The sequence below is a fragment of the Oryctolagus cuniculus genome, chromosome 2 (genome assembly GCF_964237555.1).
Source record: "Oryctolagus cuniculus chromosome 2, mOryCun1.1, whole genome shotgun sequence".
Taxonomy (NCBI): domain Eukaryota; kingdom Metazoa; phylum Chordata; class Mammalia; order Lagomorpha; family Leporidae; genus Oryctolagus; species Oryctolagus cuniculus.
The window spans coordinates 192,301,767-192,410,745 of record NC_091433.1 but is presented as its reverse complement, the minus strand read 5'-3'; the positions used below and the strand labels follow the sequence as shown (position 1 = coordinate 192,410,745).

General features: G+C 52.1%; 1 protein-coding gene, 1 long non-coding RNA gene and 1 pseudogene across 4 annotated transcripts; 1 reads left to right on the top strand and 2 right to left on the bottom strand.

Moving 5' to 3' along the window:
- Positions 1–17,463: 17,463 nt before the first annotated feature.
- Positions 17,464–24,277, bottom strand: LOC127487522 (uncharacterized). The gene is made up of 3 exons (XR_007914400.2): positions 23,011–24,277; positions 19,533–19,652; positions 17,464–17,821 (listed from the first exon to the last, which is right to left on the bottom strand). It is a non-coding gene; the product is annotated as an uncharacterized lncRNA (long non-coding RNA).
- Positions 24,278–26,595: 2,318 nt separating this feature from the next.
- TAF1B (TATA-box binding protein associated factor, RNA polymerase I subunit B) lies at positions 26,596–96,351 on the top strand. Of its 3 annotated transcripts, none has more exons than XM_008249995.4 (15): positions 26,596–26,714; positions 29,570–29,668; positions 32,727–32,814; positions 36,101–36,198; positions 37,813–37,908; positions 41,935–42,085; positions 54,683–54,839; positions 58,972–59,071; positions 76,622–76,769; positions 80,560–80,737; positions 81,660–81,703; positions 83,848–83,938; positions 90,397–90,467; positions 90,918–91,140; positions 95,542–96,351. In XM_008249995.4, exons 1-15 carry the CDS (start codon positions 26,697–26,699, stop codon positions 95,741–95,743), a joined length of 1,764 nt encoding a protein of 587 aa, XP_008248217.2. In that variant the 5' UTR covers positions 26,596–26,696; the 3' UTR covers positions 95,744–96,351. The 3 variants fall into 3 exon arrangements, with proteins under 3 accessions (XP_008248217.2, XP_008248215.2, XP_051689267.2); XM_008249993.4 differs by having other exon boundaries at positions 41,932–42,085; XM_051833307.2 differs by lacking the exons at positions 26,596–26,714; positions 29,570–29,668; positions 32,727–32,814; positions 36,101–36,198; positions 37,813–37,908 and adding an exon at positions 38,187–39,704.
- Positions 39,459–39,825, bottom strand: LOC108175786 (activated RNA polymerase II transcriptional coactivator p15 pseudogene; annotated as a pseudogene).
- Positions 96,352–108,979: the final 12,628 nt, after the last annotated feature.

The following is a 108,979-nucleotide window of genomic DNA, read 5'->3' as shown; positions in this document are numbered from 1 at the left end:
CCCATCCCAGCAGGCAGGAGGTGAGCCCAGCTCTTGTCTTCAGTTTCTGGTGGGTGAGATGACTCGATCGACCAGAACTGCCAGTCTCCTGCAGCGCCGTGACCCATGACCCCGCTTTATTGAATCTCTGGATTTTACCACCTGGGGATTCAGGTAGGGCCCGGCTGAGCTGTCTTCCTGCTCCACGTGGCTTGACCATGTCTCTCATCAGGTGGCCTTCAGCTGGCAGAGTGATCAGGACGCCTCCCTCACGCTGGGCACTCGCTGCCCCGGACTCCCAGTGCCTCTGCACACCTGGCAGTTGAACTTGGCTTCAGGTTAAGGCAGATGCTGCCAATCCCCAGCAAGTGTAGCCTCAGAGCCAGCCCGTCCCTCCTGCTGACCCCTACTGGTCGGAGCAGCCTTCGGCCAGCCCAGGCTCACAGAGAGGACCCAGCCCCCACCTCTCTGGGCAGGTGCCCCCGGCTCCACCTGTCGGACGAGAGGCTGAGGCGCAGAACCAAGATGCACACCTGCCTGGCACCCAGGCAGCTGAGTCGGCCTGAGCTCTCGCCAGGCCGCTCTGCCGGCCTCCTGGGGACCGCGGAGTGGACGATCTGGGACGGAAGGGGCCATGCCGTCCTCTGCCCGGGTCCCCAGCAGCTGCCCTCTCCCCTGCACAGCTGCTGCCGTCCTCCTCCTCATCCTCCTTGGCTCCCCCGCTCACAAGGCTTGGGGAAGGAGGTGGAGCCTAGACATCAATTTTTCTTATTGTAAGATTTGTTTATTTGTTTGAAAGGCAGAGTAACAGAAAGAGGCAGAGAGAAAGAAAGAGAGAGAGAGAAAGATCTTCTAACCGCTGGTTCACTCTGCCAGATGGCCACAGTGGCTGGAGCTGAGCCAATCCGAAGCTAGGAGCCAGGAGCCAGGAGCTTCTTCCAGGTCTCCCACATGGGTGCAGGGGCCCCGAGGACTTGGGCCATCTTCTACTGCTGTCCCAGGCCATAGCAGAGAGCTGGATCAAAGAGGAGCAGCTGGGACTCAAACCAGTGCCCACATGGGATGCTGGCACTGCAGACGGCGGCTTTACCCGCTATGCCACAGCGCCGGCCCCTCACTGTAAAGTGCGCAGCACCTCTCACTGGACTGAAAACCCCTGGTTCACCCCTAAGGGTTCCCTCCCCTTGCCTGGGTGAGCCGGGAGGGGCCGCCTCCCCTTACCCTGACTATTTATCTCCCTGGCCCCTTCCTATGTGTCAGTGTAGGGGGACCCTGAGGCCTGGCTCACCCCCACGCAGGTGGAGGCTGGGGGTAGTGGCCCCCGCCAGGGCAAATCCAGGCCCAGTTCTGCAGGGGCACGGGCATGAGGCCTGCAGTCCCAGCTCTGCCACTGGCAGTCGAGGTTTCTCAACTCCAGCTTTCTGATCCAATAAGGTTCATAAGGACCTCATGGTTAACAAGGACTTCACAGAGGGCCATTGAGACTCAAAAGACGGAACGAGTATAAAAACGCTCAGTAAAAAAGTCCAAGGCTTTTATGCAGAAAAACCAGCAAACGTCTCTGAAGGAAGTGAGGGTCTCGATCCTTGGAGACCCCGTGCGCAGGGCGGGAGGTCTAAGGCGGCGATGCTTGGTTTGGTTGTCCGCGTTGTCGACACCGCCCCGGTGGACGCACAGAATCAACGCTCTGAGCTGAAACCAGTTCTCAGGCTCACAGACTCCAGGGGCCCCTGAAGCCGAGAATGCAAAACGCACACTTCTTTCCACACACCGTTTTAACCCCTGAGCGTGCCTTAGAATTGAGAGTGTGGCAGAGTGTAGTTGTCCAGGGCCTCTCCAGCCGAGGCGCTCCCCTGGGGACAAGGGGACGTGCCCCCGACAGCCGTGACCCCGTCCATCCCAGGGCCTCCACCGCCTCCTCCCAGGGGCTCACCTGGTTTGCCTCTCCCCAAGGGCCGCTGAGGGCTCAGGGCAGGTGTGAACGCAGCCCTGGGTCCTCAAGGGAAGGGTGGGGGCATCCAGGGAGCAGTCCATCAGGTGGCCATGCAGAACTCCCAGGGGTCCAAACACTCTGGATCCCAACCTCCCTGGAAGGGGACACTTGCGGGCAAGAGGCTGCTTATGTAGGTCTAGGTAGGACCCAAAGCTCTGCATTTCTGACCAGTTCCTGGACGAGGCTGTTACTGGCTCAGAACACCACTTTTTACAAAAGTCATCGTAGGAGCCAGCGCTGTGCCGTAGTGGGTAAAGCCGCTGCCTGCAGTGCCAGCATCCCATATAGACACCGGTTGAGTCCCGGCTGCTCCACTTCCGATCCAGCTCTCTGCTGTGGCCTGGGAAAGCATAGAAGATGGCCCAAGTCCTTGGGCCTCTGCACCTGTGTGGGAGACCTGGAAGAAGCTCCTGGCTTTGGATTGGCAAAGTTCTGGCCATTGCAGCCATCTGGGGAGTGAACCAGTGGATGGAGGACCTCTCTCTTTCTCTCTCTCTCTCTCTCTCTCTCTCTGCTTCTGCTTGTCTGTAACTCTGCCTTTCAAACAAATAAATCAATCTTAAAGAAAAAGTAATTGTGGGGGGCCGGTCCCCCCTGAGGACCACACTTTGAGCAGTGAGGCGGGAGCCCATTCACTTCCGGACAAGTCCATCAGATGCATTGTTGAGGCCGGTGCTCCTGGGGACACAGTGGGCGTGGCAGCGCTGAAGCCAGGGCTGCTGGGACTCTGAGCGCAGAGCAGGCCCCTCCCCCAGGCGGGGGCAGCAAGGACTTGGCGGTCAGGGCTCCCCAGAAGGTAACCGGGGCGTGGCATCCTGGCTGCAACAGCTTCCCCTGGGGCCAGGCTGGGTGCAGCCACCACTGGCGGCCCAGGCCTGTACCTGTGTGTCGCGAGAGGGAGACAGGGAACAGTGAGGAAGGGCCGGCGAGGCGGCTCCACAGACAGGAGGGGGCACGACCAGCACGCACCCCAGGCCCAGCGCTGTTCTGTCTGCTTCTCCTGTGCCCTCAGCTTTGAAGCTCCTGGCGCTCCCTGGGCACTGTTCTTCTCACCATTTTACAGGTGGAAACCTGGAGCCCAGAGGGAGCAGAGCCCGGCTCACACCCAGTGCCGTGTGGGACCCCAAAGCCCATGCACTTGACCAGCTGACCATCCTGCCATCCCAGGGCGAGCTGGGGCTGTGCTCGGCCAGGGCAGTGAGTGAGAAAAAAAGTGGGGTCCTCTCCCTGCCCCCACCGACCATAGCAGCCCCTCCCCCACCTTCCCTGGGGTCCCCTGGCCCTGAGGGCTGCCAGGGTTAGAACACCCTGGGTCCATCCCACCCGGACAGGCACCTAGGGCTCCAGAACAGAAGCTGCCCAAATGTCCCTGGAGATGGACAAGCTGGTTCGGACATGGGGCTGCCTATTTTAAATCAGCCTATCAGTGCCTCTCTCATCGTGATGGCTGCAGGAGGTGTGCCCTCGTCTGCTTCTCCCCTAAGCCGGGCACTCCCAGCCTTGCGGGTCTCCAGCCTGTGCCTTGTGCACAGCAGGTGCTGAGCGGACTTGCACCCACAGCACTCATCAGAAACCCTGGGATTGGGGCCAGCGCTGCGGCACAGCAGGCGAAGCTGCAGCCTGCAACGCTGGCATCCCATACAGGCGCTGGTTCGAGTCCTGGCTGCTCCACTTCCAACCCAGCTCCCCGCTAATGTGCATGGGAAAGCAGTGGAAAGTAACCCAAGTACTTGGGCCCCTGCCAACCACGTGGGAGACCCAGAAGAAGCTCCTGGTTCCTGGCTTCAGCCTGGCCCAGCCCCTGCCATCGTGGCCATTTGGGAGGTGAACCATCAGATGGAAGACATCTCTCTCTCTCTCTCTCTCTCTCTCTCTGTAACTCTGCCTTTCATATAAATAAAATAAATCTTTAAAAAAGAAAAAAGGAAACGTTGGGATGCAGTGGAAACAAACACAGTTCCAGATCTTGCCACCAGAGGGCAGGCACGTACAGCAGGCAGAGTAAGGACTGTGCAGGGAGGCCGCCAGCAGGGTGTTGTGGAAGGGGGGGCTGCGTACAGGCAGGGCGGGGTCAGGGGGCGAGGGGGTAAAAGGGAGCAGAATCAGGGGCTTCCTCATGCTCTGCACGTCCCATGCCCACGCCAGAGCCCCTTCTCTTCCCTCCTCTTCCTCTCCCTCCGGAACACCTCTTCTCCCTACACTTTGGTTTCATCTTCTGTAAGATGGGACAATAATAAAACCCAACTGTGATACTTCACTGGCTCTCTCCTCTCCCTCGGGGTCTGAGGCCTCGGGGCTGTGGCCCAGGGAACCATCGGGGCCCCTTGCTGTATACCAGGTCCTCTCCTCCTGCTCTGTGGACCTGGGCGGGGCTCCGCCGACACTGGGGTAACCACCCCTCTGCAGCCAGGAGGAGCGGGCACTGGCGGGAGCTGCTCTGCTCCGGAGTGGAGAGCAGGCGGGACTGAGTGATGGAGTGAATGGAGGGGAGAGACCAACACAGGCGTGGCTGCAGCAGAGCCCAGAAGCCAGGCTCCCCATGGACTCCGTCCAGGGCCTGTCCCCCTCTGATGCTCCCTGGCCCTTTTAAACATCACCGCCACCCCACCCCCGGCAGAGGCCCCAGGTGACCCTTGTTCTAGGTTTCCGGGGGTGAGGGGCAAAGGATCCCACCAACTGTGAGAGTCCACTCTGTCTCTGTCCACTTATTCCCTCGTCCGGCAAACACCCAGTCCCTGCACTGGCCGGCCGCAAGCTGTGTGCATCTCGCGCAGAGCAGGCAACCCCGAGTGCTCTGGGGGAGTCCAGGAAGGCTCCTCTGGGGAGGTGGCCTCCGAGCACGAGACGGGCCTGGCTGCCCCAAGGGGGCCGTGTCGGCTGTGGCCCTGGCCCGTGGTCAAGTCCGCCCCACAGAACTGAGGGTGAAGTGACAGATCGAGGTGACACAGCGACGGGCCCTCCCCCCACTCCAGCTGGGGAGGGGTTCCCGGTCAGGCCCAGGAAGTGGGCGTGTGCCACACCACGCGGTGCGGCCCCAGCTGTCTCTCCAGGCGCTGGGTCACGCCTGCAAGGACTCGCCCACTGCTGACCTAGATTTCAGGGCCACTGTGTCAGCGCCTCCAGGGTGGGGCGAAGCCAGGCTTCTCAGAGCCCAGACAGCATTCAGACACCCAGCTCCGCACGCGGCTCCCCGCCTGCGCGCGCGGCCGGGCCCCTCCCCCAAAGGCAGTGACCGCAGGGCCCCTGCTGCATGCCCCGCAGCGCTGAGAATCTCAGGTTGGGGGGAGGGTGCTGCACGGGGGGGGGGGGGGGGGGGGACTTTTGCAGGGGCTGCCAGGCCCCGCCCCCTAGAGCTGTGCCCCGCCCCGTCTCAGGTGCCTGGCTCTCTGCTGCGGGAGGTAAGGGGGGGGTGACTCAGCCTCCCCATCTGGGCTGCACCTGCCCCCACCCCAGCACACTCGGGTCTCAGGTTGGCTGACCTTGTTGCCACACGGCCTGGGAGATTCTGCCGTCCCCTGCCCCACCCCGGGCTTAGGCTCTGTTTGCTGAGCCAGGAGCAGGCGTGAACCTCGGGGCTGTGCCGAAGTCGCTGCCCCCTGGGCAGCTGCCAGAGGCTGTCAGGCCCCGCCTGGGCTCTCCGTCCCCTCCATGGGCGTCAGGGCCCCAAGGGCCCCCGTCAGACACGCAGAACTGCTGCTTTTAGGTGTTCCTTGGCGTCCGCGTTCCCAGTCTGAGCCCTTTCTGCAGATGTTTCTGGACTCCCAGGTTCTGCCCCAGGGTCCCCGGGGACTCTGAGAGAGGCTGGGCGAGCAGGGGGGTGGGCAGCAGCCTGGTGTCCCCCGTGCTGCTCCCAGGCGCCTTCCAGCTCTGACCCTGGCCTCCGAGTCCCGGAGATGCCCCAGCGCCCTGCGGCCAGGCAGACCCCGGCGTCGGGCAAAGCTCGCCCCTGAGCCCAGAGAGGCTGAGGGATGGCCCATTGCCCTGGCAGCCCAGCGGCTGGGACGAGCTCGGTGCTTCCCCACCAGGGACAGGATGAGGCCTGGGCAAGGTGCTGGGGGCGTGGCCCGGACGGCAGGTGCAGGGTCCACTGTCCCCGGCGGGCACCAGCCGGGTCCCTGTGGGCCCTGACACCCTAGCCCCTTCTCCTCCCCGGGCGCCCTGAACCAGCCAAGGTGCTCCTGTTCCTTAGCAGGCGATTAGGAAACCGGACTCAGAGATGGAGCAACCGCCGGGCCTGGGCGTTCTCCGCACAGCTGCCGGCGTAGACGTTCCGAGGGAAGAGCACACCTGGCCCGGATTCCCCAGCCCCCGGGCCCGCCCAGCACATGCCAGGGACACCTGGGCCTCCTGGCGTCCAGCCAGGCCCTGGGTGCACGTGCCCACGCCTAAGAACCGCACTGTGAAACGCACACGCCTCGGCATGCCACTCCGCTGCCCGGCCTCCGTGTCCAGCTCCGAGCAGCTCCCCGGCTGCGGCTGGTGGGACCCCTGACCTCCCCACTGTCCCTGCCTCCCTGGTGCAGGCTCCGGGACACGGTGACCTACATGCTCCCTCCTGGGATTTGGACACTGGAGTGGGCGCCAGCTCTCTGCTTGCCGCGTGCTGGGGCTCTGGGCCAGGGGATGATTCCTGCGCCTCCAAGCCTGGGGTCCCCTCCTCTGAGTTCCGTCCCCGCTACAGTCTGAAGTGTGCTCCCCGTGTCCCCAGCTCCACCACGCGAGGGTGTTGGGAGGGGGTCGCGTCCCGAGGGGGCGCCCCCATGAGTGGGATTTGTGCCCAGGGGAGCTCGGGACCCCATCTCACCAGGTGAGCACATGGAGCCAGAGTGTGCGCCCTCCTTGGGCTCCGGGTTGGTGGGCACTTTCTGGACCCCAGAACCCTGAAAGCCACAGCCTCCCTGGCTGTGACCCTGTCAGAGCAGACGTGCAGGCGAGTGCCCCAGGTCCGCGGGTTCGAGTCCTCGGAGCGCAGACTCACCAGGAACGGGGTGGCTGCAGTGGATTCGCTGAGTGGCAGCGGCTCCTGCGCTACCTGACTACCGTGTACGCGTGTGCATCCCCCTGGGCTCCGCCGAGAGGCTCCCTCTCTGGAGTAAATCCTGCAAGCTCCGGGGGGCCGCGGTGAGCTCTCCGGGTCGGGCCCCGCCAGCGCATCCCCATCTCCCTCGCGGCGGGGTCAGGGGCAGGGACAGGCCGCGCCTGGGGCTAGTTTGTGCCGCTGTCACAGGGTCCCTGAGGTTGCGATGTGTGCTGAGCAGAAACGTGTTAGGCTCGCGACCCCTGTCAGGTACCAGCGCAGCGCACGTGGACAGGACCCTCGCCAGGGGCAGAGCCCCCTCATCCCGGGCCCCCCAGAGGGAGACCCTGTCCTCACCTCCTCCCCGAGTGAGACTCTGCCCCACCCCCAGGCCTTGACCGGGCACCAACATGGAAGGTCGTGAACTCACAGAGCCGCGGAGAATGCTACCGTCTTTGTCACCTTCATCACGCAGCTCCCCGGGGACTGGGCCCTTGCTATTTGCTGCCCCCTCCTAGGAAGCCACCCGGACCCACAGCCTTGCCCCAGTCAGAGCCCCAGCGCGGGACCCTCTGCCTGACACGCCCACCTCCCTGCGGGCCTGGCGGTCCCCGGGAGCTGCCGCCTTGCACCTGCCCCACTGCTCACCCAGCCCGCTCTCTGCTGGAGTCTGCGCCTCCCAGCCCTGCACCCGAGCCCAGAGCTGGCGTTTGTTGTGGGCAGCGACCGGACTCACCGGAGCGCTGGCCCCAGCGGAGAAGGCAGACTGCCCAGGGGTTACGGTCTCTGCTTCCCCAGCCCAGGAGAGCAGCAGGGACACGAGGGAGCAGCAGGTGGCTGAGGCCAAGGCGGTGCTGTGGCTGGACATCAGGGCCTCAGAGCAGGGCAGGGCGGCCACGGTCAGGGTCAGCTTTGCCCTCACCTCCAAAGCTCTGAAGTCGGTGGGTGCCGGGGCCGGGCGCTGAAGACAGGGGTCTGGTGTTTCAACCGAGAGCTGGACCCCAGCCGCGCCCCACCCGTGCAGCATGGGGACCGTCCTCTCCCATCCTCGGAGGGTCATGGGGGGCATCTCCGGGGACGCAGTCCAGAGGCCTAGGCGTGGCCCTGGACTGCGGAGAGAAACGGGGCTAAAGTCAGAGGGGAATCGGTCACGGTCCACATGGCAGCTGGAGGCCCCAGCCCCTCCCTTGGCCTCGCTCCGCGGCAGGCATCGGCCAGCGCCGCCCCCCGCCCCCTGCGCCCTGTGTCCTGGGCGGCCTGGCCCCAGCACCTGCAGCCCACCCTGGGGCGCACACACTCAGCCCAGGGAGACCCCCACCAATGCCTGGGGGCCGGCTCTGCTACCAGCGCTGTCTCCCAGGAGCTGCCCTCCGAGGGGGTCACACTGGAGCAGAGCAGCCCTGGCCCCGGGCCTGGCCCCAGATGCTGGACGGGCGCTCGCGCCTGACCCACGTCCCTACCGCTTTGCAAACGGCACTTCCCCTTCTCAGAAGGTCACCCTCTTTTTAATTCTTCGGTGAGCCCAACGCCTGACAGCAAGGCCGGCTGGGCGCCCCCGCCCCGGCTGCCGCCACTGTGAGCCCCTCTCCACCCTGCCGGGGGACTTCCCCACGACGTTGGCTGTCTGCCCCCTCCTCGTGTACCCGCCCTGTCCTGGAAGCCTCCGCAGAGGCCCTGGCTCTGTCCCCCTTTGCTCCAGCCTCGGCTCTGTGGCGAGGGGGGCACACGGGCAAGGCGCAGGGGCACGGGTGGGAGCAGCTGTGTGGACAGATTTGTGGGGTGCATGGGTGTGGGGTGCTCGGAGACTCACAGGGGGTCTGCAAGAGCTACACCTCGGCTTCCTGCTCCCCTGGGGCCTGGGCCCCTCCCGTGGGCTCCCTCGCACTGCCCAGGGCTGGGCGCCGTGATCACCCAGACAGCCTGTCCGTGCTGAAGTCCTCTCCCCAGATGGGCAGGAGCGGCCCTGCTCCCACTCCTTCCAGGCTGTGTGACGTTGGCCCAGTTACTCAACCTCTCTGGGAAAGAAAACAGGTAAAACCTGCCTTGCCACTGCCGCTGAGAGGATTAGTCGGGGCAGGCACGGTGCCCGGTGAGAGGGTGCCCAGGGATCATGGAGACGCCAGCCTGGGTCCACCCCCGGCCACCCAAGGCAGGTGCTGCCTCTCGGGTCTTCCTCCTCCAGGAAGTCTTCCTGGAGAACCTGTGGGCTCCGTGGGGGGAAATCAGGTGCACCTCAATGGGCACTGCCTGGACCCAGGGACGGGGGCAGGGGCCTCTCCTGTCCAGTGACACCTTCCTGACTCCTGGCCCGGATACCCCTGGTGGCTGGCTTGGGACTGGCACCGGGCCCCAGGCAGAACCAGGCAGGTGTTCAGGGTGGCAGCAGGTGTCCTGGCCTCCTCACCGGGGGGTGGGTTCCAGGGAGTCGCCGGGATGACAGGCGAAACTGGGCAGGCACGCAGGGCCCAAGGGCATGCACGCCCACATGCATTCTCTCTAGAATCTGGGCTCACACTCAGCCTGGCTCTGTGGGCCGGGAGCCGCCAGCCGCTCCTGCCACCACACCTGAGCTTCTGGCTGGCAAAGGGGGTGCCCCTCTGTCGCCCGGTGAACACTTGCTGCGGGGGAGGGGGACGCAGTGGGGATGTCTCTCTAACGCTGCTCATTGTACTCATGGGCTGGAAACTGTGAACAAGCCCCTTGGGGGCCGGTGCCATGGCGGGGCAGGTGAAGGCGCTGCCTGCAGTGCCGGCATCCCATGCGGGCGCTGGTTTCATGCCCCGGCTGCTCCACTTCCAATCCAGCTCTCTGCTGTGGCCAGGGAGTGCAGTGGAGGATGGCCCAAGTACTTGGGCCCTGCACCCCATGGGAGACCTGGAGAAGCACCTGGCTCCTGCCATCGGATCAGCGCGGTGCACCGGCTGCAGCGCGTTGGCCGCGGCGGCCATTGGAGGGTGAACCAACGGCAAAGGAAGACCTTTCTCTCTGTCTCTCTCTCTCACTGTCCACTCTGCCTGTCAAAAACAAAAACAAAAACAAAACAAAACAAAACAAAAACGGAACTCAGTGGATTGACAGGCTCCCTTGAGAAAACTCAGGAATCTGGACAGACGCGCTCTTTCTCAGCAAAACGTCAAAAATCGGCAGAAATGCCATCCCCCTAAGACAAGCAGGGAGCAGCTCAGGGATGACGAATCTCAAGACGGAACCGAGACTGAGGAGGCCGGCTTCCCCAGAGCCGCTCCGGGGCTCCTGCTCTAAGGCCGAGGAGCTGTGTACAGGGGCAAGGAAGGGACTCCCAGTGCCAGCCCTCCCCTCCCACTCAGTTCTGGAAACAGTCCCGGCTCGCCTCACCCCTGCCCTGGAGCCCACTCGGACCACAGCAGTAACTTGGGGTTCCAATGTTTCCTGGGGCTCCAGCCTCCTGATGGGGGGCACTCTGGGTGGGCAGCCCCGGTCCACACCCGTCCTTGCTGACCCACCCTTGGGCTGCCTACAGAACCTTCTCATCCATGGGGGGGGGGCTTGGTGTCCAGAATTCCCCGCTGCCTCACCCTCACAATCCTGAGTATCCTTGGGTGCCTGGCACTGTTGGGGTTGCCCTTGGATCTGCCCCAGGCCTGTGGGGGCATCTGGAGTGGGTGGCCCAGCATGGGGTGGTGGGTGTTGTGACTGGGGCAGCCTGGGGGCCAAAGAGGAGAGACCCTCCCCTCCTGCCCCAGACACGGCTGGGTGAGTTCCTGGGCGCCATTCAGAGAGGAGGTTAAGAGTTTAAGAGTTGCCATTCTTTTTTTTTTTTTTTTTTTTTTTTTTTTTTTTTTTGACAGGCAGAGTGGACAGTGAGAGAGAGAGACAGAGAGAAAGGTCTTCCTTTTGCCGTTGGTTCACCCTCCAATGGCCGCCACGGCTGGCGCGCTGCAGCCGGCGCACCGCGCTGATCCGATGGCAGGAGCCAGGTGCTTCTCCTGGTCTCCCATGGGGTGCAGGGCCCAAGCACCTGGGCCATCCTCCACTGCACTCCCTGGCCACAGCAGAGAGCTGGCCTGGAAGAGGGGCAACGGGGACAGAATCCGGGGCCCCTACCGGGACTAGAACCCGGTGTGCCGGCGCCGCAAGGCGGAGGATTAGCCTAGTGAGCCGTGGCGCCGGCCGAGTTGCCATTCTTAAGCACTTATTAAGTGCCCAGAGTTTGCATCCGCATTTCCAGGTCTTGTGAAATCTCCGTGGCATGAATTATCATCCTCTTCCAAGGTATGAAAACCTGAGCCCCCCAAGAGATCCAGCGGCGACCCCAGGAAACTGGAGCCGGTATCAGGCCTCCCTGACTCCCAGGCTCATCCTTCTCCCTACACCGCCTGGCACCCCGGAAACGCAGCGTCTGCTGGAGACGCGAGGGGTGCGAGACCCCCAAGCTTTGGGACGGGCAGCATCCCGCGCAATGAAGACGCAGTGCCACCAGGTGGCGCCCTCGGCCCTCGCTGGGCGGAGCGCGCCTGGACCACCGCCTGAGTGACCGCACAGATCTTAGGGACCTCGGGCCTGAAGCGATCCTGCTGGGGCCACTTCCAGGCTCTCGCTCTCTGCCCTTTCCAGCCGGCAGCTCCTCCCCGGACTCTCCTCCTGGCGCCGTCCCCGCCCCCGCCTGGGGTGGGGGCGTGCTGACCCTCGTCTGCGATCCTCCCAAAGCCTCCTCAAGGCTTTGTGTTAAGCACTGTGGGGGGACCCAGCCGTGCCTGTGCGCAGCAGGGGCCCTTGCAGGACTACACCCAGCATGCGCACGCACCGAGCAGGTAGCGCACCTGCTTCTCCCGCTGGGCACGCGCTGGGCAGCAGTGAAGCAGACCGACTGCTGAGCCGCCAAGGCGGACATGCTGTGTCCTGTGGGCGCATCTTCCTAAGATGCAAACAAGACGATCTACAGCGCGAGGGCTCCTTGCCCCGCCCCGCAAGGGGCCTGGGGGGCGGGGCAAGGAGCCCTGGGGCGATGACATCACCGTGTGCTCTCCCTTTTTTTTTTTTTTAAGATTTGTTTTCAGGGGTCGTCATTGTGGCGCAGAGTTAAGTCACTGGCTCTGATGCTTGCATATGGGCGCCGGTTCGCGTCCCGGCTGCTCCACTTCTGATCCAGCTCTCTGCTGAGGCCTGGGAAAGCAGCGGAGGATGGCCCACTTCCTTGGGCCCCTGCACCCACGTGGGAGACCTGGAGGCTCCTGGCTCCTGGCTTTGGATGGGTGCAGCTCCAGCCGTTGCGGCCATTTGGGGAGCGAACCAGAGGATGGGAGACCTTTCTGTCTTTTCCTCTCTCTCTCTGTGACTCTCTCAAATAAATAAATATTTTTTGTAAAAAAAAAAAAAAAAGGTGAGACAGAAAGAAGATCTTCCATCTGCAGGTTCGCCCCTCAAATGCATTCAACAGCTGAGCTGCCCAGGCCAAAGCCAAGAGCCAAGAATTCTCTCCGGGTCGCTAACGTGGGTGGCTTATATCAAGTCCTGAGCCGTCTGCTGCTCCCAGGATGCACCGGGGCAAGCTGGATCAGGAGCAGAGCGGGGCTTTACCGCGGGCACTCACCGTGGGGTCAGCTGTGCCAGGAGGTTTGTCTGCACCCAGCCCTCTGTCCGCATCCTCACGGGATGTTCCAATTTCCCCTCGCTGTAGGGCGCACCAGGGCTGGCACTGTGGCGCCGCTGGTTAAGCTGCCTCCCGCGATGCCAGCATCCCATATCAGAGGCCAGGCCAAGTCCCGCTGCTCTGCCTCCTGTCTAGCTTCCGCTAACGCACCTGGCGGGGCGGCAGCTGCCAGTCACGCGGGAGACATTGATGGAGTTCCTGGCTTCTGGCTTTGGTCTCGCCCAGCGCCGGCCATTCCTGCCATTTGGGGAGTGAACAAGCAAATGAAAAACCTCTTTTTCTCCCTCTCTTTCTGCCTGTTAAAGAAACAAATAAAAATTTTAAAAGACACAAACCATTGGCGTGGAAAGGCCCCAGTGAGTTCCCCGGGAGGGGAGGAGGCACGCGGTCACTCCTGCTGCTTCCCCTGCCCGGTCTCAGGGAGGGGGCTCCCCCACAGCACGGGGGCTCGCACGGGGAGAGCAGGCCGCAAATGCTGGCCAAACGGAACTAAATGAAATGATGCGAGCCACATCGCACTGTGGTCCCTGACCTCGGACACCGCCCTCTCCTGCCGGGGTGACACGGAGGAGGCCTCGCACGCTGGGTGCGTCTGTGACCCACCCTCATTTCCACGGGCACCTGCGGGTCGTGCCGCTCATACGGCAGTGGCGAGGGAGCCCAGACATGTCCTCTGCTCCTGGCGGTGTCTTCCTGGGAAGAGTTCAAAGATATGAGATTGACAGCGTAAGCAATACTGAAGGGGCCGGCGCTGTGGTGCAGCATCCCATATGGGCGCCGGTTCTAGTCCTGGCTGCTCCTCTTCTGATCCAGCTCTCTGCTGTGGCCTGGGAAAGCAGTGGAAGATGACTCGAGTCCTTGGGCCCCTGCACCCGTGTGGGAGACCTGGAAGAAGCTCCTGGCTCCTGGCTTCGGATCGGCACAGCTCTGGCTGTTGCAGCCAACTGGGGAATGAACCAGCGGATGGAAGACTTCTCTCTCTGTCTCTACCTCTCTCTGTAACTCTTTCAAATAAATAAAATAAATCTTTTTTAAAAAAGGGGGGGCTTCCAGCGCGAGGGAGCAGCGTGTTTGTACCCCCGTGCCACAGGCCCCAGGTGTGGCCCCTGGCTTTGCAGGATTTTCCTTCCCGGAAACGTGATGGGTGGCTGGGGTGCAGAGAAGGGACTCAGCCAGGGTGTGTGGCCCTGAGGTGGCAACGCGGGGACTGGAGCCGGGGCGGGGGTGGCTCTGCTGTCCTTGGTTCGACGGCTCCAGCTCAGGCAGACGGCCGTCTGGCTGCGTCTTCTGCGCTCACAAGTGCCCGGTCCTCCACAGCGTTCGTCCTGACGCAGGCAAGCGGTGACTCCGCGGGTTCTGTCTGAGGTCCTGAGTCCAGCCTTGGTGGCTTCAAGAGATGAAGTTACTCGTGAGGATGACGGCGTTAAGAGGGGTGGGTCCCCTAGCCGGGTACCCAGGTTCAACCCCTAACTCTGGCTCCTGCCCCCAGCTTCCTGCTAGTGCAGCCCCGGGGAGGCAGCAGTGATGGCTCCAGTCACTGGGTCCCTGCCACCACGTGGGAGGCCTGGACTGAGTGCCAGCACCCAGCTTTGGCCAGGCCCATGCCCAGTCCCCGGGGTTGCAGGCATCTGGGGAGTGAACCAGTGGGTGGGGAGCTTGCTTTCTCACGTGCACGCACTCTCTCTCTGCCTCTCAAATAAAAAACTTTTTAAGAATTGAATCCAAAGACTTCTTTACAGTAAGGACTTCTGTCTTTCTGTTAGAAACAGCCGGAGGCTCCGGCAGCACCGGAAACCACCTGTCTGTTCGGCCCTGCGTTGGGCTTTGCTCGCCTCCCTATCTTTGCCTGCAGCGGAACGCTGGCCTCCCCCCGGCTTACCCAGCCCCATCCCTGGCAGGGGGCAGGGTCCTTCTCAGCCTGGTGCCTGCAGCGTTTCCCCAGGAGAGCGGCTGGCCACTGTCTCTGCACCCACACTTGTGTTTGGCAAACATTTGGGACCCACCGTGGCCGGGCTTTGCTGGGGGCTGAGGCCCATGGGGCACGGCAGGGACTCCAGCTCCCCTGGGCCATCTAAGGTGAACTGAACCAGGTAGGGGTGAGCTAACCAGCTGTCACTAACTAGCCTGTGCCCTCGGCGGGTCACTTCCCTCTGGGCCTTCAGGGTCCCCCTGAGGCATGAGATGGAGGGGCGGCCGCCCCTCTGGGTCCCTGAGGTCCATAGACAGGGACCTGGTCCCTGCTGAGGCCTGGGAAAGCAGCAGAAGGTGGCCCACGTCCCCGAGGTCCACAGGCTGGTTCTGTTGCAGGTGCCAGCTTGTTTAGAGAGGTGGGGAATGAGTGGGCTTGGCCCGCGTGAGCGCCCTGGCCTGAAATTGTCTCTTTTTAACAAGACGGAGGAGTTGCTCCCACCCCCGCCCCCGGGCCTGTGCTGCAGCCCCCTGGTCACTGCCCGGTGACTGGATGGCTTATTAAGGCCACGACTCCTGGGAGCAGCAAAGACAAACGAAACCCTGGTGAAAACCCTCGGCCTGTATGACAGGCAGAGTTAGACAGGGAGAGACAGAGAGAGAGGTCTTCCCTTACCGTTGGTTCACCCTCCAGTGGCTGAAATCGGGTGTTTCAAGAAGCCCCCCAAAAAAGGACAGGTCCCCATGATATTTAATTTTGTGTCGTATTTCTGGGGGGGTTAAGATGTCCCGACGATCTCTTCCAGCCAATGCCACGGGCAGGGGACCAGCGGGCAGCCTGGGCAGTCCCAGGGCCCCGCCTGGAAGTTCCGACCAAATCTTCACAAGCAGCCCCACGTTTCCATCCTGGGGGTGGGGTGGGGTCTAGCAAGGGCGATCCTGGCCCCAAGCCGGATGGCCTCCTTCAAGGGCCTCCGTGCTCAGCACCAGCTCCCTTCCACAAGGTCAGCTCCCTTCTGGGAAGGGAGGGGGAACAGGGGCACGCCCACCTGGGACCACAGATGGCTGGACCGCCCCCGCCGCATGGTTTCTGGGAAACTGGGTGCGCTAAGCCGCACTCTGAGCACCCCGCACGCGCTGTTCCTTCACACGGGGGACGCCCCACTTCTGTGATTTACCGTCCGGTACAGCAGTCTCCCAGCAGAGAGCAGGCCCCGTGACACCAGCAGGACTGAGTTAAGATCCCCCTCTCCGCCTCCCATGTCCCTAACTGCTTGATGATGGGCCCACGGCAGCTGGGTTACGGGCCTGGTCCAGTGCGTGGCACAGAGCACGCGCCTGGCAAGTGTTCACTCCTTCACTTTCTCCCCAGGGAGGCCGGGCAGCGGTCACACACAGAGCACAGGCCGCAGGCAGCGCCCAGGGGAGCCAGGGAGGGAGGCGGCTCCTGGGCACAGGAAGTGTCGGGGATGGGTTTTGCCTTCTGGGATATCCCTGTGCTTTGTGATTAGCATTTAATAGGCTTCCAGAACACTTTGAAGATAATAACATGTCTGCCCCTCCCTTTCAACTGGTGATCCTGGAGTGATACATTTGTCCGTGATGAAATTGGGAGGCCCCTGCGAACAGCCAAGACCGGCTCCTTATCTAGAAACGCCGTCAAGTCTGGTTCTGATGACCAGGCCCCCCCAGCTGGCTCGTGGCGTGTCTGGGGGCAGCAGGCCGGGAACTCAGCTCAGGGACACTGCTGGCATCCACCCGCCACAGCTGCCCAGCCAGCGTCCGCTTTGTACCAGTCGGCCTCCCCCGTGGCTTGGTCACGTGACCCCGCAGGTGAGCAGTCACCTGTGCAGGTCACGCAGTGCGCAGGTGAGCGTCCAGCCCAGGATTCCAGTGAGCTCTCTCCACGCCGGGCTCTCTGTGCCGGCCTCCCCGACACGGCACTGCTACTTCCACACTCTGTGGGCCTGTCTACACTCAGCTCACTCGTCCTGAGCGCCAGGCCAGGGGTGAGGAGGAGGCATGGGCCTGCGGTAAGGGGGCTGCGCCTGGCGGACCAGGGCCTCAGGCTGGCCCTAAGGCGGCCGCGGTCACTGGAGAATAGGGCACCTGCGGAGGGCTGCCTCATCGTGGGCCAGCTCTGTGCCTCCCATCCACTCAGCGACCTCCTGTCACTCCCTCCTTCCTCTCCTGCCCAACTGTGCCTACAAAGCCTGCGATCGTCCACCGTTCCCATACCTCCCCCGCAACCTGCGGCTCCCCAGGGCTCCCCAGCCGTTCCCTGCTCTCTGCGCCTCCAGCTGTCCTGCCCTCTGCCCCACCCCCACCTTGAAGCTTTCCTCACTTTCCTGACCTCGTGCGTGTCCCGCGCACGTATCTGGCCAACTCCTCTGCTGAGCGCACCCACAACTCTTGCTGGCGTCCGGCACGTCTTCTTTCTTGGAACATTCTTCCCAGGGCTGGGTCACCCTTCCTGGCTCTCCTCCTTCCCCAGCCTCTTTGCTGGACTGTTCTGCGCCCCCTGGCTTCTAGAGCTACAGTGCCCCCCCCCCCCCGTCTCAGCCCTGTGCTCTCCCTCCACCACCTGCTTGCACTCCCCAGGTAATGCCACCCACATCCAGAACTCCCCTGGGAACTCCACAGTCTCCTTGCTTTTCACCCCGCACCTGCCCGCGGCCTCCCGGGTGTGGGCGCCACCCCTCACCCCACCGCATGGCTCCCTCGCTGGCGGCCCCCACCATCACAGAACAGATCGGCCACCCATCCAGTCTCAGTTAGGGTCCTGTAGGGCCCTCCCAGCATCACGGCACCCTGCCCCTTCTCGTCTCATCTTCACACAGCAGCCCGGCTTCTAAGCACGCACTAGACCATGTCACTCACCAGGTCAAAATCCTACAGGAATTTCTCAACATGCTTAGAATTTTTTAAAAAAGATTTATTTTATTTATTTGAAATACAGAGTTACAGAGAGAGGTAGAGACAGAAAGAGTCTTCCATCCGCTGGTTCACTCCCCAATTGGCCACATAGTTGGAGCTGCGCCGATCCAAAGCCAGAAGCCAGGAACCTCCTTGGAGTCTCCCACGTGGGTGCAGGGGCCCAAGCACCTGGGCCATCTTCCACTGCTCTCCCAGGCCATAGCAGAGAGCTGGACCGGAAGTGAAGCAGCTGGGTCTTGAACTGGCACCCATACGGGATGCTAGTGCTGCAGGCAGCGGATTCATCCGCTATGCCACAGTGCCGGCCCCTAAAAGATCTCTAAAAAGTTTGTTGAATATGTGTATTATGAAAAAAATCCTAAGGTGCAAAAAAAAACAAAAAACAAAAAACAAAAAACCTGTTATCTTCTTATCTTCTAATTTGACTTTCTTCACTACTTGAAGTTCCCTCATAGTTGACACAGTATTAATCAGATCGGTCCTACCACTTGGAAGTCATGTGTCAATGTCCAGAAATTACTGGCGTGACTTCCTGTTTGCCACACTCCGCCTAATCGAATCCGTGGTGTCCTCGGATCCGAAACTGTCCTCTCTCCTGTCTCAGGAGTTCCCACCGCTCCAGCTGAGCCCCAGCTGCCCGGCTGAGCTCTAGGTCGGGGCCCCCGGGGAAGTCTCCCTGGCTCTCCGGATCGAGATCCCAGGAAGGTGGTAATGCCCACAGGCAGGTGTACGGCTGCTGGACAGTACAGGGCAGCCGCGGCTGGCTGCCTGGGCATCAGCTGACCCACCAGGGGTCCCTCCGCCCTTCCCTGGAAGGCAGGAACCAGCCGAAGTGGCCAGGGGAGGCCTGGTGTTAAACAAAGGATAGTGGCTGTCTGGTTGTCAGCAGGGGAGGCCTGGTGTTAAACAAAGGATAGTGGCTGTCTGGTTGTCAGCAGCCCTGGGGGTCTAGGCGACCTCCTGCAGCAGGGGGCCTCATCCAGCCTCTGCCCTGGAGGCTGGGACTCTGCCTCTCATGCGTTACCCTCAGGCCGTCCTGGGTCCCCTTGTTCCTCAAACACTCCTGCTGGGTCCTGCCTCAGGGCCTTTTCATCTCCCTAGGACCTAGGTGCCCACATTCTTGTGTGACTCTCACCCATTCCCATCTCTTCTCAGCCAGGTCTACCTGGCAGCCCCATAACAACTCTCTCCAGGGGCCGAGGCATGGTGGGTAAAGCTGCTGCCTGCAATGCCAGCATCCCTTACGGGTGATGGTTCGTGCCCCGGCTGCTCCTCTTCTGATCCAGCTCTCCGCTATGGCCCGGGGAAAGCAGTGGAAGATAGCCCAAGTGCTTGGACCCCTGCACCCATGTGGGAGACCTGGAAGAAACTCCTGGCTGCTGGCTTTGGATTGGCACAGCTCTGGCTGTTGAGGCCTTTTGGGGATTGAACCAGTGGATGGAAGACCTCTTTTCTTCTTTTCTGTCTCTCTCTCTCTTTCTCTGTAACTCTGCCTCTCAAATAAATAAACTCTTTTTTTTTTTTTTTTTTTGGACAGGCAGAGTTAGACAGTGAGAGAGAGGAACAGAGAGAAAGGTCTTCCTTCCATTGGTTCACCCCTAAATGGCTGCTACGGCCGGCGCACTGCACCAATCCGAAGCCAGGAGCCAGGTGCTTTTCCTGGTCTCCCATGCAGGTGCAGGGGCCCAAGCACTTGGGCCATCCTCCACTGCCCTCCTGGGCCACACCAGAGGAAGTGGGGCGGCAGCGCTAACGCAGCTGTAGATGTCGTGGGCGTAGTCATCTCATCAACACCAGTCAGTGCCATGGAGGGGGGTCATTACCATCCTGGGAGGGGGGAGGCGCGCAGGGCCTTTGTGTTCCCCCCAGGAGGCTGTTGCCCATCTGATAGAAGATGCTTCAAAGCCCTGGACTGGAAGAGGAACAACCAGGACAGAATCCGGCGCCCCAACCAGGACTAGAACCCGGGGTGCCGGCGCCGCAGGTAGAGGATCAGCCTAGTGAGCCGCAGCACCGGCCAATAAATAACTCTTAAAAAGAATTCTTTCCACTTCCCCTGTGCCAGTCACCTGACATCCACACGCTGCTGCATCTCTGACAGCATTCATCTCTCCGGAAGGTGTATTTGATGTTCACCTGTGTTCTGTCACCCTGCCACGCTAACGTGGCCGACATACCAGCAGACACTGCTGAAAGATACAGTAAACACCACTTGAAAATTTGGAAGGAACAAGTCCTAGGACAAACGGCACAGGTTTGCTGTGTGGAATGTAGCTGTACAGTGGGATGAAAATATTAAAGTTCCCAATGCGTCTCCGTGCCTGACAGCACCAGCTTCTACGTCAATCGGGGGCACTGACAGAACGCGTGGAGCCACCAGCGGCAGGAGGCGCCAGGAACCTCATCCTGGACAGCAAATCATTTCTTCTACAAACACCGTGGTAGGTGGTAAAACTGTCCCTGTGACCATGGAAGGAGTTGCTAATGCGCCTGGGAAGACAGCCCAAGTGCTTGGGGCCCTGCCACCCAGGTGCGAGACCCGGGTGGAGCTGCTGGCTCCTGGCTTCGGCCTGGCTCAGTCTTGGCTTCTATGGAGAGTGAATCAGTGGAAGCAAGATCTCTGTGTCTCTGTCCCTCCCTCTCTCACTCTGCCTTTCAAATAAATAAATCCTTAAAGGGAGGGAGGGAGGGAGAGAGGAAGGGAGGGAGGAAAGGAAAGGAAGGAAGGAGAGAGAGACAGAGGGAGAGGGAGAGGCAGAGAGGGAGAGGGAGAGGCAGAGAGGGAGGGAGAGGGAGAGGGAGAGGCAGAGAGGGAGGGAGAGGCAGAGGGAGAGGGAGAGGGAGAGGCAGAGAGAGAGAGGGAGAGGGAGAGGCAGAGAGGGAGGGAGAGGGAGAGGCAGAGAGAGAGGGAGAGGGAGAGGCAGAGAGAGAGGGAGAGGGAGAGGCAGAGAGGGAGGGAGAGGGAGAGGCAGAGAGAGAGGGAGAGGGAGAGAGGGAGAGGCAGAGGCAGAGAGGGAGAGAGGGAGAGGCAGAGAGGGAGAGGGAGAGGCAGAGGGAGAGGCAGAGAGGGAGAGGGAGAGGGAGAGACAGAGAGAGAGGGAGAGGCAGAGAGAGAGGGAGAGGGAGAGAGGGAGAGAGGGAGAGGCGGAGAGGGAAAGGCGGAGAGGGAGAGGGAGAGAGGGAGAGGCAGAGAGAGAGGGAGAGGGAGAGGCAGAGGGAGAGGGAGAGGCAGAGAGGGAGAGAGGGAGAGGCAGAGAGGGAGAGAGGGAGAGGCGGAGAGGGAGAGGGAGAGGGAGAGAGGGAGAGGCAGAGAGGGAGAGAGAGAGAGGCAGAGAGAGAGGGAGGGGGAGAGGCAGAGAGGGAGAGAGGGAGAGGCAGAGAGGGAGAGGCAGAGAGGGAGAGAGAGAGAGGCAGAGAGAGAGGGAGAGGCAGAGAGAGAGGGAGAGGGAGAGAGAGAGGGAGAGGCAGAGAGAGAGGGAGAGGCAGAGAGAGAGGGAGAGGGAGAGGCAGAGAGGGAGAGGCGGAGAGGGAGAGGGAGAGGGAGAGAAGAAAGGAAGGAAGAAGGAATGAACACAACAGGAGGACTCCAGGAGTTGGAGGCAGGAGGCCGCTGGCGCCAGGTGACTCCATCCTCCACCTCCTACGCCAGCAGGAAGTGGGGGCGGCAGCGCTAACGCAGCTGTAGATGTCGTGGGCGTAGTCATCTCATCAACACCAGTCAGTGCCATGGAGGGGGGTCATTACCATCCTGGGAGGGGGGAGGCGCGCAGGGCCTTTGTGTTCCCCCCAGGAGGCTGTTGCCCATCTGATAGAAGATGCTTCAAAGCCCTGTTGGCCTGCGGATGGGCTGGTTTCCTTTTAACCAGGAGGGGAGCATTTCTGCGCTGACTGGCTGCCAGTGGCAGCTGAGACTGGCAGCTGCGTTTGTCCCTGGGGAGAAGGGCACGCCTTCCAAAGGCATTGCAGGAGGGCAGGGAGTGCTGGCTGCTTCCTCTTCGGATTTATGACGGCAGATGTCAAGTGGGCCCCTCAGGCTGGTGATTCAACGCTCTGGGTTCCAAGAGATGTCACACCTCTGACCTCTCCCCAAGCCTCCCACAGCCCTGCCTGCACCCCGCTCTCAGCTGGAGACTTGCTCCCCACTTCCCTGGAGGCACTCAGAAGAGATCTTCCTCACAGCCCCACCCACACCTGCGCACCTGCTCTCCCTTCTTTCCTGGTTCTGCTGCGGGTGAACTGTCTGCTTAGGGCCGATCCCACCGCCTCCCACCAGCGCATGACAGCCCCAACGTTCTTCCCTCTCTATGAGTGTTCATTTCCACCAGCTTGCAAACATCCCAAGCTGCAAGCTAAGGAACAAACCCAGACCAAGCAATAAAAGTCTCTCTTGACTTGACAACACCTACCAGCACAGGGCCTCTGCTTCTGCTTGCAACAGCCTCCAGTCTCCTAGGTGTTCAGCCCCAGCTGCCCACTGGGACCACTGCTGTCAAGGGCACTGGTGCCCCCGACGTCCACAGCCCACGATCAGTGCCCATCTTCCATTTGTTCCCAGGAGCATCCAGTGTGGCTGGCGGTATCTTTGTCTGGCTTCCGGCATGCCAAGTGCACTGCTCCTCCTTCTACTTCAGGGCAGCCATTCCTGGCCTCCTTCACTGCACCCTTCTCCTTGGTTCCTGCCCCTAGGTGCTGGTCTCAGTACCCAGACCTTTTTCTCGATTGTCAGCCACACCCTTGGGGATCTTACCCAGACTCCTGACTCCCCAACTTATACCTCCTGACACAGATCTGTTCAGCCCTGGCCAACACGCTCAGCATCTCCACTGGGACGCGCACCACTAACCTAAACGTAGCCCACACTGAACTCCTGCTTTCCTCCTCCGAATTCTATCAGATACCCACAACCAGATCTTCCAGTCAGCAAATGCCACCTGCATTCTTTCTTTCTTTCAAAGATTTATTTACTTGAAGGGCAGAGTCACAGAGAGAGAGAGAGAGAGAGTTCTCCCATCCACTGGCTCACTCCCCAAATGACTGCAACAGCCAGAGATGCACCAATCCAAAGCCAGGAGCCAGAAGCTTCTTTGGGTCTCTCACTCAAGGGCCCAAGCACTTGGGCCATCTTCTACTGCTTTCCCGGGCCACAGCAGAGAGCTGGATCAGCAGTGGAGCAGCTGGGACTTGAACCAGCGCCCATATGGGATGCCGGCACTGCAGGCGGCAGCTCTACCCGCTACGCCACAGCGCCGGCCCCGCCAGCTGCGTTCTTACAGCGGGTCAGACCCAAAGCTTCGTGATCATCTTTCACACCTCTCTTCCTGCATCAGGAAAGATCTTTGCATAAACGTATCCAGAAGCTGCCTCTTGGCAGCAGCACTGCCACCACCCCAGCCCTGCACACGTCACCGCCCTCTGTGGGACAGCCCTGCTGCCCCTCGTGCTCCCTTCCACCTGTCACCCTCACACCCAGAGGCACCCTTCCAAATCCAAGCTGGATCCTGCCGCCCAACTCCGCATCCCGCTCAGCAGGTAACCTGCCGCTCTTACCATCATCTCCCGACCTGCCTCACGATCTGGCCCAGTCCCTCTCGGAGCTCAACTGCGCTCCCTGCTACAGCTCCAGTGGGACTGGGCATCCCAACTCAAGCTGACATTTAAACCCCAAAGTTGTGGATTGATGGCACTCACAGGGTGGAGACTAGATCCAGTTGTTGTTCAGGGGGTGGGTCTAGTGGGAGGTCCGTGGGTTGCTGGGGCCGCGCCTTTGCGAGGGGGTTCTTGCCCGCTGAGTCTGGCCCAGCTGCTCTCCGTCTGCTCGGTGTCCTCTGTGTACCCCTCCTTGTGCATGGGTTCCACCTCCCACTCCTCTCACCAGACCCCAGGCTGTGGGGCCAGCCCAGCTCCGACTGTGAACCCACGAGACACGAGTGGAGACAAACTTTTCCTCCATGACGAGCTCCTCTCAGACACTCTAGCAGCATGAGAAGCTGAGACGCACTCCTCCCTGCGCAGGAAGGGCCACCTTCGCCTTGGGAGTGTGCTGATGCCCCACATCGCAGGACGAACCCACTGCTCCAAACTCCTCTCGAACGTGAGAGAGGCGAATGTCAGAGAGGTGACAGGATCCCACCCCACCACCTCCTAAGCCATCTGCTCTCTTCCTTTCTGTCCCACTTTATTTTTCCAATCTCCTTCCCACCCGACATGTTTTATAATTATTTATTTACGGGCAGGTGTTTAACACAGCAGTCAGGACGCTGGCTGGGACATCCACATCCCACACTGGAAAGCCTGGGCTCCGGGCCGGGCTCTGCTCCCAATTCTGGCTTCCTGACCATGTGCACCCTAGGAGGCAGCACGTGACAGCTCACATAGCTGTGTCCCTGCCACCCATGTGGGAGATCTGGGTGGAGTCCTGGTTCCTGGCTTCAGCTTTGTCTAGCTTTTTGACGGAATAAAGCTCTTCATTTTAATCGAGTTAAACTTAATGATCTTTTCTTTCATGGGAAATTTTTTTATGCTTGTTTACAAAATCTATTCTCTCCAAGTCATAAAGATATTTATTTATGCTTCCCCCACTCAGACACACCATGGTTTTACCTCTCACATGTAGGTCTATGATCCATTTGATTTAATTTTTGAGGATGGAGTGAGAAAGAGGTCAATAATCCTTTCACATGAATCTTCAATTACCCAGAATCAGTTATCAAAAAAACTATCATTTCCCCACTTAATTTTAGTAGCATCTTGGTTGCTGAGCAGGTTACCTTACAGGTATTTGTGGGTCAATTTCTGGGCTTTCTATCAAGTCCCATTGATTTTTTATTTGACAGGTAGAGTTATATACGTGAGAGAGAGAGACAGAGAGAAAGGTCTTCCTTCCATTGGTTCACCCCCCACATGGCCCCTACGGCCGGCACACCGCGCTGAACCGAAGCCAGGAGCCAGGTGCTTCCTCCTGGTCTCCCATGGGGTGCAGGGCCCAAGCACTTGGGCCATCCTCCACTGCACTCCCGGACCACAGCAGAGAGATGGACTGGAAGAGGGGCAGCCAGGACTAGAACACCGCGCCCATATGGGATGCCGGTGCCGCAGGCGGAGGATTAGCCAAGTGAGCCACGGCGCCGGCCCCAAGTCCCATTGATCTTTGATTCTATCCTTGTACCACACTACTTACTATTTTACTTATTTACTTAACACTTAACTTTGCATTCCTAGAATAAACCTAACTTGGTTGTGATTTATTACCATATTTATGTACTGTTGAATACAACAAAATATATATTCAACTTACACTAACTTTTTTAAAAGAAATTTTTTTTCTATTTAAAAAATGTATTTGCAAGGCAGACAGAGTTCTCTCACCCACTGGCTCACTCCTCAAAAGTCCACAATGGGCAGGGCCAGGCCGGGCTTGAGCCAGAAGCCAGGAGCCAGGGGCCTGGGGCCAGGGGCCAGGGGCCAGGGGCTGGGAACTGCATTCGGGTCTTCCACGTGGGCGGCAGTGGAGCCAATGGAACACACTCCATTTGCTGACATTTTGTTTGGAACTTCCGTGTCTGTGTCTGAGAGACTGGTCTTTAATACTGAGTTTCTTAAAATATCTTTATCAGGTTTTGGTGTCAAGGCTGTGCTTGCCTCAAGGGAGGCTGACAAACACACACCCCCTCTCCATTATCTTAAGAGTCTATGGGCCAGCGCCATGGCTCAATTGGTTAATCCTCTGCCTACGGCGCTGGCATCTCATATGGGCACTGGTTCTAGTCCCGGTTGCTCCTCTTCCAGTCCAGCTCTCTGCTGTGGCCCAGGAGGGCAACGGAGGATGGCCCAGGTCCTTGGGCCCTGCACCCGCATGGGTGATCAGGAGGAAGCAGCTGGCTCCTGGCTTCAGATAGGCGCAGCGCCGGCTGTGGTGGCCATGTGGGGGGTGAACCAGCGGAGGGAAGACCTTTCTCTCTGTCTCTAACTCTACCCGTCAAAAAAAAAAAAAAAAAAAAAAAAAAAAGTCTATGTAGGATGGGTATCACTTCTTTCCCAAAAGGTTGGCAGAACTTACAGCTCTGCCGTTTGACCTGGGGGGTTCTTTCTGAGAATTTTTAATTCATGGAGGCAGTGTTTTAAATGAAGGATTGTTCAGCTTTTCTAGTTCTTCTTGCATACCTTTTGATAACTCTTTTTTTTTTTTTTTTAAGGAATTTCCCATTTCTTCTTTCCCGAACGTATTGGCCTAGGGTTGTTCACGACTTCCTCTTGCGATCTTTTAAATGAACGTGCACGGTGTTTGTAGAGATCCGCTGTCCTGGTACTGATGAACCTCGCTTTTCTCCTGCTCCGTCTCCAGCGTCTGCTGAATTTCTCAGCCTTTTCAAAGACGTAGTATTAGTCGTGGAGCCTCTCCACAGAATGTCATGTTGCTCTTTTCATCTCCTCCCTCCTGTTAGGCTTCCAGGTGACCCTTTCTTATTTTTCTGGTCAAAGATCCCCTCGGGGACACCTGTCCTCAGCACCCACTTCACACGGCAGCCCTCTCGCTCCCACTGGCCTGGGCACGCATCACCACTCCGCGGCCTGAGCGCGTCTTCTCCTTCCTTGTTTTCTACCTCTTCTCTCCGCACCAGAACACAGTTTCCCCGAAGGCCGGGGCGCTGGTGGACCTCGGGCACCGCTGACTCCCGGACTCAGCGTCCGCTCCCTGAGTCCCACGGGAGGCGCGGTCAGCACCCAACACCTGAGGTGCTCCCAGGTAACGTCTGATGCTTGCAGAGGGACACTGAGGCCGAGGCACGACTGGAAACCCAGGTCTCGTGGCCCCTCAGCAAAAGACGGAAGGGGTGGCCAGCCGTGGCCAGCCAACCGGAAGGGCCAGAATCGTCCATCTTGAGCAGCGAGGGCCCTGCTGCACTGCGTTCCTCGCACCCGAACAAGCACGTGGGGCTGCCAGGGTCGGACCGTGGGACACGACCGTGAAGGAACCCCCGGCATTGGCGTCGCCCCATTGCTCTTCGGTTGGTTTCAGACCCAGACCGGGCAAGGACGCTCGCTGGGAGGCGCACGCGGGATGTACGCAGCCGCGTCCTGTGGCACGCGGCGGCTTCCGGCCGCGGGTGCCCGGAACCTAAATTCGGAGGCGTGCGCTTCCGGCCGGAAGGTTCATCCCGACGGTCCCGGAAGCTGCGCTCGCTGCCTGGGTAACGGGCCCTGGCGGCGGCGGCTGTGGCGGCTGTGGCGGCGTGATGGACCTGGAGGAGGCGGTAAGGAGGCGGAGTGCCTGCCTGGCGGCCCCTCGAGCGCCGTGGCCGGAGGGCAGTGAGGCTGAGGAGGAGCGGCGGGAGGACGCCAGCCGGCTGCGCGGCCGGTGTGGGCAGGAGGGCGGCGCGCGGCTGGGGGAGCGGCTGGAGTCGGGATGGGGTCGCCGAGGGCGGAGGGTGAGGCCGCTCAGGTTTGCGGGGCGGCCCCCAGCGTGGCTCCTCGCTCCTGGGCGGGACCACCCCCGGGGCCCCCTGGGTGCTGCAGGGGCGGCGGGCAGAGCCCCAGGGCCCCCAGGACTCCCGCCCGCAGGTGCCCAGCGACCGGCCCAGCACGGGGTCGCCGGAGACGTTACCGAGCTGCCGACAGAAATCTATCTAAATCAATCAATCAATCAATCTATCTGTCTAAATCAATCTATCTATCTATGAATGACACATCTATCTATGAATGACACACTCCGGGTTTCTATCAATCAATCTATCTATGAATGACACATCTATCTATCTATCTATGACACACTCCAGGTCGTCTATCTATGACACATTTATCTATCTAAATCTATCAATCTATCTATCTATCTATGACACATCTATCTATGAATGACACACTCCCACTCTGGGTGTCTGTCTGTCTATCTATCTATCTATCTATGTATCTTTGACACACTCCTTGGAACGCCTATCTATCTATCTATTCTATCTATCTATCTATCTATCAATGACACACTCCAGGTCGTCTATCTATGACACATTTATCTATCTAAATCTATCAATCTATCAATCTATCTATCTATGACACATCTATCTATCTATCTATGACACATCTATCTATGAATGACACACTCTGGGTGTCTGTCTATCTATCTATGTATCTTTGACACACTCCTTGGAACGCCTATCTATCTATCTATTCTATCTATCTATCTATCTATGAATGACACACTCCGGGTCGTTGGAGCGGATTCAGGAGTGCTGGGTATCTGATCAGCGATAAGTCACGTGGCGATAGGCTCTCTCAGAGGAGCGAGGGAGGGCTGCTGGGTGGTTCACTTCTGTGCCCGGCTGCCCCCGAGCCCCCAGCGCCCACCGAAATGCGTGCTGCGCCCAGAGTTGATGCCCGTTACGCGGCCCGAAGAATAAGCAGAAACTTGAAAGAGCTCGCATACGAACGTCTGGTTTCTGGAGCTGGCCTTGAGCACCGCCGAGACGTTGGTCGGGATGCCTGGGTCCCCCTGCTGCCGGGTACCCTGGGGACAGCGCGGTGGCACCCCTGCCACCCAGTGGGAGACCCAGGTTAAGCTTGGGGCTCCTGGCTGTGGCCGGGCCTTGCTTTTCTTCTTGTGGCCATTTGGGGCGTGAACCAGGGCATGGGAGAGCTCTGTCAGTCTCTCTCTGCCGCGCAAGTAAAAATCTTTTAAGAAATCTGGTTCCGGAGCTGGCGCTGTGGGTAGAGGGTTAAGTTTAAGCTTCGCCTGCGGTGTCGATGCTTGGACAGCGGTTCGAGTCCCGGCTGCTCCACTTCTGTTCCAGCTCCCTGCCTGGGAAAGCAGCAGAAGATGGCCCAAGTGCAGGGCCCCTGCACCATGTGGGAGACCTGAAGAAGCTCCTGGCTCCTGGCTTTGGCCTGGCCCAGCCCTGGCTATTGTAGCCATTTGGGGAGTGAACCAGCTCATGGAAGCTCTTTCTCTTCTTTCTGTGTCTCTGCCTTTCAAATAAATAGATGAATCTTAAGAAAGAAAGAAATCTGGTTCCTTGCGGTGAATGTGTGCTTTTAGTGTCCCAGAGGAACTGCAAGTGGTGTTTCTGTACTGATGCGTTCTTACATTTTGTCATTTTTTTCTCACAGCACTATTTCAAGGTGTTTTTTTTTTTTTTAATTTATTTATTTGAAAGGCAGAGTTAGAGAGAGAAAGGTGTGGGGGAGGCTTTCCATCTGCTGGTTCACTCCCCAAATGGTGGCAACAGCCAGAGCTGGGCTGATCTGAAACCAGGAGCCAGGAGCCTCTTCTGGGTCTCCCACACAGGTGCAGGGGCCCAAGGACTTGGGCCACCTTCTACTGCTTTCCCAGGCCACAGCAGAGAGCCAGATGGGAAGTGGAGCAGCCGGGACTGGAACTGGCTGTGGCATGTGGGTACTGCAGGCGTAGCTTTCTCCTGCCATGCCACCATGTCAAGCCCTTCAGGGATTTTTTTTTTTTTTTTAATAAAAACTCATCTTTGGGTCGGCGCCGCGGCTCACTAGGCTAATCCTCCGCCTAGCGGCGCCGGCACACTGGGTTCTAGTCCCGGTCGGGGCGCCGGATTCTGTCCCGGTTGCCCCTCTTCCAGGCCAGCCCTCTGCTGTGGCCAGGGAGTGCAGTGGAGGATGGCCCAGGTGCTTGGGCCCTGCACCCCATGGGAGACCAGGAGAAGCACCTGGCTCCTGGCTCCTGCCATCGGATCAGCGCGGTGCGCCGGCCGCAGCGGCCATTGGAGGGTGAACCAACGGCAAAGGAAGACCTTTCTCTCTGTCTCTCTGTCTCTCTCTCTCTCTCACTGTCCACTCTGCCTGTTTAAAAAAAAAAAAAAAAAAAAAAACCTCATCTTTTTTCTAGCTTACCACTACATTTTTGACTTCTTTCTTTTTGCTAACAGACTGTGTCTTAGTGATTTTTAGCACCAATGTGGTTGCTCACTACTCAGAAGACTGAGTCGCCCTTCTTGTTCGCAGTGTCTCGCGGAGAGCTTTTCGATGTTCTGTGCTTTCGTATTTATCGGGTGAGATTGCCAGGAAAGCTCTGTGCGGAACTGCGCAGAAATGCAGGGTACACAGTGTGGGGCGTGTTTGCCGGTAACACCTTTTCTCTCCTCTTGTGCAGAGAGAGTTTCAGGAGCGCTGTACTCAATGTGCTGCTGTCTCGTGGGGTCTTACTGATGAGGGCAAATATTACTGCACATCTTGCCACAATGTTACAGAAGTAAGTAACATATCCTTTATGAATTTGCTTGGGATTTAAAAATTGCTATTTTAGCCTGGTATGTTCCCTGGCTTCCAAAGAACGATGTATTTTTATCACTCATGCAGCATACCCAATTCCAGGAAGGATGACAAGAAGTCATCCAGTGCTTACACATGAGCCAAGGGTCTGTGAGTTAGATTGAGGATCAGTTTTTGAAATTATGTTGAGCTACATTTATCAGTGACTTCCTGATTCAGGGCTTACGGGAAAGGAATTAAAATTGTACTGAGAAAGTGCTACATTTATTTTTATTAGTTAATTCTTGACGGTTTTTAATGTGTTGTGTTAGCTTAGAGATTTGGAGGATGGAATATTAGATCGGTGACTGTTGAGAGTATCAGAAATAAGTGTTACTAACATTTTCTCTTTCTTTAGTGTTTTACAGATTACAAGGCTTTCTTTTTATCTTGTTTTCTCATAACTGGCAGAGAAGCACTGTTAGACCTATTTATGGGTGCAACAAGTGGGGCTCACCAATTGAGTGGGCTTGCCACAGTTGCTCCGTTATAAGGTGGAACCAGAACTTGAACCTGAAGCTTCTAACTCCAGTGTTTATTTTATCCCGTCCACTTGCTGCTGCTGCCAGTGCCGCTTCTTCCTCTCCCTCCCCCTGCCCTCCTCCTCTCTTGGTTTACTTCTGTTTTATTGACGAGGAAACTACAGCTCGGAGATTCCAATTATCAGTCCTTTAGGGCTTGATAGATTGGGGGGGTCCAGGATTCTTTTCAAATTGTAAGATTTCCACATGGGCTCCAAGATATCTCCTAACTAAGAGTCAGGTGCCTCTCTTCTGACCCAGATGTGCTCTGCTGTCTTGCTGCTCTGAGCTGACGGCACTGAATGCCCCCCCTCTAAAGAGAGAAAGTCTCCGTCCTAGAAAGTTGCCAGAAGCTCTCGCTGGATATCGTCTCCTGTTTCGTCTCTGCCTGGTAGATGTGAAGCATTGGCTGGCGCTTTCTGTGCAGTCCAGTAGAGGTGTTTCCAACGTCTGCTGGGACTTCTCCACACACCCGTCCTTTCACAGGGTCACTTCCATTGAGATACAATGGTTTCCCTTTAAATCTGTGCCTGGGTCTCTTCCTTTAATTAAAAGGATTTTTTTATTAAAATAGAACACATTTCATGTATCCCAGCATACCTGCTTCTTAAGATAGAGACTGTCACACTGTCCAGTGAACCTGGGAGGCAATGCTGCCTGCATGCTGGGAGCGTCAGGTGGTAGTTCCTTATCAGGGACCACATCTGCAGAGCGGTGTGACCAAAATAATGCAGGATGTAGACCGTCTACCGCAGGACAGACAAGCCCTTCTCTGTAGAAAAGCGATCCACTCGAAGTCTGCAGAGCCAGGAAGGAATAGTCCTTTCACCATAGGGGATTAAAAAAGGCAGATTTGAAAATGAGAAAACTGGTTGTGTAGACTTCTGCTTCTGGACAAGGTAGAGTAGCAGGGAGCCTAATGCCACTGGCTCACTTCACGTTTGGAAGACTGTCGGCCCACATGGAATAACCTGTGAAGAATGTGGGCTTCTAGAAGGTGGGCAGCGTCTTTGTAAAGGCCCAGAGCGTAGCTCCCTGCTTGCCCTCCGTGGTAGGCAGGGCTGTGTGTTGAGCGTTTTCAGTGTTTCCTGTTGTGTCTGTGGCGATCCTCACATACTGTTCACCTAGAATGCGACATAGTTGGTGTTCCCTTGAGTTGTGCAGTGCAGTGCTGGTGAAACCCAGTGGGAGGGGAGTGGCCAGTGAGTCACACAGGAGTGGAAGCCAGGGTACAGCTTGTCTGACTTCTCTGTCCCTTTCCTTGCCTACAGCTGCCTCTGCAGTTCTCCAGGCCTTCCACTCTGCTTGGAGTCTAGTCAGTTTAGATAACAAATATTTTTGGTCAGTATTTCATGGGCATTTAGTAAAAGTATAGGTTAGAATTGTGTGAGTTTAATAGATTTTTATGATTATAAAAGCAGTGCATGTTTATTATAGAAAATTTGGAAATTGTGAGGATGAAAGGCAGTATCACTGACAATACTCAACACACATTTCAGTAACTTCCTTTTAGTCTCTCTTTTTTTTATTGTAGCACTAGTTTTGGATGTTTAACTACTTCTAGTGTTTTACTGTTTCACATTTTGTCAAGTCCAGATTTTACCTTTTTTTCTTGGCCACTTATGAGTTTTACCTGCCTGTGCTAGATGAATGGTTTGGTATTTATTTTGACATGTCTGTGCTCTCAGTGTGCAAACCTAGTACCCCAGAATTTCTGTGAATATGATGGTTGTCGCTAGAGAGATTGCATTCCCAAAGTCTTGTTAGACACATGTCTTTTTTTCTGTTCTGAATGAGAGTTGATGCATTTCATTCTAAATATCCAAATGCGGAAGAATGTATTAATGTCCTTTGTTGATTGAAAGCTGTCACTGTCTTCCAGCAGTAAGAGTCAGTATTTTACTTCCGGTAAGTCAGAATCCTGGATGTCTGCCCCAAAGAACACTTGTGATTGAAGACTTGGCGTGAATTACACTGACCATTTAGTTATTCTAATTCTGTAAGTTTGATTAAAAATAGTACTTTTATAATTCAGAAATGAGTGATTTTAGAGTATTATTCAGACATAGAAAAGTTGGGTGAAGCTAACCTGTATGTAGGTTAGGCATTGCCTGTTACAGCAAATACAGAAATTGTTTTAATACCAAAGTATGTTTTACCTGGAGGAGAAAAGAGAGTAAATTTGACTTTTTTGTTTGGTTTGACTTGATTTGAAAAATTTACTTTAAAGTGTGACTTAGAAGTTTATTCACTTAACAGACACTTAGTGGTTGCTGTGTTGCAGGCACTGTGTGAGGTACTCAGGTATATGGAATGGAGAAGCAACTAAAATTCACCTGAGTGCACAGTTTCCTTTGTGTTCCTGAGATGTCACCGTCGTTGATCTTGGCACTGTTTCCGCACTCGACTTCCCAGAGCACACTCAGAGGCAGGGAGGGAGATGCAGGCCACCTTCCTAAGGCTTTTTCTTTCCCGCAGAGATCCAAGGAGGTAATACACACCGAGTCCATCCCCAACACCAAGATCAAAGCCATCAGCCGCGGGCTCAAAAGAAAAAGCAAGCTGGGTAAGCTCTTTCGTCCCAGGTGCTTGGCGTTATCCATTCACATCTTTCACCTGTATGATCTGGGGCCGTGGAGTGGAATACACATGGAATCTGGAGAAAATGCCAGAGTGTCAGTCATATAACCCACAATGGAGTCAGAGCTGGTGCCTGCTGGTGATAGATTGGAAGCAGATGTCTTGACGTCCGCCCCGTTCCTGTCCTGTTTATTGTCGATGAGCTGTTTTTCCAGTGGAGCAACTCAGGCAGAAAACAGCCCTAGCGGGGGGCATGTGTTCTGTGCTGTATCTGCTGTGGATTATGAATGTGTTATAGAAGATCTTGGCTTCTGAAATGATTCGGTGGTGGAACTGGCAGGTTAAGCTCCTTAAGCCCAGTGTTCAGCTTTCAGCAGTTCATTTCTCACACTGAATTTTGAACACACCCTTTTAAAATAAGGAAGATTATTTTCCTTTAAAGTAGCCTCAGCATGGGTGTGCTTTGCAAGATAATCTATTTCGTTTATCCAGGGAGTACATATAATTAACCATGATTGACAAGGATCTGAGGTAAAGTCTACCTGATGCTTTTTATTTTTGTAACTAATTACCTAGGACCAGATTTTCAAGTTTGAAACCAGGCTCGTGATAACGGTGGACTTTTACATGAGGTAGCTCTAAGGATACATACACATGAAAAGTGTGTACTTATACGTGTGTACGCATACATATACTGATATATGTTGATGAAATACTTTTGTGAGACACATTGACAATTACAGATGCATTACAGAGAGAAAGCCTAAGAGGCTAGCTCATGCTCCTGTTTAACCTTTAACAGTGACTTTTTATTGGGCTAAAACCTGATTAATTCTCATTAAACTTAAGGACTGGCATCTTGACTGCCAGCATCCCCATCAGAGTGCTGGTCTGAGTCTTGGCTGCTTTGCCTCTGATCTGGTTCCCTGCTGATGTTCCTGGGAACACAGGGGAATGGGGCACGTGCTTGGGTCCCTGCCACCCACATGGGAGACCAAGATGGAGTTTCTGGCTCCAGGCTTCCACCTGGCCCAGCCGTAGCTGCTGTAGCCATCTGGGGAATGAACCAGCGGATGGAAGATTGATCAATCTCACTTTCTCTCTCTATCACTCTTTCAAATAAATGTCGTTTAAAAAAAATTTATCAGAGTAAAACCTGATTTAGTCTTATTTAAATAAATATGCAGTTTAAACTTAAACTTTAGGTATTTCATTAGGTGTTAGGTATCTTAGAGGCAAACCTATCATCTTAGTTTCTTCAGCTGTAAAATGAGAACAGTGATACTATTTGTTACATGAATAAAAACACTCAGGATTTATTTATTTACTTATTTAGTAAAGATTTTATTTATTTATTTGAGAGGTAGAGTTACAGACAGGGGAGAGACAGGGAGAGGTTTTCCATCCGCTGGTTCACTCCTCAAGTGTGCATAGTGGCCAGAGCTGGGCAAGTCCTAAGCCAGGAGCCAGGAGCTTCTTCCGGGTCTCCCGCGCATTGCAGAGGTGCAAGCATTCGGGCCATCTTCCACTACTTTCCCTGGCTGTAGGCAGAGAGCTAGATCAGAAGAGGAGCAGCCGGGACACTAACCGGCGTGGCGTGTCGGCACCACAGGCGGAGGCTTACCCCATTATGCCACAGTGCCGGCCCCTCAGAATGTATTTTTGATTTATATTTCTCAGATGGACAGAGATAGAGTGCACTTCTATCTGCCGGTTCACTCTAAATGCCTGTGACGACCGAGGCTAGGCCAAGAGCGAGGCTGAAGCTGGGAACGCAATTCAGGTCTTCCACCTGGTATCAGGAACCTAATTCCTGAAGTCATCCCTGCTGCCTGCCAGGGTCTACATTAGTGGAAACCGGAGTGAGGAGCTGAATGCAGGCATGGAACCCAGACACTCTGATTTGGGATGTGGGCATCCTGACCAGCCCCTCAACCATTAGGCCAAACTTCTGCCTCCAGACTTTGAATGTAAAATACACCTTTACCAGTTTCTGAGAACACTGTGAGGAGGAAGAGAGACGTGTGTACGGCATGAGGTGCTTAAAGTCCTTCAACCTCTGCATCCCGCGGAACCCGGGCTTTCTCTGAGTGGCACTCGGGGAGGACGCTGGGTTAGTGGGCAGGCTGGGAAACCCTGTGACCTTCAAGTGTCCCCTGCCATATGCAGGGGGGAGTTTCCTGAATCCGTGCTTGTAACATGTTTAGTCACGTTGTGACCGTGCTGTGACCACAGTCCAGTGGTGAAGGCGAAACCCAGGCATCTGCAGAGTGTTTCCTTTCCTGTGGCTGGTAGTGACAGTTGGACGTGGCTCTGCTCTCATGGTGGCCGATTTCTTCCCAGCCTCCGAGGGTGTTTTGGGGTTGGAGAAGGTAGCCTCCTACAGTCCCCAGCACATTGCTGGTGCCCGCAGGCAGTGAGCAGCAGTTTCCTTACCTGTAGTTCGTCCCTGAACCTGGAAGCGTCTCCAGAGAAGCACCACGCAGGCCGCTCCTCTGCTTGACTGTTCTTACCGCGCTGCTGCCCTCCTGGCTGTCGGACTCACCAGACCGCCATGTTTGCTTTGTGAACCGGAACTGAAAAGTGGAGGGAGCAGTGACTGCGTGTTTGCATTTAGGATTCTTCTTGGCGTTGTTCAGTAAAATTTATGTCTGCATTTTAAAGCTTATCTCACTTTAATAAGTTCTGTTTTTTGTGTTTTCCATTTGTGAGACAGAGAAAGAGAGGGAAAAAGAGAGAATGCGCTCCCATCCTCTGGTTCACTCCCCAGATGTTCCCAGGAACTCAGTCTGGGGCTCCCATGTGAGTGGCAAGGCCTCAGCTCCTTGAGCCATCACCTGCTCCCGCGCAGGGTGTGCATTAGCAGGGAGCTGCGGTCGGAGTGGAGGTCGCACTCAGACCCAGGCACCCTGCTAGGGGACGTGGACATCCCAAGCAGCCTCTTAACTGTTAGGCCAAGTGCCCACCTCTCACTTTGTCTTTTTCCTTTTTTTTTTTTTTTTTTTTTAACATGGTGACTTCATTTTTCTGCTTTTTAGGTTACTATTTCAGAAAAATGATAGGTAACTGAAAATATGTTAACTCTGATAAATTATACATAGTGTTTAGTTTTAGCATTTATTTATAAATTTGCTTGATTGGAATGGAAACCCTATTTAGAGGTACAAAAAATTCAAGTTGCACTGTATAAAACATGAATTTTAGCTGTGCAGTAGCATCACTGTTGGTGAATTAGAAAGGTGAATGTCTGAAACGTGTTATTTTTCATTTAGAAAAAGGCTGGGATTGGTACGTGTGTGAAGGCTTTCAGTATATACTCTGTCAGCAAGCAGAAGCTCTGAAGACCCTTGGAGTAGGCCCGGAGCTAAAGGTGAGCCCGGCTGTGCTGCACGTTGTCGGACGCTGAACTGCAGGAGTGCAGGCCGCCAGGGTTAGTGCTAACACTAGGACCGCTGGGGGGATCGAGTTGCTCATGTGTCCGCCTCAAACCATTTAGGAGGCCGCCAGTTCTCGGAGCGTGTTTTACAAGCTGGAAATAAGCAATACATCCAAAAGAAAATTTTTAGAAAGGTGTAGGTTTCAGATATTTAGGAAATGCTGTGTTAATAAGTAAAGCAAGCAGCTTTGCAGACTTACTGATGCCTTCTGTTGGTTAATAATTTCCAGGGACTGTCCTATGTGGTGTTCACCGTGTAGAATGAAATGCTTTGTGTGCGTTTGTGGCAGCTGTCAGGACTTGAGTTCCACAGAATGCCGTCGGGGGTGAACCATGACACCAGTGCTTCTCACTGAGTGTGCATCCGCGTCACCCGAAACACAGGTCGCTAGCCCCATCCCAGAGTTTCTGAGCAGCAGGCCAGGGAGGGCCCACGAGTTTCCACTTCTAGTAGTTCCATGGAACGCCACGCTGCCGGCCCAGGGGCCACACTTCAACTTTGCAGACTCCCTGGAGCAACACAGTATTCCTCGTTACTTCAATTTTATGTTGCCTCATTCAGGTGAAAGCCACTTTGGGAATTTTTTTCTTTTTTTATCTTTTTTTTAATTAATTTTACATTTACAAAGCAAAAATTGTGAGGTAGTACCACAATGAATTCCCATACACCCCTCACCCCCTTTTCCCTGTTACCATTTCACGTTTGTGTATTTGTTGTGATTAATGAACCACATCCAGCTTCTCCGGTTTTTTTTTTTTTTTTTTTTTAATCCAAACTCCTTTTATCCTTCCCCACTCCACCCAGCTTCTAGTAATCAGTGTTCTGTGTTCAGATTGAGGGTTTTGGTTTGTTTGTAACTTCCAGCTCACACAGGAGGGAGAATATGTGATATTTGTCTCTCTGTGTCTGCCTCATTTCACTGAACATGATGCCTCCAGTTCCAGTTATTTTGTTGCAGACGACAGGATTTCGTTCATTTTATAGCTGAGGGCTGTTCCGCTGTGTATAAATCACACTTGCTATATCCAGTCATCTAGTGGTGAACAGCTGGGTTCATTCCATACTTTGGCTGTTGTGGACATTCCTGCTATAAACATGGTGGAGCAGGTGTCTCTTTGACACAATGGTGCTGGCAAGGTCCATATATATGTAGAAGAATGAAATTAGATCCTACCTCTCACGGTGGATCAAAGACCTAAATTTAAGACCTGAATCTAGGAAGTTGCCGGGCTGAGTGGTGGACCGGACAGCAGCTTTGCCCCTAGCCAGGAGTGTAGTCCTGCGAAAGTTTTCTTTTTCTGATGCTTCATCTACATAATATGTCAAAGAGAGAGATTCAGCTAGGTAAGCTTCCGTGTCCTTTCCTCCTCTAAAGTCTTAGCTAACGAAGCGTTTGTTCAGTGTCTCTCCTGTACCTGACACTGCAGTTGTCCTCTTTAAGGGAATGTAGGTAGACATACATGTAGATGGGAGGCAGCATGTGTGGTGTGGATGTGCCCACATATTTGTATTGTAACCTGAGTTACCACTCCTTCTCTTTACCCTAGAATGAAGTTTTACATAATTTTTGGAAGCGCTATCTTCAGAAGAGCAAGCAGGCATATTGTAAAAACCCGGTCTACACCAGTGGAAGGAAAGTTACAGTAAGTCTCAGTTCCCAAAGGGGGGACTAAAGCCACGTCTTGAGAGACACAGTGATGAAGATGGGGTTCATGTGCTGCTCGGAAGGACCGGGTCACTGACAGACATGGGAACGAATTTTGACTTCTTATTAGACTACATGAAACATGAAGGAATTTGTAATGGTTAATTTTCTAGATAGAAGCTTAAGAAATTTTTATCATTGCGCTATTAGTGGTTTTTTGCATATGTATATATATATATATATTTTAAAAGATCTATTTATTTATTTGAAAGTCAGAGTTACACAGAGAGAGAAGGAGAGAGAGAGAGAGGTCTTCCATCCCCCGGTTCACTTCCCCAGTTGGCTGCAATGGCTGGAGCTGCACCGATCTGAAGCCAGGAGCCAGGAGCTTCCTTTGATCTCCCAGGCGGGTGCAGGGGTCCAAGCACTTGGGCCATCTTCCACTGCCTCCCGGGCCACAGCAGAGAGCTGGATTGGAAGTGGAGCAGCCAGGCCCTGAACTGACGCCCATATGGGATGCCACGCTGCAGGTGGTGGCCTCACCCGCTATGCCACAGCGCCAGCCCCTTTTTGCATATATTAATACCTACTCAAGATTCAGCTTAGTTGTCATTTCTCAGAAGCCTTGATATGAAGAAAAACACGTCTGAGTGCCATGTGCCTCACATTCACTGGGGCGGCCGTGTGTCCTTGTAGCAGCTTGTTTACTGCTTCAGCAGTGTACCACGGAACGTTCCACCTGAGCGGAGGGTCGGTTCCGCTGCCAGGAACAGCAGGGTGGGCGTGACGTCCTCTCCAGAGCTGAGAAAGATTGTGCATCTGTCCAGTGTAGATGTGTGAAAAGCGTGGGAGCTCAGCCCGGTGTTCCCGTGTTTGGCTGGGTCTTCATGGCTTCACATGCAGAGTTCGGTGACCCAGGACTGAGGAATGGGAGTCTGGGTGAAGAAGAGGGGACAGGCGGGCAGCGCGGACGCCTCTGAGCCCTGAGTGTCCTCACGTGGTGCTGCTGCTTGGAGTGAGACGTTCAGGGCGCTAATCGTGCAAAATGCAGGGCTCAGAGGGGCGGTAACCTGAGAAATCCACTCGGAAATGACCATTTAAGTAACTCCAGGGAAATAGTCTAAAAGGGAATATTTATAGTCATTGAATTAGGAAAAGTTATCCTGTCTTGACATAGGAAACAGATAGTTCACAAGAAGAGAAAAAGATGCTGTATAGTTCTTAGGTGACACTTTGAAAAAAGAGAGAATTATCCAAACTAAGAACTTGATCTTACATTTCACAGCTAAGATCGTTGTTGGTTATATTCATGCACTGGGACTTTGCCTAGCATGTAGAAAACACGAATCAGAACCTGGGATGCTCTGTGGCATTTTTTTTTTCACTCAGAACATTTTTAATAATGCACATAAAAAAAGTATTTGTCTTACAAAGTGTTCTGCGATCCAAATATACAACAACTTGGAAAACAACATTTAGAAAACAAAAGCCAATGTAAAAAGCCAGAGTGAAACAACTAAGACGTCGCAGGTATCGTATGGCTCAGGTTTACGGTTTTCTTACTGCGCCATCAGCGTCAGAGATCTGTTCCTTCAGCTGGCTCCCCTGCTCTGCATCTAAAGAAGTGCCTTTTCTCCCTGGCTTTGTTTCCCCGTCTGGATCCATCCAGTCCTCGCGAGTATCAATTAGAACTTTCCCTTTGAAGTCCCGAACACTGACGCACCTCATTTTCCCAATGAAACGTTATCATCGCTGCCGCTGCTGCTCTGTTTGGGAGACGACAGAGCTCTTGAGGTCTCACCAGTCTTTTGCTTCTTCACAGGTTTTTCTGGAGTAACTTGCTTTTTCCTCTTTAACTTTTTGTCAGCGTCACTGCCAGATGACTTGAAGAAACAAGCTCCTTTGACTCAGGCATTGCTCCGTCCCTGGGCCGAACACTGCTACTCGCTCGCCACTGCGGCACTTTAGTATTTTTGGGTTAAGATTTTTTTAAAATTTATTTGACAGAGATATTAGAGATATAGATAGTTAGAGAGAGACCGAGAGAAAGGTCTTCCTTCTGTTGGTTCACCCCCCAAATGGGCACTACGGCTGGTGCTGCGCCGATCTGAAGCCAGGAGCCATGTGCTTCCTCCTGGTCTCCCATGCAGGTGCAGGGCCCAAGCACTTGGGCCATCCTCCACTGCCCTCCCGGGCCACAGCAGAGAGCTGGACTGGAAGAGGAGCAACTGGGACTAGAACCCGGCACCCATATGGGATGCCGGCGCTGCAGGCAGAGTATTAACCAAGTGAGCCATGGTGCCGACCCTGTTAACTTAAGATTTTTAAAGAAAGGTTTTGCTGTCTTTAGTAAATACCTGTGTAAACCAGCATTAGTATCACCCTTAAAGTGTGGTGAATAAAGAAGCAATAAGTAAAATTCTAAGCTGTTACATACATGGGTGATCTGTCATCAGTGCAGCTGTGCTTCCATCTCTAATTCACTCTCCAAATACCTGCAGCACTAGGGCTAGGGCCAGGCCTACCCCAGGAGCCTGGAATTCCATCTGGTGTCAGGGAAGCAAGTAATTGAGCCATTATTTGCTGCCTCAAGGATGTGCATTAGCAGGAAGCTGGATTTGAAGAGCAGCAGCTGGGACTTGAACCAGGCACTGCAAAATGAGATATGTGCATCTCAAGCAGCAACTTAGCCGTGCCAGATGCCTGCCTCCACTAGTAAACTTGTAGGCTGGAGCCCACAGGATTACCTGATGAACGGGTACAGATGTAGAGGCAGGAGTCAGCGATGATGCCAGGGTTTCTGGCCTGAGCACCTGGATTGAAGGAGCTGCCACCAGCTAAAACGGCAGGTGGAACAGGAAGATTGAAAGTTTCGTTTTGGACGTGTTAAGGTTGAGATAGCTGTTAGACATCCTAGAGGAGATGTCAAGTGTGCAGTTAGGTATACATGTCTGTGGTTAAGGAGAGAGGCTGCCTGGAGATGTACATCTGAAAGCTGTCAGTTCACACTGTGCTCGTTAGTCTAAAATGCCATTGTTTGTTTACACCATTGTTGTAAGTACTCCCAGGAAAGAAAAGAAAGCTGCGAATTAAAGTGTGATATGCCCCTGACTGTAAGATATATCCTGGTTTCAGGCATGTTAAGATAGCAGAGGTTGTGGGGAGGGCTACATTTTAGAATTAAAATATAGTAGCCAATATTTAAAACCACAAGACCGTGGGATGGGTGTTGTGGTGCACTGATTTAAGCCATTGCTTGGGTTGCCCACATCAGTGCTGGTGCAAGTCCCAGCACCACCACAAGTCCAGCTTCCTGTGAATGCTCTGTGGGAGGCAGCAGGCGATGGCTCAAGTGCTTGGGCCTGTGCCACCCATGTGGGACACACAAATAGTTCTGGGCTCCTGGCTTTGCCCTGGTCCAGTCCTGGCTGTTGGGGGTATTTGGGGAGTGAGCCGTTAGATAGAAGATGTGTCTCAGTCTCTGCCTCTATCTCTTGCTCTACCTCTCAAGTAGATGAAATAAATAAATAAAATATTTAAAAAGGCCAGGTGACATCAGCAAGCTGTGAAGTCAGAGAAGAGAAGCGAGAATGAGCTCTGGGCCTCTCTAGGTTGATGTTACAGCAAAGAAGTGTGAGGAACAGTGGTGCCGGGAGAGCACAGCTGAGAGCCACGGGTAGGGGTGCCTGGACAGCAGGGCACGGAGTTCCAGAGGAGGGGTCAGCTCAGGAATGGGGAGGGCTACAGTGGAGGTGGAGACGGCAGCAGTGTGTCCCATACTGAGGAGACTGAGGAGGGACCTGGAGGCTGCGGGTCTGCATGGATCTGAAGTGGAGCAGCCAGGACTCAAACCGGTGCCCATATGGGATGTCAGCACAGCAGACGGTGGCTTTACTTGCCACCCCACAGCGCCGACCCCTGTTTTTTTGTTTTTATGGTGTTCATAATGATCAGGATGTACGTTTCCAGAAGTTGCATTTACAGCATCCTTGCCATCATTTTATTTGTGTTATTTCTCAAGCAGGTGTTAGAAGACCATCTGAGTCATTCAGACTGGACCAGTGATCCTGAGCTAAGTGATGCTCACTGTCTGTCCTTGGTTGAAAGCTGGGCGGAGTCTCAGTCTGACGTCCAGAGTCGGAAGCCTTCCTCCAGTACCAGAGCATCGCACTCAGGTAAGCATGAGGATGCTAAAGCTATTACTGCATCTTAGAAAATTTATCAGTCTCCTGATAAGCTAAGAGGGGAATTTGGTTTAGCAAGAATGACTTGCTGAGTCCTACGGCTAAAAGAAAGGAAAACTAGGGACCAGCACTGTGGCGGAGCGGGTGAAGCCGCTACATGCAGGGCTGGCATTCCACATGGGTGCCAGTTCGAGTCCAGGCTGCTCCACTTCCCAGTCAGCTTTCTGCTATATGGCCTGGGAAGGCAGTAGATGGCCCAAGTGTTTGGGCCCCAGCACTCACGTGGGGGACTCAGGAAGAAACTCCTGGCTTTGGATCAGTTCAGCTCTGGCCATTGCAGCCATGGGGAGTGAACCAATGGATAGAAGACCCCTCTCTCTCTTCCTATCCCTTTCTGTAATTGTGCCTTTCAAATAAATAAAAAAAGAAAGAAAGAAAGGAAAACTAAATGAAATCTTAGCATAGTTGTTTTTTTTTTAAAAAAGATTTATTTAGTTTTTGGGAGGCAGAGAGTTATAGACGGGGGGGGGGGGGGGTGGGGGTCTTGCGTCTGCTGGTTCATTCTCCAGTGGCTGCAATGGCTGGAGCTGAGCCAGTCTGAAGCGAGGAGCTTCTTCCAGTTCTCCCGTGTGGGAGGAAGAGAAGCAGGGACATGAACCAGGGCCCATATGAGATCCTGGCACCGCAGGAGGAGGCTTAGCCCACTATACCACGGCACCAGCCCCTTAGCACAAGTTTTTAAAAGGCACGCTGTCTCCAGGTGAGTATTTTTGTGTGATTTTAAACGGAGACAAGGTTAAGTAGATTTAGAAAGATGGAGGTTAGACCCTTATATAAAGGGTCTTCAAAAAGTTCCTGGGAAATGCACATTGTAAAAAAACTGCAAAGAATTCAAAGTTTTGTACCAAGATACACTTATTTTTAATTCCATTTTTTCACTAAGTTTTTGATGTTTGTGTGGGTTCAGAATTTTCAAAGAGAAACCACGGTAGTCAAATGTTATAACTTAGCCATGGGATTAGACACAATTCAGAAATGATAGATATGTCCAGTTCTAAGCGTAAAGCTGAGTAAAATTGACCATATTACAACGGTGTGTTTTCCTTTACCATTTAATGCCATTCACTTACAATAGATAATGAATATCCTTAATCTTATATAGACCTTCTCCCTAAAGCATTTATTCATTGTAGTTGTTCCAACTCTGCATATTTTTTTTTAAGATTTATTTATTTGATAAAGTGAGAGAGAGAGAGAGAGAGAGAGAGAAATGGGTCTTCTATCCACTGGTTCACTCTCCAAATGGCCATAACGGCTGGAGCTGAGCCGATCCAAAGCCAGGAGCCAGGAGTTTCTTCTGGGTTTCTCACATGGTTGCAGGGGCCCAAGGACGTGGGCCACCCTCCGCTGCTTTCCCAGACACATTAACAGGGAGCTGGGTCGAGTGGAGCAGCTGGGACTCCAACTGACATCTGTATGGGATGCCAGTGCTGCAGGCTTTGGCTTTAACCCGCTATGCCACGGTACCGGTTCCTACATTTTTTTTTAAATCATGGTAGAGAACAGACCTTGAGAAAATAGACCAGGCTTTTATTATGGATTACAAGACTCTCATGTGCTGATAGACTTATTTGGGAAAGAGCTTTTAAACCCTCTGGTGGTGAGGATTGTTTATTGAAATAAAGGTTAAGTATGGTTATATAAAATTTTAAACAAAACGTTTTTTGTATGGACTGTTTCTTTGCGAGCTCCTTGCCCTGCAAAGATTAAAAATTTTTTTTATCAGCATATCCGCATTTCTTGCTGGACTGCACAATGACACAGATGCCAGATAAGTTACATTTTGTGTCCAAGGAAGTCAGATATTAGCATAATTGGGCAGCAACAAATTTCTGGAGTTTTCTCCTTTGTATTCCTGGGCAGACAAGAACGCAAACACAATCTTAGGAGGCTTTGATTGTGAAACCATCCAGCGTTTTTAAAAAAAGATGTTAATGCTTTTTAAAGTATCATTATTGTTTACCTACATGAAGGTTTTTTTTTTTTTTTAATTTTTTTTTATTTTTTGACAGACAGAGTGGACAGTGAGAGAGAGAGACAGAGAGAAAGGTCTTCCTTTGCCGTTGGTTCACCCTCCAATGGCCGCTGCGGCCGGCGCCCTGCAGCCAGCGCACCGCACTGATCCGATAGCAGGAGCCAGGTGCTTCTCCTGGTCTCCCATGGGGTGCAGGGCCCAAGTACTTGGGCCATCCTCCACTGCACTCCCTGGCCACAGCAGAGAGCTGACCTGGAAGAGGGGCAACCGGGACAGAATCCGGCGCCCTGACCGGGACTAGAACCCGGTGTGCCGGCGCCGCAAGGCGGAGGATTAGCCTAGTGAGCCGCGGCGCCGGCCTTTGCTTTGTTTTTGTTTATTATTTCTAGAGCTTTCTTTTAGTATTTACATTAAAAGTAATTGCTAATATAGCTCAATATGAAACTATAAAATGTAGATAGTCACAAAGAAAATACCTGGTTTATTGTATCACCCAAAATAAGCACTATTGCTATAGTAGATCATTCCTGAAAGTTTTTTCATGTATATGGAGAAAAGGAAAGGTTTATTGTTTTGTGAAATTGTTTTCATTCTTTAAATTTTTATTACATACATGTAATTCAAATAGTTCTGTAGTTTGTTTATGAAATATTGCAAAAATGAAGTTGTAGTCCTTGAATGTCCTATTGCCAGTACATTTGTGATTTCTGTACGTTTCTCTCGAGTGTCTAGTATTACGCCAGGTTCCAGGTAGGAGGCATTAGCTGTTGCTTTCCACTGTGGAAGGTGCGCTGTCCTGCATACGTCCCCCTGGCCTCCTCCCTACATGGTCACCAGTACGTGATTATGTGTTTCCCATTTTCTGTCTTCCCAGTGTCATTATATAGTTTCTTCTTGCTAGATGAATATTTAATTCTTAACTCTTGTAAATGTATAAAGGCTGTTCAGAACTGAGCCATGCAAATTACTGTGGTTATTTCTGCTGTATATTCCTTGGTTTTCTCAGAGTTGGTTTTTGTTTTAGTGTTTGTTTAGTTTTCTCTCTATTTATTACTGATCTGCGATCTGTTATTCCATTTCCTCTCAGTTCTTAAAGCCTCCTGTCGACACATGGGGTGCTCTGCCTGTCTCAGCAGAAGCGCTCTCTCTGGAGCTTCTGGCTTGCTCTGATTTTTGCTGAGGTTTCTGGATACGTGGTCCCGCTGACTTTGAGGACTTTTTTCACCACCATGCTAAGGTTCCATCACCTTTCTTTTGGTGGATTTCTTTATTTTTTTTTTTAAAGATAATGTTCTTTTTAAAAAACATATTATTTATTTTTATTTGAAAGTCAGAGCTTCAGAGAGAGAGAAAAAGAGAGGAATTGAGAGATACCTTCCATCCACTCATTTGTTCCCCACATGGCTGCAACAGGCAAGGCTGGGCCAAGCTGAGGCCAGGAACCAGGAGCTTCTTCCAGGTCTCCCAGATGGATGGCAGGGGTGCAGGCACATGGGCCACCAACCACTGCTTTTTCCAGGGCATTAGCAGGGAGCTGAATCAGAGAAGCGGAGCAGCCAGGACTCGAACTGGTGCCCATGTGAGATGGCAGCATCACAGGTGGCAGCTTTACCCGCTATGCCACAATGCTGGCACAATAATAACGTTCTTTAACCCTCAAATATTGTGACTATTTTTTCCCAATACCCTTAACTTTCTTTCTTTCTTTTTATTTAATTATTTGACAAGTAGAGTTATAGACAGTGAGAGAGAGAGAGAAAGAGAGAGAGAGAGAAAGGTCTTCCTTCCATTGGTTTACCCCCCAAATGGCCACTATGGCTGGCTCTGCACCGATCCGAAGCCAGGAGCCAGGTGCTTCCTCCTGGTCTCCTATGCAGGTGCAGGGGCCCAAGCACCTGGGCCATCCTCCACTGTCCTCCAGGGCCACAGCAGAGAGCTGGACTGGAAGAGGAGCAGCCAGGACTAGAACCTGGCGCCCATATGGGATGCTGGCGCCACATACGGGATCAATCAAGTGAGCCACGGCACTGGCCCCTCAATTGTTTTTAGTAGCTTTTGAAGAATTGGAATTAGTTCTTCTTTAAATGTCTGGTAGAGTTTACAGTGAAGCCATCCAGTGCTGGGCTTTTCTTTTCAGTCTTTATTACTGATTAAATTTCTGTCATGGTTATTGGCCTATTTAGTTTTCTATGTCTTCATGGCTCATATAGGTAGATTGTATGTGTCCAGGAATCTATCCGTTTTTTTCTAGGTTTCCTGTTTTGTTGGATACAGCTCTTTGTAATAATTTCTGATGGTTCTTTTTATTTCTGTGGTGTCTGTTGTTACATTTACTTTTTATCTCTACTTTTATTGATTTGGATCTTCTCTCTATTTATTCATTCATTCATTCATTTATTTATTTGAAAGACAGAGTTATATAGAGAGGTAGAGCCAGAGAGAGAGAAAGAGAGGTCTTCCATCCGCTGGTTCACTCCTCAAATGGCTACAATGGCGAGAGCTGAGCTGATACAAAGCCAGGATCCAGGAGCTTCTTCTGGGTCTCCCACATGGGAGCAGAGGCCCAAACACTTGGGCCATTATTCCACTGCTTTCCCAGGACATAGCCAAGAGCTAAATTGGAAGTGGAGCAGCCAGGACTCGAACCGGTGCCCATATGGGATGCTGGAGCTGCAGGCCAGGGCTTTAACCCACTTCACCACTGTGCTGGCCTCATCACTTTTGTTTATGTTTTCAAAAAACCCACTCTTCATTTTAGTGATCTTTTGTATTTTTTTTTTCAATTTTGTTTATTTCTTCTCTAATTTTAATTATTTCTTTTCTCCTACTAGTTTTGGGTTTGGTTTGCTGTTGTTTTGCTAGGTTCTTGCAATGCATTGGTAGCTCATTTATTTGGTGCTTTTCCAATTTCTTGATGCAGGCACCAATTGGTATAAACTTTCTTCTTAACACTTCTTTTGCTGTATCCCATAAGTTTTGATATGTTGCATTTCACTTTTTTTCAGAAAGTTTTTGATTTCTCCAGTGACCCCTTGTTCATTCAGGAGCATGTTGTTCAGTCTCCATGTGTTTGCATATGTTTTAGAGATTCTTGATTTGTTGATTTCCAGCTTCATTCCATTGTGGTCCGAGAAGATGCACTGTATGATTTCAATTTTTTTTTTTTTTTTTTTTTTTTTTTTTTTTTAGTTTGCTGGGACTTGCTTTATGATCTAACATGTGGTCTGTCCTAGGGACAGTACCATGCACAGGTGAGAAGAATGTGCGTTCTGCATCTGTAGGATGACAGGTTCTGCAGATAGCCGTTAGATCCATTTGGTCAGTGGTGTCGATGAACTCTGTTGTTTCCTTGCTGATTTTCTGCCTCCTTGATCTGTCCATTACTGAAAGTAGAGTATTGAAGTCCCCCATTACTGTTGTATTGGAGTCTATGTCTCCTTCTAGATCCCTCAGCATTTTTTTTTTTTTTTAAGATTTATTTATTTAGGGGCCGGCGCTGTGGCACAGCGAGTTAAAAGCTCTGGCCTGAGGCGCTGGCATCCCATATGGGCCTGGTTCTAGTGCCGGCTGCTCGCTCTTCTGATCCAGCTCTCTACTGTGGCCTGGGAAAGCAGTGGAAGATGACTTGAGTCCTTGGGCCCCTGCACCCGTGTGGGAGACCTGGAAGAAGCTCCTGGCTCCTGGCTTTGGATCGGTGCAGCTCCGGCTGTTGCAGCCAACTGGGGAGTGAACCAGCAGATGGAAGCCCTTTCTCTCTCTGTCTCTACCTCACTTTGTAACACTGTCTTTCAAATAAATAAAAATTTAAAAAAAAGAATCATTTATTTGAAAGTTAGGGTAACACAGAGAGAGGCAGAGGTGGAGAGAGATGAGAGGTCTTCCATCTGATGGTTCACTCCCCAGGTTCACTCTGAAGGCAGAAAATCTCCCAGTAAAAGCACAAGGGAAATCCAAAGGAAACAACAGGAATATTTATGGAAAAATGGCAGGGCCAAGTCGTTACTTATCAATAGTCACCTTAAATATAAATGTAACTCTCCAGTTAAAAAATACAGACTGGCTGAATGGATTTAAAAAGAAAACCCATCTACTTGCTGCCTACAACAAACACATCTCACCAACAAAGGTACACTTAGACAGAAACTGAAAGGATGAAAAAAGATATTCCATGCTAACAGAAACCAAAAATGGGCAGGTGTATCCATCCTAATATCAGACAAGATAGACTTTAACACAAAAACTGTTGAGATGAAGAAGAGCACTATGTAATGATTAAGGGATCAATTCAACAAGATGATGTATTATAAATGTATATGCACCTAATTAAGGGCACCTGGCTATTTAAAAGAAATGCTTGTATAGTGATGACCGTGTTTCTGTGTGCATCTTTTGTAAGGCTGCACGAGTGGTGACAGATTCTTCCTTTGATTTCTGTTTGTTATGGAAGGTCGTGATTTCACCTTCATTCATATGTGAGAGCTTGCAGGACACAGTATTCTGGGCTGACAATTTTTTTCTCTTAAGACTTAGAATATATCTTGCCATTCTCTCCTAGCCTATAGGGGTTTCATTTTTTTTTTTTTTTTTAAGATTTATTTATTTATTTGAAAGTCAGAGTTACACAGAGTGAATGAGAGGCAGAGAGAGGTCTTTCATCTGCTGGTTTACTCCCCTGTTGGCCACAATGGCCAGAGCTGTGCCGATCCGAAGTTAGGAGCCAGGAGCTTCTTCCAGGTCTCCCACGTGGGGCCCAAGCATTTGGGCCATCTTCCACTGCTTTCCCAGGCCATAGCAGAGAGCTGGATGGGAAGAGGAGCAGCCAGATCTTGAACTGGTGCCCTCGTGGGATGCTGGCACTGCAGGCCATGGCTTTATCCGCTGTGTCACAGTGCTGGCCCCTGTAGGGTTTCTGATGAGACGTCCTCTCTGGGTCTAATTGGAGATCCTCTGAAAGTAATCTGGCGTTTCTGTGATTCACATTATACAATCTTTACTGTGGAGAGTCTGGCCACAGTGTGTTGTGGTGATGATCTTTTCTGGTCATGTCTGTTAGGAGTTCTGTGTGCTTCCTGTACTGGGACGTCCCTGTCTTTCTCCATATTAGGGAAATTTTCTGTAATTATTCCACTAGAAAGGTGTTCTAATCCATTATCTCTTTCCATGCCTTTAGGAACTCCTCTAAGACCTGTATGTTGGCTCATTTGATAGTTTCCCATAAATCTCTTTTATTTTTATTTTTTATTTTATTTTATTTTTTTTGACAGGCAGAGTGGACAGTGAGAGAGAGAGACAGAGAGAAAGGTCTTCCTTTGCCGTTGGTTCACCCTCCAATGGCCACCGTGGCTGGCGCACTGCGGCCGGCGCACCGCGCTGATCCGATGGCAGGAGCCAGGTGCCTCTCCTGGTCTTCCATGGGGTGCAGGGCCCAAGTACTTGGGCCATCCTCCACTGCACTCCCTGGCCACAGCAGAGAGCTGGCCTGGAAGAAGGGCAACCGGGACAGAATCAGGTGCCCCGACCAGGACTAGAACCCGGTGTGCCGGCGGCGCAAGGCGGAGGATTAGCCTAGTGAGCTGCAGCGCCGGCCTTCTTTTAATTTTATTTCTTCTTTTTTTGTTCTGACTGTAAAATTTCGAGAGATTTGTCCCCTAACTCGAATATTCTTTTACTTCACTGAGTCTGTTCTTAAAGGCTTTCCACCATACTTTTTGTTTACTGAATTCTTCATTTCCAGTATTTCATTTTGATTTCTGTTTAAAATCTCAATTTTGTGGGAAAAATTTTCTTTCGTGTCATGTATGGATTTCTTTGGTTCATGGATTTGCTGCTTATTCGGGCATTTCATCAGTCTCTTCATCTTTACATTTGAGTATTGAAGTGTTGTTTTCTTTTGGGGTGTTGTCTTTATTTTTGTTTCTTGAATTGCTGTGTTTATTGTTGAAAACTTGTTGGTTTGGGGCTGGTGCTGTGGCGCAGCAGGTTAACGCCCCGGCCTGAAGCGCTGGCATCCCATATGGGCGTTGGTTCGAGATCCGGCTGCTCCATTCCGATCCAGCTCTCTGCTAATGCTGGGAAAGCAGTGGAAGATGGCCCAAGTGCTTGGGCCCCTGCACCCACGTGGGAGAGCCAGAAGAGGCTCCTGGCTCCTGGCTTCGGATCAGCACAGCTACAGTTGTTGTGGCGAATTGGGGAGTGAACCAGTGGATGGAAGACCTCTCTCTCTGTCTGCCCTCCCTCTCTTTCTGCCTATCCTCTCTCTATGTAACTCTGACTTTCAAATAAATAAATAAAAGATATAATAAATAAATTTAAAAATACATAAAATATAATAAATAATTAAAATGAAAAAATAAATGAATAAAATCTGAAAAAAGAACTTATTTTTTCACTCTGTGATGGCTTTTATCTTTGGGCTGTGCTCTTCTGGCGAATGCCCAGAGGCGTGCGCTTGGTGTGGTCACGGGCTCTCTGCGGTGCTCTAGGGTGAGCTGAGTGTCTAAGGTGACACCCAAGTGGGGTGTGGTAAATCGCCTTTTTTTTTCTTTTATCAGAGGGGAGGTTGGTTTAGTTGGTGTAGCTGTTTGTTGGTGTAGTCTCACGCTCACCTCCTCTCCTCCAAGGAGACCAGTGCCTGGGTGCTATCCCCAGTGGGTACAGTTTCACGAGAACCACATGAAGCATCCATGCAGTCCGTGGTGTGAACACGGATCCTGAAGCAATGACCCTCACCAGGGAATCAGGGAGCCCCGAGTGTGTGGAGCCGCCCACAGTGACTGCCCGAAGTTCAGCCACACCCTGCACCCTCCCATGAAGCCATAGTGCTTTCACAGTCCTGGCACACAAGGCTCCCACAGTCACGAGCTCCCAGCCAGACTCGGGCATCTCCTCTTGGCTGGTTGCTGGGAGCACGGATGTGAGCCGGCACAGCTGTTGCCTATGTCCAAAGTGGCACCAGCCCTCGGCTAGGTACAGGATGCCGGTGCCAGGTGGTCTGGGGGAGAGAAATGTGCCCCCCGCCTTTCCCCCTAGATCGGCAGGTGCACTGTCTCCCACACTCCAGGCCTGTTCCTCAGGCTCTTCCCACAGCTTTATTGCCAGGGGCTCGGGCTGCTGCAGTGCGGTCTCGCCTCACTCCGGGGCTGGCTGGGGCTGAGGCTGTCGGCTGCTGGGTCCTGAGCTGCATGCGTCCACACCCTGCATGGAGCTCCACAGCGGCCCTCTTAGGAGTGTGGAGTTTCCTCTGCCATTGTTTCCCTCACCCTCCCTGAGTGCACGCTGTCCACTTTTCTGGGTAGATCCTTATTTCTGGTCCTATTTCATCTTCTTTCCTGATGTACTTCCTCATTTTTGTGGAACATCTGATTGCAGAGGATGTTAGTGATATCTTTCCCCAATTGGATTGGTTTGGCCTCTACTTTTTGTTTTATTATTTTATTTATTTGAAAGACAGAGACAGATCTCTCATCCACTGTTCACTCTCCAAACACCTGTAACAGCTGGGGCTGAGCCAGGCTGAAGCCAGAAGCCAGGTACTCAGTGTGGGTCTCCCACTGAGCAGAGGCCCAAGTATACTACACCACAGTGCCGGCCCTGCGCCTGCTTTTTATATTAGAGGTGTTCTTCAGATGTTCAGTGAACCTAAGGTGCATACTCAAATGGAGACTAAAAAATTGATCAAAAGCTTTGTATCAGGGCTAGTGCTGTGGCGTAAAAGGTTAAGCCTCTGCCCTCAGTCCTAGCATCCCGTATGGGTGATGATTTGAGTTCCAGCGGCTCCACTTTTTTTTTTTTTTAATTTTTTTATTTTTTGACAGGCAGAGTGGACAGTGAGAGAGAGAGACAGAGAGAAAGGTCTTCCTTTGCCGTTGGTTCACCCTCCAATGGCCGCCACAGCCAGCGCGCTGCGGCCGGCGCACCGCACTGATCCGATGGCAGGAGCCAGGAGCCAGGTGCTTTTCCTGGTCTCCCATGGGGTGCAGGGCCCAAGCACCTGGGCCATCCTCCACTGCACTCCTGGCCCCAGCAGAGAGCTGGCCTGGAAGAGGGGCAACCGGGACAGAATCCGGTGCCCCAACCGGGACTAGAACCCGGTGTGCCGGTGCCGCTAGGCGGAGAATTAGCCTAGTGAGCCGCGGCGCCGGCCTGCGGCTCCATTTCTGATCCAGCTTCCTGCCAGTCCAGCTAGGTAAGCAATAGAATGTGGCCCAAGTGCTTGGGCTCCTACACCCACGTAGAAGAAGCTCCTGGCTTCGGCCTGGACCAGCCCTGGGCGTTGGGGCCATTTTGGGAGTGAACCAGAGGATGGAAGTGCTGTCTCTCTCTCTCCTTCTCTCCCTGTGTCTCTGCCTTTCAAATAAATAAATAAATCTTTGGAAAAAAAATAAAAAGTCTTTGTACCCATGGTGATTTTTGTCTTCTCTGCTCTGTAGTCAAGGCTGATCCTGTGGGTTATTTTCTTCATGAACATCCAGCATTACTGTGTTGAAATCTTTCCCCCCAGAGCTGGTCAGATACCCCAGGGAAGTCTCCTGAGTCTTGGATTGGGTGGGTGTGTGATCCTGGCTGTCAGCTGTGGGGACTGGGTGAGGAGGAGGAGGCCTGAGGGGGTAGGATTTGTCTCGCACTCTGGATGTGAACTCTCACTTAGGTCTGCTTTCAGTTCTCCGCTGGGCCTGCGCTGTCCTGCCCTGTTCCAGGGGACCTTCCCTGTACCCTCTCTGGAGGAGAGGCCAGTCTGCGGCCATGATTTGGGAGGGGCAGTCACTGGGCAGAGTGGGGTTGGAGGGAAGAACCTGACTGTTTCTTAATTAGACTTCTAAGCACTCCTCCTGGTGCTGTGTGCGCTGCCTTTGTCCGATTCCCAGGGCTCCCTGGGCTCACTGATTCCCAGGCCTTCCGTAGGGATGTCCAGTGAAGTTGGCCTTCCCCACAGCGGGCTTTGGATCTGACTCTCAGTTCTGCCAAGGAAGTAACCACCTGTCCATATGTGTTCCAACTTCTAAATTTTATTGCTGCTGTCTCTGTTTCTGTGTTATTTGTTCTTAGATTTATGTGTTTTAAAGCTCCCTTTAATTGTGGTGAGAGAAGGCAGACTGGGGTGTTTTCAATCTGCCACCTTAAAGTGGACTGTGTAAGAAAGTGTGTAGTGTATGTGTGTGTATGTGCAGTTTCAGTGTTTATAGAAACCTGTGTTCTTATACAGGCGTATTCTTTCAGAATCACCTAGAGGGCTGGGCTTGTGACGCTACGGTAATTTACATTTCTGCCAGTTCTCAGGTGATGCTGATACTGCTGGTCCGGAAACTATACTCTGAGAAGCACTAATCTAAAGCATTATGGGAATTACATGTAGTGCCCCAAAGCATGGCATTCCCTATCCCTAATTAAGCTTCTGTTCTCGGATCCTTGGATGTTCTGAATTGTTTTCTTGCTACAAACACTGCTGCACAGCATTCCTTGACCTTAAATCTTCGTATTTCCAAAAATCATTTCTTTCTGGTGAAATCTGAGAAGTAGAACTGTTGGGCTAGTGGGTCACTGAATGTGTGTTGTGTTTCTACTCTGGTGACGACTGTCGGCACTGTGGACACCGCGTGGAGCCAGACTGCCTGCCTTCGAGGTGTTGGTGTTGTAGTGGGAGGAGGAAGATAATAAATGCACAATTAAAGAAAACTTCTTTACTGATAAGTGCTCAGAAGAGAGGATTTAGTGGATTTAGGAAAAAGGGTTTTGAGGAATGATTTTGAAGGTTAATGTCCAAGAAAACGTGGCGTTTCTCGCGTCCTGCCAGTCCTGCTGTGGTGTCAACTCGCACTCCTCTGGGGACTTCATCCGGTGCTGTGGCTGTCATCCACCACCAGCCATGTCCTGCATATAAACTGCCCTCTTTCCTCTAAGCTGTAGATTTTTATATTCAACTGCTTACTCGGCATGTCCATTGAGAGAGAGAGAGAGAGAGAGAGAATAAGCCTCACACTTAGTGTGCAGTTCTGACATCTTGAACTCTTACCAGACCTGTTCTTTGCCGTCTTCCTTGTTTCGGTAAACAGCATCTCCCTCTTGTTTTCCTTCTCTCAAGTGTTGGCGCGCACAGAATCTGTGCATATGTACGGGTGCTCTGTTGCTGGTAGAGGATTCCCGGGGGGGGGGTGTGTGTGTGTGTGTGTGTGCCCTTGCTGAAGTGTTCTGGAGGCAGAGCTCCAGAGGAGGGGCCGTGAGGGGTGAGTCTTGGGTCAGAGGAATTACACGTTTTTGCTTTGCTTTGTAATTGATTATCCTTTTTATTTATTTAAAAATCGCTCACGTTCCCTATTTGAAATTCAAGCAGTTCCAGTCCTTTTTGGGAATCTCATGCCTCCTCACTCCCACGGGTGACCCACAGTTGCCGTGTTGGCTGACGTCCTCTCGCCTCCGTTGTAAGGCACAGTAATTGCAGCCGAATTCTGAGTTACATGTATTTCCCGTGTCTCTTTGGATTGGTGGAGGCTGTTGTTTTTCCCTTGTTGTCCAGAATAGTTACTCACGTATTTCAATGTCTTGATTTATTCCCGAAGAAACCGCGTCGATCTGCTCGGGCTCTCTTGATGGGGTCGAGTACTCGCAGCGGAAGGAGAAGGGCATTGTGAAGATGACTGTGCCCAGGACGCTTGCTTTCCTCTATCTGTCCTTACTTTGGGAGAGAGAGGCCATCACTCTTTCAGACCTTCTGAGGTAAGTTGGAACTTTGTATGACAATCGGCATGAACTAGTGGACCGCCTTTGCAGAATTTGAATTTTACAGGAAGACTTGATGAAGGGACTGGAAATGTGGAGTGCCTTGGGTTATAATTCTGAAATCTGATCCCCTGTGGGCTAGTAATTTTACTCCTTGGTTTTCTTATTTTTAAAGATTTATTTATTTATTTGAAAGGCAGAGTTACAGAGAGGCAGAGGCAGAGAGAGAGAGAGAGAGAAATCTTCCATCTCCTGGTTTACTCCCCAAATGGCTGCAATGGCAGGAGCAGGAGCCAGGAGCTTCTTCCAGGTCTCCCACATGGGTGCAGGGGCCCAAGGGCCTGGCCCATCTTCTGCTACTTTCCCAGGACATAACAGAGAGCTGAATCAGAAGTGGAGCAGCCGGGACTCAAACTGGTGCCCATATGGGATGTCAGCACTGCAGGCGGTGGCTTTACCTACTATGCCACAGTGCTGGCCTGGTTTTCTTATTTTGTAATGAAAATGATATGTACCTCACGTAGGATATTGGAAGAATAATTATCTGTTGTGAATAAAATGTTTGGAAGAGTAAAGGTCACATTTAAATACCTGAGTAGTATCATTAGGTATTTTTCGTTTCTAAGAAAAGATGAACACAGTATCTTTACATTAGCAAAATGGCTATTAATAGTTACACAGAAGGGCCCGGTGCTGTGACGGAGTTGGTAAAGCTGCCACCTGCAGTGCAGGCATCCCATATGGGCACTGGTTCGAGACCTGGCTGCTGTACTTCCGATCCAGCTCTCTGCTATGGAAAGCAGTAGTAGATGGGCCGGCGCCGCAGCTCACTAGGCTAATCCTCCGTCTGCGGCGCCGGCACACCGGGTTCTAGTCTCAGTCAGGGCGCCAGATTCTGTCCCAGTTGCCCCTCTTCCAGGCCAGCTCTCTGCTGTGGCCCGGGAGGGCAGTGGAGGATGGCCCAAGTCCTTGGGCCCTGCACCCGCATGGGAGACCAGGAGAAGCACCTGGCTCCTGGCTTCAGATCGGCACAATGCACTGGCCGTGGCAGCCATTGGAGGGTGAACCAATGGCAAAAGGAAGACTTCTCTTTCCACTCTGCCTGTCAAAAAAGAAAGCAAGCGGTGGTAGATGGCCCAGGTCCTCGGGTCCCTGCACCTGCGTGGGAGGAACTAGAGGAAGCTCCTGGCTCCTGGCTTTGGATTGGTGCAGCTCCAGTGTTGTGGCCAACTAGGGAGTGAACCAGTGGATAGAAAACCTCTCTCTCTCTGCCTCTCCTCCTTCTGTGTAACTCTGACTTTTGAATAAATGAATAAATCTTTAAAAAAATAGTTATACAGAAGCATGCATTGGTATTCTAAGAGATAAAATATAGGTTGTCTTTATGGAAAAGTTGAAAGCAAAACTCTTGGGAGAGTGTTATGCATATAGTAAGCATCTACATTTTTTAAGAGAATTTAAAGGTTGTATAATTAATGAGAAAGTTGTATGTAAGAAATTAGCTTTGTGTGGAAGACATTCTCACTTAGCTGTGCCCAAATCATTAAAGTGTAAAGGGTTTCCCCTTGCTTTCTGTCTGCTCCACGTGACAACGTCCGGGTCTCTCAGTGGCCGGGTGCTGTTAGGACACAGATTTGGAGCCGCCAGTCCTGGGTTGGAGTCCCAGCTCTGCCGCTTGTTTGTTACACGCCCTGAGGAAGTCATTTAACTTCTCTGCCTCTGTCTCCTCATGGCGAAATGGCGCCCGTGCTAATGACTCCTCTTAGGCTGGTAACTGCTTTCCATGATGAACACTGCGTGAGTGGCATGCCGTGCCCTGGCCCCTAGGAGCTTGTGCTGGTCGTTATTCTTTTTTTTTTTTTCACCATTGCCATCATCTTCATTGCCCCTAGATCCTTTGATTAAATGAAGTGCCTTTGAATCTGGCCACATCAACCAAATAACAAGGCTTTTCTCAAGTGTGACTAACTCAGCGTGTAGATAGCCCGTGATTCGGTGGATTTTACTCTGGAGTTGAAGACCTCATCTTCCTTTGCATGCCCTCACGGGGTGATCTCATCCTTTCCCAAGGCTTTAATTACCATCTCTGTGCTGGTGACTCCACTCTTTGTGTCTCTAGCCCAGACTTGTCTGCTAAGGCCAGGCATGTATGTTCGTATATATAGCTAACTGCTGGACACAGCTACTTAGATGTCTTTATGGTATCTCAGATCAGCGTGACTAAACAGAGGTTCACCGTCTGTTGCTTAAATCCAGCTCCTTCTCCAGCATAAAGGCCGTGCACCCTGTTGCACCCTATCAGGAAACCTGGGATTCAACTCTGCTCTGTCTCCATGTGGTCATATTATGCTCCCATAATTACTCTCGGAGCCATTCCTCCCACTACTCCGGGTGCCTCTGTCTGCCCTGTGCTCACCTGCGTCACTCAGTCTCTCAGCCAGCTCTGTGCCTGCAGTTTTCTGGCATTCCTGTCTGTTTTCCTCCTGATAACCAGAGGGCTCTTAGAGAAACAAATCCAATCATATCGTGAGAGCTGGGTAAGGGGGTTAGCCATCTTACCTGGGGCAGTCTATAAGAGGATGACAAAACTCCTAGAAATCTAACAGTATGGGAAAATGTTTATCTGAAATCCTTCTCAGGCAGAATATGATATGTGATTGAAAAAATGGAGGTAAGACCCCCACTCTGCCCTGTGTCTCCCTCCCTCTTTCCTGCTCTTTCTCCATCAAGGGAAATTCTTAGATTCCTTCAAGAAGATTGGATCTGTTTAGCTGGAAGGCATTGATTTTATTCTGTGGAGTTGGGGACAGAGCTTAGTTGCTTGGGGCGATAGGAGAAGAGGCCACAGCCACCATGGGTCTCCTGTCTCTGTTTTCCTCCCAGGAAGAGCTCTAAGTCACAGGTTCTCCGAGTGTGGCCTCCTGGTCAACAGCTTCAGCATCACCTGAGAGCTTGTCAGGCCATCCTAGGTCTTCTGAGTCAGGAACTCTGGTATTCATCGGGAAGCTCAAGTTTGTGAACTACTGCCACACGTAGAAACAAATTAAAGAACATTGGTTTGTAGGGTGTGCGTGACTAGTCTGGCAGAAAACCTGTGCACCTTACACTGATGGCACAAGTCCTCCTCCGTCTGACCATGCAGCAGCACCCCAGTCCTTAGGGTGAATCCATGCCTCTGAGCAGCCTGGGAAGGACCTTGCTGACTTAGCAGTGACACAGCGATCGACAAAAACAGCCAAGGTTTCTCCATGCCAGATACCAACACTCAGGTGTTGTTCCAGAGCCTGGACCCTTGAGATGCACTTGGGAGCCACGTGGGTGAGGCCCCTGTGCTCACGAAGTGCAAATCTAGAGGGAGAAACAAATGACCAAATGCATAAGGAAAGGAGATAGGATGACGCGATGGCTGCTGTAGACTGGTTGTTGGGGAAGGTCAAGCTGTACTCTGAGTGAACGTGGAGCCAGCTGTTACGGTCAGAGTACTAGCTAGCATTCCAGCCACAGCGCGGCCCTCAGCAGAGCAGGCTCAGTGTGACTGAGGAGGAGGAGGAGGGAGTGAGCACAGCGTGGCTGGGGAAGAGGCAGAGAGGCCGAGGGTCAGCTGGGGTAGACGCAGGCCTCCGTAAACCAGCTCAGCCCTGTGGATTCCTTTACGTGAGATCCAGTGTTCATATCATGCAGTTCACCCCTTACACTGCAGTTCAGTGTTTCTCCGTGAAGTCGTGTGGCCACCACCTGTATCTGCTTCCAGGACATAGCCATCGCTCCGAGAGGAAACCCCTTGCCCATTGGAACTTGGGTGTTAAGTGTGACAGGAACCCCTGGACACTTGCAGCAGAAAGATGTGGGATTTGTTTTTAGAAGATGATTCCCACAGCTGTGTGCAGAGTGCATTCTGGGAAGGGAGGGTGAAAGGAGAGAGCCCAGGCAGGCTTCTGCTGCCTTCAGGCGGAAGGCGTGGTGTGGGTTAGGGTATTGGTGATAGAGGACAGTAGATGTGATCTCCTCCAGGAGATGTGGAGGTAGAATGTGCCCACGAGTCTTCCTGACCTTTGAAATGAGATTTTCAGTTACTCTGCTAAGCCAGTACATAGCTGTGATTGAAGCTTTTTCTTTTTAAAAAATATAGATTTGTTGAAGAGGACCATATTCCATATGTAAATGCTTTTGAGCGTTTTCCAGAAGAAATGAAACTGTATGGGCGTGACAAAGGCATCTTTGCTGTGGAGGTAACTAATTTTCCTTGTTACTTTGCCATCACTAATAAGATACCAGAGTGGTGTGCTGATTTGTATTTCTTGCCAGACTCACTCTTTGATGTTGAAGTTTTTAAAATGCCATCTAGTTTTTGTTATATCCAAACATAGAATGTAAGCCATAATTTAATGAAGAGTAGAATTATTTTTATTTTCCTCATGTGGCTTCTTCTAATTCTTTAGATTATCCTCAAAATGCACCTGTGGTGTTATGTGTACACACTGCAGATAGTATATTGTTGGGACTGAACTTCAGAAGTTTTTTATAGGCAGCTTTAGATAATTTCGCCAAAGGGGCAGGCACTTGGCGAAGCAGTGGAGAAGCCACTGGGACACTTACATCCCGTATCAGAATTCCTGGATTGGGTCCCAGTTCTGTTCCCAGTTCCAGCTTCCTGCTAATGTACGCCCTGGGAGGCAGCCGATAATGGTTCAAGAGTTGAGTTCCTGCCATCCACATAGGAGGCCCGAATTGAGTTCACGGCTCCTGGCTTTGGCCTGGTGCAGTCTGGGCTGTTGCTGTTTGGGGAGTGAACCAGTGGATGGGAAATCTCAGTCTCTCTGCAGTTCTAGCTCTCTCTGTTGCTAGTGCTCAAATAAGTAAAAGTTTTTAAAGATGTGTTTTAAAGTTTTAAAGATGTGTTTTTGTTGTTTATACACTATGTTGCTTTGGAGGAAAGAGAAAAAGTTACTAACTTATTTCAGAAGGTGTTGTATTAAGTCCTTCACTTGGTTAGTTTATCTTTTTCTGGATCTGTTTCACATGTCTCCTGTGGAAGTGCTTCTGCCCTTTAATTAGGAATCTTTATCACTATTTCCCTTTGGTCTTCATCAGAAGGTTCCAGCATACGAAATACTAACATTACATATTTCCTTCATTTGCTCACTTAATGAATTATTTTCATAGAATTTTGTGACTTTCATTACCTTGATATTGTTTGCAGGGTTTTTTTTTTTTTTTTTTAAGATTGCTTTGTTTATTTGAAAGGCAGAATGACAGGAGAGAGAGGCAAGCAGACAGAGAGAGAGAGAGACAGACAAGTAGGCAGAGACAGACAGAGAGAGAAAAGGCAGGCAGGCAGGCAGGGAGACCTTCCATCTACCTGGTTCCCTCTCTGTGTGGCTGCTGTAGCTGGGGCTGCACTTGGCTGAAACGAGGCCCAGGAACTTCATCCAGGTCTCTCACAGGGGTGGCAGGAACTCAAGTACTTGAGCCATCATCTGCTTCACAGGCTCGTTAGCAGGAAGCTTGATCAGAAGCACAGTAGCCAGGACTTGAACCAGCAGCACTCTGATAGAGATGCAGGTGTTGCAAGCTATGTTTTGTTTTGTTTTGTTTTTTTTTTTCTTGACAGGCAGAGTGGACAGTGAGAGAGAGAGACAGAGAGAAAGGTCTTCCTTTGCTGTTGGTTTACCCTCCAATGGCCACCGCGGCTGGCACACTGCGGCCGGCGCACCGCGCTGATCCGATGGCAGGAGCCAGGTGCTTCTCCTGGTCTCCCATGGGGTGCAGGGCCCAAGCACTTGGGCCATCCTCCACTGCACTCCCGGGCCACAGCAGAGAGCTGGCCTGGAAGAGGGGCAACCGGGACAGAATCCGGTGCCCCGACCGGGACTAGAACCCGGTGTGCCGGTGCTGCACGGCGGAGGATTAGCCTAGTGAGCCGCGGCTCCGGCACGTAAGCTGTGTTTTAACTCACTGTGCCACAAAACCAGCTCCTTTTTGTGGCTTAAGAGACATCTGTTGAGTGTCTGATAGGTGCGTATGACATTAAATAATGTTTGTAGCAGTTTAATAAGAATAGCTTGTTATGGTGAAATTGAGACTCAGAAAAGTTACGTAACTTGCCCGTGGTCATATAGTTGGCAGATTACGAAACCTGGATTTGGCCCCAAGGATTTCCAGTGAGGAAAGTCATTTTTTCTTGTCTGCCACAACATCATCTCTTCTGATAAAAACTACAGTCTGGAGGGGGGTCGAGCTCCAGAGGTGGTCAAGAGACTGCAAATTCTCTCCCTCACAAATATAAAATTGGGCCAAATATCCCCTAAAACCCTCCAGAACTCAGATCCTGGAACTGACTGAAGGCAAACAAATTGGCACTTAGACCTAGGCCCGTTCCCCTTTACTCGCAGCTGTCGGGCAATGGAGCTGCCTGGGTAGCTTCACTGTGGGAGGATCTGGCTTGATAGAGAGCAAAAAATATCAGGAAAAACATAAAATTCTGCCAGAAACAGCCAGGGAAAGGCCACAGCCCCGTTAGCCTGAGACCAAGGGGTTGCTGGGAGACTAGCAGAGATTGAGCAGGGAGCCCGGGGGGCAGAGAGCACGGTGACCGGGGTGGCGTCGGAGACCTGGGCACGTGCCGCTGCGGGGACCTGAGCTCCAGTAAAAGGCGAGGTTTCACTGCCGACAGTTAGGGTTCCGGGACAACGTCTGCAGCTTAGTGCAGGTAGTGACTTGCATCTGAAACCTTGACGGGCTTTTCATTATTACTGATTTATTACTGGTCAGTCTCTCAAAGGTCAGTATATACTCTTCTTTAAAAACAGAATTTCAGACGTTAAAAATAAACATATTGGGAAGCCAGAGTAATCTAACATTTCTTATTATTTAAGCCAAGATATTTTTACTTCTCAACTTGCTAAGTCTCTTATAAAATACTTCATCTTTGCTCTCTTAAAGGTAAATAAATTACTTGGGTAATTTACTATTTGATACTATGGTGGGAAGGGAGAGCCTTTTTGTCAGTTTATATTGCTTAAAAGGTTGGCTTTGGGATGAAAGGTATATCAGAAATATGTAATAGTGGTCTGACTTTGCAGATTGATGTCTATTCAAATATCCTTTGATGGTCAAGTTGATATTGGGGTTTGTTACTTCCCAGCCCGACAGTGTTGATATTGTGCAAATATAAAGTGAAATTACAATTTTTCAGGAGTTCAGACATTTCGTTTGATGTTTGAAATTAGCGCAGGAAAAGTGCTTGTGACTCTGCTGGCAGAGTGCAGTTGTCGCTCATCACCACCTTGTTTTCTGTAGTTTTTGGTTACCCGTGGTCCACTGCAGTCCAAAAATGGTCCCTGAAAAATGCTAAAAATAAGCAGTTCATTAGTTTTAAATTGTGCTGTTTTGAGAAGCATGGTGAAATTCTCCCAAAGTCCCCTGTAGCCCCATCCAGAGGTCTGGAAGGTGACTCGCTCCTTCGTCCAGTGGCTCCATGCCGTCTGGGTCATCAGATCGACTGTGGTGGCGTCACACTGCTTGTGTTCACGTAACCAGTATTTTACTTAATGGCCCCCAAGTACAAAAATAGTGAATCTGGCCGTCTGGATACGACAAAGGCAGGTGTGACGTTCTGCCTTTAAGTGAAAAGCTGAAGAAGTCCAAATATTTTGAGAGAGAGCGAGAGACCACATTCACATCACTTTTATTATAGTGTATTATTAGATACTCTGTTTTGTTATTATCTACTGTTACTCTCTTATTATACCTAATTTATAATTAAACTTTATCATAGGTATGTATGTAAAAGAAAAAATAGGGTTCAGCACTATCCAAGGCTTCAGGCATCCCCTGGTGTCTTGGAAGATGTCCCCCAAGATAAGGGGGCACTGCTGCAGTTAGCAGTGGAAGAAGGAATGAGAGTGTCACAGCAGGTGCTTCAGGAGGGGAGACTGGAGTGGAAGATCAGCAGGGGTCCCTGGTAAAGCGGGTAGAGACCTCGGAAACTACAAAGTCAAAACCAGTGGGAAAGATACCATGTTGTTATTGTACAATGTTGCTAGGAAAATTATGCTAAAAAGGGTATCAATGATTCATTCATTCATTGTTTGTTAGGGGAATTTAGCAGATATAAGGTAAACTTACTGTGTGTGCTTTTTAGTTTTGTTCCTCAAATTAAAGTCCCAATTAAAAACCTTTTCACTATTTATTAGTAGATAAAATTCTGGCTTCTATTTTAAGTAGATTCACTTTGAGTGACTTTTACTGGCTTGAATTATCTTTGGATAATAACAAGATAGGGTAAGAAAATTGTTTCTCTAAAATGATGCTATTACTTATTTTTTAAACAGTAATCTAGAATGTTTCATGTAAATAAAGATGCTTTACTAAATTATTTCCATTTTTAAAATTTTACCCACTATTCTTACTTTTCAACAGTTTTAAGTTATTACTTGACCCAACTATATCCTGAAAGTGCAGACTGTATATTTATGCTAATAAAATATATTGTTTGTGAGTTGTACTTTTGCACATGAAGGGAACAGAATATTCAAATATATAGGGCTTGATTTTATAGAACAGGTGCATTTCTGAAAAGCTCGATATAAAGAGTTGGATTATATGTCTTTGTTTACATTCACTGTAAAGTCAGAGACCTCAATCTGTTGTGAAAATGCAGTCAGGAATTAGAGTACATCTTTGGAATTACATGTTTCAGCCACTTTGTAAAAACCTGTGTACCCCTGCGATTCAAAGTAAGCATGAATTGTAGACAGTATATTACAACTTAAAATACTGTCTTTACACCTGTTCTTGGCATCATATCCTCCCATGCAATTTAATTTTTTTTAAGATATATTTATTTGAGAGGCAGAGCCACAGACAGAGAAAAAGGTCTTCCGTCTGCTGGTTCAGTCCCCAAATGGCCGCAATGGCCACCGCTGGGCCCATCCAAAGGCAGGAGCCAGGAGCTTCTTCGGAATCTCCCAATGGGTGCAGGGGCCCAAGGACTTGGGCCATCTTCCACTGCTTTCCCAGGCCATTAGCAGAGAGCTGGATCAGAAGTGGAGCAGCCGGGACACGAATCGGTGCCCATATGGGATGCCAGCACTGCAGGTGGAGGCTTAACCTACTATGCCACAGCACTGGCCCTGGACTTAATTTTTTTCTTTTAATGTATTTATTTATTTGCAAAACAGAGTTAGAGAGAGGAAAGACAGAGAGATCTTCTATCTGCTGGTCACTCCCTAGGTGGCTGCAACAGCTCCACCCTCAACTACCACATGGGTGCTTGGGCCATCTTCCATCACTTTCCCAGGCACATCAGCAGGGAGCTGGATTGGAAGTGGAGTAGCCAAGACTTGAACCGGGACCTGTATGGATGCCGGTGCTACAGATGGCAGCTTAACCTGCTGCGCCACAGCGCCGGCGCCGGCCCCCGCCCCCACCCCCACCCCCACCCCCCATGACTTAATTTTTAAAATGTTAGTTTCTCCTACAGGAAATTTTTACAGTGATTCCTTCTGAGAAATTTCACCCAGTATGTGAACTGTGTCAATGAGCAATATCAATGGCTCTGTATACTTGGGCTTTTAGAGTTGTTCATGAGAAGAATCCATTTAATTCTGTGTGCCAGTTGCAGGTTCTATTTGTTCTATTATAAACTCATGCAGAGTTTATGAAGTTCTTTCACCTGCATGGTCTCTGTGTGGTCCTTTCTATCCATGGCTAACACAGTTCAGCCATTTGCCCAGTTTCACAGACGCACAGGCTCCGTGGGAAGGCAGAGTGAGGTCGTCTCCGACGTGGGTCGGCCGGCGGCCTTTCACTCAGGCGCTCCTCTAGTTTGTCTGCTGCTCTGCCCTTCTCATTACCCTGGTTTTTCAAAACACTCAAAATAGGTTCTAGGAAGATAGCACAGAGGAGTCTGCAAACACTTTATGGGAAATGTGTGTTGTAACCAAGCTGCACACCAAAACAAACTTGTCTTTTAACTTCATTTTTTTTTATCAACTTTTTAAAGTATCTACGGAAGCATTCATTGCAGTATGCTTCTATAAAGTACTTATTTTGAAATGTTAAGCCAGAAGGAAATGGATGATTAGAAATACAGCAGCATGCTGTTACCATGTTGCATCTCAGGTTATTAAGTATTAGCAGTATTTTGCACTGAGTTAGAATGGGGGTCATTGTGAGTGGTTGATGCAGAACGCTAGATTTTTCAGCCAGCATTGGCTGCATCCTCGGTTTAGCTTGTGTGGGGTCAGTTCCAGTGGAGTTAGGACTGAGGGGGCAAGCTTGAAGGTGGGGTTCGCTCCCAGTCCCCCAAGCAGCAAGCTAGGGCCGTGAGATGCCTGTCTGGTGCCTGAAACTGTCTCTGTGGTTTGTGGTGAGGGTCAGTTCCCGTAACAGTCAGTCCTTAACAGGCAGAAGCAAAGGTGTTCCAGATGTTGACTTTTAAACATTTTGAAAGAGAATCAGTATTCAGATGCTTTTTAGGGAATGTTGCCTAAATAATTCTTTAAAGGATCTCATGCTTCATTCTTAGATTTAAAAAGATATCTTGTAATCTGTATTTGTGAATATTGTCCGTAGTCTGTTCTTCAGTTTCTCCCCCTGTAGAGGGACCATGTTGTTGTTGGAGGGTCATGGTTTTGTATACACAAATTACTTGCCTTGGTTTAATCCCTTTTCTGGACCATTTTTCCTTTCTTTATTAATATTATTTTCATTGATAAATCATAATTATGTACAGCTATGGAATACAATGTGGTGCTTTGATACATGTGTATCACATGGAATGGTTAACTGGGACTAACATATCCATAATTTCATTTTACCCATCAGATTTTTGTGGTGAGACATTTGAAATGTGTTCTTGTGGTTATTTTGAGGTATATGTTGTTATCGACTGTAGTCACCAGGCACCACGGTGGATCTCAGAGCTCTGTAGTCACCGGGCCGCACGGTGGATCTCAGAGCTTTGTAGTCACCGGGCACCACGGTGGATCTCAGAGCTCTGTAGTCACCGGGCCGCACGGTGGATCTCAGAGCTCTGTAGTCATCCAGTGTAACATATAAACATAAAAGATAACATGAAATTATGTCTCAGTAACAACCATTGCACTTTGTTCTTTTCACTTTCATCTTGGAGACCTTTTTTAAAATCAACATTTTTTTAAAAGATTTATTTATTTATTTATTTATTTGAAAGGCAGAGTTACAGAGAGGCAGAGGCAGAGAGAGAGGTTTTCCATCCGTTGGTTCATTCCCCAGGTGGCTGCGATGGCCAGAACTGCACCAGGCTGAAGCCAGGAGCCAGGAGCTTCTTCTGGGTCTCCCACATGAATACAAGGGCCCAAGGACTTGGGTCATCTTCCACTGCTTTCCCAGGCCACAACAGAGAGCTGGACTGGCAGCCGGGACTTGAAGCGGTGGCCATATGGGATGCCAGCATTGCAGGTGGCAGCTTTACTCGCTACACCACAGCACTGGCCCCGAAATCAACTTTTTTATTTTGTGATAATTTTTCATTTATAGAAAAGTTGTACAACTAAAATTATATAAAAAATTCATTGGCCGGCGCCGCAGCTCACTAGGCTAATCCTCCGCCTGCGGCACCGGCACACTGGGTTCTAGTCCCAGTCGGGGCGCCGGATTCTGTCCCGGTTGCCCCTCTTCCAGCCCAGCTCTCTGCTATGGCCCGGGAGTACATTGGAGGATGGCACAAGTGCTTGGGCCCTGCATCCCATGGAAGACCAGGATAAGTACCTGGCTCCTGCCTTTGGATCAGCGCAGTGCACCGGCCGCAGCGCACCGGCCGCGGCGGCCATTGGAGAGTGAACCAACGGCAAAAGAAGACCTTTCTCTCTGTCTCTCTCTCACTGTCCACTCTGCCTGTAAAAAAAAAAAAAAAAAAAATCATATACCCTTTATCCACAATCAGCTTGTTAACATTTTATTCCTCTTGTTTTATCATTTGAGCCATTCTTCCTGTCTACCTGTGTATCTGTCTATTTCAGTTTCTGAGTTATTGAGGGTACTAAGTTACATCCATCATAACCTTTTATGCCTGAATAGTTTATTATATTTTTCTAGAGAGTGGGAATAGTTTCTTATGTAACTGCAATTTAGTTATCAATTTTTTAATTCATTTTATAGGTGCATAGTGTAGATGTGCCACAATTTATTTAACTAGTTCTCTATTGACAGTTTTCTGTTTACAGAGAAAAGATTAAAGAAGGCAGCTAGAAGGTAAAAAAAAAAAAAAGCAAAACTAGGAACAATCTAAATGCCTATGAAAAAGAAAATGGATAAAATGTGACATATTCATATTGTGGTATATTAAATAACTATGAAAATAAATGAACTGCAGCTCTAGGCAACATTAATGCATCTAGAGACACTGAGTGTAAAAGGCAAGACTAGAAAGATATAACTGTTTGAGGTCATCACTTTTGCAGTCAAGTCAGTGGTGAGCAAATTCAGGATCCGAGGATAGTGTTCCTGGGGGGAGATGGGGCCGGGACAGGGGAGGGCCCTGGTAGACCCGGCAGTGCTGGGAGAAGCCGCTTCTTAAGTCGGGCAGTGGTGCTCATTTTACTGTCAAGCGTCACACTTTACAGATACGTTAAATGCATTCCTTTGTCTTTTTCAAAATTTTAAAGACAGCTAGAGAGAGTTGTGTACGTAGTATTTCAGAAAGAGGAGTAGAAGGCGTTACATCACACATGGGTGTGTTTGTAAGGTGTAAGCCCCCTGAGAGTAGGGACCACATTTAGTGCTTTTATTTTATAATCCATGACGTAAGGTGAGTTTATGTACTCAGTAAGGGCTCAGTTGTGTTTTCTAAATAAATGATTGAAACGCATCATTATGAGGCAGAATGGTTTTAAACGTTTATTTTCTGGAGATTTCAAATTTATCTGCTTAGAAGTTTTCACATAAGTAGAAAATGTCCAGGTTGTTTCTGATGTGCTCATTATGTGGTAGATCAGATTCAGTGAGGTTTGGTTTAAAAAAGCGTTCTGTTGAATTTAGTGGATAAATGTATAAGGGATATAACTCTGCTTAAAGGCGAGGCCATTTAAAAATGGGAGTTGTGAGTGTGTCAGCATCATGAAAGTCCAAGCATGAGAGTAGTAATCTTATCAGTGAATCTGCTTCTCACCAATAGATTGAAACCAACAGTGAAGTGCTCAGTTTAGAAAATGTATCGGTGAGCCTACACTGATATTCCTTTTAGGAGAACCGTGCCTCTTCCTCCTGAGTGAGACTGATTCCAGGTGGATTATCTCTGATTTAGTTTGATCCTGAGCCAGGACACCCCGTACTCAGCATGCCCAGCCCAGGGCTCCCTCACCTGCCCTTCCCGGAAGAGAATGGGACCTTGGTTTCACACCAGCTTGAACCAAGGAGGGACGAAGGTGAGCTGCGGCAGATAACCACTGCGCCCTTCCAGTCAGATAGAAATCACTGGGGAGTCACCCGCTCTGCTGGGTACCATCTTTCCCTCTCCTTTGGTGCAGGTGTGTGAAGTGGCGGCCGCAGCAGTCAGCAGAGCCTGCGGAAACGGGCTCTAAGGAGAGCTTGTTCGCAACTCCGATCCTAGGGCCAAAACAGACTACTGTCTCCTGTGCACCTGGCAAGTCCTCGCTGGGCAGCAGCTCGTATTTGGTGTGTGTCTGAAAGGTCTGCATTTGTCCGTGCAGGTGGGCAGCATGTTTTGAAGAGGTCTCGGTCACCCCCAGCACGAGGACTGTGCCTCACAGAAAGTAACGTGTCCACCAGAGACTTCGGAAGACTAGACCTGGGACATAAGAAAGCGCTTCTTGTTCTCACGTGGTTGATTTACAACCCTAAAGATAATTCTAGCAAACTGAAAATACGCAGTGAACTGTTTTACCAATCATGATACATACATAATACATTACAGCCCTTTGATAGTTCTGGTCCTTCTGATAGTTCTAGTCCTTATTCATGTTCCTTCGTAACACACAGTCTTGTTAGAAGTTTGGATTAACAGGTGCACGTAGCATTAGCTTTTTCTCGGCTGAGTCTGTGCCTCACAGCAACAATGAGAATGAGCAAGGGCGAGGCACTGGTCTCCCTCTTGGCTGAGCAGGAAGTTGGCTCTGACAGGCATTGTGATCTGGTTATCGCAGGAGCTGCAGTTGCGTAACAGAAACTCGAGCTTGTCCTTACCTGCGCGGAGCATTGCTTCATGACGAAAATAAACTCCCTGGAATATTTGGGAGATTCAATAAAATGCTTTCCCAAGCACTCCATTTTTAATGCATGCTGGGACAATTTATTACAGCTTTGTGGTCTTTTAAAAAGCGTATTAAACTTGTGATTTCTTACTATTGTGATTACACAGGTCTGTATCACTCCGGAGGCCCTGTGTGTCATATTTAATAGCCTTCTAGACACATCTTCGGCCAAGGGTGGTGATAAGTCTGTGGGCTCTCCCTCCTTCCCCCCTTTTTCAAGAAAAAAGGGAAGGTTTGGGATGCCTTCCGATGACTGTTTATTTAATCGACAGGCAGCTTTTCTTCATTGTGTGCTTTGCCTTTGCTCACAAAAGTGCATTCACTGTTCTATAGTATGTTGAAACTTTTAAATGGAAACGGCTTTTCGTCAACAAAGGAAGCATTTTCTTCCCCCTCCACGTCTTCGCTTTCCCTGCTAAGTCTTGGCTTCTGCAGCAGCTGTGCCTCCACCAGAAATGACAAAAGGTACAATTGTGCTCGGAGATGGCCGTGAAGATAGTGCACCGAGTTCTGTGTGTGTGGGCTGCTGGGCACTGTTTTCCTCTGTGTTTGGTTTTGTTTTATTTTTGCTATTCTAGAAAGTAGAGCACACCTTAAAAAACAAACCCTGGAAAGAAAAGGAAAAGAGCGTTTAAAATCCTTCTCAAACCTTTACTCTAGGTGAGCTGTTCCTTCCATGAAGCTGCTGTGTTAGTCGTGACAGATCTGACAACACTGCACTCCAGCAGAGGGGAGCAGACACCACAGGCGGGCTGCGCTCTGTCCAGGCAGGCCAAGGCAGTTCCAGTCTTCCGCCATTCCTCAGCCCCAGAGCAGAGCGAGGGGAGGAGGTGGCTGGCTGGCGTTCTCGCCTTTCGTTTACCTGCGCCTTTGGTTTGGAGACAGCCCTCTCCTTGTCGCCTGTGCCTTTCCTGCTGCGTTATTTTTCACTTGCGTTTCTGGAGTATGGTGCTGATGCGAAGCACCAGTCACTTGCAGCAAAAATCTTTCAGCGCATCTGGTAGAATCCAAAAACCTAGTCCCTTTCAGGAACACCGCCCCTTCACAGTCTTCCAAATGATCAAGTCACTGGGTGAACCAAGGTGTTGGGCCTGGATGCACCTGTCTCGCTAGATACAATTTATTTTGCCAGTGACTTAACACAGTGAGGCTACTTCTCTCTTGTTAGCCATGATTTTCTTTGTATATTTTAAACGCACAGCCCAGTTCTAAGTAGATAATATGTAATATGTAACATGCATGTCATTCTACCACACTCTTGGCAGTGTTTTTAAACCTCTCAGGATCAGTCATTTCGTCATCGCTCACTAGAGTAGTAGAGACGGGAAGTTCCTCCTGAAGCACATGCATCCCCAGCACTCTGCATGTTGATAAACAACGTTCTGATCTCCGAGTGAGAGAAGAGAAAAGAGGCAAGGCTGGTTCAGCCAGACCCACCGCGCGGCACTCTGCCAGGGTGATTCATGGTGCCGGAAGCCGGCTCACACCTTGTGAAACTGGGTCCCTGTAGTTGAAGGAGAGCAGCTTCTCCAGTGCTGTCGTCACCGCCTGAGTCCCTGCAGACGGAGGTCTCACGGGTGAGCTGGTGCACCCTGTTCTCCCTGCAGACGGAGGTCTCACTGGGTGTTAGTGCACCCTGTTCTCCCTGCAGACAGAGGTCTCACTGGGTTAGTGCACCCTGTTCTCCCTGCAGACGGAGGTCTCACTGGGTGTTAGTGCACCCTGTTCTCCCTGTAGACGGAGGTCTCACTGGGTTAGTGCACCCTGTTCTCCCTGCAGACGGAGGTCTCACTGGGTTAGTGCACCCTGTTCTCCCTGCAGACGGAGGTCTCACTGGGTGTTAGTGCACCCTGTTCTCCCTGCAGACGGAGGTCTCACTGGGTGTTAGTGCACCCTGTTCTCCCTGCAGATGGAGGTCTCACTGGGTGAGTTTAATGCACTCTGGTTCTCCCAGCTCTACTCCAGGCCTGCTCACTGTCCTACTGGGTAGGCCTCAGGCAGCCCGTGGCATTGTTTGTGCAATCTTTGTTAGAGGATAATAACCTGGCAGCTTAAAATCTACCTGAGGGAAGTTAAGGTGAGTGTTAGGGTAACAGGTGTTCCCAGTCCCCTCAGTCCCACTCCTCCCTTCTGGAATTACGGGCAGCCTGCGCGAGGAGCTGATGGATTTTGTTCCTGGCACCCCACACTATCCTGACCATCCCTGGAATGTGTGTGTGCCTCCATTTCGTGCTCTGGAGAAAAACCCTTGGAGGGTTTCCTCCACTCTGCAAGAGAAATGACGGGGTGCCTCTGCCTTCTCTTTTTCACTCTCCGTAGCTGGCCTGTTCTGTTGATTAGGGGTCCACAGCCATTTCATAGACCCCTGGGGATTCTCAGGCTTCAGTCTGCGTGAGACTTGCTGAACTGCAGTTTCTGAGGCCAGTGTCAGGGATTGGCTCAGGAAGCCTGGTGGGTAAGCACCTTGTGGGGCTAGTGCTGTGTCGTAGCAGGCAAAGCCCCGGCCTGCAAGGCCGGCATCCCATATGAGTCCCAGCTGCTTCACTTCCGATCCAGCTCCCTGCTAATGCACCTGGGAAAGCAACAGAAGGTGGCCCAAGTGCTTGGGTCCCTGTACCCACCTGGGAGACCCCAAAGAAGCTCCTGGCTTCAGCCTGGCCCAGCCCCAGCCATTGTAGCCATTTGGGGAGTGAACCAGCAGATGGAAGATCAGTACCCCCCCCCCAATCTCTCCCTCTCTCTGTGTAACTCTGGCTTTCAAATAAATAAAATAAAATAAACGTGCACCTTGCAAGTGCCTCTGACCAAGCCGGTGCTCCGAGCAGTGCCGTGAGTCTTGCTGCTCTGCCTCAGTCTCCCTTTGTCGTTTCACCTGGTCCCTCCGACAGCTTTGAGGTGGAAGCAGATCATTTATAACCAGAGGGCTGAGAAAACACCTTGCGGAACACTCCACATTTTAACTGTGGTTCTGCTAAGCCTCTTAGTCTACGTGACACAGCGGAGACTCCACACGTCTAGTGAAAACTCAGGCCCCATGAGAGCCACTGGGTTGTTTTGCAGATAACTGCATTTATTTTCTTTTCTCTTTAAGATTTATTTCTTTGAAAGGCAGAGTGACAGAAGGAGAAAAGGGAGAGAGGGAGACAGACATCTTCATCAGCTGATTCACTCCCTAAATGGCCACAGTGGCAGTGGCGGATGCTGAGCCAGCGGAAGCCAGGAGCCTCAGCCCCCTCCCGCTCTCCCCTGCTGGGTCATCAGCTGCTGCTGCGTTTGCTGGGAGCAGAGCAGCAGGGTTAGCACCAGCACCGGGGGATGCTGGTATCGCAGGCAGTGGCTTAGCCCACTGCGTCGCAACACCAGCCCCTAGTGCGTTTTCTACAAGTCAAAATAAGACCGTCTACCGGTTAGTGTTTGATTATTATATATAGTTACCCATGTTTTAGAATCTTGTCCAAACGAAAGACTCCCTTCTCTGGGCTAAGGGCAGTGGGACAGAGACAAAAGTGCTTCATTGCCTCTCGCTCTCTCAACACCACGCTGAGTAGCGGTGTGCCCGCCTGAGCCAGCAGTGCAGGGCCCTAGGAGCCTGGCTCAGCTGGACTGGGAGCAGATGTGGGTGGGTGGGCACAGAGCTGTACGTGGCCAAGCCTACAAGGACAGTTGGGCCGCTGCCTCCTGTGATGGTGGTGGCAGGAGGTAGCAGTGCCCTGGGACAAAAATGGCGTGCAGTGCTGCTGTCCCCTTGTAACGCTAACCTCCTCTGAGGCAGAACACAGAAGATTGCTCTGAGTCTTACACTGGAATCATTAACTAGTAATCCAGCGTGGTTTCCCGGCACAGGAGCCCTGAGCTTCGGATCCTACGGATGATACAGTTTCTCTTTGCTCAGTATATATTGTCCCCTGGAAGGGCATACCCATATATATATTGGTATTACATGTTTAATAGTTACTGTTTAATAACTGTATCTCTCCCCACTCCATATGATTCCTTTGCCAAAATTTAATGTAAGATAAAGGTAGTAGGGGCTGGCATTGTGGCGGAGCAGATAAAGCTACCTCTGGCAGCGCTGGGGTCCCATACAAGTGCCAGCTGTGTCCCGGCTGCTTCACTTCCTGTCCAGCTCCCTGCTGATGGCCTGGGAAAAGCAGCAGGAGGTGGCCCCAGTGCCTGGGGCCTTGCTACCCACATGGAAGATGCAGATGAAGTTCCTGGCTTCTGACTTCTGCCCAGCTCAAGCCCTGGTATTGTGGCCACTTGGGGAGTGAACCAGCAGACAGAAGATCTCTCTGTGTCTCCCTTTGTCTCTGTAACTCTGACTTTCACATAAATAAATAAATTTTTAATATATATATGTGATAAAGGTGGATATTACCAAGTAGTATAGATTTTGAATGTTTGTAGATTTTATCTATGTTCAACTTTTAAAAATTTTTAGTTTTATTACACTTTAATTATGACCTCTTTAATATGTTGCTTTTTCTCCTTTAGACGGGGGTTAGGTTCCTTTTATGCTTTACAAAACATGTGTGCATAAGTTTGCATTTGGACAGTTTCTAAGGGCGTGGTTCAATGGCGTCAGGTGTATCCACACTGTGGCCGAGCCCTCAGCCCCTCTGTCTCCACACCTTTTTCATCTTCCCAATTCTGTATCCATTAAGTATTTTTTAAATGTGTTTGAGAGAGGGCCAGCGCCGTGGCTCACTAGGCTAATCCTCCGCCTTGCGCCGCCGGCACACCAGGTTCTAGTCCCGGTCGGGGCGCCGGATTCTGTCCCGGTTGCCCCTCTTCCTGGCCAGCTCTCTGCTGTGGCCAGGGAGTGCAGTGGAGGATGGCCCAAGTGCTTGGGCCCTGCACCCCATGGAAGACCAGGATAAGTACCTGGCTCCTGCCATCAGATCAGCACGGTGCGCCGGCTGCAGCACGCCGGCCACGGCGGCCATTGGAGGGTGAACCAACGGCAAAGGAAGACCTTTCTCTCTGCCTCTCTCTCTCACTGTCCACTCTGCCTCTCAAAAAAAAAAAAAAAAATGTGCTTGAGAGAAACATCAGATTACTTTCTTTCTTTTCTTTTTTTAAAGATTCATTTATTTCTTTGAAAGACAGTTACAGAGAGGCAGAGGCAGAGATAGAAGTCTTCCATCTGCTGGTTCACTCCCCAGATGGCCACAACCCCTGGAGCTGCACCAATCCGAAGCCAGGATCCAGGAGCTTCCTCCTGGTCTTCCACTTGAGTGCAGGGGCTCAAGGACTTGGGCCATCCTCTACTGCTTTCCCAGGCCATAGCAAAGAGCTGGATTGGAAGTGGAGCAGCTGGGACTTGAACCAGCACCCACATGGGATGCCAGTACCGCACATGGCAGTTTACCCACTGTGCCATAGCACTGGCCCCGTATAGCCATTAAATTTTTTAAATTTATTTTTTATTTTTTCCATTAAATATTAAATATTAACTTCCCATTCCCCACTTGCCCCAACGCCGGCAAATATCATTCTCCTTTCTGTCTCTCTGAAGGTGACTGCTCTAGGTGTCCAGCATAAGTCAGGCTGTACAGTATTTGTCCTGTGTGTCAGGCTTACTTGGCATCAGGTCTTTAAGGATCATCCATGTTGGAGCTTAGCTCAGAATTTCATTCTTTTTAAAGGATGAATGCTATTCCATGTATGGGGATACCACATTTGCTTGTTTCCACTTTTTAGCTATTGTGCTGTTTCTTGCTTTTTAAAACTCATATTGTACTAATGAGTATTTCCCTAAGTCACTGAACAGCCTAAGAAAGCACATTTTATTGTTTTTTAAAATTTGCTTTATTTACTTGAAAGAGTCACACACACACACACACACACAGAGAGAGAGACAGAGAGAGAGAAGGAGGGAGAGGTAGAAGGAGATTCCAAATCCATTGGTTCATTCCCCAAATGTCCATGATGATCGGGCTGGGCCAGGCTGAAGCCAGGAGCACCATCTGGGTCTCCCATGTGGGTGGCAGAGGCCCAAGTACTTGAGCTATCTTGCGTTGCCTTCCCAGGCACATTAGCAGGAAGCCGGATTGGAAGCAGAGCAGCTGGGACTTGAACCCGCACTCCAGAATAGGATGCTGACATAAAACCTACCCAGACAACGCATCTCAGTCGCTGCTCAATATGATGCATGTAGTTTATGTCTAACAAGGGAGGATGGATTCATAGAAGGGAGTATTTTCCAGTCACACAAAATTATGTTTTCACAGGCTATCTCAAAATATTAGAAAATTCTCATAAAATAAAATCTTAGGTGAAAATTCGGGAGCTGAAACTATATACCTAATTCAGCTTGTACGAAACTCTCAGAGTGGAGCTTAGCCTAAGAGCAATATAAATATTGGAGGGATTTAAGTAGGGGAGGGACGTATCAGGTTTGCATTCTAAAATCTCTCTGTGGCTACTCATTGCAAAGGGCAAACACAGATTTAAGGCTGCTGTTAGGAGGTTGGTCATTCCGGGAGGGGATGGAAGTAGAAATGGAAAGAAAGAGGGGCCTCTAATATTTATACTGCTACCCTAATATATGCCACGGTGCTAGCCCCATTTTTAAAAAATGCGTATATTGGGGTAGTATTTCATTGTTTGAGCAGATTTGCTGTATGTCATCGTGAGACAGGCTGCGTGGCAGTCTTCTGTACCCATACCCATACCCTTACCCCGTACCTTTGTCAGGGGTTTTTCCCCATGCCTTGTCATTGCATAATGGCTGCATTTAACCAAGTGAAATTTCCGAGAGAAATATTCATTCCTTCAGTTGGTTCCCCATACCTTCACATGTTAGAAGATGGGTGAGATGTAACAACTCGGGATTTCAATGCCTGCATGCTCAAAGTGGGAAACAGATTTTTGCAAAGACTAAGGAAGAACATTTTAACAAGTAGACACATTAAAAATAGCGTGACTGCCTTCCGAGAAGGTGTTGGGCTCCCATTGCTGGAGGTTTCCCAGAAGGACCAGACATCCTCTTGCTAGGAATTTTGTAGTGGTGGATCAGTTACTTAAGGACTTTCTAGCTGCATGGGCTGGTAACTGTTTCTTCCATGCTGGTAGGGTTTGAAGCAGCTCTGCTACATGGAGTAGTTCACTTAACTGCTATTATCTTTCCCTTCTTTTTTTCTTTTTCTCTTTTTACACGTTTTATGTAGGTAAAATAGACATCAGATATACAGCAGGACAGAAGTTCCTGGTCACAGTCGCACCCCAGCTGTGCTGGGAGTAGTGTTGCCAGCCCCTCTTCCCGTTGCTGCCCACCCACCCTGGGCAAGGCCAGTAAATATTGTATGAGCCGAGTAAAATTGTAGTGGCTTTCAAAGTTAGTATTATGATTTAAAATCGCTATGTTAGATTAGTCAGGACTTACAGATATTTTCCCCCCTCATTTTTTTCCTCATTCTAGATTTTATTCAATGAATATGTATTATTTTAAAAGTGAGAAAATATTGTTAAAAATAAATTATGTTGTGTGAATCATTGCCCTGATTACCTCTTTTATTTCAGTCGTGGCCTGACTATGAAGATATCTACAAAAAGATGATTGAAATTGCCATATTCTTAGATTTGCCTCGTTTTCCAGACATAACTGAAGACTGCTACCTCCACCCCAACATCTTGGTCATGAAGTACCTGATGGAAGTCAACCTCCCTGGTGAGTGAGTGGTGTGACGTGCACAGACGGGGTCTGCAGCCTGGAGCTTCGTTGCAAAGTCCTCCCGTACAGGAATTCAGATCATTGAATTGGCCAAAGGCACGCTGTTCAGGAATCAAATTCTATTTTGGGCAGGAGATTTGTGCCTGAGAAGACAGTTTTGTTTTTGTAGCAAATGTGCTGAGTGCAGGTAAAGTGGCAGATGTTTCGGTGTGTGTCGTTGGTGACCTAATCCGCCCCACCCAAAGCAAAGCACCAGCGGTGTCGTTACATAATGAACTTGAAGAGAATGCCAGCCACTGATCTGGGGACATCTTTGTTGTGTAGTCACGTACACTACCTCCAGTCCCTAAGACAGATGGAGAGGGCAGCCTGGTCAGAGCAGAACAGGCTCTGTAGGGTGTAGAGACAGTGTGGAGACAGCCTCGCCGTACCTGTTCACGGTGGCGAGACACAGGGAACGTCGATGGAATCTGTGATGGAATCCAGTCCGGAATTTCTTGCTGGACGAGAAAAGTGAGCAGACACAGCAGGGTGTGACTGTGTCATCACTAAGCAGCACCAAGTGTGCGGTTGTGTTTTTAATGGGAGAAGAAAGGCATACTTACCTGTTACGCAAAAAACAGTACACAAAACTGTGTACATGAACTGTAACATAAATAGAAATATATAGTAACGTACAAATATAAATATCAAATCTATAATCTTTAAAGCTTTTAGGGCTGGCGCTGTGGCACAGCACTGGTTAAAACCCTGGTTAAAGCCCTGGCCTGAAGCACCAGAGTCCCATTTGGGCAATGCTTCTAGTCCCGGCTGTTCTTCTTCTGATCCAGCTCTCTGCTATGGCCTGGGAAAGCAGTAGAAGAGGCCCAAGTCCTTGGGCCCCTGCACCCACATGAGAGTCCAGGAAGAAGCTCCTGGCTCCTGGATTAGTATTAGCACAGCTGTGGCTGTTGTGGCCATCTGGGGAGTGAACCAGCGGATGGAAGACCTCTCTCTCTCTCTCTCTGTCTCTTCTTCTCTCTGTGTAACTCTGATTTTCAAGTAAATAAATAAATCTTTAAAAAAAAAAAAAGAAATTTGGGCCCACTGCTGTGGTGTAGAATGTTAAACCTCCACCTGCAGTGTTGGCATCCAATATGGGCATTGGTTCAAGTCCCAGCTGTTCTGCTTCTGATCCAGCTCCCTGCTGATGTGCCTGGGAAAGCAACAGCAGATGGCCCAAGTGCTTGGTCCCCTCACCCACGTGGGAGACCTGGAAGAAGCCCCTGACTCCTGGCTTTGGCCTGGCCAAGCTGCAGCCATTGCTACCTTTTGGGGAGTGAACCAGCAGATGAAAGATCTCTCTTCCCCTTCCTCTCTGTCTGCCTCTGGTTCTCCTTCTCTGTAACTCTTTCAAATAACTAAATGAATGTTAAAAAAAATAAATTTTAATTTTTACTCAGGGTATTCACAGTATATTCACTTACTCTTATCTCACCTCAGTGTATCCTCACCATAAGCCCATTTTACAAGTGAAGGAACTAGATAAGTGGCTGTAATCCAGAATTACAAAGCTACTGATTGGGAACCTAAATATAGGTTCAAGGTCTCCTGGTTCCAAGACCCCTGGTGTTCTAGCTTGAGTGACAGCTGCATGTCATTTCTTAAGAAAGCAGTTCCTCTGGTTAAACACAGGGTGAGGGCCTCAGGCTGCTGGCCAGGGTGTGTGCATTCCGCGAGCAGCACTTGGCCTTCCAGGAAAGCCAGTTTCAGGAAAGGGCACCTTGCTGTAGAAACACAGACAAGAGAACACTGATAGATGTGCCTGTTGGTTAGGGACTGAGGTGTGTCCTGCAAACAGTAGATGTTTTAGAAGTCAAAACTGGAAAAGGTATGCCTTGCCAACGTTTTACCATTCATTTTTCTATTCATTTTGTTGTTGTTGTTGACAGGCAGAGTTAGCGAGAGAGAGACAGAGAGAAAGGTCTTTCTTCTATCGCTTCACCCCCCAAATGGCCGCTACGGCCGGCGCGCTGCACCGATCCGAAGCCAGGAGCCAGGTGCTTCTTCCTGGTCTCCCATGGGGTGCAGGGCCCAAGCACTTGGGCCATCCTCCACTGCACTCCCGGGCCACAGCAGAGAGCTGGCCTGGAAGAGGAGCAACTGGGACAGAATCTGGCGCCCCAACCAGGACTAGAACCTGGTGTGCCGGCGCCGCAGGCGGAGGATTAGCCTAGTGAGCCATGGCGCCAGCCTCATTTTTCTATTCAAACAGCATTTTGAGGTTTAGTTTATTCACAAATGTGTGTCTCCAGGTTCTATAGTGTCTTTTTAAAAAATATTTATTTATTTATTTATTTATTGACAGGCAGAGTGGACAGTGAGAGAGAGAGACAGAGAAAAGTCTTCCTGTTTCCAATGGTTCACCCTCCAATGGCCGCTGCGACCAGCGTGCTGCGGCCGGTGCGCCGCGCTGATCTGAAGCCAGGAGCCAGGTGCTTCCTCCTGGTCTCCAATGCGGGTGCAGGGCCCAAGCACTTGGGCCATCCTCCACTGCACTCCCGGGCCACAGCAGAGGGCTGGCCTGGAAGAGGAGCAACCGGGACAGAATCCAGTGCCCCGACCGGGACTAGAACCTGGTGTGCCAGCGCCGCAGGCAGAGGATTAGCCTATTGAGCCGCGGGGCCGGCCTATTTATTTATTTATTTATTTGAAAGGCAGAGTTACAGAGGCAGAGGAACAAAGAAAGAGGTCTTTTATCCGCTGGTTCACTCCCCCGATGGCTGCAAAGGCTGGAGCTGCGCCCATCTGAAACCAGGAGCTTCTTCTGGGTCTCCCACACGGGTGCAGGGGCCCAAGGACTTGGGCCATCTTCCACTGCTTTCCCAGACCATAGTAGAGAGCTGGATTGGAAGTGGAGCAGCCGGGACTGGAACCAGCACCCATATGGGATGCCAGCACTGCAGGTGGCGGCTTTACCCGCTGTGCCAACAGCGCCAGCCCCTAGAGTGTCATATTTTAAGATAAAAGTTATGGTATAGAGGCCGGCACTGTGGCACAGCGGGTTAAAGTCCTGGCCTGAAGCGCTGGCATCCCATATGGGTGTCAGTTTTAGTCCCGGCTGCTCCTCTTCCGATCCAGCTCTCTGCTACGGCCTTGGAAAGCAGTGAAAGATGGCCCAAGAGCTTGGGCCCCTGCATCCATGTGGGAGACCCAGAGGAGGCTCCTGGCTCCTGGATTCAGATCGGCGTGGCTCTGGCCGTTGCAGCCATCTGGGGAGTGAACCTGCAGGTGGAAGACCTCTCTCTGTCTCTACTTCTTTCTGTAACTCTTTCGAATAGATCTTTTTTTTTTTTTTTTTTTTTTTTTTTTTTTTTTGACAGGCAGAGTGGACAGTGAGAGAGAGAGACAGAGAGAAAGGTCTTCCTTTGCCGTTGGTTCACCCTCCAATGGCTGCCGCGGCTGGCGCGCTGCGGCCGGTGCGCCGCGCTGATCTGAAGCCAGGAGCCAGGTGCTTCCTCCTGGTCTCCAATGCGGGTGCAGGGCCCAAGCACCTGGGCCATCCTCCACTGCACTCCCTGGCCACAGCAGAGGGCTGGCCTGGAAGAGGGGCAACCGGGACAGAATCCGGCGCCCCTACCGGGACTAGAACCCGGTGTGCCGGCGCCGCTAGGCGGAGGATTAGCCTAGTGAGCCGCGGCGCCGGCCTCGAATAGATCTTAAAAAAAAAGAGTTATGGTATATACATTGGTGTGGTCTAATTAGCCAAAAAATTTAATGTATGTCTTACTGTTTTGTTCTTCAACAGATGAAATGCAGGGTTTAACCTGCCAAGTAGTGAAAATGACTGGAATAGGAGAAGTGGATTTCCTGACGTTTGATCCTATCGCTAAAATGGCAAAGACTGTTAAATATGATGTACAAGCTGTGGCTGTCATTGTAGTGGCACTGAAACTGCTCTTTTTATTGGATGACAATGTGGAATGGTGAGTGTGTGTTAGTTTTACAACAAGTAATACTTTTCTGTGGTGATCTTGATTTTTAATAAAAGATAAGGAAAAAGCTTTTTTGTTGCTTTTACCTAATTATTTAAAGTAAAGGAATGCTTGTGGCGTCCACACAGAAAGTGGAGCCACTCCGTAGTCACAGGATGTTGACTGGTACTCTGTGGTAACAATTATTCTTACATAATCTTTGACTCAGCTTGGTGTTGGTTGTTGCATCCTGTTTTATTCCTGTTATTCTGTAGGCAGCAGTATTTCTCATTGTTCCACTGAATCCTGAGCTTTAAAATATCCCCTAAGCTTTGAGGATCACTTAGCACGTTATGTCGTCCGCCTGCAGACCGCTGGCACTGTGCGTGTCTCAAAGATCATGGAAATTAAAGGAGTCTGTCCCTCCCCAGTGTCAGTACAGAGTGACGCTGCTCACGACGCCTGTGCTTGGTTCTCCTCCAAACTTGACATCAGTTTCAAGTACTATTTTGTACTTCTCTTTCAGAAGCATTCAGAATTTAACTGCCCAAATACATGTTTTCTAAATAGATTGACTTGGGGCCGGCGCCGTGGCTCACTTGGTTAATCCTCCACCTGAGGCGCCGGCATCCCATATGGGCGCTGGTTCTAGTCCCGGCTGCCTCTCTTCCAGTCCAGCTCTCTGCTGTGGCCCGGGAGGGCAGTGAAGGATGGCCCAAGTGCTTGGGCCCTGCACCCCATGGGAGACCAGAGGAGGCACCTGGCTCCTGGCTTTGGATCGGCGCAGCACCAGCCGTGGTGGCCATTTGGGGGATGAACCAATGGAAAAAGGAAGACCTTTCTCTCTGTCTGTCTCTCTCACTAACTCTGCCTGTAAAAAAAAAAAAAAAAAAAAAAAATTTAAATAGATTGACTTACTCATTGTTGTCTCCAGGTCTTTGTCTGATCTTGCTGAAGACTATAATGAAGACCACCAAGGTACTTAATCTTTCATCAATCAGATTCAAAGAGACTATAAACGATAAATTAAAAGCTACAGTAAATTCAGCGGGGAACTTGGGACAGTCTGCACTTAGACGTACCCAAGTGCACAACTCATGCCTTGTGCCAGGGATGTCTCGTTGTTTCTCTGGGCTGCTAAGAAACTTGAGTGACTTCAGCTGTGTGGAGAGCAGCCTGCGTGTCGTTCTCAGCCGCTGCTGGCCAGGCGCACTGGGCCGTGGGCCTGCTGCTGGCGCCTTTGTGGCCGTCCTGCCTGTTCCGATGCTTCAGTGCGCTCCTGCTGGTCCCTCTCTCTGAAGTGCTGTCTCCCTCTTAGCTCCCACTCCCCGTCTGTCCCTGAACACCCCCTTCACTCCTCGAGAGGGAGCATAAAGATCACTCTTTTTCCTGCTCTTCACACCCGCCTGCTAGAACCTGCTTCCCCTCTTCCTAAATCAGAACAATCACTCTGGCCACGTCACTCCTGTCCAGACTTCTACTACTCAGTGTTTAGACTCTGAGTTGTAACCAGTGGCCTAGGTGTCACTCTGCCTATTAGATCGTGCATTTTCGTAAAGTGCATAGGAGAATTCTGGTGCACAGTGAGTGCCTGACACTGATGGGTAGTGGTGCGGACCCGCGGGGAAGGCCACATCCTTGTTTTTAAGTGTATCTGCAGGGTCTAGCGTAGTAACTGGCCCGAGCACCGCGAGCAAAGCTTTGCAAATGGCTGCATTCTTACAGTCATTCCAGTTGCTTAATCCTCTCTGGGATCTCACTTTCATTGGATTTAGGGTCTTAAGTTTAGCGGTGAGAACCATTTTGCTTGTTCTTTCCAGAATATGTGCAGATGAAATACTTCTCCCTGCAGATCGCTCATGTTGGCGTCTGCAAGGGTGAGAGGTGGAACCGAGGGCCTTGTCCCTTCTAGTGCTGAAGGATTACCCTGGCTGGCACGCTGCTGCGTCTCCCTCAGAGGCCGCAGAGGAGCTGTGCTGATAGCGGGCCGGGCCTGCTGCCTGCACTGTCTCTGCCCCCCCCCCCCGCCCCCACCTCACTGATGAGGGGCTCGAGCCCCAGAGAAGGTGAGGCTGAGTCCAGGTCGGAGAACCTCGAGTTTCTCGGTCTAGTTTTCCTCTGTCCTCGTCATTCTTCGGTGGTCTCCTCTCTCCGGTGGCTGTGTGCTTTACAAGCCTGTTTTGGGTTAGGTGATGATTATATTGACCAGCTGAAAAAAATTGTTAATTAGACATTGAAAGGGGCGATTTTTATTAGCGAATAATTCCCTTTGTACTTGACTGCTTTCAGTCCTGTTGTCTCCCTAACCTCTGCGTCTTGAACACACACTCACCCCACCTGTGATCTTTGGGTTAGGGTTAGGAAGAACAGGAGTAGGAGCTGACAGAACTGAGAGGCTGGGTTCAGCTGTTCTGTCCATTCCACAGTTGCAGGTTGTCATACGTGTTGGCACACCACCGCAGGCCGGGCCATACTGCTGAGTGTTAGGGAAGGGGAGGCCTACTTGTAGGTTGAAAAAGTCTGTTTCGGCCGGCGCCGCGGCTCACTAGGCTAATCCTCCGCCTAGCGGCGCCTGCACACCGGGTTCTAGTCCCGGTCAGGGCGCCGGATTCTGTCCCGGTTGCCCCTCTTCCAGGCCAGCTCTCTGCTGTGGCCAGGGAGTGCAGTGGAGGATGGCCCAAGTGCTTGGGCCCTGCACCCCATGGGAGACCAGGAAAAGCACCTGGCTCCTGGCTCCTGCCATCGGATCAGCGCGGCGCGCCGGCCGCGGCGGCCATTGGAGGGTGAACCAACGGCAAAGGAAGACCTTTCTCTCTGTCTCTCTCTCTCACTGTCCACTCTGCCTGTCAAAAAAAAAAAAAGTCTGTTTCTAGGAGACACCGATTCCTGGATTAAAAAGGTGGCTTCAGGATAACGAGGTGGAACCACCCTATACCCTATAGGGAGGAAACTTAGACGAGGGAGTGTGACAGGTGCTTGGGAGAATCATGAGTGTGGAGACAGCGACTCGCTCGTCATGTCCAAGAGCTACTATGTAAACATTAGTTATAGGAATGAACGAAAATTCAAACGAACCACGTTTATTAGGTTTATTGGCTAATCACAGATTCCATTTCTTTCAGATAAGCCATGGTTTGATTTCAGAAAGTGGTACCAAGTTATGAAGAAAACCGTTGATGAGAAAAAACAAAAACGGGAGGAAGCCAGGGCAAAGTAAGTGACGTGTCCTGCCTCGCGGGTCTGGCCCCGTGTTTCTGCCTGGCTTTACGTGGGCAGGCGGGGTTGCACCGGCAGACAGCGCTGTGTCGTTGCTTCTCCAGGAAGAGGAGCCCGACTTCTGATTGGTTTTTCTTTTTGTTAGTATTAACTGTTAACTAATATTGGTTATTATTATTAACTATTATCTAACCTCTGCATTTGATTTGGATTGTGCCAGTGTCTCTGTTCCAGGATCCAATCCAGGGTACAAATTGAACAAATTTGACTTTAAATGCAAATTTAACATTATAATTTGCACAAGTCTTGCCTGGATTCTGATACTCCTGCCTCCTTCCCTTTGGTCATTTCCCATGTGTGCGTCCTAACATCACAGAGATTAGAATGTCACATGTGTAGTCTTTGGGTCTGTCATCGGAATGCTTCCCACTCCCCAAACAGAGGTCCTGTGGAAATCAAGACAGAGGAAAGCAGGCGGTGAGTGTGTGTGATGCCCTCGGCCCCTCTGACCTCCTCTGCACGGGCTCCCCCACAGCAGCCTGGGAAGACAGCTTGGGGACAGATGGGGCTGGGTTTGAATCCTGACTGTGTTTCCCATTAGGCTGACTTCACCTCTTAGCCTTAGTGGACAGAAGCTGAGTTAACTTGAAATTTTTTATTTTTATTTATTTTTAATTTTTTTAATTTTTTTTATTTTTTGACAGGCAGAGTGGACAGTGAGAGAGAGACAGAGAGAAATGTCTTCCTTTGCCGTTGGTTCACCCTCCAATGGCCGCCGCGGCCGGCGCACCACACTGATCCAATGCCAGGAGCCAGGTGCTTCTCCTGGTCTCCCATGGGGTGCAGGACCCAAGTACTTGGGCCATCCTCCACTGCACTCCCTGGCCACAGCAGAGAGCTGGCCTGGAAGAGGGGCAACCGGGACAGAAGCCGGTGCCCTGACCGGGACTAGAACCCGGTCTGCCGGTGCCACAAGGCGGAGGATTAGCCTAGTGAGCCGTGGCGCCGGCCTTAACTTGAAATTTTTAAACACCGTATCTTATATAATACAGAATCTATTTCCATTGATTTCTGATTAGAACAATTGTATTCTCAGAGTTTTGAGTCTCTATGCAATTTTGAAAAATTTAACAACTATTTTATGTAAATTTTCTAATTTAATAGTACCAGTTTGATAGGTAATTTTATATCCTTTGAGGAAAAAACTCAAGATTCGGGCCAGCGCCACGGCTCACTAGGCTAATCCTCCACCTTGCGGCGCTGGCACACCGGGTTCTAGTCCCAGTTGGGGCACCGGATTCTGTCCCAGTTGCCCCTCTTCCAGGCCAGCTCTCTGCTGTGGCCAGGGAGGGCAGTGGAGGATGGCCCAAGTGCTTGGGCCCTGCACCCGCATGGGAGACCAGGAGAAGCACCTGGCTCCTGCCATCGGATCAGTGCAGTGCGCTGGACGCAGCACGCCAGATGCAGGGGCTATTGGAGGATGAACCAACGGCAAAGAAAGACCTTTCTCTCTCTCTCACTGTCCACTCTGCCTGTCAAAAAAAAAAAAAAACAAAACAAAACAAAAAAAAAAAAACCAACTCAAGATTCCCCATAATAATTTGTTGAGCTCCAATTTCCTTATCCATGAAGTAATAATAATAATTGTTACTTATTTACTGAATTAGAGCCACTTTCAAGTTCCAGCATAGAACCAGATAGTTTTCCTCTGTGTCTCAGAGAGCTTGTAAAGGGGACACAGGCTCTCAGGGGGAGTGAGGCCCTCGGGGAGGCAGACTCCGGCCAGGGGAGTGACAGGTTCCCTGCAGTGGGGTCTGATGCACAGGCAGGGGGACGGGCGGGGTGCCCAGGAGGGGTCCTTCCGCCTCCTGGTCAGAGAAAGAGCGGCTCGCAGTCAGCAGCCCGCAGTGGGTTCAAGCGTAATAGCAAAAGCACGTTTGTTCTGTGGCTCTAGGCCATGCTGGAGGAACAGCCTTTGTTTTGTGGTGCCCGCTGGGGTAGGCCTGGCTAGTCTGAGGGCAGGAGTTCAGGGCCCTGCTGTGCAGGCATCTCAGTGTGAAAAGCACTCCTGAGCCCAGTTCAGATTACACTATTAGAATCAGGAGCACATGTAAGGCTTACTGACCTATAGCTAGTGTAAGAACTAGGCTTACTAACTTACTACCTTTTCCCCTAAAGTAAGAGGAGACTTTAGAAACCACAGAAAGTCAGTCTAGTTACAAAATGGCATTTTCCAAGGAAGCCTGCTGCAGACTGATGTACAAACAAGTGTAAGTCACTGCCCACCCTTTTTTTTTTTTTTTTTTAATTTGAAAGTCAGAGAAAGATGTAGAGACAGAGAGAGAGATCTTCCATCCGCTGGTTCACAGGTGGCCACAATGGCTGGAGCTGCGCCAATCTGAAGCCAGGAGCCAGGAACCTCCTCCGGGTCTCCCACACGGATGCAGGGGCCCAAGCACTTGGGCCGTCTTCTGCTGCTTTCCCAGGCCATAGCAGAGGGCTGGACCGGAAGAGGAGCAGCCGGGACTAGAACTGACGCCCAAATGGGACGCTGGCACTTCAGGCCAGGGCTTCAACCCACTGTGCCACAGCGCCGGCCCCACCGCCCACTCTTAACCGCGAAGCCCTTGTGTGTGCTCTTCACCTGCCATTTCATCCTACCCCACCGCCATTCTGCCTCTAGTTTCTTGTTTTTCTCTCTAGATATCGTCTTCCATGTAGTCAGATAAAAATCATTAAGACATTTCTGTAGCTCTGGCTTACTCTGCGTGAGATCATGGAAGATCACTACTAAACAAGAGCTGAAACCCTAAGAACACCGTAAGAGGCTACTTTGTGACTCTACTTGTTATTGAAAATGTTGAAAACAACATGGAAGTGAATTAAAAAGCATATGCAGAAAATCCCTGGGGCCAGCGCTGTGGCATAAAGGGTAAAAGCCACTACCTGCAGCACCAGCATCCTATATGGGCACTGGTTCGAGTCCCAGCTGCTCCACTTCTGATCCAGCTCCCAGCTAACGCACCTGGGAAAGCAGCGGAAGGTGGCCCAAAGTAGGAAGAACCCCCTGGCTCCTGACTTTGGATAGGCCCGGCTCTGGCCGTTGCAGCCGTTTGGGGAGTGAGCCAGCAGATGGAAAATTTCTCTCTCTGTCTCTCCCTTTCTCTCTCTCTCTTTAACTCTGCCTTTCAAATAAAAAAATAAATAAATATTTAAAAAAAAAAGTCCCAGCAACCTTTTGGCTTAGGCAGGCATTTCTCAAATATGACACCAAAAACATGGTCAATAAAAGAAAATTGACTTCCTAAGGTGTAAGAACCTTTGCTCCTCAAAAGACATTTAAGGGAATAAGAAGCCACAGGCTGGGAGAAATTATGGCAGGGCACATGTCTGATAAGAGATTTGTATTGAGAATATATAAAAAATTCTCGTACAATGAGAAAGCAACTCAATTTTGTCAAATGGACAAAAGGTTTATTAGACCGAAGATTTGTATATGTAGATGGCACACAGAAGTTGCTTGACATTATTGGTAAAGAATGCAAATGAAAGCCACAGTGAGAAATCTTTACACATCAATTAGATGCCTTAAAACAAAGGCGAACAGAAGCAAAAACTGGCCATACCAAGTGTGGGGATGAAAGTTAGGCAGTTTATCCTCATAGAGTTGGAAATGCACTTACTACGGCAGTTTCCACTCCTAGGTGTTTACTCAAGTGAAGTGGAAACTCAGATTCACATAGAATTCATGTGGAGATGTTACAGTGCCTTCATTCCTACTTGCCTAAAGCAAGCGACAGCCTAGACGTCCTTCCACTAGGAAGCGGATGGGCCTCAGCCTGTGCATAGGTAGAATACCGTCCCACAACGCAGAGAAACAAGCCGCTGATGCAGGCAGGTACCTCTGCCGAATAAACGACTCAGAAGGTTCCAAGTATTGTTATTCCACTTATGTTACACTCTGGAAAACTGAATTTGGAGAGGCAGAGAAAGAGCGGTGGTTGTCTGGGACCAAGGGTAAGGAGGGGAATTGACTTCCACTGTGGGGGAGGTTTTCCAGAATAAAGGAGCTGTTCTGTATGTCATGATGGTGATCACACAGCTGGATATGTTTGTCAGCGCTGGCAGAGCCACTGAAAATGGTGACTTCTACTCCATATACATTATGCCTCAACTTTTTAAAAGATTCATCTATTTATTTGAAAGGCAAAGTTAAGAGAGATTGATCTTCCATCCACTGTTCACTCCCCAAATGGTTGCAATGACCAGGGCTGGGCTGGACAAAGCCAGGAGCCTCCTGCAGGGTCTCGCCCATGAGTGGCATTTGGACCCCCCTCCCCTGCCCTCCCAGGCACACTAGCCAGAAGCGGGATTGGGAGTGGAGCAGCTGGGACTGAGCTGGCTCCCATAGGAGAGGCAGGTGTTGGAGGCGGCAGCCTGACCAGGTGCACTACCACACTGGCCCCTCAACTTTTTTTTAAATGAGGAATCAAATGATGTAGAGGCAGGGAAAATACACAGATAACTTGAAGCCAGGAAACAAGGCCTGCGGCCTGTCCCTGCAGCTTCACGTAAGTAGAAGAGATGGGCCAAACAAAGGATGTTTTTGAGGAACCTTAGTTTGAGAAGGGACACCTGCACAACTGGAGTGTTGTTGTTTTCAGTCACCTTTCCCATCCTGAGGGCAGAGGACGTTGAGGGAATGGTAGTGCAGCCTCCTGATGCTCGCGGGGCTCCCACTGGTGTGGGTGTTCGTCAGTTACAAACAGAGGAGCTGACTTGGGAACCCAGGAGGAGTGTGTCAGTGGGTGTGCCCGGAGATTGGGTCAGGCTGCTTAGGGGAGTTCTTTATTGTTGGTGATTCTGTCACTCTAAGTGTTTAAGACAATAACAGCCACCATAAGAGAGAGATTTTAAAGAATTGCAGACTCGTTTACCACAGGATTAAATGGTAAACTTTCTGATAGACTTTACATGCGGTTTGGTTCATTACAATTTCATTTATATGATGATTAGAGAGTACTTCATTTCTGTTCTTCACCTTTTATGTCACTGTGGGAACTCAAAGTAAAAAGTTTGTGTCTCTCTTTTATGTATAGTCATTATTTTACTGATTTAAGTAGTTATGAAATCCTTAAGTCTCAATTCCTAAATTACTAAAATGCTGTCATAAAATTGCTAGTGTCTCCTTTTATATACATTTTCTTTCTCAGCATGAAAAATAACGTGGAAAATTACCAATTATAGAATACTGTGGATTGAAAAATATAATTCCTTTCATCTTCTTTTCTGGAAAATCCACGGATAATTGAGTGTCTCCTATCCAAGCACTTTGTCAAGTGCTGGGTAATTTATTCTACTAATTGTGTAGGATTTAAAGACGCTGCATTTACTTCGCCTTAATTATTCCTCACAACAATCCTGTAAAGGTAGAAAACAGGTTTGGAGAGGCGGAATTCTCTTGTTCATCTGCTGGTCCTTCAGCGTATTTCATGGGTTCCTCCTGTGCACCGCTGCTGCCAGCGCGAGGGAGGGACAGAGCGGACAGGAACCATTCCTGACCTGGAGAACCTCGGTGCTGTGTCACTCACGGGGATCCCGCCGGGCAGTGGCAGAGCCAGGTCCCCTCACTCAGTGCGCTCTCCCATTGCCAAGTTGTCTGTCAAAGGAAGGATCAAGAGGAGGGTAGATTACTTTTACTAGAAGCTGTGAGAGTGCGTTAACCTAGGGAACTCAGAAGTAACGGACATGGGATTGAGGACGAACACTGGTGTCTGTGCCATAGCAGCAGCCGCTAGAACCAGCACCAGAACACCGCCCCTCCCTCTGGGCCCGAGTGCAGGGCTGGTGACACTCATCTGCAGGAACCTCAGATGGCTCTTAGTCTTTGCCTGTAGGGCCCCAGGGTCGGGTGACTGCATGACCCCCTTGTACAGTGGCGCCTCCCTGGCGGCCTTTTCTGGGGCTGTGCGGTGCTGGAATCTAGACCTCCCCTTCGCCCTCCTGCCAGAAATGGGAGAGACGTCCCGGCGTTCAGCGCTGGAGGGCCTGGCTTCGGGGCCCCGTTTTTGAGTGAGCAGACTTGGAAGTGCCCCCTCCTCTGCAGCCCAGGGCACTGAGGCCGAGGCAGAGGAGCTGTCACTTGCTGGGAGGCTGCGTCGTAGGCAGATCGCGGCGCGGGGATTTCGTGGTAAGGGAAACCGTCTCCACCTCACTGCGTATAGTTCACAGCTTCAGGACCTTAACTGCTTGTGGCCGTGCTCTGGCCAGCTTGCTCAGTGCTTCCTAGGACTGCAGACGGGGTGGGCGCACGCCAGTCAGCACGCGCAGCCATGCTAAGCAGCGCTGTCAAACAGTGTCGGGAGCTTCAGTGCTACTGCAGAGGCGTTCTCTGAAACGTGGTCAGGTCCATTTCTTCTCCATCCCACTGCAGCTGTGTTTTCTGCCTTGTACAGGTACCTGTGGAAAAGTGAAAAGCCACTCTACCACTCGTACATTGACAAGCCGGTGGTGTATAAGAGACGAGGTGAGCTTGTGACGGTGCCAGCCGGCAGCCTGGTTGTAGCACAGCCGGCGCCCTGACTTGGCGAGGACTGCTCGGGTAACTGCACTTTGGAAACAAGCGCTCCAGGGGAGACTGTGTTCCGGGGAGCCTCGTCCCCGCAGGGAGTCTCCGTAGGCTCTGTCTCCGGGACTTGCCGGTACTCGGGGCAGAGCCTGCGTTGCCATCAGCCCTTTGTCTCTGTAACTCAGAATTCTCTGGAGAATTACATCTGGATGGTCTTGTACGTCCTTTTTCTTACTTGTAATTCATGAAGGTGACCATCCTGCTCCTTCTCTGCAGCGCCCCGTCCTCCTCCTCCCGGCGGTCCCGTCTTGCTGCCGCCGCAGCACGGGTGCACTCGCGTCGGCTCGCCCAGCTCACTGGACTTAACACGCGTTTGACCGCGGTGCTTTCCTTCTGCTTGCATTCCAGAGATGGTGGTGAATCTCCAAAAGCAATTCAGTGCACTGGCTGATTGCACCCCAGCTCCTGGGGGGAAAAAGCCTTCAAGCTTTCAGTTCAACTGGACTGAGAAGGGCACCGACAGGCCGTGTTTCCACGGACATAGCCTGAGGGGCGTCCTGAGTAAGAAAGGCCAATGCCTGGTCATCAAGAACTCGCTATACTGGCTCAGCACCCAAAAATTCTGCAGAAGGTATGTGATGCTTTTAGAAGTCAGAGCATAAGACGTGATGGGGTCTCCAGTTTGGCCTGAAGATGTATTGATTATTTTCTGATTTTTTAAAAAAGTCACCTACGTAATAAGAGCCTGATTGTTACTGATTAGAATTAGCGGATCTCAGACACACGAGAAGTCGCATGTAAGTCTGAGGGAAGCTGGGGGAACAGGTAGGAGGATGTCGCCCACGTGCTGGGGCGCCCCGAGCAAGGGGAAGAGCCGCGGTGCCGCTCCAGGCCCGCTGCACGCCAGCCATGGGCGTCGGTCACAGACCCCGTGCTCCTCCTCCTGTGCTTCCGTGGTATCTCCTGAGAGGAGGGTCTTCCTGTTCATAACCGCAGTACAGTAGGCCAGAGCCCGGCCCCGAGCTGGGGCTCACCAAGGAGCGGATGAACGAATTAATGGAAAAATGGGACCTGCCCCAGGTCTTTGTGAGGATTGGATGAGATACTTGGAGTCTGTCCGTACTCAGTAGGTGATAACTATGATCATTACTATTTTAAACAAAACTTACTTTCTGTTAAAGACTTTCACTCTGGGGCCGGCGCCACGGCTCACTAGGTTAATCCTCCGCCTTGCGGCGCCGGTACACCGGGTACTAGTCCCGGTCGGGGCGCCGGATTCTGTCCCGGTTGCCCCTCTTCCAGGCCAGCTCTCTGCTGTGGCCAGGGAGGGCAGTGGAGGATGGCCCAAGTGCTTGGGCCCTGCACCCCATGGGAGACCAGGATAAGTACCTGGCTCCTGCCATCGGATCAGCGCGGTGCGCCGGCCGCAGCACGCTGGCCGCGGCGGCCATTGGAGGGTGAACCAACGGCAAAGGAAGACCTTTCTCTCTGTCTCTCTCTCACTGTCCACTCTGCCTGTCAAAAAAAAAAAAAAAAAAAGACTTTCTGGAGTTGGTGTAATCAAAGGTAAATGAAATGAAAGTGCAGTAGGCGATGATAAAATGAAGTTGTCCTCATTCAGACCTGCTGCCTGAAAGAGCACAGGGCAGCTGCGTCGCCAGCGACTGAGGGGCAGCGCTCGCCCGATAGCAGGGACCGGGCAAGGCCAGGACGGCGCCCTCGGAGGCGATGCGTTCCTGTGCGGGGGCCACAGTACCTTGCCGGGTGTCAAGGTTCCGTGAGGAGGAGGAGAGAAGGTTGCGGTGCTGGCGGTGAGGGCGCCTCTCTTCTCGGGAAACCTCTGTCAGGAGCCCAGAACCACAGCTGGCTGACCCCCCTGTGAGAGCCACACAGCTCACCTGTCCTGGCACGGGAAGAGGTGGGGCAGCAGCTCTGTATCCCCAGGTGCTGGGGCTGTCCCACAAAACTTGGACCTGAATTTGTCAAGGTTAACTTTGTCACTATTGTTGAAACGATGCGAGACGTCACAGGCCACCCAGCTGCCGACTTGGCCGGCAGCTTCACTTTCTGAGAGACAATGCCTTTGGCATACGCAGCACCTTTTGAACCTAAAGTTCATGGAAAGTGCGTTTAGGGAGAAATTCAGTGTGGATTTCAAAATGTTTTGCAGCAAAATACATTCGTCTTTTGGTTCGGTGTTTGCATGAGCCTTTCGAAGCGCCCTCGTGAAGGGCCGCTTGTGAGGAGGCCGTGGCCTTGTGCTGCGCCCACTGGAGCCCTGGGCTTCGCGCGCTCCCCGGGGCTGACCCCGCAGCAGGCGTTGGCGCGGACGCAGCATCGTGTGGTAGACGCGGCTCCGGCTTGTAGACACTTTTTAAAGAGCGTAATCCACACTAAGCTGTCAGTGATTTCACTTAGAAGTAAGAGTGGGGCAGGCATGGTGGTCAGCAGGTGAAGCCGCCCCGTGTTGGAGCCCTGCCTCTGTTCCCGTCCAGCTTCCTGCAGCTGGCTCCTGCCGCCTTGTGGGAGACCCCAGCGGGAGTCCTGGCACCTGACCTTGGCCCCGCCCTGGCTGCTGCAGGCATTTGGGGCGTGAACCAGCAGAATACATTGTCTTGTCTTTCTCGTGTAGAAATAGAACTGCCCTTGTGGTCTTTGTGTGAGAGAATACACCTGTTCCCTTTTGTGACAACTTTTTATCAGAAAGATTCTCAATAAAGCTGACATTTAGAAAAAGTTAGAAAGAAGACCAAGAAACTGCCATATTGGCAGAATGCTATATAGATGGCGATTAAACCAATGAGTGAACAAACACCTGAGGCTTTACATTTCCTACTAGTGACATGGTGTGGGGTAGTAGCTTTATTATTGAAATAGCCTTGGGATTTTAAGTGAAAACAAACCAAAAAGTCAATTTTAAAGGAGTATCGGGAAGAGACCATTTTTGAGCTCTTACTATGTGCCAAGCATTGGGTTAAGTGCTTACTCTATATTCTTATTAAAAAAAAAAAAAAAAAAAAAAGATTTGAAAAGCAGAGTTACAGGGGAGAGAGGGAGAGAGGAAGGGGGAGGAAGGGGGAGGAGGAGGAGGGGAGAGAGAGAGGTCCTTCATCTGCTGGTTCATCCCCAATTGGTCACAACGGCCAGAGCTGAGCTGGACTGGAGCCAGGAGCCAGGAGCGTCTTCTGGGTCTCCCCCACGGGCGCAGGGGCCCAGGCACTTGAGCCGTCTGCGCTGCCTTCCCAGGCGCGTTACAGGAGGCCTTGATGAACTGACACGCTTAAGGAGTGGTCGGCCACTCGCAGGAGCCGGGCCTTGTTTGAGTTCTGAGATGAACGCCTTAAATAGTTGATGGGACAGGAGCCCAGTGCTGCAGGAGGACCCAGTGCTGTGACGGCCGAGAGCGCCACGCTCTGACGTGCGCTTGATCACGTTAAGGATCGCAGTAGAGCGGCAGGGCTTGAGCCAGTGCCTGTGTGGGATGCCCGCCACCACGCGGCCCCTCTGTATTCTTATTTAATCCTTTGTCAACCCTTTGAGAGGTGAGTCCTGGGGTTGTTCCTGTTCACAGGTGAGAGAGCCAGGAGCGGTTGTCCCGTGGTCCTAGCTGACACGTGGCAGAGCTCTGTGGTGCAGACATACACATTCGGGAACTTAGGACCCTGTGTGCTCGTCAGAGTGACTCAGTTTACAGGCTCAGTGGGAGCCCAGTAGAAGGACCGGTCCAGCGCCCCCCCCCAGCACAGCTGGGTCTGCTCCACCCAGGCCCTCCTGCCTCCACTGCCGCACTGTTGGGAAGCCCATCACAAACACCAAAGTACTTTTTCTGATCCAACTGTGATACATCTGATCAGATCTTAAAAAGTAGTCATTCCTGAGTATTATCAAACACACAGTCAGTGCTGGGGGCGGGGGGGTGTCTCACAGCCGTCACGTGATCACCTCAGAATTCAAATAAGGCCTATCTGCTGTGAGTGGCTGACCGCTCCTTAAGTGTTATCGTAAAGGCCACCTCTTTTTTTTTTTTTTTTAATTTTTTAAAAATGTATTTGACAGAGTTAGACAGTGAGAGAGAGAGAGAAAAGTCTTCCTTCTGTTGGTTCACCCCCAAATGGACGCTACAGCCGGCACACTACGCTGATCCAAAGCCAGGAGCCAGGTGCTTCTCCTGGTCTCCCATGCGGACGCAGGGCCCAAGCACTTGGGCCATCCTCCACTGCCCTCCTGGGCCACAGCAGAGAGCTGGACCGGAAGAGGAGCAACTGGGACAGAATCCAGCACCCATATGGGATGCCGGCACCGCAGGCGGAGGATTAGCCAAGTGAGCCACGGCGCCAGCCCCTCTTTTTTTTTTTTTTTTTTTTTAAGATTGATTTATTTATTTGAAAGGCCGAGTTACAAAGAGGCAGAGGCAGAGAGACAGAGATAAGGCCCCCTCTTAATCTCTTCTTTACCCTATGATTTGCTCGTTGAGTTACCTAGGTCAGGTGTCCTGGTGGGTTCTCCATAACCTGGGTCTTGCCGACTACGGTCACGTGATGGCATTTGGCCTGCTTCTCTGTCCCTGGGCTGCCTGCGCTTTGATGTAGATCGAGACTGCTGGCTCTCACTGGGCGGAGGTTTGGTGATAGAGATTCGATCGGAGTCAGGTTCTGCTGTTTGCGAACAGGTGACATTTCTCAGCTCTCGCACAGTGCACAGGCTCAGTGTGAATCTGGTGCATGGGTGGCGTCAGGGATTGAGTCTGTCTCAGCCGTGTGTCCAGGGTCCTCCCCACCTGCCTTTCTGTGCTTGGAGCATGCTCAGAAAACGGGCAGTGTCCTTCCTGTCAGGGGCGGGGAAGGCCTGCTCCCGTCCACCGTGTCCCCATGCGCGGTCTCCAGACACAGTGCAGACTTCATTCCGTTGTAAATTAAGGAGTTTTCTACATTGTTCTGAGTTTCCCTCTAAGCTGCCTGGGAGATGTTCCAGAGTTGACACTGCGTTTGCAGCTTAGCTTCAGGACAACTTCCTCATTTTTCTCCCCTTCCAGCTACTGTAAACATGTGACAACCTACGAAGAATCTAATTTTTCTCTGAGTTACCAGTTTGTATTAAATCTCTTCTCCTTCCTGCTGAGAATAAAGGCCTCCTTACTCCATGAAGAAGTGAGCTTAATTGAAAAGAAACTTTTTAAAAGAAAATACATGAGTTCAAACGAGTCTTCAAGATCCAGAAGAGTGAGAAGACGTTGAAAACAATTGAAGAGACTTGGAAAGATATTTCAGTGGTGCTAAGCGGTGTCAGATTGTAATGCCACTTTGCAGAGGATTGTGGGAAGTGTATTTTATCACATGTGTGCACACACACACATACATACATAGGTATCAAATGTGTTCATAAAGTTGTTTGCTGTGGGGGCTGGTGTTGGGGTGCAGGGGGTTAAGCCAGCAGTGTGACACCAGCGTCCCACTTGGGAGTGCCCATTCACGCCTGGCTGCTCCACTCTGATGTGTCTCCCTGCTAGTGCACCTGTGAAGACAAAGGACGGTGGCCCAAGTATTGGGGCCCCGCCACCCATAGGAGAGACCTGGATGGAGGTCCAGGCCCCTGGCTTCAGCCTGACTACCGGGACCGTTTGGAGCGCGCACCGGAGGGCGGGCGAGATCTCTCCATGTGCCCTCCTTCTGCCTTTCACATAATAAATCTTTTCTAACAATGGATGCTATACGATATGACGTGTAAACTTTTTTTTAATTAATATGAATGTTTTTGAGAAAATTAAAGCGATATATTTATATATAAATGGTATCTAGAAATTTGTGTTTGTTGTAGTTAAAATTAAATTTGCTTTTTTGAACTAGACTGCTTCCTTACTCTTTATACCCCAAACGAATCCCGGGGGGATCAGCAGTCTAAACAGTACTCTTCCGTATGTGCACGTAGGAGAGCGTTAGAACAAAACCAGCGTGACTGTTTCAGAGACCGTGGTGTGGGGAAGGACTCTCAGCACGCCTCAGACCAGACGCCAAGAGGAAAAGACTGACCCAGGACAGCGGGTTCCAAAGTAGGGAAACTGCTTGCAGCATACGGAGGACAAAGGGCGGATTTCTTCGGTGTGTCGATAGTTCTTGCAAAGCAGTAGAGAAAAGACCGAGCAGGGAAAACAGAAAGGCAGAGGCCAAGCCGAGAACCATGGTGGAATGATCCACTCCACTCATTCATGGAACAGCAATTGAAATGGATGCACTTCCCACCTAACCGCTTAGCGAAGATTGTGCAGGTTTACAATGACTGTTGAGAATATCAGAAAATCAGGCGTCTGTCAGAGCCCATTTATTCATCCCCGGGTACTGCCTGAGCAACACACGTGGGGACCAGGAGTGCAGCCCTCGGCCAGACCCCTGCCGGTAAGGACCGCGTGTGCGACCTGAGTGGGAGCAGTTGGTAAACAGATGTGTGCTTGGGGAATGGACTGCAGTGACGGAGAGGCTGAGGGAGGGCCCTCTGGGGAGGGGACATGTGACCGGAGACCAACTGCCGTTCAGGGACTCGAGTGCGAAGACCCAGGAATTGTTCAGGTGTGGCAGGAGTGTTGGGGTTCAAGGAGAGAGGCAGCAGGTGCAACGGAAGAGGCCCTGTGAGTCAGGGTCGTGATGGCTTTTACCCCGAGTGTGCCACGGGAAGCCGGGGGGAATGTGAAGCTAAAGTCTGATGTGACCCAGCCTAGGTTAGAAAAGTGTCCCTGTGACCACTCCGCGGGAGCAGCAGGGGCGTGTGGGCAGGGAGGCTAACTGGAATAAGGGCGGCTGGGGCAGTGGTCGGTTGTGGGTGTGGGAAACCAAGGCTCCGAGGGTTTTCTCCGGAGCAGTTCAGGTTCGCGTGCCTGACGAGGCTGTCGGCATCGCCTCCTGTTGCCCGTGGCACAGAGCGGAGTTGTTCTGTGCTGAGGCTGTGGAGATGGCGCGGCACAAGGCTCCTTGTGCTCGGGGCCACAGTGAGTACAGTGACCGAGGGGCTGCGAGGCGCCAGCACGGCGGGAGTGCCCCCGGTCCCTGCAGCGGGGTGTGATTGGCTTGAGTAATTGCACAGGCTGGCTCTGTTGATGAGGAGTCTTAGGCCTTATCCCAAAGAGGGGTGGCCTGGGACCTCCCGTTGGGCCATTCAGGGCCCCTGTGGGTCCACTGGACGTCAAACCAGCACCTGAGAGGACCCAGAGGAGAGGTGGGCCAGGAACTCGGGTCTGCTCAGACACGTGCATCTGAGATGCCTTGATAGGTGCCGGAGAGACAGCGGGGAAACCCGTTGTGCGGCGGCCTGGGGCGGGGACCTCCTGTGGGGTCTTCAGAACGTGGGTGGTGTGTGCAGCTGTGAGTAGCTGGGGTCTCGGGGAGGGGGTCTATGCCTAGGAAAGGGCCTTCGGAGGTGCTGCCTCGGGCTGCTCCTGGTGGCTGGACGTCTAAGGACTAAGAAAGCCGGCCCTACACCAGTGCTTCTAGGAAGTGAAAGCAGGAGAGAGGAATGCAGGCTACGCGTTCTGTGATGCCAGCACGGCCGACTCCGGCACCAGATAACGAAACCACAAGACAAGGAAGCTACAGGACGTTCCTCACCAGGTCAGATGCAGAAATCCTAGCAGAACTTCAGCAGCTCCGACCCAGCAGCATGTAGGAAACATAATAGACAGCGAGCGAGGTTGATCCGAGGAGTGCAAGGCCGGCTTCACCTTTGAGACTCAATCTGTGTAGTCTACCGCCTGCACCCACTGAAAGAGAAGCCGCTGGATTGTAGATGCAGGGAAAGCATTTGGAAAAAACAGCAAACTCAGAACAGGCTTGTCTCTGTGAGGGCTGGCTTTGCTGGCCTCCGTCCCCCCGGGCAGGGGTGGAGGGCGGCAAGGAGGGGAGGCTCTGCCTCGAATCTTCCAGCTAACCAGTCCAGACACCCGAGTCCCCTTGAGGTCAAAGCAGCCCCTCTGGGGTAGATATTTAGTGAGGCTGCCGCTCTGTGGGCTCCAGGGTGAGATGCGTTGTCTGCGCCTCCTCTCGGTTCCCGCCAGCCCTCAGCTGCACGCTGCCTTCCGTACTCCCCTGGGAGCAGGGAGCTGTGTCTAGATGCCTGCCACAGGGCCGCCCAGCTCAGCTCGGGGGCACCCCGCAGGTGGTCTCCAAGCCTCCGCTCTCTCTAAACTGCCAGGTACACAGTTAGGAGATGGGTGCCCGGGCTCGAGTCCCTACTCTGCTTCTGCTAACAGCCTGCTGGTGATGTGCCCCCGGGAAGCGGCGCCCGATGGTTCAAGTGCCTGGGTCCCTGCTACGCTCGCGCTCGTCGGGCACCCGGACTGACTGCTGGGCTCCTGGCTGCAACCCGGCCCAACCCTGGCTGTTGCAGACATCTGGGGAGTGAACCGGAGGATGGAAGGTGTCTGTCTGTGTCACTGCCTCTCTCCCTTCCAAATAAAAATCAAATTGAAAAAGGAGACAGAAGCAGGGTAAGTGCCGTAATGATGGACAGATGGAGCTCCAGGGAGACGTGAGCACGGGGGGCCCCCCTCCCCGGACATCGCTGCAGGAGGCGCCCTGTTCCCTCCCCGCCAGGAGCAGACAGACCGCATCTCCTTTCGGGGGTGCAGCGGGTGAAGCAGTTGGGCACTACAGCGACTCTGTCCAGCGGAATCTCTTTTATGAGCAAACGTTGTTTGTTTCCAAGTCAGACTCCCCCGGGCTACAGTGAAGGGTGATTTCGTGATTGTGGCTGCCACCTAAGGGAAAGCCACGCGAGTCCCCCCGGGGCCTGAGCACCTGCCAGGAGGGAGGCGGGTGCAGCCCACACTGTGGGAAAAGCCCTCAGGCCATTTCCTCTCCCTCGGTGGTCAGTCTGCGCCCACAGCCGTACCCCGGCGCGCACCTGCTGGAACCGGGTCAGACGTGTGGCGTGGGAGCCGGCGCTGTGCAGCGGAGTAAGCCGCCGCCTGCGATGCCAGGATCCTGGAGCCCCAGCTCCAGTCCCCGTCTGCTCGGCTTCCAGTCCAGCTCCCTGCCAATGCGCCTGCAAAGCAGCAGCCGGTGGCCCCAGGCACCGGGTCATCAGCATTGTTGGGGGAGTGCAACAGCGGTTCCTGGCAGACGACCCAGGGTGCCCTGCCCCCCTGAAGGTCAGCTTCTCCCTCTGGGCATGTAGCAGGCCTGCCTGTCACTGCCACCCAAAGGTGGAGCCATGGGGTCGGTGCTGTATCGCAGCAGGTCAAACAGACCACTGCCTGCAGGCCTCACATCACATATGGACGCCGGTCCTCGGCCGGTCCCCGCTGCTCCACTCCCAATCCAACTCCCTGCTAATGGCCTGGGAAAGCAGTGGACAATGGCTCCTGGCTCCTGGCTTCAGACCAGCCCCGCTCTGGCCATTGTGGCCATTTGAGGAGTGGACAAGTAGATGGAAGATCCATCTCTGGGTCTCACCCTCTCTCTGTAACTCCGTCTCTGAAATAAATAAATAATTCCTAAAAAAAAAAAAAATAAGTGGAGCCGCCTTGGTCCATAGCAGGGAGGGAGAGCCCAGGGCCTGGCCCAGAGCTGCGGGGGGAGAAACATGGAAATATTCCTACTCTGTTTACACCAAGGACATTGTGCTGAGAAGGCGGGAGGAGCCTCCCTCCTGAGTCCCGGGAACAAAAGCGAGGTGACAAGAATATTGTGCGGTGCCGCGGTTCCCGGTATGTATGTATTTTTAAAAGGCTTGTTTACTTACTTGAAAAGCAGAGTTACAGAGAAAGAGAGGGAGAGACAGAAAGAGGTCTTCTACCCGCTGGTTCATTCCCCCAGATGACCCCAATGGGCAAGGCCAGGCCAGGCCGAAGCCAGGAGCCAGGAGCTCCTGCACCCATGCGGGTGCAGGGGCCCACGCACTCGGGCCTCCTCCGCTGCTTCCCCAGGCCACAGCAGGGAGCTGGATGGGAAGAGGAGCAGCCGGGACTGGAACCACTGGCGGTACGGGACGCCAGCGTCACAGGCGGCGGCTCTACCCGCTGCGCCACCGCGCGGCCCTCACGGGTGTGCGGCTAGTGACTTCAAAAACATGCTGCTGTGCTCCTGTGAGTGCGGGCGCACCTAGGGAGGCTGACGGAGGGCGCCCTCGCTGGGGAGAGCTCAGGGGCTCAGCTGACCGCTGCCCCCGCTCCCCTGGCCTTTGCCCTTCCAGAACAGTCGTCTCCGGAACACTCAGTGCGCGTTCACTCGTGACTCAGACACTCACCAAGGGGCTTCTGTTGGAACACCTCTGCAATGGTGCCGCCTCTCATCACCATCATAGCCCACACTCACTTCAATAACTGGGGCTGGCGCTCTGGCATAGCAGGTAAAGCCGCCGCCAGCAGTGCCGGCATCCCATATGGGCACCAGTTCAAGTCCCGGCTGCTCCACTTCTGATCCAGCTCCCAGTGCACCTGGGAAAGCAGTGGAAGACGGCCCAAGTGCTTGGGCCCCTGCACCCGCGTGGGAGACCCGGCTGAAGCATCTGGCTCCTGGCTTCAGCTCCACCCAGCTCCGGTCATTGCAGCCATCTGGGGAGTGAGCCAGCAGATGGAAGACCTCTTTCTCTCTCTCTCTCTCTCTCTCTCTCTCTCTCTCTCTCTCTCTCTGCCTCTACCTTTCAAATAAATAAGTAATTCTTCAAAAAAATTAATTAAATGACTATTACATAAAATGAGAAAAGGTGGTCTCTAAATTTTAAAAACTCCCAAGGTTAAAATGGGAAAATGTGTTTTTTTTTTTTAAGACATTTTATTTATTTGAAACTTAGAGGTACAGAGAGAAAGACACAGAGCGGAATCTTCCATCTGCTGGTTCACTCCCCAGATGGCTGCAATAGAGTTGGGCCAATCTAAAGCCAGGAACCAGGAGCTTCTTCCTGGTCTCCCATGTGGGTGCAGGGGCCCAAGGACTTGGGCCATCCCCTGCTGCTTTCCCGGGAGCATTAGCAGAGAGCTGGGTTGGAAGTGGAGCAGCTGGGACTCAAACCGGTGCCCATATGAGATGCCAGCGCTGTAGGCGGTACCTTAACCTGCTACGCCAGTGTCAGTCACAGAAAATGTGTCCTTTACCATAGTAGAGAATAGAAAAACATTTTTTAAAAATATTTATTTATTTATTTATTTATTTGAAAGTCAGGGTTACAGAGAGAGAGAGAGAGAAGGCTTCCATCCACTGGTTCACTCTTCAAATGGTGAAAACAGCTGGATCTGGGCCAGGCTGAAGCCAGGAGCCAAGAGCTTCATCCGGGTCTGCCATGCTGGTGCAGGGGCCCAAGCACTTGTGCCATTTTTTGCTGCTTTTCCAGGCGCATTAGCAGGGAGCTGGATCAGGAGTGGAGCAGCAGGGACTCGAACCGGTGCCCACATGGGATGCCGGCACAACAGACCATGGCTTTACCCACTACACACAGCACCACCCGGAAAAAATATTTTAAAATGGGCTTCCTTGTTTTTACCTTCTTTCTTAAGGATTATTTCTTTATTTGAAAGGCTGGGTGATGGGGGAAGAGAGAGAGAGAGAGAGAGAGAGAGAGAGGGAGAGAGTCTTCCACCCACTGTTCAGTTCCCACATGGGTGTAACAGCAGGGTCTGGGCCAGGCTGAAGCCAAGAGCCAGGAATCCTGGTCTCGTGCGTGGGTGCAGGGGCCCAAGTACGTGGCCAGGTTCTGCTGCTTTCCCAGGTGCAGTAGCAGGGAGCTGGGCCGCAAGCGGAGCAGCCAGGACTGGAACCAGTGCTGGATATGGGATGTTGGCACCACAGTGCCCACCCCGTATCTTAGATTCATGCCAGAGGCCGGCGCCATGGCTCAGTAGGCTAATCCTCCACCTGCGGTGCGGGCACACTGGGTTCTAGTCCCGGTCGCTCCTCTTCCTGTCCAGCTCTCTGCTGTGGCCCGGGAGGGCAGTGGAGAATGGCCCAAGTCCTTGGGCCCTGCACCCACATGGGAGACCAGGAGAAGCACCTGGCTCCTGCCATCGGATCAGTGCGGTGCACCGGCCGCAGTGTGCTGGCTGCAGCGGCCACTGGAGGGTGAACCAACGGTAAAGGAAGACCTTTCTCTCTGTCTCTCACTGTCCACTCTGCCTGTCAAAAAAAAAAAATCATGCCGGAATAAAGTCTCCCTTCAGCCTGCGCCCGCCCTTGGAGCCGCAGTACGTAGTGGGGGACTGGGGTCTGCTCCCCGCAGCCCGGCACAGCCCAGCTGCAGGGCCCAAGCCTGCCTGGTCTCCTGCCCTCCCCGGGCTGCTCTGTCCCTGTGGCTTCCCTACTTGGGCCCTGCCCTGAGTCCGGTGTTCCCCACCTGCAGGCAGGAGGCTTGCGCTGGTGGGGATGAGGGAGGGGAGGCGGCCCCTCCCCAGCTGCTCCCCATGCGCCACGCCCCTTGGTCCCTGGGCGCCTCCGGCTTCAGGCGCCCCGGCTGGCAGGGCCCTCTGCCCCGGCCCCTGGAGGAACCCTGGATCCCAGAGAGGGGGTTGAACGATGCCAGTCGTGGGGGCAGAAAGGGGCGGCTCACGCGCGGCTGCCGGGTCCCCAGCAGTGCCCGGCCGGTTCCAGGGGCCGCCTCAAAGGAACCGAAGACCTCTTAAGGCCACAGGGAGGAAAGTGGGTGTCACCCCGCCCCCACCCCTTTCACCCATGCCTCGATTCATTCTGTCTGCGACCCTGCCACGCGGTGCTGCTCCGGCTCACGGGCCTACCCACGGGAGGCTCTGCCAGTCCCCAGAGGCCTCAATCTCTGGTGTCGGCTTGAATCCAGGGCCCTGGGCTCGGAGTCGGCAGCGGCCCCTCCCCCCAGCCTGGCTTCCTCTGGGCCCTGTCTCCCAGTCACTGCACCACTCACCTAATGGCCCAGGCCATAAGCTGCCAGCCCCTCCCCGCCCGACACGGTCACTGCCTGCTCAGACCTCCTCGTCTCCCGCCGACTGGGGGTTGCACAACCTCTGGGCTCTGCAAGCATTTATCACTGCTGAGCCAGTTGTTTTCCAAGAATAGGTTTAATAGCCCTCGGAGACTCACGCCGCTCCGACGGCTCCTCGTGGTCTAGGGCCGAGTGGCTGGGCCTGGGGGACAACCACGTGTCTCCCGCACACTCTCCTGTCTGCACAGACGCAGGCAAGCCTCGGCAGCTCACGGCCCGGGGCCTTTGCATGTGCTGGATTCGCTATCAGATGGGTCCTTCCTCCTCTCCTCCGAAGAATGCGTGTGAGCTCCTTAGGACCCTGCTCTAGGGTCCTCAGCTCCCCCAGGCAGAGCACAGCCCTCCGCCACGGCCCATGTGGCACGGTGCCCCCGCGTGAGCCACAGGGGCCAGCTGTGCAGTGCACTGCCTTCCCTACCCGTGCCTGGTTGAGGTTAAAAAACGTGAGACCAGGGCTGGCCTGTGGTGTAGTAGGTAAAGCCGCCGCCTGCCGTGCCAGCATCCCATGTGGGCGCCAGTTCGAGTCCCAGAGACTTTCTCTCTCCCCCTCTCTCTGCCTCTGCCTCTCTGTAGCTTTGCCTTTTAGATAGATAGGTAGATAGGTAGATAGATAATTGATTGATTGACTGATTGATAGAAACGTGAGTTCTGTGACGGTGCTCACCAGCACCGTCTGGGCGGCAGCAGCCACAGAAAAGCCAGTGTGGCCACGGGACACATCCGTGTCTGACCCCCAGCAGCTGCGGGGCCGCTGCTCCAGGTGCTGCCGTCGAGGCACCAGCTGCCAGGGTCACTTCCTGCGGACTCACGCTCACTGCGCCCCCAGCGCTCCGAGGCCCCCGGGAAGTCTCCCGATTGTCCCGCCCTGCTTGGCTCAGCCCCACTTCTTCCCCCATCTGATCATCACCAAGCGGGGAACTCAGCCCACCTGCCGCAGTTGGTGGTCTGCTGGTTCACAACACAGGTCCCAGGGCTCACGGATTCCAAGGGAGGGAGCCCTCCACCTGCACAGGGATTTCTGTAAAAACCGCGTGGGTGAAACGTCCACTTGAGACGCGCGACCCAACCCCTCCTGGCTGGCTCCCTGCCCTGGGACGGAGCCTACAAGGGCTCCAGGTGCTGAGCGGGCATTATCGTAAGCTAAGGAGGCTTGGCCCGGGAGCCCTTTCTTCGAGGGCAACTTAAATGTAATGTTTGCAGGACATGCTGCGGGCTGCACTGCCAGCGAGTCTGGGGCTGGACCCAGACACCTTGCTCTGGAATCCCGGTCTCCCTTCCCCCCGGGGCACGCGATGCAGGATTAACCCGAGACCCCAGGATACAGCAGCCTGGACACAGGGTGTGGCATAGTGGGTAAAGCCACCGCCTGCAGTGCTGGCATTCCATATGGGCGCCAGTTCAAGTCCCGGCTGCTCCTCTTCCGATCCAGCTCTCTGCTGTGGCCTGGGAGAGCAGTAGAAGATGGCCCAAGTGCTTGGGCCCCTGCACCTGTGTTGGAGACCAGGAAGAAGCTCCTGGCTCCTGGCTTCAGCTCCGCCACGTGCCCAGGCCCTCAGTCGCCAACAAGCAGGAGCCGGGACTCTGCCACGTGGGGTGTGTGCAGGCTGCTGGACGCTGCGGGCCCCGGGCTAACCCCAGCATCCTGGCCGGCTCACGCATGTGGGCAGTCCCGCCGCTCTCGGGAGGGAGACTGGGATTCGGGAACAGGGTGCCTGGGTCCGAGTCCCAAACTCACTGGCCTGAAGCTTGGGACGTGCCATTTGTTCTCCACGGACCTCACACCTCCGTCCACAAGGTAGGCTTAGCCTTGGGTAGCTCAAGGGTTGTTTGAAGAATTAAATGAGCTTGGGCGCAGGGTCGTCTCGAACCCCGAACTCCGCCCAAGAAAGGCCCAGACGGCAGCAGCAGTGCCGTCCCTGGGGTGTGCTGGGCTCTGTGTAGGGCACGAGGGACGCGGGATGAGGCATAGTTTCTGTTTCCTACACAGCTGATGACTGAGGGAGGGATGGGAACTTTAGTATCTACCGGGTTCCCTGCAGCGCCGCATCTCATAGGAGCGCCAGCTCACGTCCTGGCTGCTGCCCTTCCGATCCGGCTCCCTGCTGTGGCCTGGGAAAGCAGCAGCAGATGGCCCAGGTGCTTGGGCCCCTGCACCCCCATGTGGGAGACCGGGAAGAAGCTCCTGGCTCCTGGCTTTGGCTGAGCCCTGCCCTGGCCGTTTTTACTATTTGAGGAGTGAAGCAGTGGATGGAAGATATTCTCTCTCTCTCTCTCTGCCTTTCAAATAAATAGATCTTTAAAACAAACAAAGAAAATCCCGGTGAAGGGACTGATTACCCCACATTTCGCAGCTGGGGAAACCGAGGCTCAGGGCTTGGATAACTTCCCTGAGTGGCAGAGCGGGAGTTGAGGGTGGAGGCTGCACCACCTTCCATCCGCCCGCAGGCAGGCTGTGCACAGGCTGGGGCGGACGGCTGGGTGTCAGGGCCTGGGGCTCGGCCAGCTCGGCCCTTCACTGCAGATGGTTTTTCATGGCGGGCCCCCCCGAGCGCAGGGAACCCTGCTAAAGCGGCTGTGAGGTCGCACGGGGCCCAGGGCTCCTGCCGCCTGGCGCCACCGAGGCAGTGCCACCCGCACCAGGGCGCCAGGGCGCCAGGGCCTGGGTGGGATTCTTCAAGGACCTCGTCCCAGGAAACCCCAGCACTGTCCATGCCCTTCTCCTGTTCTACAGATGGGAATCCGAGGCCTGACCATGAACCCACACATGTCCCGCGGGGCTCACATCCGGGTGCTGAGCGCAGGGCGGGTGAGCCCACGGCCCGGAGACCAGGGCTGCAAGGTGGAGAGAGGGCTGGCGTAGGCCACGCTGGAGGCCTGGGACTCTGGCGAGCTCGGGGGACACCGTGACAGGTGCAGGGGGCTCTGGCCTGGGAAATGGGTGCTGGGGCAGATCAGAAGGGCTGAGGAGCAGGGCTCCGCGGCGAGGCTGTGGCCGTCCGAGCACCTGACATTCTTGCAGCCGGGGGACAGTGGCGCAGGAGGGAACCAGGTGACCTGTCCAGCGGTCACCTTCCCTGGGGCCCACAGAGAAGGGACTCTGCTGGCTCGCCCTCAGCCCCCACCCCCGGCTCTGGCTCCCGCAAGCGACAAGGAGGCGTGAGAGCTGCGGCCACACACCCCTTTTCCCCCAACTCCATCTGCAGGGATTTACCCGATGGTTACACGAGGGCATTTCAAAGAATCTTTGGAAAAATGGAATGAAAAGGTAAGCTTGTTTTGGTGCAAAACAATTTTGAAATTCTATATACAAAGCATATGCATGGAGTTTGTGAAAAATGCATATTATGAAGAAACTACACACGGATTCCAAAATTTTTAAATTTTTTTAGATTTATTTATTTGAAAGGCAGAGTTAGAGAGGCAGAGAGAGAGAGAGGGGTGTCTTCCATCTGCTGGTTCACTCCCCAGGTGGCTGCAATGGCAAGAGCTGCACAGAGCCGGAGCCAGGAGCCAGGAGCTTCTTCTGGGTCTTCCACACAGGTGCAGGGGCCCAATGACCTGGGCCATTTTCTACTGTTTTCCCAGGCCATAGCGTAGGGGCGGATTGGAAGTGGAGCAGCTGGGATTTGAACCAGAGCCCATATGGGATGGTGGAGCTGAATGTGGCAGTCTTACCTGCTATGCCACAGTGCCAGTCCCTAAATTTTATCTTTTAAACTGTTTTTTTCTTTTTCCACTTTCTTTCAAAGGCAGAGCGATAAAGAGTCAAAGAAATCTTCCACCTGCTGCTTCACTCCCTTCACAGTCAGTATGGACAGGCTGAAACCAGGAGCCTGGAACTCAATCCCAGGTTCCCCACGGGTGGCAGGGACCCAAGGACGTGCGCCGTCAGCTGCTGCCTCCCAGGTGTGCAGGAAGCTGGATGGGAAGCAGAGGCAGGACCTGAACCCAGTGCTGCCTTAACTGCTGTACTAACACCCGCCCAAACTGACCATTCCATGTCCTGCCCCCTTCTAGAAGTTCTGATACCCGATCCAGTGTGACAGAGTGCTGCTTAGTTTGCAGGACGTGTCGCTGGAATATTTGTACGTGTGAAAGATTGAGGGATGAGGCAGACAGGCCCAGTGCACAGGACGGACACTCGCGGTGGCTGATCAGGGAACCCGGCTCAGCGCTCAGGACGACCAACTACCCAAGCCCAGGGAGAGGGGGAGGGAGATCATCCACCTGCTGGTTCCCCCACAAATGGCTGCAACGGCCAGGACGGGGCCAAGCTGAAGCCAGGAATTCCATCCGGGGCTCCCAGGTGGATGGCAGGGCCCAAGTACCTGGGCCATCACCTGCCTTCCCGGGCACATTAGCAGGGAGGCAGATCAGAAGCAGAGCAGCTGGGACTTGAACCAGGAGCTCCAACCTGGAATGTTGGTATCTCAAGTGGTGGCTTAACCAGTCTCACCACAGTGCCGGCTTCTCACTTTTTTTAAATGTAAGACTTTATTTATTCGAGAGGTAGAGTTAGAGAGGGAGAGACAGAGACAAAGGTCTTCCATCTGCTCATTCACTCCCAAATGGCCACAATGGCTGGAGCTGAGCCGATCTGAAGCCAGGGACCAGGAGCTTCTTCCGGGTCTCCCATGCGGGTGCAGGGGCCCAAGGACTTGGGCCATCCTCCACTGCACTCCCAGGCCATAGCAGAGAGTTGGATCAGAAGTGGAACAGCTGGGACTCAAACTGGAGCCCATATGGGATGCTGGCACTGCAGGCGCAATGCTTAGACCACTACGCCACAGCGGTGGCCTGGGACCGTCATTTAATTTTTAGAAAACAATCCATTGAGATAGAAAGGGTTATTGTGCATCCCAAGAAATAAAATACAGCCCCCCCCCCTTCTTTAAAGAAGAGATGTGTAAGAGAAAATGAGCCATCCGTGGAGGACCGTGCACCTGTGTGAGGAGACGCCTGGGAAAGTGCGGGTGTGGAAGGCGTCTGCGCTCTGGTCCCTTCCCTTTGGCTTAACTGTCTTTCTTCCTTTCTTTCCTTATCCCTTTTTTACTTAAAAAAAAAAAAAAAGGCCAGCACCACGGCTCACTAGGCTAATCCTCTGCCTGCGGCGCCGGCACACCGGGTTCTAGTCCTGGTCGGGGCACCGGATTCTGTCCCGGTTGCCCCTCTTCCAGGCCAGCTCTCTGCTGTGGCCCGGGAGTGCAGTGGAGGATGGCCCAGGTGCTTGGGCCCTGCACCTGCATGGGAGACCAGGAGGAAGCACCCAGCTCCTGGCTTCGGACCAGCGTAGCGCCGGCCACAGCGGCCACTGGAGGGTGAACCAACGGAAGGAAGACCTTTCTCCCTCTCTCTCACTGTCCATTCTGTCAAAAAAAAAAAAAAAAAAAAAAAAAAACACAACAACAAAAAACCATGAGCATAGATTGTTAAACAATAGTAATAACAAAACAGAAGGCACTGCCAAGAATTCAGTGACCAGATTTTCCTTTTTTAAAAAAGGCCTTCTGGGCCGGCGCCGCGGCTCACTACACTAATCCTCC

Bases quoted from the DNA above. Each gene is read 5' to 3' on its own strand.
- TAF1B (XM_008249993.4), top strand. The intron at 29,669-32,726 runs GTAAGTAACATA...TCTTTCCCGCAG, and splicing joins CTTGCCACAATGTTACAGAA to AGATCCAAGGAGGTAATACA. The intron at 37,909-41,931 runs GTAAGTCTCAGT...TTATTTCTCAAG, and splicing joins CCAGTGGAAGGAAAGTTACA to CAGGTGTTAGAAGACCATCT.